The sequence below is a fragment of the Cyrtonyx montezumae genome, unplaced genomic scaffold (genome assembly GCF_038088225.1).
Source record: "Cyrtonyx montezumae isolate F1298 unplaced genomic scaffold, pur_monq_1.0 scaffold_2, whole genome shotgun sequence".
NCBI lineage: Eukaryota > Metazoa > Chordata > Aves > Galliformes > Odontophoridae > Cyrtonyx > Cyrtonyx montezumae.
This window is the reverse complement of record NW_027071936.1, coordinates 39397856-39519751: the sequence shown is the minus strand read 5'-3', so window position 1 is coordinate 39519751 and position 121896 is coordinate 39397856. Positions and strand designations below refer to the sequence as shown.

Below are 121896 nucleotides of genomic sequence, written 5' to 3'. Positions count from 1 at the left end.
TGTACAAAAAAGATACTTCCCATTCAATCAATTAAACTTGTAAATGTAACTTGTAAAATGTAACTTCTGTTTTGGCCTTGTCAATACAAATTGAAACTTTGAATGATTCCTGGAGCCAATTTTATTCCATAAACATAGAGGAAAACAAAACTAAATTTAATTTTTTTTTAACAGGTGCGTTCCTGATCTTTTTTTTTTTACATTTATTAAACCACAAAATATACTTGAAAATATTTTTATTCAACGGTAATTACATCGCTGGATTTTGAAGGTATTTAGGATATATACAGCCTTTTACAGTAACCCAAATTTACAGAACAGTAGAAATAAATTTTGAAAGTTTTCATACACACTTCTTATCCTTTTGACAGTAATTAATTCTAAATTAACTGAATAATTGAGAGAAAGGAAGCAGTTGTGCAGAAGAATGTTGGTAGACAGCACACATGAAACATGAACTTAATATGGCTTACCTCATGACATTTAAAGTTATTATACTTGTAACAGGTCTGCTTTTTGGTCCGGGAGGAGGATGAAAAACCTTTCGTTCTCTACTGGATAGGACAGATGTGGGTTTTTGTATTATATAAGGGTCAGCAGAATGGCTTGGATAAGGATCAAATGTGCCTCCTTTCATGCCTCCTGACTGAAAAAATAAATAAGTAACCTTTCAAAGTGCCAATCTACATATAATTGGATTTTATTACATGTTTTTTCATGCAAAAGCAGACAAGAATACTGAATAGCAAACTCCATTATATTCCAGTTAAAAAAAAAAAACAATGTTACTTAAACTTGTATTGGAAATTTTAGGGAAAATTTAGTGATTAATTAGATGAATTCATGGTTTAAAATGTTCTTTGTAAGTCTGGATTTTGAGCAAAGGATTTTAAAAACATGACAAAAAGCATAACCATAACTCGCTAAAGTGACCTATGCTGTGGTAAAAAAAAAAGAATTCCTATGTCACTATTAGTTCACTTGTGAGCCTCCATATCCAGTGTAGGTGTAGCAATTGCATTTGTATAGTAAAGAGGGAGTTTATGCATTACTTTGTAAAGTACACCATTTATATATTGAATGGCAACATGCAGTGTCAAGAGCCAGGAACAAGTTCACCAGCATCATCAGTGAGATAATGTGCTGGCTTTTCAGAACATATTGCCATCCTGAAGGATCTCATCTGTGAGGATGGACACCCAGCATAATTCTTTATGTGCGGGCATTCTTGCAGTCTTTCTGAACAGTTACATTTTCACTGCTATAATCTTGTCAGATGAATCAGTATCAGTCAAATAAGTCAAGGGTGAAGGACAGAATAATCATAAAATCAGCAGAATATCATATTAAGTGGCTGACAATGGCACACCAAAATGAAGAAAAGTGGCAAATTAAAGGGTGTTACTATACTAGGTATTTGGAGTCATCTGAGAGAGTGAAATGTATGCATCAATATTTGATGACCATTTCAACCTAAAAATAAGATTCAGCCTAAGGTGAATGGTATTAACTTAGCATTTAATCTCAGAAAAAAAAAATACATTAAAAAGGAATGTTTTATGGAACACAAAAATACCCATTTGGATTTTAATAAGTAATACAGTTCACTTGTTTCAGTTGCTCTATGTTTCTTGACATTAATACCAAGCCTCATTTCTTAGGTCCCCTGGGTTCCTCCCCCATCTTTTCATTCCCATCCACCTCCTCCCCTTTTCCTAAATACTGAAGAATCAGTAATCAGAATCAGAAATTCTAAAGCTGACTCCACATTTGTGTCTGCTACTAGCTCCCAAGTTAACTCCTACAGCCTTTCTCACATTTTTTGCTCCTTCCAGCTCTCTATTCCCATGACACCTCAAAGAATTTTTAGATATCTGTACAGGTTCAAATATGCTATGAGAGACTGACAGACAATCCAAAATAGAAAAGCATTCTGTTTTGCTAATCCTTTCTTACTCTCATTTACGGTAAGACAGTCATTCCACTTCGTGCATTTATCATTGCCTATCCAGCCAATTAACTGAATGTTAACAGCACTATGCAGATTTTAAAGACTTTTTAGGTTATTTGAAACTGGTTATCAGGGAGCATTGGCTCAAGGTAAAAGGTAAAATCTCTCTTGTATTTTTAACAGTGAATAGCAAACATTGCTTTCTAACTTACGTACTGTAAGAAAAGCTTTTAGCCCAAAATATCTGCATATTTATCCATTGTTTCCAGTAGCTTTAAGATAAACTAACCTTTTTAGCAGGTGAACTTGGTTTGAAAGGTTGTACAATTCGCTTCTCTGGAGGTGGTTTCACAGGTGGCAAAGGTTTGTCATTAAAATAGGGATTAATATCAAAATACTCCAGGGGGTACATATTTGTCTTGAAAGGCCCTCCTTTAACCAAACGTTTGTGTTCCTCACGTGCTTTCTGTAAAATAAATTAATTCAAATGAAGAATCTTGAGCTTTGCAACTGTATTTCATTCTTCTAACCAAAATATTGAAAACATTTAAATTCATTCTTGAAAAATGTTCCCTCTGTCTTTGTTCATTTGATCAAGGCTTTGAAATAGCCACTGTGTATAATGGAACACACACAGACACTGACCAGGAAGCATAATTGTTACAGTAGTATGGTAGGAAAATGTAATTTGTCACTGTCCATCTAAGATGTGCCTAACTGTATTGTATACCTGTATCTTGGGCATACTTGTGTACCTTCATACTTGAAAATTCTGCTGGCATGCATCCCAGCAGCATACAAATTCACAGTTCGGAGCACTCACCTCTACATTTCCCAGCTTTTCTAAGTTGAATTTCTCTATTAATTGGCTCTTTGTACCATGGGAGGTGTTGACTATTCTTCCTAGATTCCATTTTAAAATAATACAGGTTTGACTCTGCATTTTCTAATCTTATTCTTACTATAGACCAATTTAGTAATTTCTCACATGTAATAAAAATGTATAAGAAAACTAAGTTCAGTGCAAGGAAAGATAGGAGCTTCCTTAGTTTTGTGAGCTTACATGATAAAAATGAACAGTTTTTTGTTTCAGTTTGTGTGGATATTTTGGTAAGGCATCTAGCACATTAGTCTCATTTCTGACAACGCAGAAGAATTCTTATTGTTCTTTGCTGTTTGCATTGTTTGGTAATTACTGCAGTTGTTGCTTAAGGGCTCCACAAAAAAAAAAAATTAAGGCCAAATTTTGATTGCTGGAACTTGTATGGGATACTTTTGGTTGTCTTGAAAAAATAAAAAACAATAAGTAAATCTTTGTTTTTATGATATAACGATTAATTTGTTTTCCTCCCTCCACCTTACAAATGAGTATTGTTATTTTGAGCTGAAGAAAACACTGCAGTGAACAAAAAGTCTGTGTAAATTCTAACAAATAATATGACTAATACATAGTAAAGATTTTATCTTTTTTTACCCTTGCAATTATTTTTTCTAATTCATAGCCATCTGCTTCATGTGGATATTGTTCACCTATGGTAAGATTTGCATAACTGTAAAAAGAAAATAGATTAGTTAGATGCTCAAAACTCAAAAAATATGTAATAAAAGACTGAAAGAAGTGATGTTGTGAAGTTACCCATATCCAGTTCCTTTTTTTCCTGGACTAGTATAAAAATTCTTTCCAGGAGGAACGTATCTTTCTCTGGCTTTCAGTTGTGCACTGAAGTATGCAATTGGACCTCCTATGGTTCCGTAATAGCTGCCCAGTCCACATCTAAAAACAGCAAATGAACACATTAATTGGTTCTTTGCAAATATTTCAAGCTTTCCGTATTTACTGTGGTAAAACGTTAGTATGCAGAAAAGCCAAACAAGTATCATCTCAAGAGGTAAAAAGCAATCCATACCAGATCCACTGTTACAGACACAAAAGAAACAAGATGGAAGTGAAGTGCTAAGGAATCTTATTATAAATAGGCTTAACAGAGGTTGTTTCAATTTTGTACCAGTAAGGTGAAGTAATATAAGCACAGACTGATTCACAGTTATACAGAGGAATAGGCTAAATAAACTTGCTTGATGGCAAAAGGCCAGTCTCTATCACTAGTTTACAGAGAGAAGTAATGTACTCTTGCTATACATTGAAGCAGCAGGTAATGCAATATACTGGTCTGAAAGATTTTTTTTCTCAGGTATGGCTGGAAGTTGTAAAGATTAGTTATCATTCTGCCTTGTCACCAAAGGAAAGTAAATGGAGTAAAAAGATGGAGTAAAAGGAAAGTAAATCTCTACATTTCAGTACTGAAATCACATCATGTAAAACAACAATACTGTACTCCTGTTACAGATTTTATAAGAAATCATCTGAGGAAACTATGTTTAGTGTACAGAACAAAAGAAGGTCAATTTAAAATAGCTTCACAAGACTTACGGCAGTTTATGTCCATTACTGGGAATGAAAGCTTTGCCCAAATTTTTCTTTGATTCTGCCAATCTGTGACGTCGCCTTAGTTGCACAGGGTTTGAGTAGGCTTCACCCTCGAAAATCCTCTTAAACTGAGGGTCAAAATAACCTGCCTGAAGAGCTGACAATGATTTGCTCCCCTCAGATAGCATCTGTTTGTTCTTGCTTGCAGTTTCATTAAAATGGCCTTTAAAAAAGTAAGAATGGTAAAAAAAAAAAACATTCAAAGTTAGTGCTTCTCGTAGACTGCATTAAAAACTAAGATCTGGATCTGAATGGCTGGGTGGCACAAAGAATGTCCTGCAGAGCATTTCACTTGTATATCAAACGTATAATGTATGATTTATATAACGTACACTGTGTGTAAAAGACAACACTAAGAGAAGGCATTCACAGCACAGTTTTTGTTTTCCAATCCCTGTATTTGCTTTAGAGGAAATGGAGAGCAATAAGTTACTCCACACTACAATTCAGAGCTAAAGCTGATGCCTATTTATATAGTATGAATAATGCATCAGGGAGTATCAGTCTCTCTTTCCAATTACAGACCACGTTGACCAGCTTCAATGTCCCCCACTGGGTTTTGAGTCCCCAGCAGCTTAGTGTGGTAGAAGCAATAAGCTAGTGAGTCAGCCAGGGTTCTGTCAGGCACACTTGCCACTGACAGAACATCACAGCAAACACACCCGTACGGAGAGGATTTGTTTGCGTTTTTCACTTCCAAATAACTACTGAGGGTCAATTCTGCCATCTTACTGACTGCAACAATTTACTTCTGCGTTCTTTCAGCAGGCTTTTTCTTTCTGAGAATTACACTGTCATTATTTTTAATATAGTGCTTTTTTTTCCTATTCTGGTTTCACTCCTTCACTCCTGTGCATGAGATTGCCCAGAAAAAAAAAAAGAAAAGGAGAATGTTTTCAAAAAAAAAAAAAAAAGCAGGACATAAATAACAGAATTATTTTACACAAGCCCAGGAAAAAGGTGGATACTAAAAGGAGTCTGTATTGTTACATGGTGATTAAAATTAAACACACTTACGCATATAATTTGATTGATATTTATCTCCAATAGTAACATAGCTCATTTCACTGAAGAGGCCAATCCTCTCCATATCACTTTTGCCTTCTGAAGGCATGGCTGAGTGACAGTGTAACACACTAAAAGGTAGAAGTATCTTTGTGTATTCGTTCTACTGACACTCTGTAAGTAGTCAACACCTATAAACAAAGAAAAAAGTTTTAAGTAAAATGCAAGCGGTTTCAATTAAAACTATTAGCACTAACATAATCTGAGGAAACTCATCTGCCACAAGATGGACAATTTTCATGCTTAAAGGGTAAATGGACTATGTAGAATTTGGACACCGTTATACTTTATTTCTGATACAAATTCAAAACAGAAGTGGAGAAAAAATAAAAGGCATTTATAGTAGAGCTGGTGCAACTCACTGAATTAAGAGCATTAAGAGCCAGCAGTAAACATGCCAGCAGCCTCCTTCCTCAGCCTGGGGACTATCTTTAGCAGCAAAGCTCAGCCACTTTCAATTAACACTACAGAAGGAAACTGCACGGACAAGCCAGGGATAAAACACAGAAGTGGAATTTCAGAAGCCCTCTCACAGCAGCCCAACACCCGGTTATTGTGAATATTTCCAATTTCTTCTTGGTTTTATTACAAATCATTTATAGTGAAGGTTTTTTTCCCCAACGTCATCCTTGCTGAGGACTGACAGAAGGGGAAACGCCTGGACAAGAAGTCCAAGGAACAGGAGGACTTCAGCAGAGAGCAGGATGGGCAGGGGACCGATTCTCAGAGTGAAAAACAGCCGAATCGAAGATCGTCGGCCGGGGGACCAGCGGTAAGGCTCGGTACCGCCACCACGCGAGGCACGAGCACTACCCAAAGCTCAGGATACCCACGCTAAGCAAGCCCGGCACAAAGCACGCCTCCCACCGCAGCGGTAGTGCCACCGGACCGCCTGGTCCCGCTGGGTACCGAGCGGCCCTATTCGCCGGAACCGACGCCACCACGCCCAAGCCGCGGGCAGTGCCCGCCCTCTGTTGGTAGCGGTTGCCTGGGGACGGCGGGCAGTCCCCCTTCTGCCTCCGCACCCCGCAGCGACCACGCGCAGCAACCGCTGTCCCCGCCTCCTTCCTAATAACAGGATCATATTAACGCTGTTAACGGTGCGCTAAGAGGCCTTTACTGAATTTAGGTGGGATTTGCTACTGCAATTGCATGCAAAAGCAAGGGACCGGCCCAGACGGCCGCTCATAGGAACAAGCTGCACAGAAAGCATGAGCACCAGCTCCTGGGTACAGGGTGGAGTTCAATTAAACCTGCCTTGCCCCCTACGCAGAAACCACCAAGTAGTTACAGGTGCTACTTATCTGTAGTATCAGGTGGAAATATTATTCAGGGAAGACACATGCGGGCCCTGAAACTGGGTATTCCAGCTCAGTCAAAAAATGCTTGCTTAGAGTTGAACAGAGCACAGAAAGATACCTGTGTGAAATAGGAATATATAAAAAAAAGTGTTATTGAATAAGTGGCTTGAATTCATAACACAAGAGAGACCACCGATATCTGATCACAGCAAATGGAATACAAACCATTAGTATATATCCTTAGGAAAGAGAAAACATTCATAAATACTTTAGTAACATTTCAGCTAATTAACATGTACTGCTGATAGCGTTCATCTGAGTGAGATTCTGCAGCAATATTATACACATTCATTTGCTGCTTTTTCACATCAATGAGAGACGATGACATGTTGATAAAGCAGCACACTGATAAACTGTGGTACTCTGATTCTGTAGTATACTTTATAACCTATATGAACACAAAGACTAACATCGTGGCACAGTGCAGGTGGTCCAAGTATTTTATTTTATTTTTTTGCTAAAGGAAATTGAAAAACTGAAGTTTTTGTCCTCTCTTGAGCAGGTGCCTCACAGAACATCACACGTATACAGATAATTTGATACATTTTATAAAAGTGAATTAAAGTTTTTCCTCCAGATAAGAAATACAGAAGTAACGCACCAGTAATTCGCAGTGCTGCAGCGCCCTCTACAGCTATTGGGTGAGCCCTGCAGGTGCACCTGCAACGCAATAAGTGTGGCCACGTTACTTAAAAAGACCTGAAGGTCAAAAGCGAAACCTCCACACGCTGAGACCCAGTGGAATTAGTATTTTCACGACACTGCTTTACTTTCTGGAATCATAGGGACACGATGCGAGGATTCTCTTTTACCTCTTCTGTCAGTACACCTTCGTTCCAGTTTTGTTTATATCTGCTTTTCCCTGGATCTGCAAAGGCATTTTTTTTTTAAATATTCATCAGATTTTACAGTATGTAAAACAAACAAACATCTTTATACCAAATTGCAATGGTATGACATATCCCTACTAAAATGCAGCAGACTAAACAGCATTATCTACTGCATACAGTGGGGGCAAAGGAACACCATGTGTCTGTTTTTTGTAATCAAAATTAAGTTCATAAGTTCATAAGGTTGGAAAGGACCTATAAGATCATCTAGTCCAACCATCCTCCTATCACTATCTCTACCCAACTACTAAATTAAATCCTTTAGCACCTCATCTAAACGCTTCTTGAACAGCGCTAGGGATGGTGCCTCAACCACCTCCCTAGGCAGGCCATTCCAGTGCCTGACCACTCTTTCAGAAAAGAAATGCTTCCTCAGGTCTAATCTAAATCTTCCCCGGCGCAACTTGTGGCCATTCCCTCTTGTCCTGTCGTTATTTATCAGGGAGAAGAGGCCCACCCCCTCTTCACCACAACCCCCCTTCAGGAAGTGGTAGAGCGCAATAAGGTCTCCTCTGAGCCTCCTCTTCTCCAGACTGAACAATCCCAGCTCCCTCAGCCGCTCCTCATAAGACTTGTGCTCCAGACCCCTCACCAGTTTTGTTGCCCTTCTCTGAACACGCTCCAGGGCCTCAATGTCCTTCTTGTAGTGAGGGGCCCAAAACTGAACACAGTACTCGAGGTGCGGCCGTACCAGAGCTGAGTACAGGGGGATGATCACCTCCCTGCTCCTGCTGGCTACACTATTTCTAATACAGGCCAGGATGCTGTTGGCCTTCTTGGCCACCTGGGCACACTGCCGGCTCATGTTGAGCCGAGCATCAACCAACACCCCCAGGTCCTTTTCCTCTCTACATTCTTCATTCTGCCCCAAGCCTATAGCATTGCATGGGGTTATTGTGGCCAAAGTGCAGGACCCGGCACTTGGTCTTATTGAACCTCATCCCATTTTGCTCAGCCCAGCTATTCAGCCTATCCAAATCCCTCTGAAGGGCCTCCCTACCCTCAGGCAGTTTGACACATCCTCCCAACTTTGTGTCATCTGCAAACTTACTGAGGGTAAAGTTAAGCTTTGGAAGGTCTATTTTTTCACTCTCAGCCGAAGCCGTGAGAGACTCCCATACCATAAACGCGCCAGACACGGAGCGCTGAGGGTGGCAAAGAGAGTTAACTCTCTTTGTCCAGTTAACCCTCGGCGGGAAGCTCTACTGCTTCCATGGGCCTAACCTCAGAGCCGCCGCTTCACAGAGTGCAGCAAGGAAGACAAGCTTCACCCCGCCTGTCACACAGCCGTCTAGTATTAGAGCCGCCTGTGTCACACAGCCGTCTACTATTAGAGCCGCCTCTGTCACAGAGCCGTCCCACCCCTTCCGGCCGCGGCTGCCCCTAGCAACGGCTGCCCCTAGCAACAGCTGCCGCGCCACCTCACCTCGGAGGCGAGCGGGGCTGAGGAGCCTGGTCATGGCCGAGCCTAGCTGGGAACCCGAGCAGAGCCCTCAGCAGCCCCAGGAGGGCCCTGAGCAGCTGCCTTCTGAGGGCTCTGAACCCGGAGGAGAGCCTTACCGACCTCAGCTGCTAGAACCGGGAGCTGCTTCTGAGTACCAGGAGGTATGGCCTGGGTTTGATTAGCCAGGAGGGCTGGGAAAGCTTGGCCATCAGTCACGGGTACCACACCAGGACCCCTACCTTGGGACTACTGGCCAGGCTGATGCGTCAGGTCAAGCACCACATCGTTCACTGACCCCTGTTCAATATTTCTCACACCCACAGGGAACAGAAGAAGCCTCTTATGAGCAAGATGTACCAGAAATAAACTTCAGTCAGATGCACACACTAGGACAAGAATCTTATCAGGCACAGGAGGTTAGCATGTATCAGACGTACCCACTAGGAACTCGGGAACCAAGAGGCGCTTATCAGTCATACAGCAAAGACGATCACTACCAAGCTTATGAACACGAGCATGGACCTTACTTGCCACACGAACCAGGCTATGGACTATATCAGCCAGGCTACGGTCCATACGATGATCAAACACCAGATCCTGAACACCGAATGCTGGCGTTTCAGAATGCAAAAGCCTATTTGCTGAAGAGCAGCATAACATCTGGCCTGAACTTGTAAGTCTGAAAAAGGAGCAAAAGTGAAAGGGGAAGGGAGTAGAAATGAAAGAAGTGTAGGTGAAAGGGCAAAGGGATATGTTAAGAAGGGAAGGGGTAGCAGAGGGTACAGAACAGCAGAATACGTTACAAATGCAGTATCTCATCACTATGTTATACTTGTGTGTCCACCACCTTTCAGGAACAAAATTCCCAGGGGGAATTATGTAGTACAAAGGGAACTTGATTTGAATGAGACTAGGTTTAAATTCTCCTATAGCTCCTGAGTCAGGTGCGGCATAAGCAAAAAATAGAAGATTGGACAGTACAAACAGGCAAGTTTCAGGTCTAACTTCCTGCAGTTCTCCATGTCCCTTTTTCATCTAGCTATTCCAATTATTTCTCCAAATCCCCAAAAGTAATTAAGAATCTAACATAAGTGTTTTGTATAGTAGACCGATTACATCTTTATTTATGATAGGTACGATCATCTTGTTAATGTGCTAACAAAGATCCTGGATGAACAGCCCACAAATCCAGTAGACATATTTGAGAACATTAGCAAGGATGTGAAGGCAGCTCAGTTTCAGAAAAAAATGGATACTCTTCGAGATGAACATGAGGTTCTTCCATCATTTGACTCTGCAGAAATGCGCAGAAACTTGTTCCTCAAGACAGATGGAGAAGGAGATGAAGAACGAGAAGAGATGGTGAGTAGTTATTAGAAAAAAAAGTAGATACCAAATATACTGGAGAGATGGGTGGCAGGATGGCAGGAAGGGAAAGGAAAAAGGGAAGATGTTACGGTCTCTCTCATAGTATTGCCTCTCATGATCACATGAAATAATTGCAACTGCAGTAGCACATAACTCTTCATAGTTAAGCTGCTCCTGTGTTTAGCTGTGAAGAAAACACAGCTGGTTACTTACTTCACTGGGAATTTTGATCCTGTAGGAAGTCTAATATCCTAAGCTTTTAAAATCATAGTTTCCACTCATCATCTCTAGAACATCTACCTCTCATACGCCAGTTCAAGCTGGAATATTCCCTCCAAATCCTTTACCCAAACCTGACTTTTCTTCACCTAAAGTGACCATAAGTCTGGATTTATTCTAGACCATTTTTTAAATATTGCACACAGCTTCTACTGTAAAGTACAGAATGAAGAATTTGTGATTCTCCCAGCTTCAACTGTGGTTCCAGTCCTTCCTCCCCAACTAGAAAAAAATACATGGTTACAATAAAAAGGAAGAATTACGGAAACAAAAAAGCCACTTCATTAAAGAGGGAAATTTTCAGTAGTCAGTTGCTTACCTACTGGAGCAACTGCAGCCAAAGAAAAGTTAAGGGAATTCTTGTTAAAAAAAATAAAATAAAATAAGGAAAATTAAGATAACAAATATCGATTTTCCTATGAAGTTATCACTATATATTCAAATGAATTGCCATCATAGAATACACATCCTAACAACTGAATACATATTTCTGCATCTTTACCATAGCCTGTTACTCATTTTACAGTAACAATATATCATATGCAACGATAAAAGAAAAAAATGGAGAAAAGTGCAGTGTTCCAGAAAGGAATTTTTAGTTTTTCACACTCATGCTATCTTGCTTTGACCTAAGAGACTTGTAAGAAACTGACAAATTCCATGTGAAACCAGCACTATTTCCCCTAAATTCCCTACCCTGCATTACTGACTTCGGTAAGAGCGGGGGCCAGTATTTCATACTAGCCTTAAGAAATTCCCTGTTAAGTAATACAGGGAGCTTTATGACAAGGTATTCAAAAGAACGACAATAATTTCAAATAAATAGTGTTGACTTGGTGTCTAAATATATAAAATACATATTATTCAACACAAACGCATCTTTCACAAACACATGGAAACAGTGCTTTTGTTTCTGGCTATCAAAGCCTCTTATATAGTAGACGTGAACTAGCAATGACGACTTTTGAAGATCCTGTGAGAATTCTGACCTTCCTTATTTTGCAGTAGTTAATAGTGAGTTTGAAATTTGAGATCTTGTATTCTAAAAGCTGGAGTTATCTGTATTCTTCATTATCCTTATTGAGGCATTTTTAATTTTTCTAAATGATAGTGAAAGATGCCTGCAAATTAAGGGAGTGAAGTATGACTTTCAGTGGATGTCTTGTTCAATCTTTTAAGTAGATACTTCTATTTTTCTTCATCTCTAACTCATGATTTTGTTTATTAGGGAGAGACTCCTCTTCCTAACGTGATGGAAACAGCCTTTTATTTTGAACAGGGTGGAATTGGCTTGAGCAGAGATGAGACCTATCTCATATTTCTTGCCCTTAAAAAACTTGTTAGTGCTCAGCCAATCCAGACCTGTCGCTTCTGGGGCAGAATTTTGGGCCGTGAGATGAACTATATTATAGCTGAAGTACAGTACCACGAAGGGGAAGAGGAAGAGGAAGAAGAAACAGAAGAGGAAGAAGTTATGGTTGAAGGAGAGAAAAGAATGAATGAGGTTGAAGATGAAGAGAAAGAAAAAGATGAACCACTAAAGTCTACCTATAAGCCCCCACCTGTCATTCCAAAAGAAGAAAATGGAACTGGGACTAATAAATATGTCTACTTTGTTTGTAATGAGCCAGGCAAACCCTGGGTGAAGTTGCCTCCAGTGACACCAGCACAGATTGTCTGTGCCAGGAAAATCAAGAAGTTTTTCACTGGTAGGCTCGATGCTCCTGTTGTGAGCTTCCCTCCTTTCCCTGGAAACGAGGCCAATTACCTACGTGCACAGATAGCTCGAATCTCAGCAGGAACCCATGTCAGTCCACTTGGGTATTACCGGTTTACGGAGGAAGAAGGAGATGAAGACGAGGAAGGGGGAGGAGGAAGAGGTGACTGTGAAGAAAACCCTGAATTTGAACCTCTTTCTGCATTTGAAATGGTGGAGTCTCTCTCTACATGGGTACACCACGTACCGAGTATTTTGAACCAGGTATGTGCTCACAAAGGTCACACTGACCTCAGATACCATTCACTTTGTAGTACTAGCTTCTCATCTTCTGGAGCTGCTTTCATTCATTCTGAATATAAGGACAATTGGGTATAAAAGCTCGTGTCACGTAATGGTGTTTCTTGTGCCTTCTGTGTTCTCTAAGGGTTGAGCTGAAATATACAGGTCTGAACAAGACAGATGGAGATAGGCATGAATTTGCACACAGAATTCGCAAGCCTTTTTGGACTTGAGCTCAGGTGTGGAGGAAAGGATGTTTCATGTACCTTCACACTCTGTGCCCGGCAAAGAAGATGGCTAACGCCAGTATGGCTGTAATCAGCAGAAGCCAGCAGCAAGTTATTACCCCTTCACAAGATGAAGACTGAAACAAATGCATGCTTAAGACACAAACCCAGTCACTAAGTGTAGGAATTACGTCTTTTTGCTGAAGTCCAGCATCTATCATCATCAGTGCAGATTGTTGTAGGGTGAATGACCCAAAAGAATACTATTCACAGAAAATAATGAGATGGAGGATATATTTTGCTAAGCTTATCTGGATGATAAGCAGACAGCGACTAAATAAAGAGAGGCTCACCTTTTGCAGAAGGTCAGAGCTTGCCAATAGCTCCACAGTGAAGGGATCTCCAACAAGAGACCTTCCCCAGTGGAGGTCAGCCCTTAAATGGGGTCTGGGAGAGGTGGAGCCAGATTTCACCCCTTCCAGTCACACAGGTACACTGCCTTCACCTGTGCTTCTGCAGCTGACTCAGTGCACACCTCAGGTTCAGAGGTTCAGACCACGATTCAACAGTTACCATACATTTGTTAAAATAACTGAATACAACGAAATAGCAGAAAGCTGATGACAGAGCCATGAGATTATTCTCAAATGGTAAGCAGAGATAAGGAATGAAAGAGAGCACATCAGGGATCACGATACAACAGTCTGCCTACAGTATCCCAATTGTGGAACATATATTCTTTCTTTTCTCCCCCACTCCCTCTTGAGTGGGCATGTGCCTGAACCAGTTATTTAAACTGGCAAACATTATTTTACTGATTTTTGCATATGTTTATGATTCTAACTTGTTGATTATAGGGTCGCTGTGTTTGGTTTAACCCCTTACAAAAAACTGAGGAAGAAGGTGAAGAGGAGGAGGAGAAAGATGAGGTGCCAGATGAACTACAGCAAGAAGTAGGACCTCCTCTTCTCACTCCACTCTCCGAAGATGAAGGTATTCTTCAGGGAATACAGTTTTTGATAGAAAAGTCTCTGGAAGTGTCAGCATTTAGGCAGTAAACATTCAAAGTGATAGGCTTCCGGTGCTTTGTGGAATTATGTAGTTTGCCACTGTTCTTTTACAAAATAAATCATGTGCAGAATGGTTACCGGTATTGATATTAAAACTGTAATCACTGTGTTTTCTAGTTTAATGGTCTTGCTGAGAATAAAGAGAAAAAATTTCTCAGACATGTCAGGCTACTGCAAGTTCAAGACAGCTCACATATGAAATACAGCTATTTTTCCATCACCTTTATAGACTAAAAAAGTGTGTGCACATGTAAATAAATATGCATGCATGTGCATAGATATAGAATTGAGAATTCATATTCTGTAGCATATTATTGCAGCAATCTTTGATCAGGATGAAATACATATTCAGTATGTCCATCAGCGTTAAGCAATCTTTGACAAAAGAATCTCTGACAGCAGTGTACTACTACTGCATTTCAGGAGCACGGTATTTTCTGAATGTGGCTGCTAGCATCTGTGATACCTTCCCATGCATCCAAACTACCTATCTGAAGACGGTGTTATATTTACTGCTTATGACTAAGATTGTCTAATGTAGTAACGCATCTCAACATAATCATTGCTTGAATTCTGTGGCAGTCTTGTAGCTCAGTCTTAAATGTAGTGGCTCTTAAGCCAATTTATTCACAGTGTGTGTGTTTGATTGTCTCCAGGAATTCAAAACATCCCTGCTTGGACAGCTTCAGTTTCTACAAAGCTGACCCCTCAATATGCTGTTGCAATCCTTCGGTCGAACCGATGGCCTGGAGCATGTGCCTTTGCATGTGGCATGTGAGTAGTCAGTCAACATAGTTACAACACAAATTCCACACACTCTACACATGCATATCTATTGAAGTAAGATTTGGTTTATCATAAATTTACTGACTGAATTGTAACTAATCCTGAGATTGGAAAAGGCAGCTTAGCAGTAACAGTGTGTGTTCAAGAGCGAAAATTTAGAACCGTTGTAAATGCTAGCATAAAGCTATTGAGTGTAAACATCCAGTTCATATTTAAAACATGTCCTCAACTTAAAACCCGTGTTCCAGAGTCTGCAATGCTTTTTACAGAAATGTCTTAAATCTGTGGATCTTAGTTTCATTAGTTTCCACTGTACACAGTACAGTTAACTACCAATGGGAGCTTTTAAATAGACACCAGAATTGGTGTCCAAAATAGATCTGTGTTACTAAAGTAAAGCTGGAGTCACACTACAATATGACAAAGTGTAGCACTCACTGTTTTAGCACTGGGAGATTTTTAAGTGGAAGGTATAGAATCACAGAATGATTTGGGTCGGAAGGGACCTCTAAAGATCACTCATTTCCAACTACCATGGGCAAAGATATCTTCCACTATACCAGGCGCCAAAAGCCCTATCCAGCCTGGCTTTGAACATCTCCAGGCATGAAGCAGCCACAGCCTCTCTGCACAGCTTGTTCCAGTGCCACGCCACCTCAGAGTGAAGAATTTCTTCCTTGTATCAAATCAAAATCTACCCTATTAGTTAAAAACTATTATTCCTTATTGCACTGTTACATGCCCTTGTAAAAGGTCTCTGCCCATCTTTCTTATAGGCCCCCTTTAAGTACTGAAAAGCTGCAGTTAGATCTCCCTGGAGCCTTCTCCAGGGTGAACCACCTCAGCTCCCTCAGCCTTCCTCTGCAGATGTGTTCCAGCCCTCGTCACTTTTGCGGCTGTCCTCTGGACCTGTTCTAACAGGTCAATATCTTTGTTGCGCTGGTGGGTTTCAGATCTGGATCAGTGAATTCATCAACTTATGTTAGTTAAAGAGATGGCTTCTTGTAAACATACCTGCTATAGTGAACCTACACCACAGCAACTATGCGCACAGCAGAGTAAGGAAACCTGAGAGTCAGTTTTGTATTTATAATATTTTGAGAAAACCTTTTTTTTCTAGGCCCATCTCCCTTTTCCCTTTCCCCCTTCCCCTTTCCTGGGGCGTGGGTCTGTGGGTCCCCCGCACCAATTGTCACGGTACCGGGCCGAACCTGCCCGTAAACCGGTGACAGAAATATAGATTAAGTCTGTCCCTTGGTGACTCGAGGGCATTAGAGTGCACTGTGCACCAGTGTCCACCAGTGCCTTATATTTTTGTGGTTTTGATGTGCCAGGCCATCGAATCCACACAGTCCAATACACTCTATTATTCCTTTCCCCCACCTGGCTGGGGGGCAGGGGCTATTGTGGCTGGTAGGTACCTCGCTCAGTTCTGAAGGAGTACCGTTCAGACAGGAGGGTGTCTCGCTCAAACTGGAGGGTGTCTCTTTCAGGTTGGAGGGCGCCTCTCTTGGTCTGGAGGGCTTCTTGTTGAGACTGGAGGGTGTCTTTCTCAGTCTGGAGGGCATCTCTCTCGGTCTGGAGGGCGTCCACGCTGGATTGGAGAGCTTCTTGTTGAGTCTGGAGGGTGTCTCTCTCAGTCTGGAGGGCGTCTCTCAGTCTGGAGGGTGTTTTTCTCGGTCTGGAGGGCGTCTCGCTCGGATTGGAGGGCGTCTCGATTGGACTGGAGAGTCTGATTGTCAGCTAAAAGACTCTCTTTCTGGATCAGGAGACTATCCCTTTCAGCTCGGAGACTCTCTCGCTCTATTTCAAAAACTCTATGCCTCTCTGGGATAGTATTGAATAAGGCCCGGTAAGCATAAGCCAGACCCCAAATAATTTAGGCCTCCTCAGATCTGTTTGAGCCACAACATCCCTGTCTCAAATATCTGCTTAAGTTCTCAGGATCTTGCAGGTGTTCAGGAGAAAAGTTCCATGACACCGGTGACGCCCGTTTCTCTAAAGTCTCTCCTAAGTCCCTCCAAACTCCCTGCCAGTCAGTATTCTCTGGCTCTGGGGAGGGTTTTCTCAAAATATTATAAATACAAATACTGAGTAAAAGTACATTCAGGGAGACTGATACCACAGTCATAACAAGCATTGGATGGGCATTCAGAAAACGCATAATGAATTCAAAGGAGAGGCCAGGAGTCAGTTTAAAAATCACAAGTTCCATAGAGTTAGCAACTTCATTTGGAGTTACTCCCTTCGGAACTGAATGCCACATCATATACAAAAGCCAGGAAGGTATGTCCATCAGTGGTTTTAGTTTATCATATAGAGACCAAGCTCCGTGGATCAGACTGGCAAACTTAATTAAGTCCCAGTACGTTCTGAGCATTACAAGGGAAAAACCGATGAAATGCAGTCCCTTTAAGACCAGTTTAAAAAGAGAAAGCATTTTTTTCCTTTTTTTTTCTTTACTAAAACTAGCTGGCAGTACCCAAAAAGTTTACAAATATCCCGGGACAACTGGCAGTACGCCCAGACTTCAAGGTCGTGTTTTGCCGTACAGCACCTGCAGTACAGATAAGCTTCCTAACGAAGCTTTCTCTGAGAGCAAAGAGAGATTCGTTCTAAAAGTATGTCTCTGCTCGGCTAAGGCAGCTGTTTTTGCCCCACGTTGGGCGCCAAAAATGTCACCGGTTTACGGGCAGGTTCGGCCCGGTTCCGTGACAATTGGTGCGGGGGACCCACAGACCCACGCCCCAGGAAAGGGGAAGGGGGAAAGGGAAAAGGGAGATGGGCCTAGAAACAAAACAGCGGCAACGATCTGAGGAGGAAAGCTAATTTACTAAATAAGATATCGGAAAGCAAAATAACACAATATAATACAATGTAATTGGAATTAAAGCTAATAAATCAAATAAAATGAGCAAGAGAGAGTGTCCCATAAACCGAAGGCCTTACGCTAACGCTGAAGGCGGACGGCAGCGAGCAGCCACTGCTGAGTCGATCCCAAAGGAAAGAGAGCGTCCCGTGATCGCAGACAGTTTTTATCTTTCCCTCTGAGCGTAAACACGTTAAGAACGCAAAGCATCGCAAAGTGCTCTGGGGAATGGAGTTCTTCTCTTCTGAGACAGGTATACCTGGAACTATCGATGATCCACGGAGCTGGAGCATTAACTCTTTAACTCTAAATGCACTACATGATGTTATCATGTGGAATACCAGTACCAAAAATCATAAAACCATGACAGTTATTGCCACTGATATTTTGCTGCGGGGATATTGTGTGACCTTTCACTTATTTTCCTCAGGAAATTCGGCAATATCTACTTTGGCTGGGGGCACAAATACAGTCTGGGAAACCACACACCTGCACTTCCTTCACCCGTGCAGCCCGAGTACCCTGATGGGCCGGAGATCTCGGAGGCCACAGACCCCACGGTGGAAGAGGAGCTGGCTTTCAAGGCTGCACAGGAACAAAAAGCCCAAGAAAGCATGGAAGAAGAGGAAGAATTTGAGGATGAGGATGATGACGATGACTGAAATATAGGGGGAAAAAACACTTTACAATTTTAAACACCAGTTTGCTAGGAAGATGATAAAAATACAGGGAAACAATTGTTTTAAAAGTTTAAACGTTCGCTTAATAGTTTATTAGTTTAATAAAGCAATTGCTGTTAAATGGGAATGGAACGTGTTTTCTCCTCGATTTCTGCCCACTCCTCACCGCCGCCTCTTCGCCCACAGAAGGGCGCCCAGCCCACGGGTGCTCCCAAGCCTCGGCCAGCACCATCGCTGCCACGGGGAGGCCCAAGAGTCGCCCCGCTTTCCTTCTTCCCCCCCTCCCCCCGGCAGTTGTTGCCGAGTGGTCCGCTCCGGCGAGGCGCCTGCGCAGCGCCGGCCAATAGGAAGCGGCCGCGGGAGCAGTTCAAACTCGGGCAGCGGTTGGGGCTGCGCCTTGCTGGCTCTGCGGGGTGAAGGCCCCGGGGAGAGTGCGGCTCTCTGACGGAGCGGTGCGTGCCCGTGAGCGCAGCCTTGAACCCGGCGGCCGCGGGGATGGTGGACGAGGGGGCCGTCACGGTGTGCGTTCGCGTACGGCCGCTCATCGCCAGGTGAGCGCTTGCCACGGCGGGAGCGGGTCCGCGGAGTTCCGCAGAGGGGGAGGATGGAGCTGGCATCGCGCGCGGCCCCGGGGGTGGAACGGTTTGGGGGCCTGGCGGGAGTGTCTTGCTGCGGTGTCACCTGTGCGGTTAATGAGGCGTCCTTTACTTTAGGGAAAGTGCTCTAGAAGACAAAGCCTCGCTCTACTGGAAGAGCGAGGGCAATACTGTTTCGGAAGTGAATGGCACAAAAGTCTTCAGCTATGGTAAGAAAGTGGAAGTGATTGTTATCCGAAATCTGGGGAGAATCGCAGAAGACTCTCTAACTTCTACGTGGTTCGAAAGCAGCATTCCTTTATCTTTCTCCATGCACATCAGGTGAACTCGGGCAATTTCTGTTGCTTGTTAGGATGCAGTGAACAACTTGCTATCTTAGTGCATTGTAACCCAAAACCACGTATGAGAAATCCGAGAGAAAAGGCCTTGCACCTGGTGGGTGTGAAGATAAAAGTAGCCTGTTATGTCTCCAGTGCTTCTCGTGAAGCAGAATCACTGAGAGAAACAAGGCTGTTTATGCACCAAGTGGAGTTGAAACAGAAAGTTTTAGAACTAGATTCCTTTTGCTACCAAAGCATTAATCAGCATGTTAATGTCGTTCCCTGAACAATTATACCGATCTCTATTGCTAAAGCAACTTGCATCAGTTAACTTCAGAGCTTGCGTCGGCCTCCGTTACTGTCTGAGTGGAATGTATGCTAACAGCAGTTGCCTCAGCTTTTGCAGCATTGTACTACTCCTCCTACCCCCAACCTCACATTTATGAAAGTGTACCACTGAGGCACACAGAATTTTGTTACAGACTGGTCCAGGAGTGTGCTTTTAAAGCCAATTCCTGATCTTGCTTTTTGAGTTCTGGCCCAAGCTTGCCAAAGCAACTGTTTTGGGAGGACGTGAGCTGAATTCCTTTTGTATGACAGTAAACAGGAAGATGCGCTTGGTAGCGTCCTGGCATTCCAGTCACAGACAGCCCAGGACATGGGGGGCAATGCAGCCATTAGAGCCTCAGAAATGCTTCACTTCTAGTGTTTTTCAACTGATTCACTGCACTTGTTAGGATGTATGTAGCCAACAAAGATTTTTCCCAAGCTGGGGGTTCAACAGGCATTCCCTGTGTTAGAGATCTTGTAGCCTGTCCTGTCAGGCTTTATGATCCGGATGGATAAACTAGCCTTAACAGTAGTTAGGATTAAATTGAGTGACTGTTTAGCTGTCATTCTTAGTTTCTTTGACTTCTCTGCTGTCTGTTCACCCTGCCTCTCTTGGTTCTTACTTTAATCTTCTTTTCTTTTTTAAAAGTCTATCACAGCAGTATCGCAACTCCATTTGATGTTTGAATTACCTATAAAAAGCTAATGATGTCTGTGACACTGGATTTGAAGTCAGCATTCCTGAATAAGATGACAGCTTGTTTTTTACTTGCAATGAATTGCACTAACGTGCTTTATTTTCTGATTTTTTTCTTTATAAGATCGTGTCTTTCATTCTGATGACAACACTCAACAATTATATGAAGGTGTAGCTGTACCAATTATACAATCAGCTGTGCAAGGTTACAATGGTAAGTCTTAAAATTGCGCTCAACTCCTGTTTGTAATGTAACCTCTAAATAATAAAAAAAATGTAACCATCTTCCTAGGCACGATCTTTGCCTATGGACAGACGGCCTCAGGGAAGACATACACAATGATGGGGAACAAAGATTCTGTGGGCATTATTCCTAAGGCAATTCAACATGTCTTCAAAATTATTTGCGAGGTGAGTGTCTCTGTGAAACTGAAGTAACTGAAAGGGTTAGCAGTGTGTCTGAATGTTAGAAATGAGTTTTAGTATTAAGAAACTTATGAAGCAAACAAACTATATTTGGGCTCTGTGTTGCAGTTACTTTGCTAAGTTTGTAGAGATGTGATTAGTTAAAAATAACAGCTTAAATTAACAATATAAAGAACTTGGGTTTTTTTTAACTATGAAGAATTTATTTACTGTGGGTGTTTGAAAGAATCAGAGACAAATCAGCAAATTCTAGTAGTTCTCACTGTCTGTGAATTTTGGTATAACGTGGTCTGCAACCGCACTGGAAAGGGGACTGTGCCATATAAATACAAGATGCTGAAGCTCTCTGTTCTGGGGAATGGAACAGCAGGCTGATAAGAGAATATCAGACACAGTATAGCAAGGAGCTAATTTGGTATTCTGAAGCTGACGCTTAAGTTTTCTTGTTAATTGGAGTCCACTAGAGATGGCTATTCTGAACCCTGAACTTGGAATGTGCAACCCTCTTGGTCCTGAGAAAGAGCAGTGGCTCTGATGTGTCTGGCTTTTGTTTGGCCCTAGTGTAGTTTTTATCTACAGAAACAAGCAAGAAATCCACCTGGCTTGATATATTAAATAGTATGTCTTTAGATATGAAGGTATATTATGTCATCATTTGTATATTGAAAAGATTGCTGTGCAACAAATGCAGCGTCCCAAGGAATTAAATCCTGCAATGTAATTAGTTATATTTATAAGGTATAAATTAAAACATCATTGCAGAATACTTCTGCCTTGAGGTTTTTGATATCAGTTATGTGATACGTCAGCTATTCCTGCGAGGTGCAGAATATTTTAGTATCTACAAAAGTAGACTCTAAGCCAAGAAAACTTTCTGCAGTGCTGTAATCCACTGTGCAGCCTTCGTTCCAGTGCATTTTACTTCAGAGGTAGCGGAAGAAACAGCAGCAGCAAAGTAAATCAAAGTAAGAAAAGAGTGAAGCCAAGGTACACAGAAATAAGAGAGCCAAAGCAGGAGGGAATTAAATATGGAAAGGTTAGTTAAGTGGGAGATCTACAGTCACGTTTCTGAAGAGCTGAGTGTAAAACCTGCTTTTATAGCTTACTGAACGTGATGCGTTGGCAATGCAGCTTGGAGGAGATGGAGTAGAAATAAATTGATCTGTATTTGTGCATGCTTGTGTGGGAAGGATATGGTGAAATTTGTGAAATGACACCTAAGCATATAACTTTGGGTTCAGAATTCTTGCGTTAAAAGCTGTTAATTCTGTAGACTGACTCAATTTTTATTTTTTTCTTCATATGAACATTAGATTCCAGATAGAGAATTCTTATTAAGAGTTTCCTACATGGAAATCTACAATGAAACCATTACAGATTTGCTTTGCAATATAAGGAAAAAGAAACCTCTAGGAATTCGTGAGGATGTTAATGTAAGTAGGTATTATGTAGTATAGCTCTTGTATCTGCTTGGTACTGGGGGAAAAAGCTTTCAGAAGCATCTAGTAAAATATTTCTATATCAAATTGTGTAATTGTTATCTTCAAAAGTTAGCAGCAGGCCACTTAATGGAATAGAACAACAACAGCAAAGCTGGGCTTGTTGCTGTCTTAGCTTTATAAACGTTTATAAATGTAGACTTTATCCTTTAAGCTTTCCAAGAGAATATATTTTTTAACAAAAATACTGAATACTTGAGAGTTGTCTTGTTAATGGAACTACAGACATGATATTGATTCTGTAGCTCCATGTTTTAGAGGTCTTCAAAAAAAACCAAAACCCGGATAGAATCAAAGAACTATTCAGTAAGATAAGCCATAGAGGAAAATAAATTAATGTTATCTTTAGTTTCTTGATACAGAGCTTTGTAGCAAACAAACTGGGTTTTGTTTGTTTATTTTGATTACCTGATTGACCAAAGCTTTTGGGGTCTGGGGAGAGTGGAGATTTAATAACTGTATGATTATGGCCTTGAAACATTAAAGAAACGTTCGTCTGCATCTTTTCTGAGCAATTTTCCCTTACTAGTTTTATTTTTGGATGCTTTCTAGGTCTCTTATTTTTAAGTATTAGTTCTGATGTAGGTCTAAATTTTCATTACCTGTGTTCAGAAGAAAATTAAAGAAGTTGTTCAACTAGTTAACCTTTAGAAGTCCATTAATAAGTCTTAATTATGTTTGATGTATTCATACAAATTTTAGAGTGCAGTAAATTATTAATTACTGGGGTTTTTTTTGTTGCTTTTTTTTTCTTTTGTTTTAAGAGAAATACATATGTGGAAGACCTGATAGAAGAGGTGGTTGTTTCTCCAGAACAAGTTATGGAATGGATCAGGAAAGGAGAAAGTAAGTTGTTTAGCCAAGCTAGCTGATATTCTAGAAAAGCAATAAATTGTATAGAATCATGATGTCTCTACAGAATTTTATTCAGAAATAAGCTTATTGGAATATAAACAGAAGTATTTCAATATTGCTTTCTTGACAGAAAATCGCCACTATGGAGAAACAAAAATGAATGAACACAGCAGCCGTTCTCACACAATCTTCAGAATGGTAAAAATTTCACTGTGAGAGTGTTGGGTTTTTCATTACTTTAAAGGACAATAACATATTGTTTCCCTCTTCTAGATAATTGAAAGCAGAGAACGAAGTGACCCTGCAAATGCAAACTGTGATGGAGCAGTGATGGTGTCCCACTTGGTAAGATGTTATTACGTTGGTGTTTAAGTAGAGTTTACAGTTGCAACTTATATGTGAGAAGAATGTTATTTTATAACGATGCTATGAGCATGTCTTGTTAATTTCTATCAGACATTTCCTACGTATGTATAATGTTTCTCATTATCCATATAGAGGGAGATTCCTTGGGTGTTATTTAGAGGATATCCCCCCACCAAAAGGAATTCTGATGTGCAGTATCTTGAGTGAGCTATTGCCCACCTTTTATCCTTCTGGTTGTTGCTGGCAAGCCCTATGCTTCCACTCTCCATCTCCTGTATTGCTCTCCCATGTGATCGTATAATTACCTCTACTATTAAGGAGGAAAACTCTTTTATTTTGTTTTTTTTTCTTCTACTTTTTTTGTGAAGTTAGTACCTTTTACTCTTCTGAAACAGAAGCCAATAAAAGCAGTGGCTGCTTGCTCATCCAAGTCCTTGTGGGATGCTACAAATTTGTAGTCACTTTTGAACCATATTTGTAGTGAAGTTTTTCTTCTGATCTCTGGTTTCTACTTTTTCTATCCCCAGAATGGCAGGGAAGGAGAGAGAGACAGCTGATTCAGCTTCTTGAATTTGTAGTTATTTCTCAATACAGAAGTGTAATTTGCCTTATACCAAGGGTAGGGGAAGCTGCTCTGCAAGGTCTGAAATACCATTCAGAGTAGCGTTAATAGACTTCAGATGATCGCGTTTCTTATCCTTAAGCACCCTGAAAGTGGTTGTTGGTGTGTTGTGGAGCTGCAAGTTATTTCTAGTAGTAAGAGCACTTAGGGTTGTTTTGTGTTGTTTCCAAAGCACAATTCTAGTTTAAGTCTGTGTTAAGAACTTCATAGAAGAGAATCTTACAGTAAATTACACCCAAAACTAACCTGTGCTAACCTGTGATATGTTTAATTCACAGAACTTGGTAGATCTGGCAGGTAGTGAAAGAGCTAGTCAAACAGGATCTGAAGGTAAGTGTTAAATTACATTATTCTGGTGACCATTTCTGTTGTTTAACCTTCCCTTAGATGAAAAGGAAATGATGTATGTGCTGTTATTCATAAATAGTATCTATTCTACTAGGCAGGCAGGATCTGCCCAGGGAAATACTGGTAATATTATACGGGGCAAAGAATTCAGGACTAATACAGCTTTTCTAGAATATCAGATCCAACAACAGTAATAGGTTGGACTGAAAAAGTGAAGAGTAGTATTTTGTGGAGAGGAAAAGACTTATAGGCACTGTTAAATTTAAAGCTATAGAGTAAATTTAATGGCTATTATCAGTCAAGCTTAATTAAAATGACACCATGAAGCACAAAAATGCCTTTGTATTGTTTTAATAGAAAAAAGTATTATGAGAGTATAAGAAACAATGTCAACCTGTGTTAAGGAGTAACTAACCTGGAAGCTGTATCAAAAGCTGGTTTGTTATACTTAAATTCTACTAGATCTTTTTGCAAATGCCAATGTCTAAGTATGATAGGAACTTTGCAAACAAAACTTGTGTTTCTATGGCCCTGACTGCCTATTAAATTATTAGTGCTAATTTCTGATAGGTGATTGGTTTGATTAATCTTGGCTATCCTTGTGGATGGAATACCAGCTACTCATGGGTCACAGTGCAGCGTGGTACTTGCTATTTATTTTCAGGAGTTAACATCACAAAAACTTGTCAAAAATGTATTGTTCTTTTTGGTTGTTCGTTTGTTCTTTTTGACTGACATGTTGTGTAATACCTAGGTCTCCGACTGAAAGAAGGCTGCAATATAAATCGAAGCTTGTTCATTCTGGGTCAGGTTATCAAAAAACTTTGTGACGACCCATCTGGGTAAGATGTTCTGCTGACATACCCATTTTTAAGATCAGTAATAAGTTATATATAAAGCACTTCAATTTATTAAAATTATATTTTATACAGATTAATCTTAAAAATTAGCTGCTGCCTTTCGGAAACGTAGTTGTTATTCCATACAGTAATATGTCTTAATTTTCTTCTCACTTTTCCACCAGTTTCATAAATTACAGAGACAGCAAGCTGACTCGAATTCTGCAGAACTCCCTCGGAGGAAATGCAAAGACAGTTATTATCTGTACAATTACTCCTGTTTCTTTTGATGAAACACTCAGTACTCTTCAGGTAAAAGTCCTTACCTGTTTTCAAGCATTATCCTCACTAGACTTAACATTGATGGCTTGGGGAAGTGTGGTGGATGAGGGGGTTCAGTTGCTAACTAACAGTTGCTGCATCTTCTAAAGGTCCTCTGTACTTTGTGTTCCAAGTGAACATCTAGTTTTTACTCCATATCTCTTTCCAGTCACTTTGTCTGGATTGGTTAGCTAAAGCTTTTTAGAAGTTGGAACAAAGCTTTTTCTCCTGTCTCAAAGGCAGTAGATAACTTCTGTTTTCTCTTGTTTTCCTTTTGAAAACAGAACTACTAATAGTCTGTTTAATAAGTCTGTTAATATGGCCTGATAACATTTTAGGCAGCTTCTATAAGAAAGAGGAGAGTAATTGAACTAGCGATGAGCTCTATATTAATTAAAAATGATCAGATGTAATTTTGGTTAAATGTTTTTTCTTTATCAGTCAAGTATCCTTTTAACTCGTTGGGAAAAAATGAGAGGATTATACTTTTGATTTAACTATTGTACATGAGAGAATATGGTTGCTCTTTCAGTTTGCCAATACAGCTAAAAGAATGAAGAATACTCCGAAAGTCAACGAAGTACTTGATGATGATGCCCTCCTGAAGAGATGTCGCAAAGAAATTCTAGATTTGAAAAAGCAACTGGAGGAAGTATGAATTTTAGTCCATTTATTACATAAGTATACATATATACACATTTGTTTCTTTTTATACCGTGTATATGTATATATAAATTGTAGCATATAAGCAGTATATAATGCATAATATATGTAAAATGTAACATGCATGTTACATCTTTTATGTATGCATACTGGTATCTATTTAAAAGCTTTTTTTAATTGAAACCACTTAAGTCACATATTAAAATAAAAAATTCCAAATGAATTTTTGTTTCTGCCCTCCTAACTGAACTCCAGCTGAAGTTGCAATAAGCTGCAACTATGTAAGATCACTGGCAGCATTTGTATTGCATATAGGCTAAATATTTATTTTGGAAGCAGACAGTAGCAACTTTCCACCAAACAGCATAGTCTCTCACGTTCAGCTTTGTCCAAATAACATTGTATTTTGCTGATGGGATTCTTGTAAGTGCTGTAAGAGATTAGATCATGAAATATAAAACACAGGAAAAAAATAATCACAGTTTGGGGCATATCATTTTGAGTATGGAAATCATCCAAAGGTGCATTTTTATTAGGGACTGAGGGAAGCCAGAGGAAAGGGTTAAAAATAAAAGGCCAATGTTTTTCCTTAAACTACCACTTAAAGATTTGCTTGTTGTATTTTGAGATACTAAGTAGGCAAAGTATTTACATTAAATATAGCAGTGAAATCGTATGAATATTACTAAATATCTACATATCACAAACTTAGTCTAAGTTGTCGAATAGCTAGTTACTGCAATACAGTCTCTTTACTTCAGAACAGATTATCTCTTAAAATTTTAGGTACTGATAATGTACGTTAGAGAAGGATGCTATTTGGCAGTTGTAGCTCTGGAAGTGTTTCAGGCTTCTGCCACTGTGGGAAGGTCATCTTAAAACTGTTATGATTGAAAGAACGTTGTTTTGTTTTTTTTTTAATAGAGAATTTCGAAGTCTCTCAAGTCTGTAGCTGATTTGTCTTGCTGCTTTAACCTCTTACATACTAAATCTCCTGGGAAATTGTAGACTTTGTCAAAGATAGCAACAACTCCTTCAGGCTTAAAGGAGTGTTATGTACATGTTACTTCTAAATCCTAATATTTCTTTATAAACTACTGTTATAGTATTCAATTCTGTATTCTTTTTATGGAAGGTGTCTTTGAAGACTCAAATTCATGCAATGGAAAAAGATCAGTTGGCTCATCTGTTGGAAGAAAAAAATTCTCTTCAGAAAGTGCAGGAGGACAGGATACGAAACTTAACTGAGATGCTGGTAACTTCTGCCTCATTCGCATCAAAAGAGAATGCTAAAGTAAGAGCAGATTTCCTAGATCTTTTTTGGTAATTCTGAAATACTTGGCAAAAGCCACTACGGATGCACAGCATTATAGTGAAAATGAAATAACTTTGAGTTAAGCAGTCCTTAGTCTTCAGTTTTAACATGATTATCAGTGTAAGTGGTCTAGAAAGTTTTCACTCACATCTTGAAGGAATGAGTTTTTAAATAACGTCTGAGTATTCAATGCTGCTTTGTGGTGAACAGACGGTAAAGAGTTTTTCTTTTGAACTGTCACAGTGTAGTTCAGTTTTAAAGAAACTGCAAAATATAAGAAGCTAGTTAGGATACAGGACTATTGGAGCACTGGGCTAACACATCTGTTCTCCAGTCAGTGCTTCATTTTTACTTTCTGTAAATTCTTGTTTTGTTTTTCTCCCTTTTAAAGGCCAAGAGAAGAAGGAGAGTTACGTGGGCTCCTGGTAAAATAAACCAGGAAAACGTGAACTATTTTGAAGACTTTGAAAAAACAATGTTAATTGAAACAAAAAAAATGAAAATGTCTTTGTCATCACTACCAGAGGCAGAGGACTGTAAGTATCTATTTTTGTGGGGAGAAGAAAATTCTGCAAAGCAGCATTGAAATGGAGACTTGAAGAATAATCTTTATTTTGTAAATCTACATTAGAAATCCGTTTCATTTGCTAATAATACATTTGCTATTCAGACTGTTCTGTGAACCTGGAAAGCACTGCCTTTGCTTTCATAGGGAATTTCATTCTTCTGTGAATTAAGAATACTGATTAAAGTGGAGTGGGTTCAGCACAATGGTACAGATAGTTACTGTGATGGAAATAAAACTTAAATTAAAAAAAAAAAAGGAAGCTTGAGTCTTGCCATCCTATGTGAAATAATATGTAGGAAATCTGTTGGGTAGCTTCGCAAGCATTGCTTAGCTTCTCAAAGGAAATGAAAAAGTAGCCTGCAAGAGCATAAGAAAGGTTTTTTGTTTGTTTTGTTAACCATATGTACTTGCTTGTAAGGAAACTTAAAAATATGCCAGTGTCCTCCTGAAAAAGATAAGGAGGAAGATAAGGAGTAAAGCTCAACAGGTAAACAGATATGGAAAAGTCATTACTCAAAGATAAAACTCCTATTGAAGGACTTACTAGAGAATCTAGACCAAGGAATAAAGAAAGCTAGAATGAAGACAAGAAAATAACTGGGCAGTATTGATACTGAATTGCGTATTTGTATAGCCCTATTACCCACCCATCTGTCAAGTTGCTTGAAATTTTTCTTATGGGAAGGATACATCTTTATATATGCAGAATACTTTTGTTTAGTCCTTTCCTTGACCTTTAAACACTTTTCCTAATCTGTAAATAAGAACATATTCTGGATTTGTTTTAAGCTTCATTAACTTGTGATAGGGTGTTCAGTGTAAGCAATAGGGACTGGACTAAAGTGCTGTTCCCTTTCATAAAAGAAAATAATGAGATTTAGAAGTCCAACTGTGTGCTACATCTTTGTCCTTGAATGATTATTTCCAATATGATGAGATTTTGGATAAGAAAATTATTTATGTCCAATTAAAAACTTATTTTTTTGTTCGGATACATCTTCCCTTTCAGCTATGTTAATAGAGAATTCTGAACATGACAACCAATCCTTTACTGTTTTGGATCAAATTCAAGATACAGAATGGACTGATGGACCTAACATGAACTGGGTAACATCATAATGTCTTTAGTTTGTCTTACTGTCCTGGTTCCAGCTTGGGCAAGGTTCTTACTTCATAAAGTCCGGAATTATGCTATGTTTTGGCTTTGGAAGAAAAACAGTGCTAATAACATAGGGATGTTTTAGTTGCTGTGGAGTGGCTGCGAAGAGCTGAAAGCATATCAACTTCTTGTGCTGTCCTACTAGCAAGGGGGAGCTAAAGGACACAGGTAGCCTGGAGGAGGCAGAACAAGGATAGCTGACCTATAATTGGCCAAATTGACATTCCAAGCCATTTGATATCATGTGAAAAAAATTAAAGCACGGGAGTTGAGTGGGGGACAGCCACTGCTTACTGTCTGGGCATCAGTTGGGGGGTGGTAGCAATTGCTTGTGCATCGTTTATTTTGTGAATGTATTATTATCACTGTTATTACTATTTCTTTTTTTCCTTCCTTTTATGTTGCAGTAAATAGTTTTTATTTCAGTCTACAAGTTCCACTTTAGTTTTCTTTATTTGATTCTCTTATCCCGCTGGGAGGAGGAAGTGATTGCACAACTTAACCTATCAGGCTGCTAAGCACAATGAAACTACAATGTTTAACACAGTGTATATGCATTGCATGGTTCTCAGTGAGACAGCCTTACTCATCTTTAGAGCATCGATATTCTGTTATATATTTTTAATAATTGTAACTAGTTAGAAAGTAAGTATCTTGGTCATCTCTGTGAAGTTGTGGGATGTTTTAGCAGTGAATGAGCCAGTGTGCTTTGGTATTTAAGTAGGGTTGGCGGTAAAAAGCAACAAGGGATGTAATAAGCTTACTTGATCTTGTAGATCAGTTAAATGAAAGCAATTCTTTTTCTAGACTCAGAGAGACTTTGAAGAATCTGTGCAACTCTGTGAAGCTTTAGCCATAGAAAAGGTAAGCTTGTCTCTTATTCTCCTAGGAATAAGATGAAAATTCCAGTAACCTTTTCTAAAGCTTGTTTCTTTCTTCAGGATATTGCTGTAAATGAGATCAATGTCTTGCAAGCTAACTTTAATAAGTTAGTATTAGAAAATGAACAGTTGAAGTCAGAAATAAATGAAATGAAGGAGAAACTGAAGGAAAAGATAGAAATGGATGAATTTGAAGCTCTAGAAAAACAAACTCAAAGAGATCATGAGGTAAGGTACACTGAGATATAGATAGATTGGTATTCCTTGTACTGAAATGTTTTCTAGATTTTAGCCTACAGAATGCAATTTGGATGTTGTGGTTCACAACAGGTGGTGATATAAGCAGTGCTAAATAAGCAAAAGAAAGAATGAGCCTGGGATTTAAAGGGAACTAAGTGTAAAAAAAAAAAAAAATCAGACTTAAAATTTCAAGGGTTGCATGCTGAAGTTTGGTTAAATGTATATATCTATGCATCTACACTATTTTTGTGTATATCTATCTAGTATATATATGAAAAGTCTCTTGTAGCAGTTGGTGAGATCTTTTGGTTCGTATATCTATGTTTTGGTCTAATGTTATATGTGCCCAAGGGCTTGATGGTGAAGTAAGTTACAAAAGGAAAAGACACTTGAGATATTAAAACATAGATGTACTTTATTCTTTTCCCAATATTCTTTTCTAGAAGGAACTGGATACTTTGCTGTGTAGGCTGTAGACTGCCTGTATGCACTAAGCTATTTAGTATCCTTTTAGAACAGGCTAAAGTTGTAGCTGAAGTTGCGTCCTTTCACACTTGTTTTAGGTTACAATTCAATGAGGTCACCTGTTATTTCTGGCATTCCCTGCAGAATTTCATGGATCTTAAAACAGATACATAATCTATTATGATTTCTTGTATTTAAGATTACATTGAGAAGACCCTTTAAAAGCGTCACAATTTGTAATAAGACAATTTGTGCTAGCAAAAAACTTGTATCTAATGGCAAAAACAATGTTCTAAATTAGCTTCTACTGCAAGAACTGCTTTTTTGAACAAATCACATCTTCAGATCAGTATCTGAAGACAGTCCATAAAATGTAAGTATTTGTCAATACTTGTATAGCAGAGTAATTATAGCATAACTGACAGGTCACATACTTCACACTTGACTAAACATACTTACTTGAAATCATCAGTTACAGTCAGCACAGGCACAGAGATAAACTAAATACTGAATAATGACATTAAGTTACACGTGGAAGGTAATATAGTACTAAATCTTCTACAGCTATTTTTTGACATGGAAATTACAGGTTAGGTTTTCTTCTCACTATACTTGTAACGATACAGAAATACTTAAGAGAGCTAATTGTAAAGCTTTTCTAACAAAGACCAAGAGAAAAGCTCTTCTGTTTTAAAAGTGCTTTTATAGCTTGTCTCCTACTTGTGCTTCCTTTCAGAGAATGCAATTTGAATGCATTCATGGCTTGGTTACTTAAACTCACTTTTGATACCTTGTTCTTGTCAGCGAACAGATTATCATTAATATCTGCACTGTGCAAAAAACCTCTTAATATGACCAGGGACGGGAAGCTCCACATCTGTATGATTTTTGCATGAATTGCTTTGATCACATTGCTGTCACTTCTCCAGCTGTTGAAGATTAAATTGTACTTGAATCATCTCTAACTGCTGTGAAGCCCAAATAGAGCTTTTTGTTGATTAACTTGAAAGAATGTGGCAACTACGATTTGCTAACTAATAAAAAAGAAAATATAATACAGGCTTTGCTTATTTTCATGGTGATGGCAACTAAAACTGTTGGTATGGATGCTTTCTAACATCCTCTGCAATTTTGCTTCAATTTGCTCCACAGATACAACTAATGCATGAAATTTCCAACCTAAAGAATATTGTTTCAAATGCTGAAGCATACAATGAAGAACTTGAGGTGAGCCTGTCTCATAAACTTGCACGCAATAAGATCTGTATGGAACACGGTTTGGTTATTCTATCTGGTATGGATGACCTAGACTTAACTAGTAAGATTAACCATAGCCCATTCATAAGGAGGATCTCTCTTATCTTAGTGATGCTTTTTATGTAAAAAGGACTTATAGATTCCTATCAGGAAAACAAGCAAACTTGGAACTGTGGTTTTTTTCCTCTTTCTTTTTTTCATATAACTTCTAGGCAGAAATAAAGTCCAAACTGGAACAACTGAAAGAGAAAGAGAACAAAATAAAGATGTTAAAAAACCGTGTGGAAGAACTACAGAAAGCAGAAGTGGAAAAAAAGGATGGGACTCTTTCAGTGGTAAACATGAGTTTTCTGCTGGGGTCAAGAGGCTGAATTAGGTTTTGCTTTTGTGGGAGTGGGTTAAACTTAAGCATAGCCTTTATATGATGGAAATCTGCTGCCCAATGGTTTTTAATTACTTTATGAAGCTTAAAATGCTAATTAGTATTAGTTCTACAAGAAGTGTATTTTATAGTACTACTTTGAAGTAAAGCTATGGGAAGTTCTGTACTTTATCCCAGCTCCCTGTGTTGTGCTACTGTTCCTGTTAGATGGGCTAAAGTAATACTTTGAGTCAATTCTACTCTTTAAACCATATTGAATAATTGCTTTATGGTCTTAATTTTGAGTTTTTGTCTCTTTCAGGGAGATTCTGATAAACTAATTGAGGAAATTCAACAGCTGAGTAAATCCCTCTTAGACAGTGAAACCATAGCCATGGATGCAAAAAAGGAATCTGCTTTTCTCAGAACAGAAAATTTGGAATTGAAAGAAAGGATGGTAATTACTTTTTAAACTGCTTTTGTGGTTGCACAAAATGCTGTTTGTGCAGGGTTTGCTCCCAGACTAGGGAAGAAGGCTATCTGTAAAGACAAGTGACTTAATGTTCAAAGTAATGTTTTTATGATGGAACTTATGGAAAACAGATCTTCGAAAGGAAAATAGATCAGATGTGTTATGCAGGAGGTGGTATTAGGTATTTGTCTGACATCAAAAAAGAGAGTAAATTAATAGTCTTTGAGGAGTTCCTAGGACAGAAGACTCCAGGTCTTAATAGAGAACTGATTAGTAAGAGTTATGAATTCAGAAAACTGGACTGGAGGCCTTAAGTTTTTAAGGAATAAAGATTAAATAGGGAAAAGGGCTATGGTTCTGGCTTGTTATGTAAGATGCATTCTATTACATTATTCTAAAAGAAACAAAGTTGTTTAATGATGGCAACTTTTATTTGACAAAGCCAAAATTGTGCAGGACAACAGGAAAAGTGTTGGATTTAATTAACAGTTAAGCAGGTAGTCTTTTGTGTATGAACTGCATGTTCTTTTGTTTTCCTGAAGAATGAACTCTTAAATAATCACAAGCAAATGCAAAAGGATTTGCAACTTTATCAAAGCCAAATAGAAGCAGGGAAGGAGAACTACAAAAAAATGCAAGCTGACTTGCAGAAAGAGTTGCAGTCTGTATTTCGAGAAAACACAAGGCTAAATTCACTGATGGAGGGTAAAGTTCCTAAAGGTACTATTCTCTTTAAATCAATGGTTTATTTCTTTTTTTTTCTCTCCCCTTCCCTATCTTCCTTTTCTCCATTTGGGGTGGGAGACATAGGGGAACATTTTCACTCTTTTGCTCTTATTGAAGTGTTTGTCGAGATAGAACATTGGAATCTCTGATACTGATGGCACATAGCAACTGCATTAGCACTTTCTTAAAAATATTTGTAAAATTGCAATTTCCATAATGCTTTGTATGTCACCTAGGACAGTCATGTTTAATGAAGGATATCACAGAGAAAGTGAAATAAACTGAATGCCAATCTAACCATGTGGTAACCAAATTCAAAGTGTAGTTCCATCTTTTAATTGCTGACCAATTATATTCTTTGTAGACCTAACATCCAGAGTACGATATAAAACTGCTTAAATTAAAACCTATTTTTCCTCTTTTGGGTTCTTATTAATTTAAACTTGGTGATTCTCTAGATTTGGTTTCTCTTCTGGACCTGGAAAAAAAGGCATCTGACTTGAAAGCAGAACTAGAAAAAGCTTTGGAAGAGAATGTATTCCTACAAACAAAAGTAAATGAACTATCGGAACTTCAGTTTCTACCAAATACTGTTGAGATGCAGCAGAGAGAGGTATGTGAAAATTTAACTGTGCTGGAGCTCAACTTTCTTTCACATTTTTTATATTAATTATATGCACATTAGTTGGGGCCTATTGGATAGGATGTTTTCAATTAAAAATTTGTCTGAAGTCAAATAACAAGATCTTACAAAGTTCATTATGCTGCTGTTTCTTCGGTGTTTGATATTTACACTCAAGGATAAATTGAGTGCTCACTTACAGTTCACTCTAACGAACGAACTCTTTCTGGTCATTTGATAACTACATGTGTAGTGAAGAAGGATGAAACACTATTTTACCTGTCTGAAAACTTAATTTTTGTCTGGGTGGGTGAAGAGCAAATCTCAGCAGTCCTGAGTAGAAACAGTGGTTGAGGAGGAAAAGGTTTAAATTATTCTTTTTAGAATTTGCAAGCAGACTTACTTGTTCCCTGTCAGGGTGTAATTTAGTATACTTTTTCCTACAAATTTATCTTAAGTTTGCAAATTTGTTATAAATCCTCCTGTATCTGCTACTCAGTACGTGCACTTCTGGACTAGGGCAAAGCAATCTTGCACAAACTTGATTGTGAATATATTTCAGAATGTTCCAAAACCTTCCACTGGCCTACTTCTACATATGAACAAATGTTAAGTAGACGTTAACAACTTTATAAGGTCTGTATTGCAAGTAGTGTTGATACATCAAAGGACTTAATCAGTCTAAGAGCCACAGCCTGGCATGTTAGTTCAGTCCTACCTTAAAAAGAGTGGATGAAAATATTTTAAAAATATCTTAAGAGTTAGAGGGGAGAGTTTTAAAGGTATTTAAATCCAATGGGATTTGTCTTCCCCACCCTTCTGTCTGAAGTATTGTTCAGGATCTGTTTTATTGGGATTAAGTCTGGAAGTCTAGCAATGTACTGCACTCTGTGTTTGCTTGTATTTGTTTTTTAAGCCTGCATGAGCATTTTTTTTATTAAATGGCTATAACAAATACTGATTTTTAAATGCTGTTAATATTTTTTTTCCTGACAGATTATTGAAAAACATGAGGAGTTACGCTTACTGAAGTTAGAAAGAGAAAAGCTGCTCTCTGCAGCAGCTGATAATGAAGTTAAACTTAACTATATGACTGATGAAATTGAAAAATCAAAAAAAGAGCTAGCAGATGCACAGCTTAAATATGTATCCTCTGATGAGGAATATGTAGCACTTAAACAGCTCCATGAAGAATTGGAACAAAAATATGTAACTGTGTCGGCAAACTATGAACAAATGAAACTCCAAATAGAATGTTTGTCTAAAGATGCAGAAGAGTCTAAAACAGCTTTGGATTATACAACATTAGAGGTTGGTGTCATATTCCTCTTTTTGACATATGCTAGGAATTCTTTTTACACTATAAAGAAGTCATTTGAAGTAGTGGTTTTGAAGATATAGTGTAGTAATTGTAATTTCAGTTTTAGTGGGAATCACTTGAACTGTGCCAGATGGATAAGATTTAAGATGCGTGGGATTATGCATCTCAACGACCTCTTTCTTCATAGGGAAAGAAACAAGCTACTCAAGGATATGTGGTCTCCTGTACTTTTTCTTAATCTTAAGTTTACTCTTTATTATGCAGATATATTTTAAGTAAGCAACAATCACCTACTCTTCCTGAATTCATAGAAACAAAGCTTTCTTATCAGAGAGCTGTTGAGGGTTTTCTCTGAAAAGAATCAAAATGGGGTATCTTTCAAACCACAAAGAATCACTGCATTACCTGGCAAATAGAAAGGGAAAAAAATATTCATAGAGGAGGAGAAGGAAAATAGGATGTGTGTATTTTAGCAATTATGTGGCTGTCATACTCAGTTATGGATCTGTGTTTGTGTATTAGCAATACTTTTCATGCTAACGAGGTTCTGGAGATGAATAATTAATGTGGACAAGATGGAGAGTTAGTGAAATAATAGAATTCCTACTCTTTAGAAGAGTGGAAGGATTCTAGCTTGTCTAAGCAGATATGAGTCTGACATCATGTATAGATTATGCTGCTTTTCATGAAAGTGACGTTCTTGGGGAATGGCCCCAAGTTGCGCCAGGGAAGATTTAGATTAGACCTCAGGAAGCATTTCTTTTCTGAAAGAGTGGTCAGGCACTGGAATGGCCTGCCTAGGGAGGTGGTTGAGGCACCATCCCTAGCGCTGTTCAAGAAGCGTTTAGATGAGGTGCTTAAGGACTTAATTTAGTAGTTGGGTAGAGATAGTGATAGGAGGATGGTTGGACTAGATGATCTTATAGGTCCTTTCCAACCTTATGAACTTATGAACTTATGAACTTCTTACTCTTTTTCCTGTATAAATTAAAGCTTTCCAATAAAGTGAAAGAATTAGAAGGAAAGACAGCAGAGCATGAACATCTTCTTCATGTAAAAGAAGAGCTCGCTCAGGCTCATCAGAAGCTAAATGAAATGGAACAATTAAAAGAGCAAGAAAAGGTTATGGAAGCAAGATTGAAGACCAAGGATTCAGAGATCCAGGCAGTTCTTCAGCAGCTTAGTGGATGCTGGGAAGAAATAAAAACTCTCACTCAGGAAAGAGATCACCTGAAACAGAAAGAGGAATCTCTCCAAGCCGAGACCGACCAGCTCAAAGAAGACATAAAGGACACTGTTTCAATGGTAGGGATTCTGACTTCATTGAAGTGGATCATACATATTACAAAGGAAGAATATGAAAGAAACTGAACTACATAGATTGCTCTGAAAATAATACCTCCTATTTATTTCCATGGAAACTGCAACAAAGAGCATAGTAGCACTATTTGGTAGAACAAATTCTCAGCTATAAGACTGTTTTTCAGCATAATCACCACTATTAGCTATGTATTTTTGCTAGCAATGAATTAGAGGCTTAATTTTGCACTTGTAAAAATCTGCACCAGTCGAGGTAGCCCATTGTTGCCACTGCTGAAATGTACTACCCACCACTTAACTGTGCTAGCATCTACTGTTCAGTTGCCATAAATATTAAGCAAGGGTCAGTGGAGTTTTCTGACATGTCCAGCTTCTGGACCCAGCTAAGTGTATGTGTAATAATTGCTGCAGGTGACTTGGAATTAAAGTATAGCATTGCTTACTGGAAATTAAGGTACCAATTGTTTACATGGATATGAGAGTAGAGTGAAAACAGTATGCCATCAAATAGTGCAGAAAACTGAACATAATGGAAACCACGGACAGGTTCTGTGACCTGTAGTATTCCCTTAGGCAACATTAGGTATCAGCAACATCAGGAGAACCTGATGTATTGCTGTAAGAGGAATAGTGCTGAGATGGGGACTTGATGGTGCCAAGGCACTGATAATCTGTGTACCTGCTACTCTTGGGCCAAGTGTCTGTCTTGTTTGTTTGACAAAATGCACTCCTTTGCATGAGATTTGCTTGTCATGAACTTATCACAGGACAAGGGGAAATGGTTTCAAACTAAGAAAGGAGATCTAGGCTAGATATAAGGAAAAAGTTTTTACAATAAGGGTGGTGACACGCTGGCACTGGTTGTCCAGGGAGGTTGTGGTTGCCCAGTTCCTGGAGAGATTCACAGAATTGTAGGAGTTGGAAGGGACCTCCAGAGATTGAATCCAACCCCCCTGCCAAAGCAGCTCCCTAGCCCAGCTTGCACAGGTAGGCATCCAGGCAGATCTTGAATGTCTCCAGAGAAGGAGGCTTCACCTCTGTGCAGCCTGTGCCAGTGCTCTGTCACCCTCATATTCATGGTCAGTCTGATGTGGGCCGGCCTGTAAGCCTGATCTGACTTGTACTGAGATGTGTCTGTTCCTCTTCATTGCAGGGGAGTTGGATGAGGTGACTTTTAAAGGGCTCTTTCCATCTCGAACGATTCTTATGATTCTATCAATGTCAATGGGTACACTTTTTTTTCTGCATGAATTCAGTGACACATCTTTGCTTCATGTGGACTTCCATATCATACACCAATTTGTCAAACTGCCTCTGTTGCCATCTGCCACACAGCAACAAAATGTAATCGTGGGAAGGCTCAATCTCTACTACAACTCCACCAACATCCACCTCTGATGTGGGTCAACATAATAAAGTAGGAGGCATTACTTTCAGAGCAATCCATGTATATAGGAATATACAGGGGACAAGGGGAGTGAGTTTTCTTTGGTGTTTTGTTTTTGTTTGGAGTGGGGGTTTTTTTGTTGTTGTTTTTTAAGGAATACCTACTAACTTAGCAAAAAAAAAAAAGGCATTTCTGTTTTGTGAATTTTCTTTATTCTAAAGAATATTTTAGCACATGAAGAACTGAGAAATGCACAGAGTTCTCTCCAGAAATCTCAGGAAACTGTTAAGAAGCTGGAGAAAAGTATTTCGGAGAAAGAGACACAGATTCTGAGTGTTGAGGAGACACTAGGGAAGACTATTACTGAACTTAAAATACAGGTAAGATATTTTGTAATCATTCAAAAGTAAAATGCTACTACTGTTTTTCCCAATACCACGAAAGCAAGTCTTGTTAGTCTCAGATCTAGAAGACCTAGACCTAGTTACATTTCTAGACCTTTGATAGAAAATAGACAAAAAAAGTAGCTTGAATCTTTACAGAGATCCAACAACTGGTAATATACTATAAACTTTTTTCTAACTAATGTGACCTGTGGCTGCCAACTTGACTGGTGAAATTAGATGGCAAATAGAGATGAGGGTTGCCTAAAAATAGTAACAAAGCATATGGTCAAACTATATTCTCAAACTTTGTGCTAATTGAGAAGTTTAGCAGGTGACTGTAAATGAAACTGAGTTTGTAACTTGTAATAGGATAAATAATGTTCACTTAGTATTTACATGGTTTCTAAAAGAGCAAATCCATAGAAAAAGATGGAGAGATGTTTCACAGTTGGCTTTTTTCTTCTGATATTTTCTAAATGAAACATAGCCAGTATTAAAGAAAAATCTGCTAAAAGGTTAGCATTTAAAACAGGTGACAAGCCAAAAACTGTTTTGGACTTCTCCTGAGATTGGTTAGAGATTAAAAAATACCGCAGCAGAATAAATGAAAATTTTTTGCATTTTAGTTTTCATTTGGAATTGATGGGAATTCTATCTTTGTATATTCTGTAGTTATCACAAATGACAGAAGAACTTAAAAGCATCATATCGGAGAGAGACTGGCTTGCTGCAGAAAATAAAACCCATGGAGAAGGCAGTCAGCTTCAGGTGCTAAAGGAACAAATACTTTCCCTTACACAAGAGAAGAATTCATTACAGGATAAGCTGGACAGTTTACATTTTAAGAAAGTAGAATACGGAGAAGGAACTCTGGTAAGTATTACACTAAGTTTGTAATACAAAGCATATGTATTTAAACTTTACTCTGAGTGATAATATTTTGCTAAATAAACCAGAGGATCCTACTATTTGACTTCAGGCCATCAGACACCACTAACATTATTGTTTACCTGAAAAGCAATTCAACCAATACTGCTAGTTGTATCTGGGCAACTAATAACAAACTATGATAAACTTTTCCTGTAAATAGAACTGTATCTTTATCCAGGATGGTAGCGTTATGGGTTGATCTGTGCAGAGATGTGGTACTGTAATTAAGTATTTGAATCTAAGAATTGCTTATCTGGAAGGGATGGTGTTGTTTGTTGGTTTTTTGTTTTTTTTTTCAAAGCATAAGAATCTTTTTGATTCTGCTTTCTAGGCAATTGGTGTTGAGTGCTTTTTACATCCAACGTTTTCCTTAATGGGGCATGCTGATAGCATGTGTGTGTTTTCATACCTAGATGCACTTCACTAGAAATATTTATTTTAAAAATTGTGTATGTATAAAGTAACATTTATGGGGAGGTAGACAGACTTTGAAGAGCTAATATCTTGACATAACAGAATTATAGAATGGCTTGGTTTGGAAGGGACCCTAAGGATCATTAAGTTCTAACTCCCCTACCATAGGCAGGACCATCAACCTCCAGATCTGTTACTAAACCAGGTTTCTCAGGGCCCCATCCAAACTGGCCTTATCCACTGTTGAGACTAGATATATGGTCAAGATTTCTGCAGTGTTTTTTTTTTTTTCTCAGGTTTAAACTGTAGTGGGGAAGTTCTGCTATTGGCAACCTGTTTCAGATGACATCTTTTCAATTTTACTTTTTTTTCTTTCAGTAAATTTAAAATTCTGAATTCAGTTATGTCCTACTACTTTCCATGTACAAATTCCTTTAAAACATAGGTTCTCTTTATTTTATGTAAACCAGCTTGTCAACAGTCTGATATAATTTTCTTATCACTACTTCCCTAAAAACATTGACTTTTTTTCCTGTGTGAAACAGGTACCAGTGAGTCAAGAAAAATCTGTTGAGCAGGAATTACTTCATCTAAGAGAGGAGTTGAGCCAGACACAAAAGAAACTGAATACAATGGAAGAAATGAAGGCAAGTGAATTTAACAGGGAATCTGAAAATGTGGAACAGACTGATCTTATTCCAAAATTGCATGACTGTCAAGAAATGGGCACTATGACAGAAAAAGATGATTTTAAAATGCAACTGGAGAATCTCCAAAATGAGAGAGACCATCTGAAAAACACTGTCCAAGAAGCAATTAGCTTGGTAAGAAAACTTTTTTTAAGGAAACAGTAAACTTCTGTCATACTTTTTGAATTGCTGCTCAAGCCTTAATTGATTTGAATTGTTCTGTGTCCAAAGAATTCAGAAGTGCAGGAAGAATTGAGATGTGCTCATAACTCTATCAGACAACATCAAGAGACCATTGTGGAACTAAAAGAAATAATTTCAGAGAAAGAAAGTCAACTCTTGAAAGCACAAGAGGCATTGAAGGAAACAACTGAACTGAAGCAGAAGGTCAGATATAGTTTTGTGAAGCAAATAAGTTCTATCTCCTACGGATTTCAATTTGAAAAGGTTCAATAAGTTTACTAAGAAAACTTAAAGCTTTTCCCCTTTTTTAACTGATTTGTAAAAGAAGGCCATAAAAATAGAGGCAGTGTTAAGACAACCAAATTGCAATTTAATGTGCAAGCTACAGCCTTTATAACAAAATGAATGTTGGTGATGAAGGATCATATTAAACATCAGCTGTTATTTGACCTCAATTTATTTTCCAAATCTTAAACTACTTAACATTATTATAGTTAACATGCTATCTTTCATCTATGTAACTCTGAAGATAACTAAGCAACTAAAGGGCTCATTCATTTGCTTCTGTGCTTAATTATAATTTTATTTTTCTATTTTTATATATAAAGCTATTGTTGCTTTAAGAAAAAAATAGGCTTGATTCAAGCATTATCTGCCATGTTGTTGTTTTTCTGGAATTATTGTGAACCATATGTTTTTACGCACTTTCTAATGAGATAGAAATGCTGAAATATGATTACTATATAAGCAAAATTATTATGTCATTTGTTTGCAAAGTTAGTAAACTGATGGAAATGTCTGTAAAGTGATTTGACAACCCATCTGTGTGAGTGGTGCTTGTGAAATGCGATTCAGTGATACTTTTCCTACATCAATCTGATTACTGGGACAAAAAAGCAACTTAAATTAAAAAGTTAATATTTATCATATGTTAGAAATTATCAGCAATATTAATAAGTTATTTGTTCTTTCAGCTCTCTGAAGTATCCGAAAACCTAACTCACATCTCCTCTGAGTATGGCAAACTTCTGACAGAAAAAGAACAAATTGAAACAACAATGAATGAGGGCATTTCTCAGCAACTTGAGAAAATAGCTTTACTTAATGTGGAGAAGGATGAGCTACAGCAAATGGTAGAGGTCTCTAAAACAGAAAAAGAGCAGTTGAAGGCTGATTGTCAGGAAAGCAAAAAGAAAGTATGTATCAAATATCTTTAATGGTTTTAATGGCACATTATATCATTTCATTTGTTCAGTCTGAAACTTTCAGCTGTTTAATATCCCTCCCTTTCTCCATTTGGTCTCAGCAGCAGTAAACTAAAAACTGAGTCTACTAATACAATCTGGATTTTGGGATTTCTCTCTTAATTTTCCTTCATGGCTGTTGTGGTCACTATGCCACTCTGGATTTAGCCACAGTTGTGTACCTGCTGGACAAATGTTCCACCAGTTCCTGTTACATTTCCCATGTACAGTGGCTTTGCATTTTTTACTTAACAGTAAAAGTAATCCAAGCTTACTAAAATCAAGGGGTTCAAGGTTTTCTATCATTTCAGTCCAAAAGAAACTGACAAAGAGAAAGCTAAGCCCAGAAATTAAATCGATTTGCCATTGCATTTCTGTGTCCTGATGTCTTATTTTCAAAGTAGGATAGTGCTGCTTATTCAACATTCCAAGCATTTGCCTAGAAAACCTGTTTATTTTGATGCATTATTTCAGACAAACTTGGCCTGATATGCAGTTAAAGAAATCAAGCTGATATGTTGTGAAATAAAATGGAAGTGTGCTAGATAATTTCTGAAAACACTGTGCAGTTTCAGATAGAAACTGCAGCTTCTAGAAATGAAATGCCTTGGCTTATTGTTCTTAACTTTGTATGAGCAACATTTAAGAAAGTCATACTGGGTGTTCAGCTGCATAACTCTTTGTTTTATAGCTGTTAGAAGTTCTTAGAGAAATGGAACATCTGCAGGAAGAGCTAAAGCATCAGAAAGAGCAAGCTGACATTCAGAAAAATATGCTAGCAGAAAGAGAAGAGAAACTAGAAAACACTGAAGAAAAACTAACTGAGGAAGTAAACAAACTGAATGAGAAGGCAAGTACAATAATGAACAAACAACTCTTAATACTAGTTTAGGAGATGTCTCCTCAATGGCTGTTCAGAGTAGAAGTTATTCACCTAGAGTAACTTATGCCCATATTTTATTGTTTTGACGGATGATCTCATGGTAATAGTTACTGGCAAAAATTCCTGTTGGTAAACTGTATCTGATTTTGTACTTTTTATTTTGGATCTTTGTAGATATTCAAGTTGAGTGAGGACTTAAACGTGGTAACTAAGGAAAGACAACAGATGCTGGGAGAACTAAAAGAAAAGTCAGAGTATGAAAACAGTAAGCTTCAACAGCTGGAGAACCAATGTGACTTGTTGGCACAGGAGAGAGATCAGTTCCAAGAAATGCTGCAACACATTCAAGCAGAGAAGAACAAACTGGAGGTTAACCTACAGGAGAGTATTAATAAGGTGCTTTGTCTTTGATTAAAGTATGATAATTATAAATATTGGAGAGCAGATTTGCTGTTTCTTGAAACTGTTCTGGAGAATTTCCTTAATGGTATTACATATCCAAATAGAAGAATATTGGTGAGCTGTAATTTGTCTTGTGGAATTGCATTTTAGGACATTATATATATATATCCTAAAATGCAATTCCACAAGACAGAAATATATATATACACAATCTTTTTCAAAAGTCTTGGCTGAGGCTACTTGATTTAGAAAGGAATGGGCAAAGGCACGCATTTAATAACCTAAATACTTAAGTGGTATTTTTTTGAATTTTATAGTATATTTTGTAGTTGAATTCTGAAGTTACCACTGAAAGTGACATACTCTAGAGATTTTTATTTTACTTCTGTGTAAGGAATGTCTTCACAACAGTGAAGATGACAACGTGGTTCAGGGTTGAGCAGCAGTCCTTATACAGATTGAGTAATTTGTAGGTGATTCAAATCTATGGTGCTACTGATATTGAATTTAGGTATTCTTTTGAGTATTAGCATTAGTTGCATTGCTGTGAAACTTCCTTTTGAAATTTAGAGATTTAGCATATGGAATGCTACTCCTAGAATAATTAATCAAAAGTAATTTTGACAATAGTTCAACTCAAAAAGTTATGTTATGTGAATTCCTTATTTTTAGATAGTTATTAAAGTAAAATGAATGAGCTTCACATCTCCACTTCATGTTCCTCATCTCTGAAACAAGAATTGCAGAAAATAAGTCCAAAAGTGTTTGGTAGGATATTTTTTGCAGTTCTTTACACAAAACGCTAAGGATTTTAACCATACTATAGTTGGCAGGCTTTTTTTAGAATGAACTATTCAAATATAAAATATGTATTTGACCATTTAGACTAAAGTGATTTGTTACTTTTCCTAAGTATTTAACTCTTATGAAATATAGCAGACTGGTGTGTTAGAAGTAGATTCATGTATTTCAGAACTATTAAAATATTTCTTGGTCTATTTTTAACTCAGATTCTTGAAACTGAAAAGGAGTTGAAATGTCAACAAGAACTTCTCAGCAATGAGAAAATGAAAGCTGAAGAACGAGAAGAACATCTGTTAAAGGTTCAGAGGAGGTCAGAGGTTTTAGAGGACAGCCTAACAAATAAGGTGGGGAGTTTGTGGTTTTTATCTAGATATTCCACAGTGCTGTTTTCTGATGTTTTAATCACTGAGCTAAATTCTTGCTCAAGACAAATCCTATTTAATTTTAAACTGCCAGCACATCATTTTGTCATGTTCAGGCTTGTTATAGAACACATGAACAAAGGATTCGGTGATAGTTTAAGTGAAATTTAGAAGTAGCACCCTAAACTCATCTCAGCTGAATGGACTGCTCCCTTATAGCCTACACACTGGATAAAACCACGTCCAGCTTTCATATGATGGCAGTTATTTATTCATTCCAACTTTAAAAATCACTGTGTAGACAGTAAGATCCCAAGTGGGTTTGGGATCTTCGATGCTTTGCAGTTTGAAACTGATCTGGTGTTCAGCATGTATTGCTGCTCAGCTCTTTCCAGCTCAGTCTTTTTGCAGTTTTCACTTTGTTTTTCATCTGTCAAACTTTCATTTTGTCTGTAGATCTAACAATGTAACTAAGAATTGCTTTAGATAAACAAATGGGTTACTATACTATTCAAATCATTAGAGCAGATAGATGGGCAATTGAATGGCCTTTCTCTTTTGTTAATTTTCCATTTCTGTTTTCTTGTAATGTGGATTTATGTTGACTGCATTGTGTTTTCATGTTGCTTTAGTGCAAATTGATGTTGGCTGAAGTAGAGTTCTCTGGGTGTAACGCTAATCTTCTTAATTTCTTAGAGATTAGAACATTGTTAGCATTTTAAAACTTTTCTTGCTGCTAATGTGAATTTTAGAGTTAATGGGAATTGTGTTGTCTGTATTTGACACAACTCATTTTAGTCCTTCATAGTGGGTTCTATAGACTAGGGCAAGCTCATTTCTTGTTTTCTTCTATATTAGATCCAACAGTTGACTGAGACACTAAATAGCCTGTCAAGTGAAAAAGACCTGTTATTGGCTGAAAGAACTAGTCATTCTTTCCAACTTAAAGAACAAATTTCATCAATTAATCAAGAAAAAGATGAGCTGCAAAAACTTCTTCAGGACATCAGTTCTGAGAGGGACCAACTCAAGATGGAATTGCAAAAGAGTGCTGAAATGGTTGGTGTTGCTAGCTGCAAAATTACGTTACTAATAACTCATCTTCTTGAATAGTACTTAATTATGCATGCATTTATTTTAGTGTATTGAAACAAGTGCAAAACTGGAATGTGCTCTAGACAAACTGAAGCAGAGAGACCTGAATGATATGTCTGTTCAAGTGAACTCACTGGATAATACAGAGCAGATGGATGATGACAGCCTGGAAGCAAAAGCCTTGAAAATTAAGGTAAGCTACTGTACTTTTTAAGGGTATATGTCAAATGCTAATACAATGTATTCAGGAGCCTAAACCTTACTTCTGTGTATTATATATAAAGAACTGGTGAATCTTGCTTCTTTCAGTTAAAAACTGAAAGTGGAGATGGCCTAAATTAACAGGCCATTACAGGCTTGTTTTTGACTTAAGGTGTAATCTAGGTTCTCTGTGATACCTGAGCTGCAGTTTACTAATAGTCCCTTGAGGCATATTTGCTTTTCATGGCCTGCTAACTGCTTTAACCTTATGCCTTTCCTGTGAAAGAAAGCAGATGTCTCTTTCACAAAGAAACGTGGAAGGCAGAGGCTAGGAGCAATTTCATGATCTTTATTTCCACAAGGTGATCAAATAGATCAACTTCATTCTGAGAACAGACTGGGTGGCAAACCTGTGAACAGACAACAAACTTTATTTCAGGCCCAGCTTAATGTTTTTATCTGTGACAATAGGACAGACTACAGTTCTTGCTTTACTTTTCTTCCTTTATAAAACCTTATGCGTGCTGTGGGGGTCAACCTGGAATCTGATGTTCAGCTTGTTTATAACTAATGACTCTTTTGTTATTGTGACTTAATTTGCTTAATTTGTTCTTAGGAGCTTCTTGAGATATTCTCAGATATGGGGAAGAGGTATGAATGTCTCTCTACAATGTCTCTAAATCTAAAAACTGAACTGAATAGTCAGAAAGCACTGATAGCTGCAATACTGACTCAGCTCTCATCAGAACAGAGTAAACAAGTCAAACGACTGCAAATGGAAAATGAGAAAATTAATGGTCATCTCCAGAGTTTATTGAACAAACTGAAGGTACCAACTAAAGTGCTGAATACGTAGATTATTCATATTGCTTTATTTTTTTAATAGTTTCATTATTAACAGCCTGGATTCCATATGATCTAGCTTTGATACGTCATAACTACCTCTATTAGAGAAAATAGACCCCTTACATATCTGAGAAACTGGAACTGTTTCAATAAATTAACTTTTTTTTACTGTAATACCTTCCATAGTAATATTTCATTAGTATTAATCCATTTTCATCTGTGGGAGATGTTCTGTGCTTTGTAAATTGAATTGCAGTCATCTGAGTACAGTTTTCCTTGGAGAGGAAAGTTATGCAAGATGCCTTGGAGATTTACATTTATTTTGTAGAATTACCGAAAAGTTTAACTCCTGTGGTCATTCAGACTTTCCTCCCTCTATAGTTCTGTAGAGAAACAGATTCCAACTATTAGGAAAAATGAAAGGGATTTAGGAAAGAATCACTGTCATAATGTACAGAAGTATAGTAAACCATATAGTTTTGGAGCTTTTACACTATAATGTTCATTTTCTTTTTTTTGTTCTAAAGTTTTTGTTCAGTCGTGTTTGCTCAAAGAAGAAGGAATATCATGCTACTGTTAACAAGTATGTAATTGAATTGTTTGAGGAAAAGAAAAAACAAGATCAGCTACAAGTTCAAATTCAGTGTCTGAAGAAGTTTCATTTGAATCAGGCTGACATACCTCAAGAGTTAAGTGTCAGTGAAGTGTGGCAGCATTTGCACTTGAATACACAGGTATGATTTAATTTTCATAGACTTGGGTATTTCGAGACATGATGCAATGTGGTTGTACGAATCTAATGGTCTTTATTTGTAGCTATTTAGACTTGGGGAGGGGAAAACAATTCTTTTTTTAATGCTGTCCAGTTACATCAAATGAATTTTATATAGTGGCTACAAATAGAAAACTGTTGGACTATTATTTACTAATTTGCCCTGTAGTATACAGCAAAATTCCTTTTAGCCTAGCAAATACGGAACAGTTAGATGCTAAAATGTACTTCCTCTCTATATAGATAGCTAAGGGGGCAAAAATATACGTACACTAACAAAACAATATTTACACTTGATCCCTTCTCTATTAAGACCATCCTCAAAGACATATCAGAAATGGAGAGTGAACTTCTCAGCATAGAGGCAGAGTTGCAGCAGGAAGCAAGTACTAGAAAGGAAACGTCACAGTTCTGGGAAACTTGTTCAGGACACCACTGTGATGCAGAAGAACTTAAAGAAGAGTTAAAAAAGGATAACGAAAGGCTTTTACAAGTCATTAACTTCTGGACCCCAAAAGTAAAGGTAAATAAAAGTATAATTCATAAGAAACGTTTCATGTGAACACTCTGTAAACACCTTTGTAAACTAGCTGAAAATGAACAAAAACAACTATTTTGAAGTTAATTTATTAATTACTGTCAGCATTTGTTTTTGTATTTAACTATAAAATGTAGGAATAATTAGATTTCTTTTTAAGACTTGTTTTCTTCATGTATTTAAATTGGAGATTTATGCTTAAAAATTCTTGGGAGATAATTTTGTGTATATGTAGTGGATTTTTTGGTTTGTTTATGACATACAATTAAACATACAATTAAATAGGGAGTCAAACTTCCTATTTCTTTGCTTATTTAAAAAAAAATATCTGTATTACATTATTTTCAGATGCTCCTTCAACTTTCTTCAGAGTTGGATGACAGAACTTTGAAATATTGTAAGAATGCTGATGTTGAATGGAAACAGAGAAAAGAGAAATCTGAAGAGTTGCTCCAGAATCTAAAGACCCTTAAAGAACAATCGGCCCCTGATGGCTCTGCTAAACTTCTGTTAGAAGAAGAAAATTACAAACTTCATACTGAACTAAAGGCTGCAAAACAAGATATAAAGGTGCAAAAACTTACTCAATGCTTATTTTCTAGGTGGGAGTACTATGAACTAAGAAATCTGGCAACTGTAAATCTCTGCCACACTGTTCCAGGGTATGCTTTGTTATTGTATATACATTTTTATTCCCAAAGTGAAAGAAAGTTTGAACTCTTGCTTGTGAGTTGATTTATTTTAACTGTTCTCATTATGTAAATGAAAGTCAGTTTACAAATGTATACTAAATGTACCCAAATCTTTATTAGAATCCACGCTTCAAAATGTAGTACTCTTGATGCTTTGTTAAATATACAGTATTCCCTACAACTGGAAGCTGGAGAAGAATTTAGTCTTTATTCCTAGAATCTGAACTGTTTTCCTTAATGTTAGTTACCCACAATCAAAGCACTTTTTTTTTTTTAGACTTGAGTGTTCCAGAATGCAGTTAGGTGACACAAAACAGGTGAACAGTGCTATAGAATATAGAGGGACTCTTGCTTGGTTGTTTTTTCTGGTGTTTTTTTTTCCTCAAGGTGTGTGTGGGGGAGTCTTTCTGTTAACAATGTAACAGTATGTGAACATACTCATAACTTGTGGTGTAACTACTCATAACTGTTTGATTTAACTCAATAGGCTCTAGAAGCTAAAATCCAAAAGTTGGAAAATTCAGTAAATGAAGCTGGAAAAAATCTCAGAGAGAAAGATGACAGGATAAACAAGTTACAAGCACAGATAAGGATAACAACAGCTACAAGTGAGCTCACCCAGCTGCAATCTAAACTGAATGAAACAGAAAAGTGCCTCAGAACTTCCCTAAAAGAGAATCAGAGTCTTCAGGTATAAGCCAAACTTTCCTCATTTTTCTTTAACATAAAGAGTGCTTTAGAGTTGATTAATTCCGTATGGCATTCTTAATATTAAAACACTGTTTTCTAATTGCCTGTTTTCCATGCAGTTTCACTTGCTACCAGTGCAAATTTGAAGACGTGTTAGAACACATGCTATGGTATTAGAAACTACATTTAGCACCTATGTATTTCTGAAATGATCTTAAACTTCAATTTTTTTAAACAAAGGCATGAGGTTTTTTTTCATGCAATATATTTACATGATAGTTCAAAATTCCTACACTACATCTGCAAGCAAGTCAGCAGAGCTTGCTGAAGTCCAAGTGTGTGCATTATACCAAAGTTAGGACAACAACTAGTGCTCTGGTGTTTGCTGATAATGTAGATGTTCTCACTCTAGAATAACTCTCTGCTTCCAACTTTGTCCTGCAAAATGTGGCACACTAGTGCAAACAAAGCAATCCTCAAATTCTTTGTTCCATAAGAATTCTTCACTCATACTAGAAATTCTTCACTCATACTAGATATTCTGTTTTCAGGCAAAACTTGATAAAGGTGCCGAGTTATACAAAGAAGAAATTGATCAGCTCAAAACACAATTAGTAAAATGCGATATGGAAAGAATGAAGCAATCAAACTCGTTTGATATGAAGTAAGTTAAAGTTTACTTTTCCATAGTTCTTAACTGCCTATTCCTCACCCTGACCTGACAAATAAGGAATCATTCAGCTTTACATGTCCTAGATTTTTATTCTATTTCCATTCCAGAGAATGTAAAAATCATATGCATCTCAGGGTGGTTACCAAACTCTTTTCCTATACAGTCACCAAAATCAAACGGTCATTGGCTGAGATTGGAAGAGGACTTAAAGATCGTCAAGTTCCAATACCCCTGTGGTGTGCAGGGTTGTCACTCACCAGATTAGGCTGCCCAGGGCTCCATCCAAACTGGCTTTGTATGCATCTGGGGATGGGGCATCAACAACTTCTTTGGGCAACCTGTTCCAGTGCTTTGGTACTCTAAGTAAAGAATTCCTTCTTAAATTTTAACCTGAATTTCCCCTCTATTAGTTGAAAACCATTCCCCTTTGTCCTAGCACAAACAGATGGTGTGAAAAGCCGCTCCCTCTAAGTACTGGAAGGATGAAATGAGGTTCAGAGCCTTCTCTTCTCTAGGCTAAACAAGCCCAGCTCTCAACCTTTCTCTGTCTCAAACAACCTATGTTCAGCTGTAAATTAAATAACTGTTCCGACAAAGAAATATAAGGAAAATACAGGAACTGGGCACTCTGTATACAGCTCACTGTGCAGATAATTCAGTTCAAACTTAGCTTTTCTGCACTTTAGATAAAACCTAGCTGAAAGCCAAAGGTAGCATTAGTCATTTTTATTTTTATTATACTTCAAATGCATTTGTGTTTGTTACCTCAATTGAAAATCAAATAGTAACTTAAGTTGCAGGAGACCTAAGCTAAAAACTTTTCCCTTCTCTGCCTCCCCACCAACACAGGCTTGCTAATTATAAAGCTCTTGCAGAACACCAAGAAGAACAGTTAAGAAAGCTAAAAGAAGAACTTAGAAGAGCACAACAAGAGCAAGATGTTACTGGTAAATTCAAGAGCTACATAAGGGGCTGTTTCATATTAAACATTCAGTTTTAAGTTTACATTGTTAAAATCCAGATTGGGATGCAGGCCTTTTACCTCAAAAGAAAATGAGAAGTATTAGGTGCTGTGGAAGAGACAGAAGGTTAAAATACAGTAACTGCACATGCAATGGATTAGAATCATGGCAGGTCCTATATTGGTTGTTTCTGTTTTATTTCTCCAGCTGTACTGGTCATCATGATGGGATAAGCTGCTGCAATTGTGGTGCCTTATGTTTCTATATCTAGTTCTAATCATAGAATTATAGAATTGGAAGGGACCTTTAGAAGTCATCTGGTACAACTACTCTGCACTGAAGGGGAACATTAACAGCTTGATCAGGTTGCTCAGAGCCCTGTACACCCTGATCTTAATGTTTCTGGGATTTGTGCATTCACACACCTCTCTGTGCAACCAGTTCCAGTGCTTCACTACCCTAATCATAAAAATCTTTTTCCTTACATTCAATCTATAAATTTCTCTTCCATTAGTTTGAGACCATTTTCCTTTGTCCTATTGCAACAGACCTTCTCTCTCATAGTCCCCCTTTATATGCAGAAAGACCACTATCAGATCACTTTAGAGCCTACTCTTCTCCAGACTGAACAGTACCAGCTGTTTTAGCCTGTCTTTGTAGGACAGGTGTTCATTCCCTTCGATCATTTTTGTGGCCCTACTGTGGATATGCTTCAACACATCCATGCCTCTCCTGCACTTAGGATTCCATATCACTACACTGATGCAATTCAAACTATATAACTATTGTAATGATAAGTGACCCAATGAAGCATTGCTTATGCATCTTAATATCTCCCTGGCAATGTGGTTAGTGATGGTGGGTTTTAAAAATAGCTGTTGCAATGACACTTGCAACCTAGCGAGGTTTTACATACAAGGCTACAGGAGGGAATCTTATATAGGCATAATTAAAGTATATATTGGTGTGATTTTAAGCAGTGTCAAAATAATACACACATCTGTATAAATTTTTCTCCTAGTAATGTCTGAAAAAGAAGCTCCTCAGCAGTCCCAAATGCCCTTTACTTGTGGTGGTGGCAGTGGTATTGTGCAGAGCACACAAATACTCGTTTTAAAATCTGAACAAGTTAAGCTGCAGAAAGAAAACTTGCACCTGAAGAAACAAAATGATATTCTACTAAGGTAAGCATAAAATTGATAAGCATCACGTCAAGTAATTATTACAGTTTCTTTCTAGGAAACCCATAGAACTGAATAACTGCTTATCTTAAGATGAGACAGGATGTAGCAAGTCTAAACTTTTATTAAAAGTTAGTGATGTGTCTGTCTGTATGTATCTCCTTATGGCTTTTGAGCTTTAAAATGCTTTCTTTCACAATCATCTATTCTAAGTGTTTTTAATCAATACCTGGAAGACAAACTTTGAAAATGTATATGGTAAAATGGTTGGAATGAGAAGAACATAAAACACTGTACCTCTAGATCTGGTAGACACATTTGGATATGGCAGGAGGCTTTCATTGCCCTGTCTGTGATGTCACCGAAAGATGTAGGAACTATCTTGTCTGAAGGTTTTAATTAAATGCTATGGATTTTTTTCCCTATTCAGTAATGAGCTTCAACTGAAAGAGGAACTTAGAAAATGGAAAGAAAGAGCACTAAAACTGAAAGAACGATTCTCAAGAGAGACTACTCAAGCGACTGTGCCAAGGTCACCAAGGAAGACAGTGTTGTGTCCCCTCAGAGAGCCATCTTCACCCTCCAAGGAGTCTGTATCTCAAGAAACTGTGACTCAGTATACATCAAAGCCTCTGCCACTGACATGTCCAACAAACTTCTTTGATAATTCCAACTTAGATACACTAATAGGTATGTAACATGATGGTTTCCTATTAAAGTTATTTAGGAAAGACAAAACATAAGGGGTGGTCTTTGAGAGTAGATGTCCTGTACTTTCTCTGATCAGACCTGACACTCATATAGAAGCAGTTCTCTTGAATGCCTACTCAGCAGATTAAGGGACTGGCCAAATGGTGCCAAGATTATCCATGCTGTATAGAACCTAAACACTTAAGACCTATACTTACAGAATATTAGGCAAACTTATTTCTTTTGCTTCAGTGCAAGTGCTGATGACCAATCAATGTATAAGTGAAGAGGCTGAAGAAGAGACTTTTGCTTCTTAACTTTACATTAGTTAAGCACACACTTCTGACAGCTGATTCTCACAGACTGTGCTTTCATCTATTCAGAGATATTTTCTGGTCAGCTTTTGAAATCCCTTTCCTGTTATGACTGATTTTGGTCTTGGATTTTGGGTCTGCCAGCATGGTAGCTTCTACTTGCTGTAATAGCTGTCTTGATACTTTCTGTTCTTGAGCCCTACTTAGTATTTTGTATCACTTGACTGGTGGCTTCTGGGAAGTCTAGCGCTTAGCATATTAGTGCTACTGCTCTCATCAACCTGCTTCTGAAAACTTTCATGAGACCCCAGCAGACATCCTGAAGACTTTAACAACAATTATACTGGCAGATTGGCAAAAAGAATGACTTGTTGCCATTTCTTGTGAAGTCCATCTTGCTAATAGGGTAGCTTCCTTCACAGCACTGTGCTTCTATGAGGCAAGCTTTGCTAGCTGATGTTTAAAACTAGTTAGGAATACAGCAATTTTTTCTTGATGCTTGTCTGATTGAGAAAATGTCACTTTAATGTTCTTTTTTTTCCTGTATAGATACACAACCTGCAGGAATAGAGCCCACAGAAGACCATCTTAAGAAGTGGTTTGGAACTTCAGAGAAAGATAAAGTCTCTGATTGTACTACCCAATAAAGGTGTTCTGTTGTAAGCTGCGTTTACAGTGGCTACCGTCGGAATCTAGTCATACAGAAAACAGTTGCTTCAGGTTAAAAGCCATCTATTGTGATAAGAGCTCTGTCAGCATGCAAATCCCTTGTGTTAGAGCTACTAATTCCCAATAGTGGAAAAGCTTTAATACAAGAACACGAATGGAAAAGCACACGTGTTACCTGCAACCTGCTGATGACATTCTCCTTTGGTTATTTTTGTTTTGGGTTGCGAAGAAAGTAAAGCTAATGTACTGAAGAATGGGTCACAAACTGATCTACTGTGAAACTTTTTGATCTTAAACTTTTCTGGCATTCCTGTAACAGCCCTCTTCTGGGTGCTTTGTATATATTCATTAGTTAGCTTTGTTTTTCAACAGATGTTTTTTCTACCATGAGTTTGTATTATTTTAAGACTGAAAACTACATTTTCACTGCAACTTTAACTCTTTATTTGGATATTGCAACTAAATTTATTCATTATGTTTGTAGGGTTTCTCTTGAACTCTTTAAAATATTCCCGTAGTTCAGTCAATTATGGTGTCATAAGTAACTTGTTTTTCTCATCATCTTTGAATATACTTTATTTCCTGCTTGAAGTTGGGTTCTGGATTTTTCTCAGACAGTAAGCAATGGATCTAATTGACACAATCTTGTTAAACTGCTCAATCAGGGTTATAATATGAACTATATTTTACTCTTATTTATTTGAATTTTGAAACCTATTTTCATGTTCTCTAGGAAAAGGTTTGTTTCAACAAACTTTTAACATATCAAGTATCTAACTATTCTCTTTTGTGGAGACATGATGGTATGATCTGAGGATGCTGATTGTGAATATTCAGTGTCTAAAGGCAGTTTTTTCTAACAATCAGAGCACTCAATACATTTCTTGTCTGCACCAATAGCTTTCTGCAATAATCACTTTCTGCAACAGATTCCTACTGCACAAATCTGTGTCACTAGTGACAATTAAACAAAAAATTGTTCTTTCTGAGAAGAAGAGATGTTGGATGTGCAGCATTTACAATTGGAAGAGTAACAAAAGACTTGTTACCTGACAGAGGTACTGCTGAAATCTTTCTTGAGAACCCAACTATCTATTTACCTTGAACAGCTGAAAACTGCTGACTATTAAGAATTGCAAATCTTTGAATTTCTAAGATTTTTGACTCGAAATACATATTGGCAACCTTTAAAACCTGTGTGCTTTCAACTAACGGTCCTTAAATACAATTACTAAATTCAGCATCTTACAGTAGTCATAAATATGCAGGAGTATCTTATTTCCCTGACTTTGATAAATGCAAGTTGTTTGGGTTTTGGTATGTTTCGGGGATTATTTTGTTTTTACAATTTCAAGTTATTTATAAAAATATATATATTTTTTTCCTTTGGTTATCACAGTTTTTTTTTTTCCATTCATCTTATTCTACTTCATTTAAAAAGAATAAATTTTCAACTGACCTTCAGAAGGGAAGCAAGGCATATCTGGGTCTACCTTCTTGTGTTGCTTTTTCTTTTGTTTTTGGTGTTTTTTTTCCTTGTGTTTTTGTGGGATTCTTTTGTTTGCTTTTTTACAATTTCAAGATATTTTAATTTCTTGCTAAAGTACTAAACGATTTAGAGATTTTTCTTGTGATTGTGCTGATAAACAGGAATGTACTCCACTAAGTCTGTCTCTCAATTCAGTAGACAAGAGGGTGTGGGAGGAGGAGAAATACTTTTACAAAAAACTTAGTCATTTAATTTTATTTTACTTTTTGCAGGGGGGATAAGTCACAAAGCCTTAGAAAATCTGTTATGGTTCCCTAAAAAGACAATGTTTCTGTACTTAATGATGTATGTAGGTGTCCTAGTTTACTTTCAGGAATGTGCCCAGTGTGTTCAGGTAGTATTCAGAATCCTTTAGGGTAGCTAATCTGGTGGGAATTTATAACTTGTTTTGGAATTTTTCAATCTGATGATGGACCCTCTGGAGCTACTCCACATATTTTCTGAGTTAAGGGTCCCAGACCTGAACGCATTACACATAGAGGCAGAGAAACAAGAGGTAATCAATCATCTGGCTTCCCCTGCTAGCCACCCCTCTTCTGATGCAGCTCAAGCCTTCTGGGTTTCAGGTGCATGCTGCTGGCTCAGTTAAGTCTTTCGCCTACCATGGTCTGTGAGTCCTTCACTGCAGGGCTGCTCTCGTGAGTTCTGTATCTGGGATTGCCCTGACCCAAGTGCAATGCCTTGTACTTTGCTTTATTGAACCTCATAAACTTTATATGGGCCCACCTTTTGCTTTTGTCATGGTCCCTTTGAATGGCAACCCTCCCTTCTGTTGTATCAACCACATCACAAAGTTTGGTGTCATCGACAAACTTGCTAAGGGTGCACTCTATCCCATCATTTATGTCAGTGACAAAGATGTTGAAGAGTACTAGTCCCAGGAGATAGACTCCTAGGGCCTACCACTCATGATCAGCTTCCACCTTGATGAAGCCTCTGACAACAACTCTGGCTGCACTCATCCAACCAACTCCTTATTCAAATAGTACACCCTTCAAACCCATATCTCTCTAATCTGGCAGTAAGGATGTGGTATGGGGCTATGTCTAAGGCCTTGCAGAAGTACAGGTAGATGATATCAGTTGCTTGCTCTTTGTCCACTGATGCTGTCACTCCATCGTAGAAGGCCACCACAGCAATCAGGAACGAACTATCCTTGGAGAACCCATGCCAGCTGTCTCAGATCACCTGCTTGTCCCTCATGTGCCTTAAGATTTTTTCCAGGAGAGTCTGTTCCATGAACTTTCCAGCTACAGATGTGATGACTGCATAAAAATTTGAGAACTAGTACTTTGGTGCTTTCTGTTGTTTTTAAAAGTTAAAATTAACTGTGCAAGTATTGTGCTAATTTAAATTTGATAATAGATAACGTTGAAGAAGAATTGCTTGGAAAAATCATGCTTGTGCATTTTGGTGAATATTCTGTTGATTTCTTGCGTTGTCTAGGAAAAATGGGCAGCTAAGGTTTATGATCCTTTTTTGTCCCTGAATTGAGCAGGGGAAAATCACACTTAAAATCTTGAGTTTCGCTAGATGGCAGCGTCTTCGTGTTTTGACAGGAAATCACCCTCAAATAGAGAAACTTACCAGTTAGACTACAACTCCCAGCAAGCACATCAGAAAGATCATAAGACTTCCTTTTTTACAAAGGTCATTTAGCGTACCAAGCTGACCAAGACCTTCTGGTGAGTGACTACGTTAATCTTTATTTTTAAATGCTTAATAGAATTAGAATGGCAAATGTTCATGAGAACTAGTTGTCAGATCAAAAATGTTTACAAAGTGCTTTGCATCTAAAATGGGAGTGCTATCTGAGGAAGTACTTCAGTTGATCGTTGTTTTTTTGTACTGAAAATGTGTGTAACAGCAAAGAATTAGTTTCCTTAGCCTTGATTGTGGGCTTTAAGCGGACTTTGAGATACTTAGGACTTTTGTTAAAAGCACAGTATGTTGCAGAGTTGGTGCTACCTAGTTGTGTATATGGTCTGATTTTACTCAGTTTAGTTTGGCAATTTTCACCTGTTGATATGAAAAAAAGATTATGCCAACTCAGGCACAATCTCATGTGGTGATACAGCCTACATTAGAAGTGTCCTAAGATGCATCATTTTACTAACAAACTTGAAAAATTATTTTTCAGCTGTTGTGCTTTCCCCTAGTTAGAAAAAAAATGCAAGTTAATTATTGCTTACGTAGTGGACCATTTTGGTGATTTGTCTTTGTGTGTGGAGTTTTTTTTCTTTAGTTTATCAGTTGTTCTTGTATGAGCAAAAACCTAAAATTAGGTATTTCAGTGTCTTGCAACACGGTCCATAAGTCAGCCTGACCTTAAATCAGGTGGGATAATGCTTTTGTATTGCAATAGAAAGCACTATTTAGTTAAGTTGCTTAGAAAGAAGTCTGTTTTGTTGAATCAATGATCTTGGGAGAAATATAATAGTTTTGCTCCAATTTTGAGGGGAGGAGTGAGGCAAAGCTTTTGGGAAAGCAAGATTTCTACTCAAAATTGGATGACTAATCTGATGTAAGACCCTAAACTGTGCTAACAAGTCATAGAATGAATTTCACTATATCCAGGTTATGTTGTTAGCTGTAAATGTAAGGGAAATAAGTGTTTGTATGCAACTCAATGAAGTACTCAGCATGTTGGATTCATGCATATGTTTAAAAAATGTAAGGTTCTAGGGACACATTTCTGAGGTCATAGTTACATAGAGAAATTTTGCTTTATGGGTTTTAAAGCACAGAAGTGTTTGCTTATTGGAAACTCAGTTAACAAACACTCTGAAATACAATGACCTTACTTTTGAGGTAGCTTTGGGTTTTTTTTAAAGCATATTCAGTAATACAGTCCTTAATAAGAAAAAATCCTACTAGAGATTTTTCCTTTGGAGTCCGTAGGAGTCAGAGGTTGGCCATTTGCCTGTTTGTTTATACCTGTACATGCTGTATTTCTTTAAATATAAGAACTCATTTGAAAGTGTCTGTCTGGGAAGAAAAAAGGACTGTACTTTGCTTTTTGGCTGCCACAGCTTGAGTAAGGTGAAACCTCATAGAAGGCTATTACTTGTCATCTAGCACTCAAAAAAAAATCTTCCCACTTTTTGCACCAAGTGTGTTCATTAGTTCTCTAAGGTCAAACAATGTGGTAAAAGTGAGAGGGCGTTTTCATTTTACTTCATCCTCTTTACCTTGTGGAGCTGAGAACTTGCTGTACTGGGAGATTCCCAAGAAAATTCAGACCAGACAATTGCCTCTCTCAAACACAATGGAAAAAAAGACCTTTCACAGAGTCCTGGAGGGTATCATGCAAAATGTGTTGCTATCTAGTAATCTGAATATCTAATTTGAGAGAAATAGAAGTGACCTGCATTCTAAGAATACAATATGCAATGGAGATGCTATATTACCAACTATTTTACTTCTGTCTCATCATTTACTTTTCCTGTTTAAAAGAAGTTTCATTTTTTATAAAAATTGCATGCTTCATTGCAAGTAACAAGCTTAGCTTTTGAGCTCAAGTGTATTTGTCCTCAGGAATGCAAGACTGAGACAGCACCCCGAGAACCTTGGCTGACTCAGTAGCCAAAAAGAGTGCTTTATGACTTGAGAGTGCAGATGCTCTGAATTGCATTTTGGTTTACTCACTTTCTGTTAGACTGTCACATTTTCTGTCTGTGCAGGTCAGCAGTATGGGTCGGCTTGATGGGAAGGTGATACTTGTGTCTGCTGCAGCACAAGGGATCGGACAAGCCACTGCTATCGTGAGTTAGAAAAAATTTAATCTCTTGTACCTGAGCTAGATGTTTAATGCTAGTGTGTGCAACAAAATCTGCATCAAATAAGTTCTTAAATAAAGAAACCACAGATGAAGCCATGGAAGTACGTATTGAAAAAGTCAGTGTACAATATAGTCAGTGTACTTTATTATGTATGCTTCCTGCTGTTTAAATTTCTGAAAGTTAAAAAAATCCTTTTAAAAGTCTTAGTTACTGTTAAAATAAAATTCAAGATATTTATTTATTTTCTTGTTAACTGTTTCTTTTGACAAGTTCTGCCCCTGCTATTTCCTTCTACAGAGAAACTATAGCAGGGTTATCTCAGCATCTCCATAACATAACAACAAGCCATGAAAAACCCCTGTAAGCAGGAATTTTGCAAGATTAGTTTGTCACACACACAGTTAAGGATGCATGAAACCACCCATTTTCACTACTTGCATTAAAACACTTGGTATAAGGAGTAGGTTTACTGGTGCTTTCCCTTTGTAAATACTCTACAAGTCGTGGAGGGCTAACATGTTTAATTCTACTATACTCTTAGATTGCATTTGAGACGCTTATTCTGAAGACTGGGGGCTAGTGCCAGAGACTTTGGAATGGAGGTTGCTCTATATGCAGATAAAATGGATTTTTGAGGGCAACATCAGGAAATGAAGGAATATGTCTAGTTCAAGTATCAAATAAAGTAATCTTTCTTTTGAATGTTACTGTGTTCCAGTGATTTGGATGTGAGCGGTCTTAAATTCATGCAGTGTCATTCCTCTTGTTTTTTTTTTCCACCTATCAAATATAACAAATCAGGCAGAATTCTAGCCTTACATGTTTGAAATGTGCTCGCTAGTGTACATGCAGTTACTAAAGGCAAACAATACCCATTGTCTTAGTTTGGTTACTGCTCTCATGCTTTATTTATGGATTCCTTACTTGATGGAAAAGAACACAAATCTCTCATAACATACAGTTTTTTTAGTTGTCCCCAGGATGTTTGGTAATCCATGTCCATTAACTTCCTCACATCCCTGGAATGAGTAGGGAGAGATCAGCTCCCTTCAGTCAAAAAGTAAATGAGAAGAAAACATTTTCTTGTAAGATCCAGAATATCTAAACTACATCTCTTATTGCATTCTTCAGGCTTTTGCTAAAGAAGGAGCCAAAGTCATTGCTACTGATATCAATAAGTCTAAGCTGCAAGAACTTGAGAAATATCCAGGTAAATCATCTACTATAGGTGTTAGTACAAATATTGCAAACATTCCTGTAGGCTGGCCAGAAAAGCATGGAAAACATGGCGAGTAATCATTTAGATATTGTCATTACTTCAGCCTGTGGAGTAAACCGGTAGAGATTACATGTAAAATGCTTCAATATCATATTTCAGACAGAATATTCCAGGAGTGTGGGATAACTTTGTGTGTTTCTTGTGTCAAAGAAGCAGTTAATTTCCTATTCCCAGAATGCTTTCTCTTTTATTTATTTGTTTATTTTTAAGATTACTGGAATGACAGCCAAAACTATCATGTGAAAATCATGGAATACTTTTCCCTGATCACAAGAACTAATATTCAACTATACAAATAGATGTAGTGTCTTGCTTTTCCTTGGTCCATACTTAGCAAGGAAAGCATTTAAATGATACTGTCTAAAAGGAATTGGCATGTCTTTAGAAACTAATTCCACCAAATCAGTGAGCTTATTTTATTTATGCAAATGCTCAGGCTTGAAACTTGCTTTCCTGCTGATATCACAAACACTTCAAGGGAAAGATTTTCACTATGTTTTTTAATTACAAGCAACACACAAGTGTGGGTCACTATTAAAAAGTCTTTCTTGGAAGAAAAAAGTAAGAAAATTATATTTTACAACTGAAAGTGCTTCTAACTTAAGATAATGGATGACAGCAATCACTGGGCTTCATGAATTCCTACTACAGTGACATAAAAATACTTCTCTGATACAGTTTTTAGTGTCAACGTTGGCCTCCGCTGGCTGGAGTTCACTGCAAGCAGTCTTGTAACTCTTCTAGAAATTTGGGTCTTTGCAGGTTCATTCTGAACATGTTTAGGAAAGTGTTACAGCTTGAACTGCACTTTGCTTTCCATCTGCTAGTGTACTCAGGAGGAAAGTGATTTTTTCCGTACTCTTGCAGCCATTTCCTTCCATTTGACATGTGATTAGTTATCTCTTTCTTCAAGGCTTTGCACACTATGGTCTTTTATTTGTGTCCTGAAAGGTAATTCTACTGCTTATGTTAATTGCTAGCCCGTTGTCTCAATTATTACCTCATCATACACAAATCTCTTCAGAAATGTCTGTATCATTTAACCAAACTAAGTCAAGCATGTTTATGGACTTGTCAGTTTGCTTCAAAAGGCACAGGTGTAGGCTGGATGAGACCCCCAGAGGCTATTTAGTCCTACCTCTTAGACAGTGCAAGTCTGATTGGACCAGGTTACTCAGGGCCACTCAAGTGGAAATTCCCCAGCCTCTGTAGACCTCTGTTCTGCTGTGACCGACCTCATGTTTTTAAACTAATAATCTGTAAGAAGCACAAAAAATAAACTCCGCACCACTCTGCAATCAGTCAGGCTTCCCAGATTCTTTCTTCTCTCTTTCATCCTTCTGTGGATTTCTGAAAACGCAGGCTCCACCTTTACATCCTCACAATAGGTAATTGTAGGCTTCTATTAGACTGTGTATCACTGTTGCTTCCCCATTAATAAATTGTGGGTTATGATTATACAAGTTTTATAGTTGTGTAGCTTGAGAGTACAGTGGAATTCAGATTTATTGGAAGTGTTTTTCATGGCAAATAACATTAGCTTATTTGCTTGTGTGATATTGTATGGCTGTTAAGTCAGTTGATGTTTTTTTAATTCCTTTCTGAAACGTTAAATACCGTGCCCTGCTGTTCATTGCTGTTTTAAGCATTGCACAAATTAAGTGTAGCTCTCTGTGAGTCTCCATGTATTGGCTTACCACTGAGGAGGGTCTGTTCCAGACAAGCTATGGACTTGAATGGGGAAGTACAGCGTCCTCAGCACTTGAGAACAATAAAGTGCAGATTCTTAGCCACAATCAGTTAAACTAAAACTATGTTTTTCTAGGCATTCAAATACGGGTTCTGGATGTCACCAAAAGGGAACAGATAGAAGAGCTGGCCAAGGAGATTGAAAGAATAGATGTCCTCTGTAATATTGCAGGGTAAGCATCTTCTGTTTGATACTGCTCTTTTTTTTTTTTTAAGATTTTCCTGTCTTCCAGAATTACTTTCTTTTATCTAAATGGTTTTTTTTTAATTTTATACCTTTAATACATATTTTCATCAAAACTGAACATTTTGTGTACAGCTGTGTTACCTAAGCCGAGATACAACGACTCTGGAACTTGTTTTCCCTACTCTGTGGATCCCCTATACTGCTGAATTTAGCCTTCCTCCTGCAACAGTGAACAAAGTCAGTGGTTTAACAATACTTTTTTCAAAATGTATTTATTTCTTAATTTCCATATTAGCAAATGTTTCATTGCACATTGGGTCTGTTTTGTGTCCCTGATACTCATCAGATGAAAAAAAACTGTTGCTTCCTTCAAAGGAAGGGAGGATACTACAAAATGCTAATGGAAGAATGCGCATAAATAGCCAGAGAAATGTACATCTCATGCAATAATCTACCTCATGCACTTATTCCAGGTTTGTTCATCATGGGACCATTCTGGATTGTGAGGAACGAGACTGGAACTTTACTATGAATCTCAATGTTCGCAGCATGTATCTAATGATCAAGACATTCCTTCCTAAGGTAAGGCTTTGTTGCCTTCTGCTGCATTGCATTTAAATATGACAGGTTTAAGTCACTGCTGCTTGTTACAGACTGGGATTTGAGATAACAATACAGCTGTGAAACTTTTGTAAATACAAAACCTAAAAGAGGTAGCTGTGACCATTATTGGATGTCTAATTTTTTTTATCTCCAGTGTTGCTCCAATCCTTGTTTTTATTGGTTGATAATAATTTTCAAGGGTTGTTTCTAACAGCTTTAGACACCTCAGGTTTTGGGATGCCTAAAAAGGTTGTAACACAAGTGCACTTCAAAGATGGCAGACAACTAGCTGTGCCTCAGTCTTTTTCCAAAGTATGAAAGTTTTGATAGGATCGGTGAATTCCTACATTTGACTTCTGACGGGATCTTTGTTATTAAAGTGGTTGAGGGGGATGTTTTTGTGAAGAGCATGCGTTCTGTTACATGTGGTTTCATGTCATAGGTTTCTGATCATTAGTACTTCGCAAAGGTAAGCAGCTATCTTAGATTGCCTTGGAGGGATGGTTTCAGCTGACTGAATAGCTGCACTGGAATTATTAAAAAAAAAATCTGTATTTTCTTTGATTTTGTTTGTTTTTGGTTTTTTGTTTGAAGTCTTAGCTACTCTGTCTTATGGGAATTGGAACAAGATAGACTACAGCAGTGTCACTTTAATTATCCTGTCAATTAGTTAAGTGGTAAATCCTAGGGCCAGGCAAGAGTACTCAGTGACAGTTTCAGAATCTGCTTTATTACTTCAGTCAACAGATTAAAAAAATTCATGCCTATGACTCTTCATCTTGCATATCAATTGTCTATAGGACTATTCTATTGGCTGCTATGGGCTATTCTGCTGGGACTGCAAGTGACAAAATAGTTCAAATGATATAAGTATTTTTTGCAGATGATTAAACAGAAATCTGGAAATATTATAAACATGTCTTCTGTGGCATCCAGCATTAAAGGTGAGAAGCTTTCTAGAGTGATTCTTATATAAATCACAGTCTTAACATATCTTGTTGACACCTGGGTTCTGTAAAAATGTGTATAGCCATTCTTGAGAAAACATTTTTGTATACATAACGAGTGCCCTTGATTTTGATCCTTTATTTTATGTGTATTTCTGATGTGTATTTCTTTTATGTGTATTTCTGATGAAGCGTGCTCCAGTTAAATTATATACAGTAGTTAATTCCTCATTCAGTACACAGAATGGGTTGCTCTTGATGAATGAATTACAGCTTTGCAATAAAAAGAGGTGAATAAACAATACAGTAAAACCTGTAGATACTGGTTGGTTTGTTGTAGATGAGTTTTTGTGGTCAAAAAAAGTTTACAACAATAGATACCTTCCTGGTAAAGGAAGGTCTGGTATAGTATTGGACCTGATCCTTGTTACCTTCAGTCTAAGTTGCTTCTATTCAGGTTGCCTAGGTGTTTGCTTTGATTTTTGCTTTCTGATGATCTACAATGAAGACCTTAATGCTTGTTTCTTTCCCTAGTATGTAGTATTCCCTAGGCCAACTAAAGTGAGTAAATCTGACTTCCTTTTTACACGAGGGGAGTAAAGTGCTACTGCAAGTGCATAATTGTACTATGAAAATAAAGTCTTCAGTCTTCCTAAGAACAGTAATATAATTTGTGGTGACATGTAAAAATTTTAGAGAAAAAAGCTGAAAAGCTGTAGAATAACCTGGGGGGGGGGGAGGGGGGACAGGTGAGAAAATGAGAATGACAATAAATATTGCACTGCTTTTCATTTAGAGGATGCTGGCAAATGTGAAAGGGATGCAGAAAGCAAAACATAAATACATTAACACATGGGCACAGACATAGTTTCAGAAACAATCAAATCCTGGCCTATAAGCTTTTGAATTTGTTGTGAAAGTTTTGTAGTATCTTTTTTATCAATATATTATAACTGAACAGGAGTTCTTTTAAGTGATATCTTGCTATTTCTGTTCTTCAGATAAATAACGAACAAATAAGCACTACAGTCCTGCTTACTAAGGAAAATGATAATTAATGATAGTTAACAGAGGAGACTCTGCTCTTCATGAACCCTTGTATGCTTGCAGTGTTGCTTTTTGTGGACTACTCCCCAGATTCTTGTTATTGAAGAATACTGGCTTAATTCTGTTCTATGCCTGAGTAGAATTCTGGTGATTAGCATTCCAGTTAGTGCAGCTTCTCTGTAAGGGCAAGCTAAAGGAAACACTGAGTTCAGAAGCAGATGCATACTGAATAAATTTCTCCCTGCTCTTTTTTGGCTTTGTTTCATTTCTGTGCTGTCTTCATACTGACCTTCTGTTAGGAGTTGTGAACAGATGTGTATACAGTACTTCAAAGGCAGCAGTTATTGGTCTAACAAAGTCTGTGGCTGCTGATTTCATTGAACAAGGGATCAGATGCAACTGTGTATGTCCTGGTAAGTATTGTTACGGTATTTTATTAATACAAGTGGATGATAAAAAAAAAACCAAACATACAGCCTAATTTATTTTGATATTGTTAACAAAAACTAGATTTGAAAGCAGAAGTTATTTAAAAAAATACTAAATTTTTGTTGTAACTAAAGTTACAAGAAATTAAGGGGGAAAAAAGGACATATTTGAAACATTTCTGCCTCTCAAAATAGAAAACTTTTTATTTAATAATTAAGCAACAGTTTTAACTTGCTTAACCAGCACATACACATATATATGGATTACACAGTATTTTAAGGGTTATTGTTAAACTTGTATTCCTCAAATTAGAAGCAGGGGGTGCCTGCATAGCAGACTAGCTGTTTCTCAAACACTGGAAAAGTATTGAATGCAATTCTCAAAAGTCTTGTCTTTTATTGAAATATTGGCTCCCAGACTATAGTGATAGTTTTGCAGTCTTTTTCCTGAATTCTGTTATGAAGTAACACAAGTATTATGACATACAAACAGAGCCTGTGAATTTTTGGTTATGATTGCTGATGAAGTTGAGCTTTAATTTTGAAATTACAATTTCCGCTTAGGAACTGTTGACACACCATCTTTACAGGAAAGAATCAAAGCCCAGCCCAACCCAGACCAGGTGAGTGTCATCCAAAATCTGGGAAGAAAACTCTCAAACTCCAATGTGGTAACAGAAAGCAACATTCCTTTATTCCTCACTGTGTGTAACAGGCAACTTGACAAAACAAGTGCACTCTCTCAGAGTTCAGGTTCTATGTTTAAACAGTTAAGACATACATATGCAGTACAGTGGCACAGTAGCGGCCTCCAATGGTCTTCAGCCAGTTACTTTCTCCCCATTTTTCCATCATCAGCTTCATCACGGAGACTTTTGGCTGATCTTAGCAGTTTTTTTCCCACTCCAGTGCTTGTGATGCACTGTTCAAGGGAATCATAGAACTGTTCAGGTTGGAAAAGACCTTCAAGATCATCAACCTAACCATATAACCTTAACTCTAACAACCCACTGCTAAATCATGTCCTTGAATACCACATCCAGATGGTTTTTAAATAAGGCTGTTCACACACCAAGCAAAGCTAAAATGCAAAGTTATTGAACTGGCACTCACTGATTCCTTTTGCTAAACTAATATATCAGTCCTTAAACAAATAAACAAATATACTGATCCCTACTGCCAAACAAACCAGCCTGTATCATGAGCAAGCAATTCAATAGTTTATTCATGTATGTACCAATGTTTCTTTTTCTTTCTTTCCCTTAAAAACACACATGCACAGAAAAAAAAAAAACCCACAGCAATTCTTCCCAAACTGAAGAATATTCCATATCTTATGGGTATCAAGGATAACATAACAGTCGTATTGTCTTTGATAGTTTGGTGAGTTTCTGGTGAGGATGGGAGACTTAATATGCCTTGGAAGGTCAGTGTTGCTTAGTAAACGCAGACCAGTGCAAAACAGTGTTAGAAAGGGCATTCTGACCTACATGTTTAAAAATTAACTGAGATCTTTAATTGTACTAACTCAATAATTGTGAGGACTCATTTGAAGGACCTGGGAATATCATCCACAAAAGAGGAAGGGCTTCAGTGGCTTTATTCTGCAACCAGAAGTTTAGGTCCTGTTGAATGATTTTCAACACGAAATCTGTACAGCATCAGTATTCTAACTTCTTTTCCTAGCATATACTCCCTTCCCAGTATGCTAAAAATTGTAACATATGGCCTGCTTCCAGTATTGCTTTGTACGCATTGCATATTAACTGGATTAAAATAATTATTTTATATTTTCAATGTTCCAAATGCTTTTATATATCTAGGCACTGAAAGATTTTCTAGCCAGACAGAAGACTGGTAGGATGGCTACTGCTGAAGAAGTGGCCCATCTCTTTGTATACTTGGCCTCTGAAGAAGTAAGTATGGAACAGTAAAATTTCTGTCACAGTCCTAATTTATTTTGCTGCTTCTCAGTAGAGACAACTTGTTCTAGGAGGGCTTATATCCTCTTTGAGCTTGATAATTACAAAAATAAAAAAATAAAAATTAGAAAAAAAAAAAACTTTACCGAGTAAAACCTGTGATGAAAAAATTACCCTGAATGTTGACAATGATTAAGGCATTACATACTTGGAACCACAGTCTTTTTTTTTGTTGTTTGCTTTTTGTTCATGTAATTTGAGCCAACTATCTGACCTCATTATTCTGAATCATAGAAGAAATGGGCTTGTCTGCTCTTGCAAGTCGTTTGCACTGCAGCTAGATATTTTTCTGAGGAAGTCTAATTAATACTGTCATTACCTGCTTGCAGTAAGCAAGAGAAAGTACTTATGTAGATGCATGGGAGAGATCTGAGCTAAAAGGTCTAATGCTGAGTTTGAGCCTACCATTTTGGGTTGAGGAAAACAAGAGAACCATTGAGGTTTATATAGACCAAACTTGGAATGTTCACTGCAAATACCATTAATATTAATGGACGCACATCAAGCTTATTTCAGATATATATTTAGAATGGATCTAATACTGAACTGGGTTCCATTGGGCTTGCCCAGCAGTCCTGCTGAGCATAACAGAAAAATTTAATGGAATTACTTCAGTCTTCCTGTTTCCATCTATTATAATCTCATCATCTTTCTAGTGTTTCTGTAAAGCTACTAATTTTCCAGTCTGTTCATACAGTCTTCAAACTTGTGTGAACAGAATGTCTTCAGCTCACTTCTTTACCTCCTTTTACATCAATATGCATTTAGGACCCCTTATTGGTTGACCTAAGTCATATTTCATTCAGCTGAATGGAGCTAATAATGTCATAGTGTAAAATATTATTCCTGTAGGTGAAATCTGTGAAGACTAGCTTATGTAGTTTTATGCATTCAGGATGTATTTTAGTCTTAATGCCTCTAATGCTGCTTCTGCTGCACTCCCTTGAGTATCTTCTGTGTCTAAGTTTGTTTCATAAAAGAAGTATGAAAACGTGTATATTTATATATTTCTTAAAAGAAATAAATAAGTATCTCCTTGTATTTAATAGCTGTGAAAAATTAGCATTTAAAAAAATGCTACATTCTATGTAATTTCAGTCTGCCTATATGACTGGCAATGAAGTAGTCATTGATGGAGGATGGAGCTTGTGATCAACTCTACCTGCAGATGGAAATTCATACAACAAAAGGCCAAAAGTGAGGATCGTGTTTCTCAGATAAGAATTTTCAAAGTTTTAAGTCATTCATAAGATGTCATCTAGAAAAAAATTGGTGCATTCTTATGGTTGTGTGATCTCATTCTATAATCAGTCTTGTTTTAAGCAAATCTAAATGAAAGGAATTAAATGCCATCATTATTCTCAGCCTGGAAAATATTTGGGATTTAAACATACACAATTCCTACCAGCATTAACACCTTATCCAGAGAATACAGACTACTTTTAAAGCAGCCAAAAACTTTTAAGCTTAAACATTTATTTTAAACAACAGAAGAAAACAGAAATGGCACATGTGAAGGTTGAAATGATTTTGTTACTCGTGACAGACATACTTTAAGAGAACACACTAGGTCTTGCAAATTATACTTGAAAATCTACCCTGCTTTGCTGACTTTTGTTTCTGCTCACTTCTATCATTAGCAAAATGTTTTTTTAGAACTGTAGTGACTGTAGAAATATAGTCTGTTGTGAACTGTTTAAGACAATCTGTCCTTAGCCTGAAATCTGGAGTAGAAGATATAAGACTGTCAGACACACTGTGGATATATAGTGTATGGGCAGAAAAAATTCCTGCATGTACAATAGTCTGTACATGCACAGCTGTTTACTGCAACAACGATATCCATTTTCCCATATACTGGACAAGTTAGGCCACTGGAATTTCGAACAACAACAGATCATAACCCAAAAAGCACAACAGTAGATGAGCATTAGAAGCAGTAGGACTGGCTGCCTTATGGTTATGCAGTGTGTTTTGAAGGTTAAAGCCACTGTCTTTGTGAAGAAGAGATGATAGAAGGGAAATTGTTATAATGAATGTTAGAAGACTACACTCTCTACGTGCTATTAGTGTAAGAGAATCAGGTTGTTTCACAATCAGTTTGAAAATTAGTACATTTACTAGTGTACCAAAGAGGTCTTACTTGGAAAAATTGAGGCCCAAACTGTTTTGTTGATAGCATAATTCACCCTTAAAATGGTCTTGAAAATATCTTTACTGTCTCTTTTCTTTTTCATGTGTGGAAAGTACTAGTCAAGGAAATCACTCTGATAGGCATGTATACATGGAAGAGCTGTTCTTAAATACACGTGCATTTTCCAGAGGATATTCTACTTCTAGCATAAGAGCAAAAGGAACGAGAACTTTACCGCTCTACACAGAGCAAATATATCCTTATTCCAAAATAATTTACTAATGAATGTACCAATACAGGACAAATATTATCAATTTTATAGAATCAGTGCTGCACTTAAGATATTCCATTGCTTGATTCTCAGACAAATACAATTCTTGCTAAAAGCACAAAACTGAATTTCTTAAAAAATGAGTGTTTCTACAAGAGTTTATACTGAAACTTCGATTTATGAATGAGAAACCTGCCATGATAAAGACTCATATTCTGGAGAAAAAAAAAAAAAGCATGACCCAAAGACCTGAAGTAGTGAGTAATCTGAATTCCAGAACTATCTGTTACACTAATACAGTATTAAAATTCACATGAATGACATGGGCTGAATTCCTATAAATATGGGTTCATTAAGAAATTGCACAGAGCTCTATTCGTTCAGTTTGTGAATGAAGCTGTATGCCATTTCTCTTTCGTATCTATGAAAAACATGTATGGAAGTTCATACATATATAGTAGAAGAGTTAAAAGATGAAATACTACTGAGTATTATTGGTCGTTAATAAGTGGGAAAACCATATACTCTCTTAGGCATGTTTCTGTAACACTGAGATGTTTTTAAACGATTGGAGTTCTTCAGTATTTGCTAAGGCATTAATAGAAATTACTTAATTTCAAAGATAAGGAACATATTTGGTTTAAATCAGGCTTCTTGTTAGTACAATTTTTATTTGCTTAAGGATTTGAAATGAAAGTATTGTAGAGGCTGCTTACTCAGAAGACCTGTTATGGAGTTTAGCTCTTACTTTTAATTGTGGTTGGAACGTTCTGTGTTGTTTGTGGGATTTTGAGTATGTCCTCTGGCAAGTGACCTCAGCAGCCAAGAGGATAAAGTTGGAGCAAAAATACAAAGTTATTCAAAACGACTCCACCAGTACTCATTGACTTAAAGTCAAATGCTGAAAGTTCAGCCCAGTGGGATTATGTTTGAGTTTTCAGAGGTTAAGGTGAAGGCTGAAGTCCTTCTCTGTAGCTGGTGTAGAAAGCTTACCTTGAGAAGGGAATCTCCACACAGCAGCAACCCAGGAAACTTGTGCTATTTTGAAAATAAAAATTCTCTTGTATTCATAATTATAGTTTACTTATTGCATATAGGATTTTAATAGTTAATATTTCTAAGTTTACTGGTGTTTGTAATTCAATGGCACTACTCAAAAACATTCTTTAGACAAAATGCTCCTGTAAGAAAAGGATATGTCATCCACTTTCTACATTGCACTGAAAGCACAGATGATTCATTTCTCAGTGAAGCTGGCTGTCAGAAACAAAGACAGCAACAACACCAACAGACTGCTGTCTGTTGTCTTGATAGTGGTGTGTATGTTGTGTAAACAGCCAACATTCTGAAGTGTGCCTCAACATCTTGAAGGTTTTCAAGCAGGCTTACTGGCATTATTAAAAGATAATGCTTTGTAATACTCGTGTGACCTCTCTGATTCCTGGTTTGTTTGTATGGAACTGGGAAATCTTGTTTCTTCTCCCCATCCATAACGATAAGGAGGTATTTGACTCCAAGTTTTAGGTCGAGATTTCTCTTTGGGACAGGGAGGGTGCTTAAATCCCTCACTGAAGTCCTTCTGGAAAATTTTATCTGAACAAAAAAAAAAAAAAAAACGGATTTGTTGTCAGCCTCATTCTATGTAATGCTGCTGGTGGTGAAGTAGTAACATGCTGCATACGAAAACACTTTCACATGCCCCAGTATAACAGTGCATGACTTAGTGAGACTAAGGAAGATGGTGTCTCGTTCCCCCGGTGCACTCACAGATAAGGTGGACACACACGCTTGATTCATCTTTACAAAACAAACGTTTCCACAGTTAGCACCACAGACGTGCAAAAACTTTGATTCTCTTCCCCAGCCCCATGCCATTCACCCCCTTGTTCTCCTGCACTGTGGGCTCGGGGCAGGTCCACGGCTCAAACAAACCTGTTGCCTGGTATTCACTGGGGGAGAAGGTGGCAAGCGTCGATCCGAGTCCCTCCCAGCAGCAGCAGGAGAGTTTTGCAGCCTGCCCCGCGGAGTTGTGGATGGAGGAGGGATCGTGTTGTGCTAGCAGCAGCGGAGGAGGAGCCAGAGCTGCCACTGGGCTGGTCCTGCTGCCGGCACGGTAGAGCATCTCACCATCTCGGCACGTTGGAGAAGCTGGACATGGGCTTTCTCTGATTCCTGCCGTTCCACAGGTAAGTCCCCCTTGTCCTGGCTGCAGCAGGAGAGGGGAGGTGGGAGCCGCGTGGGGAGGAAGTGGGTTAGGGAGGAGGGGAAGGAGGTTGCATCATGGTGTGCTTACGCCTTCTTCTGGTCGATGGTAGTTGGGGCTCTCTCTTTGCTTTAATGCTGTTAGTGGCTCTGACAGAGCTTGCAGCATTTTGTTTGCATTGCTTTCTGTATGGTGCATGCACAAAACAGAATGTTGACAGCAGGGCAACGGAGCTAAAAATAACAGCGAGCACATGCTGCCTGTCAGTCATCTTTGAAGCTCTGCATTCCCACTCTTTAATTCCTTTCTACTCAAAATGAGTAAAATGAGGCGATCTAATAACAACTATAATAAAAAAGCCTTTCTTCTTTCATGTTAAGGGAAGTGTATTCGAAATGGATGTACTGAAATAAGCATGTTACTGGCTGGTTTCCACAGTGTAGACCTTAACAATGGAGTATGGATTCTGCTCTGCCTTTTTTCAGTCTGTCTGATTTTATTTGCAAAGATGTTCTTCTGGAGTAAATTTATAAAATCCTACTAAACAAAAACCAAGGCTGAAGGTCTGTCACACAACAGACAAAAGAAGGGCAGGCTCATGCTGTCCATGACATTCATTCCTATCTTGGAAAAATCCCCTCAAAGCAGATCTCCCTGCTCAGTCTTTCCTTTACTCTGCTATAAATAGTGCATGCTAGCCCTGAAGTTATTGTGAGGTGGGCTCCTTTTCTTCATACATATCAGTGTATTTTGTGTCAACAGGTACCTGATACCAAGATTTGAGACCATCACTTAGGCAAATCTGGATGAGAACCACCTCTTCTATACCTTACCCATCCGGCACACACACGCTTCTTCCAAAATCAGAATGATGTACAAATTCCCTGGGGAGAGATAGCAAAACCGTAATACACTCATTGAAACTGTCCTTCTGCGTTCCTACTCTTTGCCTTAGCCATGCCTCAAGCCAGTTTCATACCAGAACAGCTCAAACAAAATCAACCAAGTGTTCAAACAGCCCCTGCCTTTGTTCAAGGCATCAATCTTTCCCAGATCTCAAGGCTATTATAAACTGAAGGCTGGATAATTGTGAGAATCAGGTCTCTGACTTGCTTCCAGTAATTCAGTGTGGGAATTTCTTGGCTCAAATATTTTGGCACAATTTGAGTGTCTTATGGGGCCTGAGAAATGGATTTCAAGTAAAATACTGTTAGCGCTGACTTGTGGTCAGTGGAGTTGCTGTGGCAGAGAACACTAGCAAGCCTTCATTTTGGGTACATGCATATAACTTCTACTGACCCAGACTTGTGAAATTGCAGTAAATCACACACAAAAAAACAGTTAGTATGCTAACTTATCAGCACAACTTGACCAGTTAGAGTACATACAATGATGATTACCTGCATTCAACTTTTTTAATCTTAAAAATTACCTGTGTGGGATATGAGCAATAAAAAGGAGCCATGTTTTCTTACTCTTGCCCAAGTGTAGAGTACAAGTTGGGCATATTTTATATATTTAGTCAAACAAGCGTATTCTGTTTCTGAGATACTCAGTCAAGGTATTTGAATAGTGATGTCTAACTGAAATATCTCTTTGAAAATGTTGCTAAAAATCAAGCAGGAACTGATCAGATTTTTAGTTAGGGAAAAATTGTCCCTTGCATGTATGCTTTAGAAACTACACTTAGTATTTGTATGAAATGGTTGCTTGCCTTGCCATGTGCACACATCCTGTGATGGTCCTGGCAAGAGGTATTGGCAGTAAATGACTTTTCTCTCGTTCTTACAGAAGGCATAAATATATATATATGTCTATTACAGCCATGCTTCCCCAGAGTTCGTAATATGTTTGCACAAACACAGTGATTCTAAATTTATATGTATTTTTTAGTGCTTGACTTTGAGAATGTCATACTATACTTTTGTTAGTGTCTGTGTTTTGTCATATATAGCATACACAGGCATGCAGAGAACATTAAATTACAAATTGGGCTCTGAGGGCTTTTTCACCTGATCTATGAGGAAGAATATAACATTACAGGAAAGCGTTGCCTCTGAAAAACAATGTTACCTGTTAATCTAACTTTTCAAACTCTATTGCATTCACAGCTTTGTCGCAATGGTGAAGGAAGATACAGTGAATGAAGATTCTGAACCATCAGTATGTGAGAGAAACGGCATGATTCCCATGCATGGGAAAAGTGAGGTAATTAAAATTACAGCTCTATTTAGAAGAATCCTTCTCTTTCCCATTTCTTTCTGCATCTGTCAAAAGGCTTAACAGAATGCAAAGAGAAATTTCCTCTGTGAGAAGTTGTCATAGTTAATAAATGTTGTGCTTTTAAAATTGTTAAGTTAGATTGCTGGAAATTACTGGCTGTAACTGTAGCTTGAACTGAAAAAATAGAATCAGTTCAGGTTTCACAGCAAGCTATAGAAGAGAATTAAATACTTTTCTGCTTTCAAATTGTGCCTGTCAGACTGCTGGCTGAAAGTAATTCATCCACCTCTACCCTTTGTTCATCCAATAACTATTTTAAAGGCACAGTTTTAAACTCCTACATGCATGTTTCTGCTATTGACTTCCATAGATTTAAAAAAGACATACAGTAAATGGAAGAATAAAACTCTTCTTAGAAAAGGACTTTAAAGTTAAGCATGTGATACTGAATGTAAAGTACTTTGTGGTGTATCTGTATTATATGCGTAGCTGGTGATCACGGGATAGGAAACCAAGTAATCCCATGCTAGAAAGCTCACAGGATTTGATGTTCCAACTGTGACTGTGAGTAACAGATATATATATATATATGTGTGTATATATACATGAAAGAAAAAATAATGGGAAATCTGGAACTGCTACTGGATGAGGGCCAAACCACGATGTGGGCAAGAATTCCATGTCCACACTATGACAACGGGCTGGCACGAAGATGAATAATTGTATGGGAAGATAGATGATTAATTTGTTAGATGATTAATAAGGACCCTCAAGTGAAGTGAAACACATATCCAAAAATGGTCAACAAGCATATTGGTTATGAATAAGGATAAGCAGATGATTCAGTATAAAAGAGCTGCTTTAACAAACTGTGCTTCAAGAAACCATTCTTCAAGAAAAAGTCTGTCAGGGTAGCATTTCTTCTCTACCTTGACTTATCTGCTTGAGCCTTCCGACAATGGACCGCGTGAGTAATGTCTGCGCTGGCCATCTGTGTTGTTTCTTTCATTTACTTATAATCACAGGTGGGTTTGGTTATTTTGGTTCAAGGCTTCATAACAAGTTAGTTATGAGTTATGTTAAAGATACTGCCTGTTAAAGATGATGCTAATTGTTAATTTTATTATAGAATCCAGAGTGGAAGCAGAAACCTATCTGCTGAAAGATGCTGATAAATGTTTGGCTCATACACAAGGCAAATTGGTAACAGATGGTTAATAATGTTTTTTCATCAGATACACTGATGTTGTTGCTCAGTGTATAGGCGCAGGAGCTTTGTCAGACATAAATTAAAAAAAAATAAAAAATTAATGACCTACAGTCTTTCATGTGCAAATCTTTCTGCCATATAAAAACAGACCTGTAACTGGGAATGCCAAATCCATTACAAAGCTCTAATCCTTGTAGTCAGTGATTGTTTTCATCAGTAGACAGGATGCATCTAGTTCATTACAGCTGATTTTATTGTTTTGATTTAGGAGGGATCAACAGTAGATGCTAAAGGTGCTGATGGTAATACACAAACAGAAGAAACTGCTCTCTTGAATCACTCAGCTCAGCAGCCTCCAGAACTGATATCAGGGTCTTCAACACCTGCAGGAACGTGGAGGCAAATATTTGCTTGTCCTCCTCAGGGTTTACTGTCTCAAATAGTAACAAATGGTAAGTAAGAAAGAGGCAGTGCAAAATGTTCAGTTAAACTGAGGAATGACAAATGAAGAACTTATTTCTCTGGATGTGGTGATATCTTACTATTTTTCTGAAAAGTAATAAGGGAAATAGCTCTGTTTTCCACAGTGCACCTTTATTTAAGCATTTCAGCAAAGGTCAAACAAATATTTGTGTCATTTTTATTCCTCTATCCTTCTGTGTATAACGTGGTAGGTATGTCTTTCATTGTCAAGTGCTATCAGCAGAAGAAAGACTTCCTAATTCTCATCTTGATCATTGGTTTTGGTGTAAATATATCGAGATGATTATAAAGAGTGCATTTTCCACACATTCGATGACTTTCTGTTGAATTAAGACAGCAAAAATGAAACTTTGCAGTGGTACCTTCTTCTGTACTTAATATCCTAGGCTCGCAAAGCCAAGAAAAGGCAAACTGCCTCATTCTGTTTAAGATTTGCCCTTCACTCTAAGCTCACAGAACAGAATGCCCAGCTAACCAGTTATTTCAGGCTTCTCCAAACAAAAGGTATTTTTTGTGGCTTTGCTTCCACAGTCTCTGTTTTCTCTCACTTGTGATTCTTAGGCATTATGTTTGGAAAACAGTCTACAGCCACCCTAAAATAAGATATAGAAAAAACCAGGCTGAAAATGCAATGCATTTTCATATGATTACAAGAAGGGGAATTTATTCATCAGGTGTTTTTTTTTCTTCTCCTTCACTCTTCTGCCTGTGTATCTATTCATGCCTATTCTTGATGTGTTACTGTAGGAACAGATCTGGAAAACTGGAAATAGTATATTTTCACATAATATTTTAGTAATACTTTTCAGAACCTTTCCCTATGTATTACCACTCTTTATTTACTGCTTTAATCTATACTACCTTAGGCTGCCCAGAGATACAACCTTCAGATTTTTTTTTCTCAAGGAAGACAATACATTGCACAAACATATCTAGCCAAAAAAATGATACGCTAATTCCTTTAGAAACAGAACTGGAGTCATTAGCTGGAAGACATACCGGGCTGTACAACATCAGGTCCTTGCTGCAGTTCTTGCTTAGCTGAAGGAAGATAGCACAAATGCAAGATAAGTGTTTGTGAAAATCTTTGTGTAATGCAAAGTCTGGAACCTGTTAAATGCTTTCCACAGTGGCCTCAGGTTTACTCAGTCTTTTTGGTCCCTCGTGACTTTCCTGTTACTATTTTATAACATAGGCTCCAGGAGTGTCAAATATTAAACAAAGTGTTATGGTTAAATTCATTTTTAAGGTACCGAAGTTTTATTTCTGAGATTTAATGGTACCTTTTTCCTTAGCAGAAATAGAAATGTGACCTAATAAATAGTGAACCAATTTCACTATTAGAAATTATTAAACGTTAATATTTCTTGTCTTGTTCCAGTTGCAGCTGTGGTCCTGGTTTGGGCTGTGGTTTGGTCCATCACTGGGCCTGAATGTCTCCCAGGTGGAAACCTGTTTGGAATTTTGTTTCTTTATTTTTTTGCTGTCATTGGAGGTAGAATTTTTGGACTCATTAAAATAGGAACACTGCCACCTCTTCCTGCTCTTCTGGGTAAGATGCCCTTCCTTCTTCCTGCGTGGTCGTGGTGTGATATCTGCAGATTAGGTTATGTTTGGATTAGGAATATGCAAGCTTCATAATGCCAAAATCTGTCATTTTTCAAGTGACTTGTTTGTCATTCTCATGGAGAAGGTAGAAAACTCCCCCAGAGTAGCTCAGGTGAAACTGTTGCTGAGGCTCCTCTTAGTTCTTTTGATTAGATCAGTATGGTATTTTGGAGCACTGTGATGCTAACAGAGCTTAAAAAGGTAGTCCTCTTTGTGTTATGCTGAGTCTATACATGAGTAGAGCTGTTTATAGAGGGTGAAACTTCATAGCAGAGCAGGCTACAAATAACTCCTGCCGTGCCTTGAAGTGATAAGTAACCTGCTTACTGTGGTATCTCATAGTGGGCCCTCTGACTGGAGGGGGGCCAAATGGTTTTGTTTGCAGCACTGTTCAGGCAGTGTGTATATTCATGTACTGCTTAGTTTCACAGGTGAGAACAGATTAAAATGAGAGGGAGGGAAGTTTTACATAGAGCATGGCTGCCCACAGTAACACAGGCTTTACAATCAGGGCCCTTACTAAGTAAACACCTTAAAAAGATAGCATAGAATCATATGGAATCATAGAATGGCTTGAGTTGGAATGGACCCCAAGGACCACCAAGTTCCAAAGTCTGACCATTTGTGTTCTGCTTTTTTCAATTTAACCTGTATCTAAAAATTGAGTTGAACGTGAAGCTGAAACTCAAGCATGATGGTATATGTCTTGTGAGTTGCTTAGGATTGAGTTCATCGTACAGATCCATGGTGTTTGAGGAAAACTGAGCAATCTAAGAGATAGTAGAAGAAATACACTGTGCCATTCAATAATCTTTTTTACACTAGGAGTATAAATCTTGTACTCTTGTATAGGAACTCCTGCCTTTAACTCATTTTTCCTAGTTGCCCTGTTGCTGGCTCAGCTCTGTGCACCTTATAGTGAGCCTCTGGGTGCGGGAGGAGGAATGGCATGGCTACAGAAATGGTTACATATTGTATTTTAGGTGCACCTTGCAGGGCGGTTATACAGACAACACAGACAGCAGAATGATGAGGGTATCTTTTAAGGTGGTATCTTCTTTCTCTGTTAAGCAAGCTTCTGGATTCGGGCAGATACAGTCGATGGATGTCACGCACACACACAAAAAAAAAAGTGCAAAGAGACACATGATCATTATGCTAGCATGATATAAATGTCACGAGGCACTGCAGACTAATTATGCCTCTCTTTTTCTTTTTTTACTTTTTTTTTCTGGGAGGAGGTGGGAAAGACAGTGTCCAAAAGTTTAGTGTGTTACAGTACAAACCAACTCTGCAGCCAAGGCTTACAGGCAGACACACTAAGCTGTGGCTGACCCGAGCACAGTGTTTACTTCACATCTTCTTTGGTTTCTGGTGTATCAACATGCTCAATATGAAATCACACCACAAAAATGTGTCTTTGAATCTTGGGGACCTACAGTTGAGTCTTTACAGAGCTATAGTTACAGTTATCCTTTACCATACTTTTCTGTATCTTTCCAGAGCTCCAGTTCTGATAGCAGTGCAGGAAGTCCCTCATTAAGCTGCTTTGCTAATACTTGCAAGAGGTTGGATCTTGCTGTCATGTCAGTTTTTAAAATTCAGGATAAGCTTTTACTGCAGTCAAATGATACATTTGACTTTTGTTTGTTTGCTTTCATTTAAGGGATGCTACTTGCTGGTTTTCTCATCCGAAATACCCCATTTATTAGTGACATCATCCAGATAAATCTACGCTGGTCTGCAGCACTGAGAAATATTGCTCTTTCAATTATCCTGACCCGAGCAGGACTTGGTCTAGATCCAAAGGTATGGCACCAGATACATATGTAAAGCAAAGTATAACACTGATTCTGGTAAAAAAAAAAATATTGAACTGTTCAGTCTTAGAAGCTTTGCAAATTAGAGCGTTACAAAAAGCACAGTTCCTGCTGTGCAGTCACACGCTAATCAACATTGGCAGGTGGATTTCTAGAGTTAGTGAGTTATCAAAAAAATAACTGAAGAAAACTGATTTTATGACTATGTATCCTCCTTATCTTAAAGAAATGTCATGAATGTTGTGAGCAGGACACATGAGGATTTGCACTCTATCATAGTCTGTCAGAGTTTATACTACCTAGCAAAAGCCCTGTCAGGTTACTGTGGCAAACTAAAACAAAGAAGGAAGGGAATCCCTATTGCAGATGGAGAATGTTGTTTGTCCTGGCATAAATCAAACAAACCAAAATAACCTTTGTCCTTTTTGCTATTTTAATTTTTCTTTTTTAAAATCATTGTACATTTTATGCAAGCGTTAATCCTAAAGATGATTCTGTCTGTACTGCAAGTATAGCTAGCTCAGGTCAACAAATCTGATTTTCTTACCCAAGATGAAAATTAGAGGAAAAAAAACTTCAAATTAATTGTAGTTCTCTCTCCAGAGTTGTTTGCTCTGCACAAGAAGCCAAAAACTCTGCCCCTCCTTCCTTCAGTGTGTTTGAACATTATTAAACATAAATTCAATGTGTTTCACTGCTACACATGCAATTTTATATCCAAATCCACTTATGTTTGAGCCTTTCTCTGGCATAAGCCATGTAAAACTGTCATATGCTGTACTGCAACTTAGAGGGAATTATTTTAATAAATGAGGTCAGATTGTAAAAGTTATTGTTCTCTGTGGAGCCAGAGGTACAGATACTAATGGCTGAATTTGTTTTTCTGTTGTAGGCTCTGAAGAAGCTCAAAGCAGTCTGCTTACGGCTTTCTTTTGGACCATGCCTCTTGGAAACATGCACAGCTGCTGGTTTTGCCCATTTACTCATGCATTTGCCATGGCAGTGGGGATTTATATTAGGGTAACACACTGTCTTTTCTCCTATATGACTTTCTTGCTACAGCTAGATGATCTAAATGCAGTTAGTTCTCTGTCAAGCAGACACTTCAGTTTTATGTCAGTTAGGAAGCTGTGCTTAGCCTCTGTGGTTGCTTGCTTACCATTCATGTCCAGCTCTGTGGCTAATTTAAAGGTCACATTTCCAGACGTAGAGGAGTACTTGCATCATTACTCTTCTCTGACTGTCATCTGAGCACTTACAGAAGGAAGAAAGATGGTGCAATCCCTGGGTCTTTAGCCACAAGGCTTCTAGGGACTGAAAATGATACCACAAGTTTGTGCTGGAGTTCAGAATTTCCCCTTTGAGAAATTCATACAGGACAGCCTTCCTGTTTAGGAACTTCCAGCCACAAGTTGAATATAAGGACATGGCATATTACATTGTGGAGTAATATCCTTGAAGAGGATATTACAAATATATTAACAGCATATACAAATATGCTGATATTACAAATATATTAACAGCAGGAGAAAAACTAAGGAAAATTTCCCTCCTTTACTCAACGAGGCAGGCAATATAACCACAGATGATAAGGAAAAGGCTGAGGTTCTCAACGCCTTCTTCACATCTGTCTTTAATAGACAGGACAGTTATCCAAATGGTACTTGCCCTGACCTGGAAGTCTGGGACGGGGTGCATAATGCACCCCCTGTGATTCAAGCAGAGACGGTCAGAGATCTTCTCCTCCATCTGAACTCCCACAAGTCCATGGGGCCAGATGGGATCCACCCAAGGGTGCTGAGGGAGCTAGCAGAGGTGATTGCCGAGCCACTTTCTGCCATCTATCAGCATTCCTGGTTATCTGGAGAGGTCCCACAAGATTGGAGGCTTGCCGATGTGACTCCCATCTTCAAGAAAGGCCGTAAGGAAGACCCGGGGAACTACAGGCCTGTCAGCCTGACCTCGGTATCAGGGAAAGTTATGGAACAGATGTTATTGAGGGAGATCACACGACACGTGCATGGCAATAAAGGGATCAGACCCAGCCAGCACGGGTTCACCAGGGGCAGGTCGTGCTTGTCCAACCTCATCTCCTTCTATGACTGGGTGACCAGACAGGTAGATGAGGGAAAGGCTGTTGATGTAGTCTACCTGGACTTCAGCAAGGCCTTTGACACGGTCTCCCACAGTATTCTCCTAAGGAAACTGGCAGCCCGTGGTGTGGACAGGTTCACTCTTCTCTGGGTGGAGAACTGGCTGGAGGGCCGTGCCCAGAGGGTAGTGGTTAATGGAGTTAAGTCCAGCTGGCGTCCTGTAACGAGTGGTGTCCCCCAAGGGTCAGTTTTGGGGCCCATCTTGTTTAATATCTTTATTGATGACCTAGATGAGGGAATTGAGTGTACCCTCAGTAAGTTTGCAGATGACACAAAGCTGGGAGGATGTGTCAAACTGCCTGAGGGTAGGGAGGCCCTTCAGAGGGATTTGGATAGGCTGAACAGCTGGGCTGAGCAAAATGGGATGAGGTTCAATAAGACCAAGTGCCGGGTCCTGCACTTTGGCCACAATAACCCCATGCAATGCTATAGGCTTGGGGCAGAATGGCTTGAAGAATGTAGAGAGGAAAAGGACCTGGGGGTGTTGGTTGATGCTCGGCTCAACATGAGCCGGCAGTGTGCCCAGGTGGCTAAGAAGGCCAACAGCATCCTGGCCTGTATTAGAAATAGTGTAGCCAGCAGGAGCAGGGAGGTGATCATCCCCCTGTACTCAGCTCTGGTACGGCCGCACCTCGAGTACTGTGTTCAGTTTTGGGCCCCTCACTACAAGAAGGACATTGAGGCCCTGGAGCGTGTTCAGAGAAGGGCAACAAAACTGGTGAGGGGCCTGGAGCACAAGTCTTATGAGGAGCGGCTGAGGGAGCTGGGATTGTTTAGTCTGGAGAAGAGGAGGCTCAGAGGAGACCTTATTGCACTCTACCACTTCCTGAAGGGGGGTTGTGGTGAGGAGGGGGTAGGCCTCTTCTCCCTGATAAGTAATGACAGGACGAGAGGGAATGGCCACAAGTTGCGCCAGGGAAGATTTAGATTAGACCTCAGGAAGCATTTCTTTTCTGAAAGAGTGGTCAGGCACTGGAATGGCCTGCCTAGGGAGGTGGTTGAGGCACCATCCCTAGCGCTGTTCAAGAAGCGTTTAGATGAGGTGCTAAAGGACTTAATTTAGTAGTTGGGTAGAGATAGTGATAGGAGGATGGTTGGACTAGATGATCTTATAGGTCCTTTCCAACCTTATGAACTTATGAACTTATGAACTTAGGAAACATTTTTCATCTTGGTTCTATCTAAACGAGTGGACTCAGTCCAGACTATATGCTAAAGGGATATAGATGGACTTCTGCTACATGCTGAATTTTGAGAATGAACTCACAAGTCGTGAGCATCTAGACCAGGTTCCTAAAGCAGATAGTCAAGGCATGTGTCAGAGAGAACTGGCCTGCAGTGTAGAGTGAAGTCTTAGTCTTTGGATACCTTTATTTTGAGTATTATTACTAAGGTGAACAGGAAGTAGAAGGTGATTGTGAATCTGCATGGAAATATCCCTGCTTGTAATTAGCAAGGAGAGGTAAGGATGATATTTTATGTGAAGGTCTGTGCACTTAAGCTTTAGAAGAAGAGAGATCATAACGTTTTAAAGCTTTTTAGTGTAGTGCTTGCTTTTTAAGAGGGGCTGATACCCTGTGTTTTCAGTTTTGTTCTAGGTGCAGTCTCTCCTGCTGTTGTGGTTCCCTCAATGCTGATCTTACAAGCTGGGGGATATGGAGTGGAGAAGGGTGTCCCTACTTTGCTAATGGCAGCTGGAAGCATTGACGACATTCTGGCTATTACAGGCTTCAACACATGCCTTGGGATGGCTTTCTCTTCTGGTATGCTAGTTAATCTGTAGGTGGTGACAACCAGAGCAAACTGACATTTTGAGGAATGTGTGCTTTGTTATGATTGACTGGTTTGTGTCTTATGACAGCTCCTTATAAAGTTCATATATGGAGCTGAGCATGGATAGAGAAATTACCCATGATCAAAAGTGTTGGTGTAACTTCATCTACTCTGAGTTGTGGGTCATAACTTTCAGAGAAGAGTTTTATTTTATTTTTCTTGTGACTGCCAAGTCTAGCCCCCATGTACCCAGCATAAATGGTTTCAGATATCCCTGGGCTTGACAGTGCCTTAGCAGTAGCTTTTTCTCTGGCTTCTTTGGCACACTTTCTTAGCATAAGCAAAGAGAGAAAGTACAATCCAGTTCTTTCAGGTTCACAGGTTATATCCTGAACCTCTTTTGCTGTGTAATTTAGAGCAGAGACCGTGCTGGAGTCATTTTCATAGATGTATGGCATAGTTCGTGAGAGAAGGTTCTGCTTTGGGGTAACTGAACACACTTCTGTTTTGCCAAATAGGCTCTACTGTGTACAATGTGCTCCAGGGAGTGCTGGAGGTTGCTGTTGGCATAGCAGCTGGTGGGATTCTGGGAATGTTCATTCGATATTTCCCAAGCCATGATCAGGTAAAAACATTTAAAACAAACAAAACAAAACAAAAAAGTGTTATCCAAATATTCTTATGAATGCTATTTTTATGTTACTCATTTTCAAACTTCATATGATACCTTTTGTGAGGAAGCAGTGTACAGATCTGACAGCTTCTAGATTGCAGAGCCTGTGAAGTACTCTTGTATAGGAACTCCTTTAAAGTGTACCGCAACAGTAACAGTGTATGATCTCACAGTCCTTCCTGATGCACAGCTTGGAACCCAGCTCACAGTCCTGCACCCACTGGTGGTAGAGTGTTGGAAACGCTCACACAGAAAAAGAAAAGGATCTGACACCTGTTTCAAACAGTAGAATAATAAGTAAATTGATGCATGACATATTTACCTCTACTCCTTTTTTAATCTTAATCCTACTGGAAACATCTTAGAGATGTGTAGATCACGAGCTTAAAATGTTTGGGCATATTATTATTAACAATAATTGAATGGTACTTTCATTAAAAATTAAGTTTATATGAAGTGGTAGATGGATGTACTGTCAAGGGCAACTACACGAACAAAACTGTAGAAGAAAACAGATACATTCTGGATTACTGGAATCAATTTGGACGACAGCTATTGTCATGTTATTTAATAAGAAAATTTGATGGCAAGTGTGGCAAAGAAATCACCCAATAACTGGATGTGGGGGACAGTTACAGAGATGTAACTGCTGTGAAACTGGATTTGTCCTTAGAAACATTTTGTGGAAAGGTTTAACATCTCCTTGGATAAGCTCCCGCTCTTCGGGGTACTGGTCCTGTTATCACAGAGTAAAAGCAGGAAGGTTAGAACAGAACATCATGTTCCTTGAAATGCAAAAAGTGTTTTGGCAGTAAGATTTGGGATGGGCAGAGGAAAATAAATATTGAAATTTCAGAATGATAGTTTGCTAGGAATTAGTGTCCCAAGGAACTCCTTAATTCAACTGAATAGTTCAAGTCTCAAAAGTTTTGATTCCTTCACAATGGTACCTTCTGTTACTTTCAAATTAATAGGTGAAAACTTTCTCCCCCATTTCCAAAAAGAAATTTACTTTTTTGTTTCTTTCTTTCCTTGCTTGCAGGCATCCCTGTCATGGAAGAGATCGTATTTTGTACTTGGGCTGTCCATGTTTGCTGTTTTTGGCAGCATTTACTTTGGCTTCCCAGGATCAGGAGGGCTCTGCACATTAGTCTTAGCTTTTGTTGCAGGTGTGGGATGGTCTGATGAGAAGGTGAGTGTTAATGCACACCATACTAAAACTCCTTTGAATACACAGCTTAGCAGAAGTTTGGATTTCCATCAGGAGTGGCAGTGGCCCGTTCATGCAGATTTATGGAAGTACAGATTACCAAAATAAATGCAGAACTTTTCTATTACACAAAAGATTAAGAAAGTTATCACGTATGTGGATGAGGTAATGTTATACTGACAGTAAAACACGAGCTTCTCTCATATGTCAGTGCAGTACCTTTTAAGCCTTGTAAAGCAAGGTTAATCATCATGGCACTTGACAAGGAGTCTAAAGCTTTGTCTCAGCTCTGTGGCAGTCTCTGTAACCTTACACAGTCATTTGAAGATAAGTTTTAATAATATGTGTCTAAATACAGTTGTGCACGTGGCCTCAATAGCCCGAGCTTTTGTTCCCTGTGATTTTAGGGGGTAAAATGGAAAGCAGTAATTAACCATTTTATTGTCTTTCCCAAATCCTAGCAAATGTATTTTGTGTAACTAGAGGGCATTGTGACCACACTAAATGGTGATAAAAAAACATGCAGAAACCATACAAAAGACTGTTCTAACCCACTTTCTTTTAGCTGTGAAGCCTGTTTCTTCTTTGCCCTGCTGATTTTCTTATCTTGATGTGTCTCACTGCCCCTTTTGCTTGATACCATCCACACTTAATGTTTGAGGGCAATTTTTCTTTCCACAGCTGTAGCCTTGCAACATGCAGTAGGAGAAAGGAAAGGGGATTAGATATATTATTTTCCCCATCCAGTACCTGAGTAAGATCTCAAGATTTGTTAAAATAACAAACAAGAAACCATGGTTTCTATTTAAAATACTATTGTCCAGTTTTAAAAGAAGGGAAACTTGAGACTTGAAGTATTTAAGAACTGTACAGCTCATAAAGCTCACTGTTGAAAGCTTTTAAGCCACTTGAGAAGGAAAGTCCTTACAAAAACATATGCTGTCTGTAACTGCTTAGTTTAAATTCCTTTGATCAGTAGGTGAGGCTGCTTGATGATGATTTCAAATGCCTCAGCTCTTTTTATGATGCAGCCAGAGAGATGTGCTTACCCGTATACTCAGTGTTACCAAGATTTTCTTGCTGAGCCTCAAGAAGGCCACTGACGCTGTCTCTGGTGGAAGTGAACAAATAACATCAGCAGAGAACAAGGAACGTTGCACCTTTTGCTGAAGTAGTTACATGGGCAGCAAACAGGCTGAAATAATGCTAATGTGTGTGAAAATAATTTATTTATTTATTTATTTTTTTCAAAGAAAGCAGAGTAAATTAGCAGGGGAAAAGAGAGGCAAAGAAAGAAAGAGGATTACAGGTCTTTGTGTTTCCACCTCATTCTCCCTAAGGTTACATAAGGTTTTGTATTGCAGTTTTCTCTACTTTTCCATTGATGGAAGGGCCAGAGACGCTGCCATGTTGAATGGTCAGTCCAAGAGAGGACATCTGGGCCACACATCCTCACATGTCACAGCCTGCACGTTTATCTGCTATTGCAGAACCCACTTAATTTAAAAAGCACTGTTAGAGGTGCCACATGTACCTCTTCAATTGATTGGAAGATTCCTGTTTACTTTGGCAGCAGGTTGTTTTAGGAAAAGTGCTGCATGTGAAGTTCGAGCGCAAGGAGAAAAGACAGCTTTGCAATCATACAGAATTCACAGAGATGTTCAGCATTTTTTACCAGTAAGGGATTTCAGGCTTACTTAATCTAGCTTTGCTTCTGCTCGTGTGGAGATAGATTTCTGCCTGAGTGTGGTGTGAACAGACATTAGCAAAACTTTTTGAGGGTCTGACCGTGCTCAAGTACAAATGCAGTTCCCAAAAGCTAAGAAGTTTCATTGCAAAACTTTTGAAATTACATCTTCTTAAACAGTGAAAATCAACTGTGCTTTATTTTCCTTCCCTAGGCTGCAGACTGCTTTAGTATTAGATCAAAGTTCACTATAAACTAGGGATCTAAAGAACAAATCTGGACAGTATTTATAAGTTTTCACTTTGTGCTTTGATTAATTACATGTGTCTGCTTTGGTTGTTGCTGTTTGGGTTGAGGGTTTGTGTGTGTGCGTGAGAACTGACTTTATTATTATTATTATTATTATTATTGCAGAAGGAAGTAGAAAAAATTGTTGCAGTTGCGTGGAATATCTTTCAACCCTTTCTTTTTGGTTTGATTGGAGCAGAAGTATCTGTTATGTCTCTCAGGCCTGAAACTGTTGGTAAGATTGTCGCTAGTTATCCAGTTTCATTGCTAGCTTCCAAAGAATCTCCAGAAAGAAATCTGAAGTAAAACAGTACATGGCTCTGACAAAAAACAGCAACAAACTGCAATTGTTGTAAAGCTATGATTTCAGAAGACTTATCCCCGTCAGACACCTATGCACAAAAATAGTGAGTAGTTTTTGTCTTTGTTGCAGGGCTGTGTGTTGCTACACTAGGTATTGCCCTAGTGGTGCGAATCGTAGTGACATTCCTGATGGTGTGTTTTGCTGGGTTTAATTTCAAGGAGAAAGTATTTGTCTCGTTGGCATGGATTCCCAAAGCCACTGTCCAGGTAAAACAGCCCAATATCATTTTCATTCCAGGCTAGATTTGTAGTCTTTAGCAAAGCTATCCTTAACCAGCACAGCCTTGAACAGGGTCCCTGTTAACAGCAGTGTGGCATGTGGACACTTCATTTTTCTGCATTGCCTTAAGTCTGCTTGAAAAGGACACAGGGTGCCAAAGAACCCTGCCACGTGAGGGTTCTTTGCTTGCATCCTGGGTTGTACTTTCAATAATAATGGTGAATGTACATATAAATACTTTATCATAGAGTAACTGTTTATCAGTTACTGCTGATTATTGTGCGTTTACATACACATTTTGAGGAATCTCAAAGTTTGAAAGTATTTCTTTCTAGTACCACATGAAGTGTTTGCTGGCACAGTTGCACTTAAGGCTCGGAATGGGTGGTCATTTTGTGGTCATTTTAATAAGGGCTGGCTTCACAGGCTTATTGCTAGAGAAGCCTCAGGCTGGTTGCATTCTTGTTCAGTGATTGTTGCATCACTTGGACTTTGCCTCAAAAGCATGATTATTTGCAAGCAGAAGTTAATAATCAGAACAGGCAAGGATTATTGCAAGAATTGTGAGCTAAACTTTGAGAAGCTATTGTTCGTTGACTGCTGTCAGGACACGTTCTCAAGGTATGGAATTTTAACAGCTCCAATATGCAGTGTGCTGGCCTATTTCTTTAATTACATATTCTCCAGAAATGGATAACATCTCAGCTAAGCCACGCTCCTCACAGGAGGGAACCACTCAGATCAACTCATTAGCCCAGGACATTCACAGTAGCCAAGGGAAAATTGTTTGCATAGGGCTGATAGAGTCCTTACTGTTTTATGTACTGCCTAGAAACTAAGGAGTTTGAATATGTTTTGAATTTATGTTAAGTGTAAACTGATGATTAGTGTCTTTTTTTTTCTCCTGTTTCACTGAAGATTACTTCCCCCATTTCAGTGATCCTTTCTTTCTTACAGGCTGCAATAGGCTCCCTTGCCCTGGATACAGCAAGAAGTCATCAGGATGAGCAACTGGAAAAGTATGGAATGGATGTACTAACAGTAGCTTTCTTGGCTATCTTGTTCACTGCTCCCCTTGGAGCTTTGGTTATTGGCTTGGCAGGGCCCAGACTTTTGCAGAAGGCTCAGACAAAGCGCGAGGATAATGAGGAAGGTGCTGAGGCTGGAGAAGAGCCAGAGGACTGTGAGCCTTCATAAGGCAGGCATTTACAGGAATGTGATCCTTCAGCCCTTACACTTCTGTTAAGTAAACATTTTGTCTGTAATCTTTCTGGACAAAACCAAGTATCAGATGTGCTGCTATTTTAAAAGCAGACCTAAACCTGTGGAGTTCTATGAAATATTTTTATGTATTGGTAGTGGCTTAAGAGATGAACTACATAAACATACAGTGAATAGGCTGACCAGGCGGTGAGTCACTCTGAAGTTAGCAGTCATCAGTTACTAAAAACATGTGGGTGTGAGGCCAGGGTGAGGATCAGAATTGCTCAGGCATGGAGTGGATCATTAGGCAACAAACAGAAGAAAATGGAGACTATTGTGATAGCTTCTTGATGGTTAAACCTGGGCTGTAAGATGACAAGGTCAACAGCTCCAAGAATGAAACTGCTGAATTAGGACTATTGACACAAAATGAACAAAGCCTGCCACAGACCGATGATTCCCTCTCACTCAGTTTTGAAAACTTGCCTTCTTCCATTGCTGTTCTTTCACACCTCTCACACATTCCTTCGTATCTTCAAGGAACTGTCAGCTCGGTCATAGCAAGAAGCAGCAAGCAGTACTTACGTGCTGAAAGAGATAGGTCTATTGGGACTGTGGTAATAGAAGAGTACTTGGTTATAAGGACCACGTTTGAAAATAAGATGAAGGTTTCAAGGAAGCTGTAAGGACTGGAAGAAAGTTATATGGGATTGGGATGGCTGCTTCTCAGCATCTGTACTTAAGCCTTTGTGCAACTCTGTGTCAAGCAAGGGAAAGCCAGCTTCTCAGTCACTGGGAGTGTGTGCTCTAGGACACGAGAGAGCCCCGCTCGGATGGAGTTTGCTGACACGGCAAGGTAGCAACAAGCTGTTCCTTTCTTCCTCAGCTCCTTTTGGGAAACCTGACAGTAGTGACAGACCTCAAATCAGGATTTATGGGTCAACAGGTATTTCTTTTCTAAGTTTATACTCTTGTCTAAGAAAATGCTGTCATCTGGTCCTTCACACATCTACATTTGCTTAATTGTAGCAAAATAAAATAGGTATTTACTAAAACCTAGCAAGTTAATGCTCATTTTTCCCAAGAGGTAAATGGCTGTGTTTGTTTTGGAGATTGGAGGCCTCTTAGATTTGGCAAGGTGTTTTTTACTTCTGATCAATAGAGAAACAGAATTGGAAGGAACAGTCGGGAGAAAGCATCGCTGAGAGGCATGTTACAAAGAGAAAGGAGCCCCACCACACCTCCCTCCAGAAAGAATGCTGTGTGACATGCTGTCATGAGAAGGCAGTGTGAGCCTGTACCCACTGCCTGTGTGGGTTCTTCCAGAAACACAAGTTGTGCGCAGCTGTGGATCACAGTAACAACTGACAATGCTCATCTGAAATCTCTTGCAAAAATGTTTTACTGGAGTAAAAAACATTTGAACATGGGTTTTGGTGGTAATTTTTTTTGTTTCAATTTTAATATAGATGCCTTCTGCACAGTCAGTGCAATATAGTTCATATTTGATCTTCCCGTGTAACCTGTTACCTTTCTCTTCTCCTTGACTGTCCTAAAGCCTGAACAAACCTCTGTTGAATAAAACCCTGCTCTTGCCTATAGATTTGGTACCAGATAGGTTGTAGTATTGCCTGTTACAGATAATGTTTAATCTTTCTTACTCTGCTACGTTTTGGGTGAGTAACTAGTGCTAAGCAGATGTTCCCTGCTTTCTGAATCATGCAATCAGTACAGTGCTTTCAGAGTTTTATTTCTTATTTTTAGAAACTCAGGTTTGAGATCTAGGTGGACAGTGGCTGTCCATGGAGTTGTACAGAACAGTTCATTGAGGCTCTTTAACTGTCTAGGACATATTTGATGTGTCCGGAGATTTTGGTTTCTGTAGGTAAGCGTTATACAGTTCTGTTTTAGCTCCTGTATGAACCTGTATTATTTGGATTATGTGTTATGTCTCTGTATGCACATAATAATTAGTACATGTGCCTTTTCTTATGACTAGTTCTAGCCAAAAAGCCAAGTTCCTAAAAATATTTAAGGTTTGTGGCCTGCAGTTCCAGCACAGTGATAAACACCAGGAAATTCTTGGGTAAGTTTTCCACTAACAGCTGTCAAGTACAATTATTATTATTTCATTTTCTCCAGGCTTCCTTACCATATATGCTGCTGTTCACTTCTTAGGGAACATAGTCTTCAGTCAGTGCTTGTTCCCTGACAAGAGAAGAAGGTGCTCTCAAACTGTAGCTGATGAACAGTTCCAGTGCTGCACGAGATGGTTACTGTGTCAACCACTGACTTCTGTGCCTGTCCTGCCCACTGTGCATGGCGCCTGGAGGTACTCAGTTGCTTAAACATGGATAATTTTATAAGGAGCTTATTGTATGTGAAACTGTAGTATCTGCAGACATAATTGGTAAAGTTGAGGGAACACACTGTTCAGTTCATCAGTGAGTGCTTATAAAATAATACATTCTGCATAAGTAAAATGCACAGAAGCTGTATATAGTTTGGTTTTTGTACAAAGTTCTATAAAAATCAGAATTCTGCTTCAGGGAGGGATCACTGCACCACGTTTGGAATGTGTTCAGTAACACTGTAAGCATTATAGCCCTTTAAACTTGAACACAAATGTAAGTGTGCAAACCTTTGACAGCCTTGCTCATCATGTCCTCTAATGCTTTCTCACCATCCTAACAGCATCTCATACATTGGATCTGTCACATTCCCTTAATGTTAGTTCACTCAATTTAGTCATCATGATCACTCCTCCCCACCACCATTCTGAGACCTTGACTAGCTGTACTGATTAAAGTGTGATTTTGTCTTATAAACCAAACTCAATTTTCCTAACTGCTGAGTGTATTTGTCACAAGACCTCTTTCCCTCAGCTTTTATTAAGTTGTGAATAAGAACTGCATAGAAGCTATTACAGTCCTGCAGATCTAGAATGAAAAGCATTAATGCTTTATAATGCTTCTTGCCTTCTAGAAAGGAACAAAACACATCTTGTCATGAGAAGAAATGTTACTTCGGGGCTCAGGCACTTATTAAATAAGTACTGTGACAATTTCAGCTACTTTTAAATAGCAGTTAATTGAAAGAATTTGCACAGGTGAAGGCATGACAACTAAGGCCACCTCCCTTTGAACAAAATGCCATGAAATCATTCATGAATAATGCATGAATTCAAGCCAGTAAAATCTTTATGCCGTGCCAGAAAGTCTCTTTTTCAGAGGAACTAAAATTAGCGTGCATCATGCAGTAAACTCTGTGTGTGGGGTCCTGCTGTCATGCAGACGTAAGCACAGGTGCAAGGCGGAAGAGTACTGAGCACTGCGTGCATGTGCAGCTCCAGAAGGTTCAGAAGAGCTTCAGCAGCAGCACAGTCTGACAGCACAGCACTATGGGAAAAGACAGAAAGGGGCCATCTGGAAACAGGAAGTCACATGAGCCAGGGATGAAATAATAATGAAATTATCATCACTGTATCTCTTCCTTTTTCAGCCAAACTGAACATTCTAGAGATTTTAGATGGCAGCTCAGGCTGCATTATGGCCACAAAAACGGTAAATGATACATTTTGCATTTTAAGTAGAGTGCAAGAAATGAAATTTTGTGTCAGATGGTGCTTCAGTCACATTTGCTCTGTCTAATAGTTGACACAACTCAGATGTTTTTCTCTAAATGTATTTGTTTTGCATGTTTACGTGTAGTTCATTGCAATGATTGTTTAAATTCATAGTGAAAAGCAAGGTCACAACTACTGTTCTAGTTAGGGAAAGCATGTCATGTCTTAACTGACTTTGCATTAAGGTGGTGAAGATCTGGTCTACCACCAGCGTCCTGGTATTTACCTCTGGTATTATCCCGTTGTGAGGAGCTTCGAACTGAGGGCAGACAAGTCACCCAGTGCCCAGACATGACCCAGCACACCTGAGCAGGTAAAGGGTTAAACTCTGTCACTGCTGAGGCAGAAGGCTTCACAGATGCTTTAGTCCTTAATTTGCAGACATTAGAGAGGGAACTTGAACAGATAAGTAAGTTGTGAGGTTGGGTGGTGTGTTTTTGTTTTATCTGTGAAGACTTGCAGTTAGAGCACAAGCTAACTGTTGAAGGATTTAGCAACTTTATTTTTTGCATGCCTTCTGAAGGACATGATGTTAAACAAAGAGTGAAACTTCCTGTGGGTGGCTTGCAGATGAGGAATCTGAACTGCAAACAGTACAGGCTCAGATAAGCCAATCCTATTCAGCATTGTGTACGTAGCAGTCCAAGAAAATTTCAGTTACTTGGTACGTGCAGGTACAGACACCTAACTCCCACAGATTCCTGAAATCACAGAGGAAGAGAAAGGCTCCAGTATCCTCCTTCATCTTGGGATGTGTTTTGCTGCCCTTCTTAAGACTAATGTGACATTAATTCATTACACAGCTATTCTCACCTGGCAGGTAGGCTGAAACAAAACTCTTTCTCTAATAACCAAAAGCAGCACAATTTCTGGTTTGAAATTTCTACAGCCAAAATACTCCAGCCTGGGTTGTCAGGCACTTCTAGGCACTTTTTCCACCAAACTCAAGAATTGAGTTTAGCGTTCATTATAGAAAACAGAGCACAATACAAGACATTTGCATTATGGATCTTCCTCTATTGTAAGTGTTAATTCCCAATATGATAATGCTTACAGGTTGCTTTCATCCATTAGGATAAGGATCCCATGAAACATATAACAAAAATAGACTGTGCAGTGGTTTCAGTACACTTTGTAAAAGCAGTCATTTAACCTACAGTCACATCCTCATCTGCCAGTTTGTTGCATGGTAAGAGCTTCAGTCATCTAGAACCACACCTGTTAAAAATGCAGGAGTTGTCTCTGCCAGTTCCACTGCTGCTTTGCCAGCTATTGTGTGAGAACTGCTTCCTGACTCATTTTCTGTTTCAGCACTGGGGTGATACACTTCAACAGTGTGCTGATCTGGGGCTTCCTCCCTACCTAGAAACAGCTCAAATGAATTGCTTGCTAAAAAATAGTCAAGAGCTTCCCTTCAGACAATTGTCTGAAACTGGGGCAGGGAGCTAAAGTTCTGCTTTTAAACAAACAGTCTTTCATTAAAGAATAAAGCACTTTAGAAGAATTAATGTGGAGAGTCTAATAGCTGAATAAGTAGCAATTATTTACCTATTGCTGTGGTATGGCTTAACTTCAGATAAGTTCTGACTTGCCCTAATAATCATTCTGAGCCAGTAACAAGCCAAGAATACAGTTCAACTTCCCTTTCTTGGTTCTGTCATTTAACCAATTCCTCCCATGAACATCCCTGCTAAAAGAAATAGCATCTGCAGTGCAAGTGGACTTGCAAAGAGCACAACTGTTTCCTTGCATGCACATGAATGATGAACAGTGACCCAGAATAAAGGGGCAGCCAGCATTGCAGGTTGATCTGCTTACCTGCAAACAGTGACATTTTTGTTACTACATGTTCATACAAAAAAGCCTTAACTGTAGGAAGTCATTTTATTGTTGAAATGAATGACTTATTTACAGAAAGTAACTTAACAGTTTTACAAAGCAGACAATTCTTCTTAAAATAAAGTATCAAAACAATGACAGACCTAGCACTGTCTAAATGTAGTTTACCCCCAAAAAATCTACAGCAATCATTGGACTAAATCATACCAATCATGTAACAATAAAATGCTGCTCCTTGCAACTACAATGGTATAGAAGACTTATCAGTCATGATCAAGTGGATTAAGCATTTGCTATACTTCTTTCTTCTTGAGTATTAGTGGTCCTACATTATCTCCTGTTAATTCATTGTGCTTGTTATGAGAGCCATCACAGACAGGGAACTGGAAGAAAACAAACATGAGAAATGAGTACATCTCTGTACAGCAACTGCACAGTGATTTTCACAGTTCTTTCTTTGCCAAGAACATGTTATCAAAGCTGATAGCTCCTCCCACTATGTCCCATTTCAACAAACTCCCTTTCCCTATTTCTTTCCCTTTTTCCTCCTGGAAGAAAAAAAAAAGCAGAACACCACACTGCTAATAGGTAATTAGATTTGTGAGATCCTAAAATAGCTGTTCTTAGACAAATTTAGAGACAAAGCCTTCTCCATGAACAAAGCAGCAGCCACAGCTACCAGTGTATTGTGGAACTAGCAGAAGTGCTCTGAACAGATTTAATCTTTTGCGACCAGAAAGTACTGCTTTAAGCAGAACTGCTATTTTCCTGAATGTAAAGAATTTCAGAGACCCCAGGTTGAAGGCACATTTTTTTGTTAAAACAGAAAAGCATTCAGTCCAAAGAAGCTGAAAACAGAGTGATGTCAGAACAGCCATAAGAAACTAGATGAAAAATACCCATCTACCTTTTATTTGACTCAGGGGACAAAGATTATTTAAAGCAGTCATCAATCAGTTGCTCTTTGGATAAGCTCTCTCTAAACACAGGTCCCACTTTCATTCTAATATGAAAAAAATCCTAAGTATTTTTCTTGCATCATTTAGTAGTTTACCGTCTTTATTTTCAAATCGTAAGGCCTGCTTTAATCTACCCACAGACGGTCACTTTAAGTTTTTGAGGAAAACCATACTGTCTTATTTTACAAGATTCAACAGTTTCTCTCCGCATGTAGATAAGCTTACAGCAGAGAAAACAGAACCGTGCAATTGTCAGAAACCAGAAGCCTATCCCACCTCCAGAGAAAAGCAAGGGCAACTGGCTGCCACCCACTACCACAGAACTGACAGAAATGCTGCAGATTTCAGCCTCTCATCCTACAGTAGCAACAAGGTATCTTACCGTCTTAGAACGCCAACACCTGCAGTAAGCTTTAGTGAGACACAGGTCTTCGATGTTTATTTCATTCACTACTTTTGGATTTTCCTTCTGGATCTTGAGGTTAATCAAGCTATCTTTTTGCTGTTTCTTCTTGGGGAGGAACGGACGAACAGCGAGGTACCCAAGCAAGGCCAGCACACCCAGGAAAGGCAATAACCGCAACCATTCTGAAACTGAAGACAATTGGAATTTAGGCTGCCTCTTGACACCACTTCAGTCTAGTGCAGCGTCAGCTATCCTCAGATGGCTTAGACTCAGGGTAGTCAGCAGGGCTGAAGGGAGGTGAAGCTCCACAGGTAGATCATCAAACAAAAGAAACTCCAGATTTAAATCTGGGTTTTAGTATAGCTAAGGTATAAACTGGACTCAGAATTTCATCTCAAGTTCAGTTTTAACACTCTACAGAATGACACAGTGGAAGAAAATAAATTCAAACCAAGTAAAAGATAAATACTGAAATGATAAATAATAAGTACTAAAATAAGGAACTCCAAAATTACTGTGGTTCTGCTCACCTGAAGTCTACCAGCATGGACTAGCAATCTAGGCACCACTACCCATGCGAAGTTACTAAAAAATTCAATGCTGCTATCTTACATTCTACATATGAAGAACTATCCATACGATCTGTAATTCAATTTTTTATTACTTATTTCAGATTTTTACCTTCCTGAAGTTTTCCTTGCATGATTTGTTCCAAGTTTTATTTGGAAACTTTTGGCAGATATGATACAGATCATGAAATAAGCACTAGCAAGCCTTCACCAGTTTTTTGATGCTTTATTTTTCCGAGTTCTGTCTGCTCAAGGATCTGCAACCAGTTTCTACAACGCACATAAAGAAAGAAAAAGTCCACAGATGGGCTAGGTACCTTTAGATCAGTCAAGCCACAGAGAACTGCTTTTTACCATGCTGAGAAACTTCAAAATATGCGTAAGAGATTCAAGTATCCCCTGCAGACATAGCAGCCTTGCTACCTCATTACGAATCTAGACATACTAGTTGGAAAAAGTACTGAATTTGGAAAGGAAATGTCAGCACCTGCCAGAAGATCTATTTGAAAGGTAGGTAAACTTCCAACAAAGCAAGTTGTGACAATACTCCAGCGTAATTTAAGTACGCATGTGGCATTAAGAGAACATTCTTAGTTTCTGAAGAATACATTAAATCTGAAGAGCTGAAGAAATGGGAGGATGTTTAAAAAAAAAGAAATGTTTTGTGTTGGGAAACAACTTGAACGAGCTGGAGCACAAACAGCTGCATGAGCAGTTTGTAAGAGAAGACACTGCAATCAAGATCCTCTTTTTAAATGATTTAGAATCAGAACATAGCAAAAAAAATGTTTTATACAGTTTTTTGAGATTAAGGTGGACAAGAAAGGAAATGCAAGTTCTCAAATCGTTAAGGACAAAATTAAGCTTCACAGAACAGCAATAAAGCAAATGCTCATGCTAACATCTTTAGCCACACAGCGGCTCTCTCTTAACAGTTCAGAGGTTCTGGAAGTACACCATGTAATGAAAATACTTTGTGGGAATAGTCCTGTGCTCTCTGGGCTTTCTACAGCCTTTCAAGATCAATCCATGCTTACTGGCACTTACCTGAGAACGCACCGCAACTGTATAAATGATAATGGCACCACAAGAACTTTCAACACAGTCCTTCCACGCTTGAATTTGCAGCAGTTCTTATGCACAACAATTTCTTTCACAGAATTTTCTATTAATAACCACAACAGACTGGTCTCTGTTGTTCTTTTCTCAGTTCCCCCAACCTAACTAGAAACGTATAAAAGTATCTCAATGCCATACAAATTACTGTGCTTCCTGAACAGTGGTACCTGTTTTTCTGTTACTATAAGTAACAGTTACGATGAGGATTTAAGTCATTTCACCCTCCTGGAACAACATGGGGAACAAGTTTATTAAAAACCAAAATGTTCTGGACTCCAACAGACAGCACAGCCCCACCGACTGCTGCATGTTTAGTTCTTTCCCTGCCCACTGCCTGAAGGCACAGAATAACGACAGGAGCCAATAAGGCAAACTTCTCAGACTGTCTGGAGAAAAGAGATCTGGAGAGACAGCTAGTCAGGCACTCACCCTGTATACCACACCCAGCCAAACTGCTGGCTCGTTGAAGCAACAGTATCAGAAAACACTTAACGTCACAAAAACATTCATGAGCTGGTAGTGATTGTGTTAGGACTTTGAAACTAAGAAGTAAATGATAACAGTCAGACACACAATACATCTCAGTAGCCTGCAGCTCCCTAACAGGACAACTCACTGGGCCACTAATCATTTTTATGGGACACTCTTAACCACTTGTATTCGTTCAGGTGAAAGAGGAATGACAGCTGCAGCTTCATAGAAAGGAAACTAGAAACAAATGGTTATGAGGGTATTATCACAGGTAATATTACAGAGCATTTGTATCACACTCAGTTTTGCCCTCACCAGTCAGTTACTTATTTGAATACTTCTAGATGTCTCTGGAAAACCGTGTTACACCTCACTGTATGTTAATTCTAAACTCACTATTGTCACAAGACTGCCACAGGATCATATTTTCTGATCGAAAGAAACAACATGACTGTGCTTCTAGGGCAGGAGAGAAGAGATACTGTTACAAATTAAACAAAACAAAACCACCACAGACCTGCAGACTGGAAGGAGTGAGAAAGCAGGAGACCTTTCACCCAAACGGACACAGTATCTCACTCCAACTGCAAGCTGCTCTGTGTTTTTGAAGCCAGTCATACCTTTCTGAGGCTGATATAAGGCAATTCACAAGATCTTGTTTATTTTCCCATCCAATGCTCAGAATTCTGCAATTGCACTGAACACCTCCCCTACGAGGACAGGCTGAGAGAGCTGGGCTTGTTCAGCCTGGAAAAGAGAATGCTCCAGGGACATCTGATAGCAGCCTTTCAGCATCAAAAGGGGAGCTACAAGAAAGCCAACAGACTGTTCTAGACATTTCTTGGACACCTCCAGGGTCGGTGACTCAACCACCTCCCAGGGCAGCTCATTCCAGAGCCTGACCACTCTTGTGGAGAATAAATTTTCCCTAATATCCAACCTTCTGCTAGTTATGCAGAAGAAGCCAACCCCCACCTTGCAACAACCTCCTTTCATGTAGCTGTAGAGGGTTGCTCAGCAAATGAGAAATACATTGTTCAAATGGGTTCTGAAGATTATCCTCACAGTATCAGTCCTCTTTCTTCTCAATACTATAAAAGATGACCCACAAAAATGCCCTCTTCCTGCCCGGCAGCTTGTCACACTGAAGGCCCTCTTAAAATGTACGCCAGGTGTGAGAGATCTCTCACAGGGCTGCATCACGGAAAGGAGGCTAGCATTCATATTCAGGGACCTTAAAATTCTCTGTTCTCACTGTTATTACATGTTATTCTGCAGTTAATTATCATTCTATTTAAGGAAACATACCAGGATAAAAGGCAAACCCAGCATGAGACAACTCAATTTGTTTCAGGGAACTTGAGAAGGGAAAGGCAGAGCAGCTATGACAAGAAACTGGAAGAGGCACCTAAGTAACAGCACGATAATTCAGATATCCACTTTCAAGCCCAAGGTCACACAGATTCTTTCCCTTCTCCCTCACTGCTTTTATCTTCCGAAGTTTTGCACAGGATATAAAGTCTTCCCCTCTCCAACCACGCAGTTTTCCAGACGATCTGGTGAGGTCATGGCACACAACAGGTGTCTCAAGGTTTGTAGTCAGTGTGCTATCATAATATCCTACAGGAAAGGTTCTTTCCTGCACTTTTGGTCTCTTGTTTCTAAAATTGATGCCGTACAGGAACTGAGACATCACATCAGCCTGGGAACTAACAGAAGTTTATCAGATCAATAAAAGCATTAAGTAAGAAGCAAAGCACTACACTTTTTCCCATTTGGGTTCTGGCCTGCTTCTGTGAACAAAGTGAACGCTAGCAAGTGTTTTGTGGTGCAGGTCCCTGACTTAGGTTCAACAGATGCCATCAAAGGAAAAATATTAACACACTGCACATGTTTAAAGATAAATGTTATTTCTCACTTAAGGAGTCAGTTGTTCACTTCTTCTCCTCCCTCCTAATTCAAGCAAGTACCTACTGATGGAGGGGAAAAATATGACAGCAAGCTAGTTCCATTAAAAAAAAAAGTTCTGACCACAGGTTTCAAAATTAAGTCCTATCACTCCTGTGTAGTGTGAACAAACACAGAGACCACATGTTAATCTTGTTACAAAAACATCTGAAAAAGTGAAATGGGATGAGACTAAGCTCTGGTGTTATTATGCTTAAGAAAACGTAAGTAGGGCTTGAGGTTAAAAGACAATGAGTTAAGTGGCAAAGCTGGGGGTATGAGAATCTGCTTTGTTCTGTGCCTTGCTGTATCCTTCTCTGAGTTGAAAGCAGCTGAATTTCTCTTTTCTATAACTGACAGCATTTCCAAATGTGACAACAGTTGTGCAGACAGAGGAACAGTTTGTTAAAAGCAGGTTTCCCTGTCCCGAGAAAGGCAGTACAGCTTACATTTACAAGGAGCACGCTGCAACAAGTACCCAAGCCTGCTTTTCAGCGAAACCATTTTGTAGCACGGCTGGTCACACAGCTCAGTGCTGTGGGACGAACACGTGGGGCTGGTCCCGCACCTGGAGGGCCTCCGCTGGAGCACTTCCCTCATCAAACCAGCCCCTTTATTGGAGGCTCTGCTAGCATTACCACACCACGCTACGTAACAGGCTCCCGAAAAGAGCCTCAGTAGATGCTGTCTTTAGCCTTTCAAGCAAAGAAGAAGCAGGTTTGGGGCCCGCGGCGCCACTCTGTGCGGACAGTTGAGCCCGATACGCCTTCCTCTATTCCTACAGCTTCCTCCGGCCGTCATCATCACCTCGCAGTGCCCTTGCGGGGCACCTCTCCCTCTGTAACCGCGTAACGGCAGCGTAACGTTGGCGGGCCGTTCCCCGCCGCAAGGCCCACCCCGCGGGACGGCCCCCGTGCCGGGAGGACGGCGGGAACGAGGACGGGCCTCCGCCTACCTGTGAGGCGGAGGAAGCCGCCGACACTCTCGGGCAAAGGCAGACGCTTGAGGTAGGCGGGCAGCTGAATCTTAACGATGCGCGCCAAGCTGTCCAGCACCATGGCGGCTACCCCCGAGGAGCAGCGGGAACGCGCGACGGCCTCCCCGCATGCGCCACGGAGAGGGCCGGCGCCTGCAGGGCCCGCCCCCACTGCCCGGGCCGGGAGCGCCGCAGGGGGGCGCTGCAGCCGCAGGGCGGCGCTGTTGCGATGGGAGGGGCGGCGGGAGCGGGGGGCAGGAGGTGCTCGGCGCTCTCGGCTCGGCAGATCTCAGCGGGGGAATTAAGGTAAGGAGGGGAAGGAGCCCGGCTTTACTAATGTGTGCCTTGCGATTGATGGTTGTATGTGATTTGCCGTTACCCTGCTCCGTTACGGCTGCGTTGGACGGTGTGAGTGCTGAGGGTGCTAATATTACAAAGAGAGGCCCGCTCGCCCAGTGCTGGGCTCTGGCTTACACAGAGCACGCTGTACCGGAGCACGCCTCGTGTGACGAGCGGGAGAGCCGTCCTTGTGGCACAACGCATTGTCCCTCTGTCGCCAACGGAGGGATGGAAGTATGCAGTCATTCCAGGTCACACAGTCCTGCCACCCCTCGCCATGAGTCGGGTTAAGAAGCCCCTGTTTGCTGGTCCTGCAGAGCACCTTTATCCTGGGAGCTCTCCTGATGTAGTCTCAACTGAAGCAGGGTTCTCACCTTCAGCGTGTGGAAACCCTGCCACCCCGGAACCTGGCACTGGGATAGGGGTCAGCGAATTCTTGAATCAGTGAGGCTGTTCCAGCTGAATCTTTTCGGTAGTACTGGTTTTCTTTCACCATTTGTGTTAGTATTCTATTCAGAGTAACCTGAACCAATAGTTAAAAACATCATGTAGAACTAAGGAAAAAAACAAACAAAAAACAAAACCATAAATCAAGTTTAAGACAAACAAACCCAAGTTATTTGTGTTTCTGGCCTAAATGTTGCTTTCTTATTTGTGACCCTTGCAAACATTTCCTGATGAATCGCCTTCTCTAGCTCACAAGAGCAGTCTCTGATCTCAGAGTATCACTGTTCCCTACCTCACCTACATTTGGCCTTGTAATGACTGTCTGATGTCCTAAGATGATTCCTTAGGTAGGCAAATGCCTGTTGTTAGACAATGTAATGAAAGAGCAAAATGTTTGATTATTCTGCCAAGATTACAAATGACATCTGTCATGATGTAACCTTGTTTGTGAAACTCTGGGGGAAGAATGTATAATCTAAGGATACATAAGGTAAATCCTCCAGCTCTGAACCAAACAACTTCACATTGAAGCTGAGAGCCTCCATCCTTTTTCCTGCTCTGGATGCCAGCCATGATACTGGAAGCACAGCTGACCTTTCACTGAAGCTCCCAAGCCCTGCTGTGCTGTGCTGCCTTTGGATCTGTGCTCCACTTAGCACACCATCAAACCCTGCACATGTTGCAGAGAGGAACCGCTCACACCACGCCTTGCCTGCCTGCAGAGATACCTGTCAGCATGAGTCATGAATGGTTTTGGTATTTGAAAGGATAAAGTCAGAGATTATGAGAAAACTATAAAGAAAGTGAAGGCTGAATGAGACTACTAACCAGAGGGGATGCAAAAGATGGTCTTTGGACATCCACTTTGAAGTGGGGCTCAGGAGGTCCGTGTTCATTCTCTAGCTTGGCCACGGACTTCTTTTTTGACTTGGAGGGAAAAATGGAAGCTGAGGCTTGCCCTGTCCTGAAGAAAAGAACAAGGTTTTACACAGTTGCCTATCTTTAGGGACCACATTATGGGATAAGATCAGTTAATATCAGTTCACCAGGCAGGTGTGACATTGTACATCTTCCTTCTTTTACAGATTTAGAATTCTCTACAGGGAAGTTCATATTCCACAGCTTCTTTAGGATATTCCCAGCATCCTTTTCAATTCATGTTGACAAGTCCATGTTTCACTATGCCTCAAATCTCGGTGTATCTGGGAGATCTCACTTGTTGCATATTTAGCCATGCTTTGTGAACTTTTTAAAGTAGAAATTGCCTCTTCCTATACATTCTGTACTGAACTTGGCTACTGAAACTCCACTATTGGGTAGGATATATAGAAGTAGCTGTAATAAAAATAACAGCACAAAAACCCAGCATAGATACTTGAATGGTCACTAATACTGGAATATGAGTACTGCTTTCAGCAGTAGTAACCCTCCACCACCAGAATTTTTCAGCTAGTAAGTACATTGCAGATAAGAAGCAGCACGAAGCCCACATGAAGAGTTCTACATAATCAGTGCTAGCTCAGGTCTTTTTACAAGGAATTCCCAAAATACAGCTCAGAAGAGAACCAGCCCAATTAACTTGCTAGTTTGCGTGCCTTGATGAGAATAGTAGAAAAGTTCATGGTGGAGATGTAAACTGTGTTTGGTAGAGTTTATTCTGCTAAGTGTAATGTTACTAAAAGCTGCACTGGTCCAGCTCACAGCAGAAGTAACAGTTGCCTTCAGCATCCAGAAGTTGGGCCAATCAACTGAACATGGGTGAAACGAAGCAGCTTGTGTTCCTCCTCTGTTATGCTTCATAAATTGTTTAATGTCCCTGTGCCCTTAATTCCACTGTAAAATTATAATACTTATTGCTCTGCCTAGAACACATTAGGATGTGCAAAGAAAAAGAACACCTATGGATGATATTTGTATGTTTTATTTTACCAAGTACATGCCAGAAAGGATAAAAGATTCTGAGCTAGCAGACACAGTCCTTTCAGCTCTAAAATAAGCCTAAGTAACATGGTAGTTTGCTCAGTGCTCTTTCATGTTTATGAGCTTTTCTATCAACAGGGTGTCTTGTGTTGTTCAAACTGTTTCCTTGGAATTAGCATTGTTGTTATCAATACTGAGTGCCCAAAATAATCTGTACAGCAGGCAAAGTAGTCAGTGACCATGGAGTTGGATGTTGAGCAAATGCATGTCACTAAGAGGAAGCTAGATCCCTCCCTTTGTGTTTGAATCATTTCACACTGAGGTTTGATTAGTGTGAAGATGAATGTGAAGATCTCTCCTGATGAATGTGAAGATCTCTTCTGCTTCCTTAAAAGCAGCAAAATCAGTACAACCCAGGAGGGCCCTGGGAACTGTGATTCATTTTGTGTAGTCTCCATCAGTACACAGAATTATCAACACCCAAGTATTAAATAATTGGCTCTCAAAAAGTAAAGAAATTGGCTTCAGAAAAACCCATAATCTATAAGACTATCTATAGAAGATTACTTTCCTGCTTTATGTTGATGAACATTGCAAGCGTTAATTGTATTGCAGGTAAGGTTTTCGTTTAGGTTTTCGCTTCTTATTTTTACATCCAGAGCTTAAGTGCTGTGCGAAGAAAGCTGAAAATGTCACACTTCCAGTTGATGCTCAGAACTGGCACTTTAAATGGCTGCTGCTGGCGTTTATTGAAAATACCTACTATGCTCTGATGTGCATTGTGTTCGAGAGAAAAATGGGTTAGGAAAACAAGTGGCATTTAGCAAAGAATCAGTTGGGTAATTTTGTGATAGCATGATTACCGCATTGTGGTATTGCTGCTAAATAATTTTATCATCTACCTAATGTCTAAGAATTTTGCACTATAACAATTATGTTTTGAAAGCAGATGCTATTGTAACCGCCTATGCAGCTGTAGTGTCCTACAGTGCTGCTTATGGCCACAGGTTGTAGTGCATTAATTTGTGAAAAGAATGAAAACATGAATGTAAAGAAAAATAGCAAGACTTCTGAGAACTGGTTCAAATTCCAACACAACATCTTTGTGCAAGAGCAAACAGAGCAGTAGAGCCTGCATGTAGCTGTTCCTAAGAAATAACCATTCTTTGATCTCACAGCCACAGGCATAATTAACTTCTACTTCTGACCACTACTGCTGGGAATATCTTGGGTAAATGCTACCCATAAGTTACGGGTCGGGGTATAAAACAAAGTTAGGAAAACTCCAGCCCAGGAATGCACAGGTGTCTTCAGTGCTGATGTCCCTAAATCAAGTACAGTTACTCTCTGTTTACATTGTTTGTTTTCTCCAAGCTTGGACTGTCTTTTTATTCAGTGGTTGGCACTGGTCTACAGTAGTGGTTTCCACAGTCACTAGGACATTTGTGAAAATAGCACAAGATGAAACTATAGTAATGCTAGTTTTTGTTATGCTTACTAATGGTTTTGCTGGGCTACTGATTCCTGCTGCCTTTATGTAAAGCATGGGAAGTAACTCACAGTGCATGATGTGGCAGTGCTGTAGGGAGCATCGATCAAGGAGCACTGATGATGCACAAGAAAGTGCACAGTAAATATAATGTTGCAGTGAGTTCTAAACTTGGATGCAGTCTTTCCATCTTCATTATTTAGTTGATTGGACAGGTAACTGCTTACATGATCCAGACCGATCTCTGGTTGCATTTAGACCTCTGCAGGTTTGGAACTTCATTGGCTTCCAGGGACCTGCTAATTCACAAATTTTATTCAAATCAGAACAAGCATTGTTAGGATTCACTAATACGCTCCCAGAAGACCAGATACCTTACCAATCTGTGGCAGGTTCTGCATGGCTTGTTGCAATAAACCAGGCTACAAAACCCCCAGACTGTCCCCTGGGAGAAAGCTGTAGTGATGAAAAACAGACACATCCTCCTGTGCACTGAAGGACCTACAGAGGACAAAGCTGGTATAATCCATGAAGCACAGGCTGCTCGTCAGGCAGATGTGAAGTAACGCTGCTATCAAAAGACACAACTGGCTGTTTTATCACTAGAGTCTTAGGGAAAAGAAGTGCTATGCATCTGTATGTTCTTGGAAGCGCTGTCCCCTTTTAAACTGCATTGATATTTGCTATCGGTGAAGATTGTATATCCTTGACAGAACAGCTAAGAGTGTATTTGTTCCCTGAGTACTTTACTCCCTGGTGTAATAGCTGACACTGACAGATATTTCCTTCATTTTGGAAGGCAAAGGTGAGCATGGCACAGCCTAATTCCTGTGACGCAATGTGCATTCATTGGCAGTGACTAATTATAGCACAGAAAAGATACTGCTTCCCTGCTGAGGACAGAGTACACGCTCTCTGCAGCACGACCGCACTCTGCTCTGACTTCTTCCCATGTCACTGACAGCACAGTAAAACAGCAGTTTATCATTCCTGCTCAGGCTGCTGTGTACCTACGGCTGGACATTCCTGAGTCTGCCTCCCTTCTTCAGGGTTAGCTCCAGCTAAGCTCCTGCAGGCCAGTTGTGGCACAGTGCACTTCCAGATCTGGGTAGTTGGCTGTTGCCCTAAAGATTTTAAATTACTTCCTTACTTACCCTTCAGAATTCTGTAGAAGTCCTGCACTTGACTCCAGTGCAGGGAGCTATGAAGTTGGTAAAGCACGTGCATTTAAAAAAATCATTTTATATTCCCTTTTAATCAGCAGTGAAAGCTGTCACAGAGTGATAACCATGCCATCTCAAAGCTTACAAGGTTTAGTTACTTCACAGGAAATGTAAGCCTAATGAATATAAAAGGTAGAAGCTAAATGGAAAAAGAAATACACAGTAGTTAAGAGACATTCATCGCGATCAACATGCCAGGAGAGCACTCTTGGAAAATAGGAAAAGATCCAGTCCACTTCCTCTCTAGGGCAGAAAGTCTTTTATTGAAAATTATTGTCACAAGTGTTTACAGTAAGTTTATTAAGGTGTTTGAGAACATTTTAGACTACTTCCCTAGAAATAATTAAATTATTTTTCTTCTTTTTTTTTTACACTTCTGTGTGAGTTTGATGCCTGAGCAAAATGTGATTTTGATGGCATAGGGGCCAGAAATGTTGTAATTATTTGGGGAAACAGGTACAGTATAAGTGGGTGCTACTCATTGCCCATCAGATTGCCTGTCTGATACTATTTGTTACTGTCAAATATCCTGAGCAATGTAAGGGGGAGTGTGTCATTTAGTTTCCAAGAACCTGCCTAATTAGAGCCGTGCTTGTTTTTCCAATATGGGAACTGAGCAGAGATCATAAAATCACGTGACAGGCCTCCAAATATTCAGATAGGACTAACAAATTATCTCTCATTTAAACTTGTATGACTGGGCAAATGAGCATCTCTAGATTCCGCTACCAAACATTTAAACCACTATTTTTCACAGGGTTTTTTTAATCAGATGAAGTACTATTATTGAATGTGGGAAAAAAAGAAAGAAATCACAGCTCTCATTGTCTTTATAAAAAGGAACTGACGTTTATTGGCTGTAAAAGTGACAAATTATGTTATATTTCCTGAGAGGCTGAAAAGTGTGCTTGACTTTGAAAAATAAGTTCTCAGGAGTGGAGAAGCTAGGTTGCCTTTGCTTTATATTGTGCAAAATTTTCATCGAGGTGCCATCATCTGACCGTGTTTCATGACTACTCTGTGTGTCACAGCCCACTCATTCAGGAATACTGCCTTGGTCCATCCCTGCAACCATAATGATAAATAGTGTAACAGCTGCCTAATTTCAGTACTGGTGATTTGCAGTCACCAGCAGTATTTCCCAAATGACAGTGTGACAGCAAGCTAGAATAATATTTCATCCTTCCAAGAGCTGTAGATGGCTGTAATTACCTGGATATTTGAGGTCTAAGCAAGCTCTTGGACGTTTTAATTGGAACATACCAGAAACTGAGAAGATCAGCCAAATCTTTAAAAATGAAATTGCTTAAAAAGACAAAAAAAAAAAAAAGTGAAATAAGTCACAGCAACACAATACTTGGCTAATTAAATCCATTGTCTGAATACACAGCTCATATTCCTGTCAGTTCAAATTAAAAACAGAGCACTGGCACAGGCTGCCAGTGGTGGAGTCTCCTTCCCTGGATGTGTTCAAGACCTGCCTGGATGCCTACCTGTGCAACCAGGGCTAGGGAGCTGCTTTGCAGGGGCGTTGGACTCGATGATTTCTAGAGGTCCCTTCTAACCCCTACAGTTCTGTTATTCTATGAAAACCTCTAAAGTATTTTTGTGGATTTTCTTATTTATTTAAACGATTCTTATACTTTTTGTCAATAGGACATCAAACAAAGCTCTGCAATGTACAAGGCTATGTAATTTTGCCAGGGAAACATAGCTGTATTTTGAATAAAACAAAGAATAAAAGTCTCTAACTGAAAATATAATGAGAGTCTGCTACCTTGTCTGAAGTTTAATGTCTGTTTAGCTAGAAATACACAAAATTTTGACCAGAAGGACTGCCTCTAAAGAACAGGGGATGTCTAAGGCAGGCAGTTTGCTGCAGTTCTTGTGGGTAGGCTCAGACAGGATCCCTGCCTCTGGACTTCTGGTGGTCTCTGGGGAAGTGTCCTGTCCTGGCTAAGAGGAAAGGCTTTTTATGCTTCAGTATGAAGCAGTATTCTGATTAGCACAGGCTAAATAATTTCCTGATACTAATCAAACAATGAAATTTAAACATAGAATGTAGCAAGCCAGATGAATTGAAGCTTTTACTTCTAATCAGCCGACCCAGCACGTTGTGAAGTCTGACCAGCCTTACCTATACTAAGGAGCCATTAAATATGTTACCTAGCCTGTTTGAATAATAAATCAAACAAACAAATCCTCAACATCTTACCTGAACGCCTACCTCATATTAGGTAAATTGTTCAAACCATTTGTTAAACATAAACACTCCTTAAAGACTGTGGTTTGCTGTGTATGTTTGCATCCTAGAAGAAGCATTAGAGGAGCAACTGAGTTAAGATGGTTTGAATCTGTCTATTGATCAGTTACCTCAGAGTGATAAAAAATAGCCATATCTTGGAAGTGCTACAGACAGTCCTTTGATATACCCTTCAGTAAACACAATAGGACAGATTAAGTAGTGCTGCAAAAGCGTGGTCAGTTTTGGGAAAAGTGTTAACTCCTACAGCCTCAGCATTCAGTCTGAATGCATCCTGAGGGGATCAGAAACTGAACAACCCACTCCAAAGGCATAAAGTAGGTCACCATTAAACACCTTTTTGAACTGATGTAACTCATCCTTCTGAAAATGATAAAACTCTGATTTGCTCCAGAGAGGTATTTCACCTGCTTAATTAAGCTCCTTTTAGCAACTGCTCCCAACCTCTTTGCCCTCCACACCCCTGGCTTTAAGATGCTATTTTGCCATACATATATAATGTGTGCTTATTCATGAATGTGAAGAATTCATACAAAAGAAGAAAGGTAATGTAGTTAGTAAAAACGTGGCAAGAATACTTTTTTTTTTTTTTCCGAAAACTGGCATTGTAATTACACCACACATATACTCATCTATGAGGTTTCACACTTAATATCCATAGGGCTGAATCAGCACAGAAAATAAATATTCTTGTTGACATAAAGTGCTGCTGACTTGAAAAAAGTACCTGTGATCGTTTAGATCAAATGTTAGTTTTGCTGGGGAAAAAAATGAATACTCTGTATGAGTAGTGATAAACATCCTGTAGCCATTTTCAGACATACCGGTGTTTAGGTCTCTGCAAATAAAATAATGAACTTGATGTAGTCGGAACTTACTTCCTGTAAAATAGCTCTCATTTTTCCCAAGGATTTCAAGAAACAGAAAAATCTTCAAATGAAAAAAGCTGCATTGTCACTACAAGACTAAGAAAGGACTAAGCAATGAAGTCTTAAGCAAAATCCTGAAGGCCAAAAGATGAAAGCCATGAAACTTTAGCACGCTGTTACTCAACAAAGCGCTTGACTTTTTCACTGGGACTTTTGTGTGGACTTAACTGTTAAAACCTACAACTCCTTGCACATAGCAGCAAGAGCTTAAAATAATGTTTTGCCTCACAGCCTAGCAGTGAGATAGAAAGCGCTACTATACAAAGGAAGGTGGAATAGTTCAGAAATTGTTTCAGTGCCCATGTCAAGTTGTTGAGAAAGAAGGGCTGATGAAGTGTTGCCAAGCTGGGATACAAAATAGCTTTTATATCCCTTAGGAAGGTAACTGCTGCTTAATGGATTGACCTTGGGCTGGATTCCAGATGTGAAATAGTTTTGCTATGTCTTCTTCCCAACATAAAGAGAAGTGATGTGCACAGAGGTAGCCAGGGAGCTGAGCATGCACACAAAGGCAGTAGCTGTGACCTTTTCATCTTTTGTGAAGAGGAGTATCCCTCAGCTATAAAGACCAGGGCTGCTGGTCATTGCTGTTTAAGACACAAGTCAGATGGAACCCACGGATATCCCAAAGCTGCTTTTCTTCCATTATCAGGCATTTGAGTTGGCAAGCTCAACCGTTTTTACTTGTTGCATTAAAAATAAGCAATCAAACTATCTTATCAACTTTTCTCTGTGATCTTACTCCTCATGGTCTCTACTGAATCAGACAGGACCTCACTAAGGTGAGTTTTGCTCAGACTAAAAAGAGATTTGTCTGTAAGCTTATTTTATGATAATTAGGGGAAAAACAAGTTGAGCAAGATGCTGAAGAGAAAATTGAGGCCTGATAATACATGCAAACAGCAAGAGCTGTTGTTGTTTTTCATCTTCTCAGTGTTTTGCTTTTCAGCAGCAGAAGCTGTTGTGTTTCACTTCCTCCAGACAGGAACTACTAATGATCTACCATTTGGACTAATCAGAAGGGTGTCTTACTTTTGTTGAAACACTTTTTCTTTTTTTTTCCCTGAAAAGGAAGACCCTTTTCCTCTTGCATATAATGAAGAGCTGTAAGAGGAATGCTGCTTGGTGGCTGGGGTGCTCAGTTGCTCCACCTGTTTCTAAAACAGGTAGGACAGTTTGCTGAAATTGTACAAATGACTGGTCATTTTACAATAGCGGAAAATCTGACACTGCTGTGCAAGCAAGATACACTAAGCTATAAACTAAGTCTGGAACGCTTTTCCCTTGAGTCCTCTCTGTACTGAGCGAGGTGCAATATCAAGGCAACCTCCATTCATGCTTGCACTGCTGGACCATCACAAAGCAGCTGAAGCAAACTGGCAAAACTGCCTTCAGAGGCTGTTGACCACATGGCTGCACAGGACCCTGCAATGTTGTGTTTAAAAAAGCAATCAAATTCAAGTCAGCTTGCTTGTTGTTGGTATTTTCTGTGAACTGTTTATTACCGTGCCACATCTACTGACCAGTTTTGCATAATAAACCTCTGAAAATCTAACTCAGCCTCACTGGTGTAGAAGAATTAGGCATTGCAGACTTGGCTCTACTCAACCACTTCTGAGGATTAGCTTCAAAAATCAAATTAAAATGAAGCAAACCTAAATTGGGTAGTCCCACACTGTGTTGCCACACCCATTCATATTCCATCATCTGTGCCTCTTGCATTTTATATTACTAATGTGAGGTATCTCTGGTAAAAGGTGAGACGCTCATTATATATATGGCACATAAATATATTGTTACAAGGCCTTACTTACATAAGTATTCCTACTTAAGTAAAGAATCTACTTTTTTATTTATTTCCAAAGCAGAGGGAAAACTACTTGATTTTTACCTTGAAATTTGAGAAAAATGAGTTGAAGGTGAGAAGTACAATATTCTCCAAGCAGGACTGTGTTCTGTGACTTGCAGAAATGGCCACAGGACTGTTCTTCATTCCTAAATAATCACTATTTTTTGTTCTTTTTCTCAATTATATTTCAAGATAAATATTTTAGTTGATATATAGATACATTAAAAAAAATCAACAATATTGAGCACAATAAAAGGCATTCTGAAACAGTACATACAGAACTATTTCTGAGGATCTACAGCAATGGCTGTAAAGAATAATACAAAACACCAATGGATTTTAACACATTACTGCTGAAATGCACGCAAACACAACTTGATTTACCAAATTAACAATATTCGTCGTCGTAAATGAGCAGGGAAAAGGTACACACTCTCAATAGGATGTCTGCACATTTATTTACTTCTTTTTTATACAGTAAAGTGACAAACACAAAGCAAACGTCTTTATAATATATGGAATCATACTGGAGGTAATTAGCCACAAATAATAATTGGAAACGTACAACTGAAATATAGTGAAATATGTACAGCTCCCGAGATGAGAAAGAATAAACAAAAAGGAACTTTGTAAGCAATGTAAGAGACGGAGGCAACGCCTGTGACAGAAGTACAGCTGTATTGGTGCTCTGGAAGAGCACACCAACACTCCCTAATCCATGCTGGGCAAGGAACAGCGGTGTTTCGCAGTAATGTCCTATGATGAATCTGATAAGAAGCGTCCTCACGCGGAAGGATACCGCCCCGTCAGCGCAGCGCAGCGCAGCGCTGTAGGCGCAGCCGGCGCCATTTTGTGCGCGCACACTCCGCCGCGCAGGGCGGCAGCCCGCCGTCAGTACCGGGGCGTGGCGGCCGCAGCGCAGACGCGCCGCTCGGCAGGGAGCGCCTAACCCGCCCCCCCCCCTTCCTCTGCGTTGGCGCGGCTCGCGCCCACATCTCGCGAGACTCACCACCCCCTGTCCGCTGTGGGGGCGGAGCCACGGCGCCACCCGACGCCGCTTTCCCGCCCCCGCCGTGCGCGGCCCCTGGGGTGCGGCTGTCGTCAGGCACGCGCTCCGCCCCCTCACCGAGTTCGGGCCTGGCTGTTGGTGGCGTTGCCGCTGTAGGGCTCTGCTCTTTCCTTTGTCAGGTGTCGCCTTGCGGTCCCCCCCCTCCGTCCGGCTGCTCCTCCCGGTGGTGACTAGCAGCGGCGGGCTGAGCGCTCCCCCAGGCGCACCGCCCGCCGTCGGCAGCGTTCTGCCGGCCGCCGCTCCGCTCCGCTCGGGCGCCCCCCTCGGCGGCTTCCGCAGGAAGGAGCGGCGCGGCTGCCCCCTCCCCCTCCCCGCCTTCCTTCTCCTCCTCCTCCTCCTCCTCTCGCCCTCCTCCCGGCCCCCCCGCAGCGCGAGCGGAGCGCGGAGTCACCGCGGCGCACAGACGGCCCCGGCGGCGGCGGCATTCGCACACAATGGCGCTGAAACGCATCAACAAGGTGAGCGGCCCACGCCCCGCCCTCGCTTCTCGCCGTTCTTTTGGGGGTTTTGTTTTGTTTTTTCGTTTGTTATGTTGTTTCATCATGGAGGCGCCGTACCGCCCGTCGCGAGCAGCCTGGCCGAGCTCCCCTCGCCCCGCCGGGCCCGGGCCGCCGCGCCCCGTCGGCCTGAGGCGGCCCCGCCGAGCCGCCGCCCTCCCGGGCCGCGGCGGATGGGGCTCCCCGGGCGCTCCGGGCCCTCCCCGCGGAGCGGTCCTCCCCGCGGCGTGCGGCGCCTTTCCCGCATTGTAAGATGGCGGCGGCTCGGCGGCTCCGGGCCCTTTCCGGGATCCCGCCGCCCGCGGGAACACGGCGCGCACGCTCCGCGCTCTCCGTGTCCGAGCTCGGCCCGGCCGCTCCTCACGGCCCTGCCGGCGGCGGAAGCGCAGCGCCGTTGCACAATCGGGGCCGGGTGGAGCGGCTTCACAGCTAAGTCGGAAAAAATGCCACGGTGATGATAGCGATGGAGGAAGGAGGACGCCGGCTCGGGGCTCGCGGGCGGCTGGCGGGGCACGGCTCTCCTCGCCGGAGCGGGGGGTTTGGTGCCGACGGAGCGGGGAGCGTCGACTCGGTCGTCGTCGCCAAGATGGCAGAGCGGCTGTGGCCGGGCCCGGGCCGAGGGGTGTGCCGCCTCTGTGCCGGGCTGTGCCCCCGCGGCCGTGCGCGGGATCAGGGTGTTGCGTGGTGGGAACGGGCTTGGGTACGGTTCGACGGGCGGAGGATGGCCCCCGAGCATTGAAATCGGCACCCGGTTAGTTTGGGTTTCACGGATGCCTTCAAGTTTCCGTGCTCTCCCGAGGATTTCAAAACGATTTCTATAGAATCTGCCGTCTGAAGTTGTTTCCCCGTGTTAGCGGTGATATTGCTAGAGTTGTGCACAGCTAGGACCCTCCCTGGGTGCTTTGTCATCACCTCGTGCTTATGAAACGCGCTCGGGCGCCGCAGGTAAGAATTTCTTGTTAAAACGAAGGGATGGTGGTTATGTAGAGGGGCTGTGTGCCTCCCTCTGTATTGTAATCTGCTGACCGAAACCTTAAAACACTTCATCATGACTTACGAATGAGAAAGTCTTCTCTGGTTGTGTGTTCCGGGCCTGTTCCGTGCAGTTCCTGGGCCTGCGTTGGTCCTGCTTCCCCCAACGCTGGGGTGTAGAGTTGGAGGGTCGCTGCATGGTTTTTGGTGTGGGCTTGGTGTTTGTTTTGAAGGTGCTATTTTTAGTCCATTTCATCACAGGGGTGCTAGGGGATAGGCTTCCAAATTCACGTGGGGTTTATGGTTTCAATTTTGTTTTTCCCGACCTGGAACGTCAAAATGGTGATGTGTGGCGGAATGGAAGCATTGCTTGCAAGCTGCTGTCTTTCAAAGCGTGGTTTCTGATAAAAACATTTACTGGGTGTGAGGCTGGGATCCAAAAATAGGAGAAATAGTTTTGTAATGAAGTTGTTTTGAACTTAGGTCTTAATGTTACCACCCGGTGAAGCCAGGGAATGGCACTCTGTTGCTGGTGATCTGGGATCCCCTGTAAGGTCACAGATCAGACCTTGAAACTCTGCTTCCTTGTAGTAGGCAGTTGGCACCAGGTCAGAGCAGGCTAAAGAGAGACCAGGACCTCAGAACATTGTAATCACACATGGCTGATTGAGTCTGACTCGTGGCATTACCTGTCAGGGCGAGAACTCGTCATCGGCAGCAAATGATGTCCCAGACGCACTGAGGAAGGTACTTTTAGGTTCTTTGATTTCATCATTATGTACTTGTGTTCCGAGTAAAATAAAATCCTTTATTACACTTCATAAATCAGGCTCTCAGATTGTGTTGGAGCACATGAATGTGACATGAAGCATGCTACACATTCACGGTACAGCTATCCCCTCCTTCTCATGTAACTCACAGACTACTTTTTGGCTCGGACATGGGAGCACCCAAGAGTTGCTGTGTTGGGTTCCTACTTCTGGAATGTGCTGTTAGAGCTCTCCCAGCTGGAGGAACCGTCAGGTACGCAGCCAGTCCCAGGAAGATGACGTTATGCTGGATCTCATCCTCAGGTCTTCGCCATCTGCCCAGAGAGTGGCCTGCATTCAACTAGCAGAACTCTTATTGACATGGTGTGTTTTACAGAAGAGCAGCAGCTGCTTTATTATACCAGTGAAGTGCTTTTGCTATGGAATAATGGGAAACTATATCTTAATTTTAATGGCTTCCTTTCATGAGAATATTTTTTTCCCCCAAATAAGCATAATGGCAATGAAACAAATGGAATGAATGAAGCTTGTATATAAATGCTTACGGCGCATGTGCTGCACGCTCTTGGAAGCCTTGAGTGGTGATTGCTAAAACGTGCATCCCAGGATTGCTGCAGCATTGACACTTCCAGCTCCGATGTGTTACATCTCTGGTGCAGAAAAACTTAGGTTAAGCTGGAGTGTGGAGCTGGGAATGTATAAAACAGGTAAAACTTGTGAAGGTGATGTCACTGATACGTATCTATTCTGTCAGTGCTATAAACACGCATTGGAGTGAAGTGGTATAAGAGGCCTAAATGTAGAGCAAACACTGGGAGATGGAGATTTATATATGAAATGTCTTTCCTGTGAAATCCTTGATAAAGCTTGTGTTGGTTGTTTTGCATCCATTTGGTTGAATGCAGTACAAGCCATCATCTTTGTGTTGGGGATAATTTATTGGAAAAAAATTAAAAAGGAGTTGGTGTCCTGGAAGCTGAAAACTGAAGATGGTGAAACCATTTATCTGTGCTTAAGTACAGATAGAGGGCTTCCACAGGCAGTGGTAGACTGGAGGCTGAAAAATGATTTTCCTCAAGGTTACAGCCTCCAGCACTGTTCCTAGATGTCTATTTTAATTGCAGCTTTATTCCCCTCACCACCCTCCTCCAAGTGCTGAGTGAGAGATGCTGCTACTAACCCTGGAGACAGTAATTTTTAAGAGATGTGATGCAGTGTGCAGAGATGAAGGCAGAATGACAAATCTCCCATCAGTTTAACCAAAGGTGCAGCTTTTGTAAAGGTGATTCAGATAAAAGGTTTAAAAACCTTCTTACTATGCTTCTTTGTAACCATTTTCTTATTAACGGGTCAAAAATATAAGAGCTTTACTAGAAAAGCTAGCTGTTGGGAATGAAGTTTTATTCTCTAAACAATACCTGCGTTACTTTATTGTAGGAGGTAGATTCAAGTTATTTAACAATTCTGAATGAGTTCAGCAAACTGAGTCTAAAACTATTTTATTTATCTTATACTTTGAATGAATATCTAGAGATAAGTCTGGATTTATACAGTTGGGGCTCAGAAAATTAAAGTTAACTAGCTAACAAAGCACAGTTGGTGCAAGATCAGTCTAAGTGCTTTAAGTTCTATGAATGCACTGAGTGCACTGCGTTATCTTTTGATGCTTGTTTCACTGTAACTGTTTTCCATATGCCTGAATAGGCCAAGTTTTGTCTCCAGTAGATAACACCATGTGGCTTCACCACTTTGTGGTTAGAAAGGTCATCTTGAATTGGGAGTTTTCAGATCACGAGGTTCTACTGTGTAGTGCTTGGGAAGAACTATTGTGGAACGACTTTAACTTCGATTGGTTGTTTTAAACCAGAATAAAATTGTTTAGCATCAGCTGAAAGCTGTGGTCAGTTAAATTCTGCTGAGGATTTAGCTTATCGGAGTAGTCCGAAATTACATTTGTACTACAAAACGAATATTATTAAAATGTAAATAATACTTGTTAAGTGGGTAGTTTTGCTACCCGTGTTCAAGTCCAGAGCTTACTGTGGAGGTCCTACTTTAGGAACTGGTCATTCTTGATGAGAGTGGAAAATTAAAGATCTCTTAACCAGGAAATGTAAGCTGCAGGAATGCAAAGATTTCTCCCCATTGAGTGGGCACTGTGCTTGTGTAATGGGTTCCCAGTCAGAACAGATCTTTAAGTGTGTGCGTTGGGATGGGCGGAGGAAGGGGCTGTAATCTCGCTTAAGTAATTCACAGAACTTCGGAGATCAATATTCCATTAGATAGGTACTTGCATACCTTACAGACTCTGCTGTGTTGAAGGGTTTGGGTGGGATAATGCACTGGGTAAAAGGTTGTCTAGCCAGCATTTTCTTTATGATCATTCCAGCTTTTAAAGATTTGTTTTTTGAAAGCAAGCCAGTGCTTTTGATATTATTCCCTACGCGAGTATCTCTTCTGCAAGAGAGTTGCTGTAAAATTTTGCAAAATGAGCTCTCCAGCTGCCTGCAGTCTATAAGCAGATCTGTAGCGGCAGTGCCCTTCTTTGCACTGTTAGAAGAACGGATAGGCTGCAAACAGCTGTAGCAGCAGCTGCAGAAAGTGCAGCAGTGAATCGCCTCCTGTCCAGGGCATCTCTGTTAACCCCTGAGCACCTCATCAGCCTTGCAGCAGCCCCTGCGCTAGCTGGGCTGGGCTGTGCTGAGCTGAGCTGAGGAGGAAGGAAGGGGACAGAGGTTCTATGCCCTGGAGGACAAACTGGTAAGGGGGAGTGAAAAGGGGCAGAGCCTGCGTGCAGTTCAGATTAGCGCCTTGATGCGCCATCTCGGATGAATCTTAGTGTTGCAGATATTCAGGTTTCGATACTTTAACTGTCTGCCTTGTGTTCTGCTGTAGGTCCCTCCCCTGTGCGTCAGAGCTGGCAGATGGGAGCATGTGGTCTGTACTCCACTATTAGGCCTATCTCAGCATAGGCTGATTTTTGTTGGTGTTTGAGCTAAAGTAGTGTAGCTTACACTGAAGTGTCTGAGTTAAGGGTGTGCATTTTCTCCCGTGACAGAGGTGGTCTAGTCATCTGCCTGTGTAATATGCAGAGAAAAGTAAACTAGCTGGGGTAAGAAGTGAGAGCTGCTGTGATAATGTGTATATGTTTGCAGACAGCAGCACGTTCTTAAATGTAGTTCCTGTTAAAGCCACCTTGACAGAAGCAGAGCAGAGTGTCTTCAGCTATATTGAATGCACAAGCTGAATAGTTTTGTGAAAATCTTATAGCCTGCATTTAATACCTCAAGCTCTAAATGAGAAGTGTTTGAGGTGTTTTTTGTTTTTCTTTTAAAAAATCTTTAGTGGCTTTTTTGTGGGGTGCTAATTTTTTACATGAGATGTGGTAGGTTGTACTGCACGAGCCATTCAAAAAGTTAGTTAAAATTATGTTCACAAGTTTAAGTCAGAATCCATGCCTTTCTCAACCCTTTGTGGGACACTTGAGGACAAGGTTTATTACTGAAAAATGAGCCACACATAGTGCTGCAGGATTTCAGACCAAAAGCTGACGGGGAAGGAGGTTTTTTTTGTTATTTTAAACGTTATTGATTGTCTTCTCATCCATAGAAAGCTTCAGTTTTACAGCTTTGTGTAAAGGAAGCCTTTGTTGTGACCCTCACCCCTTTGAGAGGCACTGTACATTGGACTTCTTCAAGGTCTCCTGCAATTTTTCCCAATACAATTGGTTATTTTTTGTTCTAGTTTTAAGAAAGGGAGGATTTCGGACTGCTTTGCAAATGCTCTGACCCAGTGGAAGAGTGATGAAACAGAAGTTTAATCCTTTCCCGAGCATCTGGACACCAGAGCTGAAGCAGGGCTGGGGGCGGGTACTGCGTGCTGTAGGTCAGCTGGGTGGAGGGGGCATGAAAGCTGTGCTGTGTGCTGTGCTCAGCTGGTTTTACAGGGAGCTTCCTCTGGGCCCTGCAGCTGGCTAGCCAGGTGCTCAGCACTTCATCCTTTGCCAGCAGCAGCTTTGGGTTCCTGGTAAATAGTCTGCTCTAAGGTAACACTTCCCAACCTTTGCTTGCCTCTCTGGGTAGTAATGCCAGCCAGTACTCTAAATCAGATGACTGCAAACTTTGTTTCTCCTCTTAGACTTGGGGTTACTGTGCGCTTTCATTGAACAGCGTAGGAGAACCTCCTGAATGATGAGTGGTGCACCATTTTCTAGATTAGTGGTGCCCCAACTCTGTTGCCACAGTTCAAAGTGGTGGCTGTGATCTCTTCATAAGTAAACTTATAAGCACTGTTGGCTTGTCTCTCTCTTCTAAAGACCCTTCTGGACGTCACTCTTCTTTAGATAGCTGTGATAAGTGTCAGAGCCTCTGAAGTTCACTTTAGAAACTACCTGGGAATGCATTTATGTTGCTGACTCAGTATGAGCAGATGTACCTAACTATATTGGCAGACCTTAGTCCTGCCTCTCTGCTGCTCACTGTTCTGAACTGAGACCCACTGTGGTTGTGCACAGCAGCGTAAGATGGTAGCAGAGTTGTACAGGTGTAAATAAGATAGTGAAAGAATTACCTCCACAATGACGCACTGTCACATTAATGAAATACCCCCGTTGTGGTATGTATTTATCATTAGCTTCTGTGTGGATCTTGGAATTAATGCAAAACAAGCAACAGTCAAAGTCAAAAGAGCTTTGTTAAAGGAAAGTTGATTTTCATTTAATTTAAATATGTAAATTTAAGAATGATGTTTGAGACTACATCTAAACAACCAATTAACCACACGCCACATCATTACAGATGTGGCATTGTTCATCACAATATTAATCTGCTGACTTTCTGTCACACAGTCCTCTTTTCCATGCATTTCCATGAGAACAAGGAGAATTCTTGCAACTTTAATGAAGTGGAGACATAGAAGTTAAGCACACAATTAAGGCCACTCGTAATTTCTGTAAAAAGCCTGTCCTAAGCATGGCCGTTCCCAAGGTTGTTATTTGATGAAGCCTGGCAAACTCTGGCAGGCCGCTGCTACGTGCATCCCCGATACCTGCTGCTTCTGGTGGAGGCCTTGAGTGCTGGGCAACAAGATGGCGGGAGGCCCTCACCTCAGAGCCCAGCGTCCAGTTAGCGTTGGTGTGAAACTGTCTGTTGCCTTGCCAAAATCTCATTCCTGAGTGGTGGTGATTGGACCAGAGTGCCACACTTTGTATGTAAGTCTTTTCCAAATGCATCATTTTGAGTTTATCTGCTGAATTTAATAAGCCTCTTCCTTCCCCAGTTGTCCTCTAGCTGGGCATAGCTCACTTCTCCCCTTGTGGCTGACTTTCACTTCTGACCTCTGTCTGGGAGTGCTGACCTGTAGTCCTGGGTCACAGAACAGAATGTCTCCGGGGAGACATTTGTAAATAAAAGCATGACAATTTTCAGGGGTCTGGTAAGAGAGAGCTTGGGGAAGGCACAGGTAAAACATGCACTTATCACTGAATGAAGAGGTAGTTAACAGGTATTTTGCAGTTATCCTTCAGAGTATTTTAGTCAGTGCACACTGTGTCTTACGCTGAGAGTGTGTTTTAGTAGCACTGGTATTTTCAAGGAATAGTAGCTGTTACGTATCAGAATTGATGTATGTGAAGTCAGATTTTCTTCATCTTTGGTAAGACAGTTCTGTGTATTTTGGTTACTTAGGAGTAAAAAAAAAAGCCATACTTATGAGTCCAAAGCACAACTGTAGGTGAGTTGCTGCCACCTTTTTTGAGGGTTGTTCTGAATACCTTTAGTGGAGTGGGTGACCTTTTTTTCCTGTCAGATCTGCCAGTTTGCAGAGGTGAACTCTGGGAAAGTTTGTAGCCGAATAGTGCCACTTCAGCTGCCGTAACAGTGAAATTTGCTGGAAACCATTACCTGCATTGTGCACCTTCCAAACTTGAGAGCAGGTGAGAAGAGCTGTAGACAATAGCCTCATTCACCAGTGTCTCAGATAGTAGAAGGTAGGTTCTTGAAAAAGGTAGCTTATAGTCATCGGAGTAGTTGGTATCACAGTCTGAGCACACAAAGTGACTTTATTAGGCTCGCCCAGCAGGCTGGCATTTTCTTCTTTGAGTTCTGGGTTTAAAAATTGGCTATTTCAGCATCTATTTTCTAATACATCAATATGATATTGTTACTAGACTTTGTACGAGCAACATGCAGTGGGTAAGCTAAAAGCTTTAAGACTAAAGACTATAGAAAGGACAAATATGCTATACTTTTCAGGCAAAACGATGATACTTTTTGAGTATTTTCCTCATTGGCCCTTGCTGTTTTCTGTAAAAATCAGCCTGTATCTTTATTATGCGCTATCATTAGATGTATTTTTTTAATGCCTCGTTTTAAGTGCTAGCCAAAAGGGCAGCTTGTTTAAAACTGATAATTTTCTGCTGGTTACACTTGTGATGTTTGTTGTACCAGTGTGATCCTATTCAGCCTAAAAATCCACATTTTTCATACTGTTGTTTTCTGCTTACAGGGATAATTAATTTTCATGCTGAAACGAATGTTGTGAATGCAGGTGTGTGGGATAAAGCAGTAGCTCTTTGCTGGCTGACACTTCTTAATCTTCAAACAGGCTTAAATGTTCTTCCCCTCTCTTTATAGCTGCTTCCAATCCTTTCTTTTTTAAGCTGTTTTCAGCAGTGAGCTAATGACTAAAGACTAATAGAGTGATGAATTTTTGCGTGCTTAATGTTTGAACTGTTTATGACACAGACTGTATTAGACAAACACTTTGATTAATAAATGCTGCTTTTTGTTTGGCTTAAGTGATGTATTTGTTTGCTTGTTGTTGGTGTTTGTTTTTTTAAACTTCTCATTTAACTGAATGTTATCTTTCTCTCTTTCTAACACAATACAAGTTAGCATTTGAAAACTTAAAGCAAATCATCACTGTTCTTTCTTGACAAGACCAGGAAGCTGTTAGTTTATTATTTCAACAAGTAATTGTTACAAACCAGTTTTAAATTTAACTGTGCGTTTATGCGTCTGAAGATGAGTGATGTTTTGCCGCTCTATTTAAGTCAGTTGCTACGCTTATTA

The 121896-nt window shown here is 39.5% G+C and overlaps 7 protein-coding genes and 1 long non-coding RNA gene across 9 annotated transcripts in view; 6 read left to right on the top strand and 2 right to left on the bottom strand.

Annotated features, from left to right (window-relative positions):
- Positions 1 to 469: 469 nt before the first annotated feature.
- CFAP96 (cilia and flagella associated protein 96) lies at positions 470 to 5553 on the bottom strand. The gene is made up of 6 exons (XM_065736116.1): positions 5457 to 5553; positions 4383 to 4602; positions 3588 to 3725; positions 3426 to 3501; positions 2241 to 2417; positions 470 to 646 (listed from the first exon to the last, which is right to left on the bottom strand). The coding sequence occupies exons 1-6, from the start codon at positions 5551 to 5553 to the stop codon at positions 470 to 472; spliced, it is 885 nt and encodes a 294-aa protein (XP_065592188.1).
- Positions 5554 to 9213: 3660 nt separating this feature from the next.
- Positions 9214 to 18463, top strand: LOC136048465 (radial spoke head protein 6 homolog A-like). The gene is made up of 7 exons (XM_065736114.1): positions 9214 to 9360; positions 9523 to 9872; positions 10333 to 10561; positions 12075 to 12827; positions 13930 to 14065; positions 14799 to 14916; positions 18228 to 18463. The coding sequence occupies exons 1-7, from the start codon at positions 9214 to 9216 to the stop codon at positions 18457 to 18459; spliced, it is 1965 nt and encodes a 654-aa protein (XP_065592186.1). The 3' UTR covers positions 18460 to 18463.
- A 509-nt stretch (positions 18464 to 18972) lies between these two features.
- On the top strand, positions 18973 to 54327 carry CENPE (centromere protein E). Its single transcript, XM_065736932.1, has 44 exons — positions 18973 to 19028; positions 19191 to 19282; positions 20545 to 20634; positions 20713 to 20831; positions 22160 to 22279; positions 23110 to 23191; positions 23331 to 23398; positions 23474 to 23545; positions 24467 to 24518; positions 25291 to 25378; positions 25561 to 25687; positions 26229 to 26348; positions 27495 to 27653; positions 28066 to 28210; positions 29252 to 29349; positions 30209 to 30265; positions 30343 to 30510; positions 32140 to 32214; positions 32457 to 32579; positions 32928 to 33062; positions 33620 to 33797; positions 34262 to 34416; positions 35422 to 35736; positions 36740 to 37051; positions 38675 to 38833; positions 39512 to 39712; positions 40729 to 41007; positions 41104 to 41259; positions 42030 to 42251; positions 42991 to 43149; positions 43357 to 43578; positions 44595 to 44732; positions 45609 to 45809; positions 45892 to 46038; positions 46663 to 46875; positions 47420 to 47626; positions 47978 to 48187; positions 48551 to 48772; positions 49382 to 49585; positions 50136 to 50248; positions 51107 to 51204; positions 52241 to 52403; positions 52831 to 53090; positions 53954 to 54327. The coding sequence occupies exons 1-44, from the start codon at positions 18973 to 18975 to the stop codon at positions 54049 to 54051; spliced, it is 6678 nt and encodes a 2225-aa protein (XP_065593004.1). The 3' UTR covers positions 54052 to 54327.
- A 4885-nt stretch (positions 54328 to 59212) lies between these two features.
- On the top strand, positions 59213 to 69239 carry BDH2 (3-hydroxybutyrate dehydrogenase 2). Its single transcript, XM_065736113.1, has 9 exons — positions 59213 to 59386; positions 60536 to 60614; positions 62509 to 62605; positions 63093 to 63201; positions 64106 to 64166; positions 65516 to 65629; positions 66209 to 66267; positions 67468 to 67560; positions 68725 to 69239. The coding sequence occupies exons 1-9, from the start codon at positions 59315 to 59317 to the stop codon at positions 68776 to 68778; spliced, it is 738 nt and encodes a 245-aa protein (XP_065592185.1). The 5' UTR covers positions 59213 to 59314; the 3' UTR covers positions 68779 to 69239.
- Positions 69240 to 72031: 2792 nt separating this feature from the next.
- On the top strand, positions 72032 to 89442 carry LOC136048972 (sodium/hydrogen exchanger 9B2-like). Its single transcript, XM_065736929.1, has 12 exons — positions 72032 to 72217; positions 74346 to 74442; positions 75936 to 76119; positions 77532 to 77702; positions 79425 to 79567; positions 80471 to 80598; positions 83319 to 83494; positions 84023 to 84129; positions 85220 to 85369; positions 87489 to 87597; positions 87796 to 87932; positions 88903 to 89442. Exons 2-12 carry the CDS (start codon positions 74356 to 74358, stop codon positions 89140 to 89142), a joined length of 1632 nt encoding a protein of 543 aa, XP_065593001.1. The 5' UTR covers positions 72032 to 72217; positions 74346 to 74355; the 3' UTR covers positions 89143 to 89442.
- A 5209-nt stretch (positions 89443 to 94651) lies between these two features.
- CISD2 (CDGSH iron sulfur domain 2) lies at positions 94652 to 101172 on the bottom strand. Its single transcript, XM_065736931.1, has 3 exons — positions 101039 to 101172; positions 95954 to 96165; positions 94652 to 94995 (listed from the first exon to the last, which is right to left on the bottom strand). Exons 1-3 carry the CDS (start codon positions 101139 to 101141, stop codon positions 94906 to 94908), a joined length of 405 nt encoding a protein of 134 aa, XP_065593003.1. The 5' UTR covers positions 101142 to 101172; the 3' UTR covers positions 94652 to 94905.
- An 11611-nt stretch (positions 101173 to 112783) lies between these two features.
- Positions 112784 to 121896, top strand: part of UBE2D3 (ubiquitin conjugating enzyme E2 D3) — a 20880-nt gene continuing 11767 nt past the window's right edge. The window contains exon 1 of one of the 2 annotated variants that reach the window (XM_065736926.1): positions 112784 to 113045. In XM_065736926.1, the coding sequence (XP_065592998.1) occupies positions 113022 to 113045 (24 nt within the window). In that variant the 5' untranslated portion in view covers positions 112784 to 113021. The remainder of the gene's footprint in view (positions 113046 to 121896) is intronic. The other variant, XM_065736925.1, reaches the window with a different exon arrangement.
- On the top strand, positions 113332 to 115704 carry LOC136048968 (uncharacterized). Its single transcript, XR_010622246.1, has 2 exons — positions 113332 to 114029; positions 114648 to 115704. It is a non-coding gene; the product is annotated as an uncharacterized LOC136048968 (long non-coding RNA).

What these genes read in the sequence shown, in the direction of transcription:
- BDH2 (XM_065736113.1), top strand. Translation starts at nt 59,315, where the DNA reads ATGGGTCGGCTTGATGGGAAGGTGATACTTGTGTCTGCTGCAGCACAA. An exon ending in TCGGACAAGCCACTGCTATC is followed by an intron (nt 59,387 to 60,535) that starts GTGAGTTAGAAA and finishes TGCATTCTTCAG; the next exon opens with GCTTTTGCTAAAGAAGGAGC. An exon ending in TCAAGACATTCCTTCCTAAG is followed by an intron (nt 63,202 to 64,105) that starts GTAAGGCTTTGT and finishes TATTTTTTGCAG; the next exon opens with ATGATTAAACAGAAATCTGG.
- CENPE (XM_065736932.1), top strand. Translation starts at nt 18,973, where the DNA reads ATGGTGGACGAGGGGGCCGTCACGGTGTGCGTTCGCGTACGGCCGCTC. An exon ending in ATTTGCACTTGAATACACAG is followed by an intron (nt 47,627 to 47,977) that starts GTATGATTTAAT and finishes TTCTCTATTAAG; the next exon opens with ACCATCCTCAAAGACATATC. An exon ending in AAGAGAATCAGAGTCTTCAG is followed by an intron (nt 49,586 to 50,135) that starts GTATAAGCCAAA and finishes TTCTGTTTTCAG; the next exon opens with GCAAAACTTGATAAAGGTGC.
- LOC136048465 (XM_065736114.1), top strand. Translation starts at nt 9,214, where the DNA reads ATGGCCGAGCCTAGCTGGGAACCCGAGCAGAGCCCTCAGCAGCCCCAG. An exon ending in CTGCTTCTGAGTACCAGGAG is followed by an intron (nt 9,361 to 9,522) that starts GTATGGCCTGGG and finishes TCACACCCACAG; the next exon opens with GGAACAGAAGAAGCCTCTTA. An exon ending in ATGAAGAACGAGAAGAGATG is followed by an intron (nt 10,562 to 12,074) that starts GTGAGTAGTTAT and finishes TTTGTTTATTAG; the next exon opens with GGAGAGACTCCTCTTCCTAA.
- CFAP96 (XM_065736116.1), bottom strand. Translation starts at nt 5,553, where the DNA reads ATGCCTTCAGAAGGCAAAAGTGATATGGAGAGGATTGGCCTCTTCAGT. An exon ending in AGTAATGGACATAAACTGCC is followed by an intron (nt 3,726 to 4,382) that starts GTAAGTCTTGTG and finishes TGCTGTTTTTAG; the next exon opens with ATGTGGACTGGGCAGCTATT. An exon ending in CAAGTTCACCTGCTAAAAAG is followed by an intron (nt 647 to 2,240) that starts GTTAGTTTATCT and finishes TTATTTTTTCAG; the next exon opens with TCAGGAGGCATGAAAGGAGG.
- CISD2 (XM_065736931.1), bottom strand. Translation starts at nt 101,141, where the DNA reads ATGGTGCTGGACAGCTTGGCGCGCATCGTTAAGATTCAGCTGCCCGCC. An exon ending in CGGCTTCCTCCGCCTCACAG is followed by an intron (nt 96,166 to 101,038) that starts GTAGGCGGAGGC and finishes AATTGTCTTCAG; the next exon opens with TTTCAGAATGGTTGCGGTTA. An exon ending in GGTGTTGGCGTTCTAAGACG is followed by an intron (nt 94,996 to 95,953) that starts GTAAGATACCTT and finishes GTTTTCTTCCAG; the next exon opens with TTCCCTGTCTGTGATGGCTC.
- LOC136048972 (XM_065736929.1), top strand. Translation starts at nt 74,356, where the DNA reads ATGGTGAAGGAAGATACAGTGAATGAAGATTCTGAACCATCAGTATGT. An exon ending in GACTTGGTCTAGATCCAAAG is followed by an intron (nt 79,568 to 80,470) that starts GTATGGCACCAG and finishes TTTCTGTTGTAG; the next exon opens with GCTCTGAAGAAGCTCAAAGC. An exon ending in TTCCCAAAGCCACTGTCCAG is followed by an intron (nt 87,933 to 88,902) that starts GTAAAACAGCCC and finishes TCTTTCTTACAG; the next exon opens with GCTGCAATAGGCTCCCTTGC.